The sequence below is a fragment of the Lepidochelys kempii genome, chromosome 15 (genome assembly GCF_965140285.1).
Source record: "Lepidochelys kempii isolate rLepKem1 chromosome 15, rLepKem1.hap1, whole genome shotgun sequence".
NCBI lineage: Eukaryota > Metazoa > Chordata > Testudines > Cheloniidae > Lepidochelys > Lepidochelys kempii.
Genome location: NC_136394.1, coordinates 12,801,477 through 12,943,762, shown reverse-complemented (window position 1 = coordinate 12,943,762; position 142,286 = coordinate 12,801,477). Strand labels below are relative to the sequence as shown.

Here is a 142,286-nt window from a genome sequence, read left to right as displayed (position 1 = left end):
TGGTGTCTCAGCAGAGAAGCCAAGGACTGACTGGGCCTGGATACTGAGTTCCCCTCTTGCCCATAGAGATGAGTATGTTAGGCCAGGATGGGGAAGCTGGTGCTACTGTCATTCCTCTGTGGATAGGCCTTCAGCTTCCAGTTCTGCCAGTCTGTCACTTCCCCCAGGGAGACTCTCTTAGCAATAGGGAAGGAGGTGTGTAAGGCCAGGGTTATCTAAGCTTTCCATTCTGGAGGCCCCCTTTGTAAGAATCATAGAATCGTAGGCCTGGAAGGGACCACGAGAGGTCATCTAGTCCAGTCCCCTGCACTCATGGCAGAACTAAGTATTATCTAGACCATCCCTATTCTTAAAAATCCTCAGTGATGGAGATTCCACCACCTCCCCAGACAATTGATTTCAGTGCTTACCCACCCCGATAGTTAAGCCCATTGCGTCTTGTCCTATCCTCAGAGGTTAAGGAGACCAATTTTTCTCCCTTCTCTGTGTAACAACTTTTTATGTACTTGAACAGGAGCAAGAAGATGATGAGACTAGCCTCACACAATGCGTGCACACACTTCTCAGGCAATAAGTGAATCCCCAGCCTTGTATAACTATATTTATGCACATTCATTGCATCAGTGCAGCAAGTCCAGATACAGCAGATCTGAGCCCATCTTATCCACGCTCATGTACTCCATGCTGAAGTCATGCTACGGAGACGACGGCTCAAGGAGGAGTTTCAATAGCTCTTACGCTGGAAGGTCGGAGGGAGGCGCTTTTAATGTTGGGAGCAGAATTTTGCTAGCCACACAGCTATTGCTGGGGGGGATTCTAGCATCCTTTCCTCACCCACTATGGATAAAGAGGGTTTTGTCTGAGAGGAAACTTAGTACACTTGATGTACAGTGCCTGGGACGAGGGGTGAACATGCGTGACAGTACGTCTATGGCATGAAATGGCTAAGGAAGAAAAAAAAATCCCTGCCCACACCAGTCAAGGAAACATGGCAGAATCCGAGCATCCATTACAAACCACTGGTTACTAGGACAATTCTCACCCCTAGTCTGGATTTATAAAAATCCTGTCACTGGTCGTAACAGCTGAACTGACGGAAAATACTGCCCACAGCTGTAGGGACTGGCCTACCTGATCTCACCCATGACATGTATTTTACAACGTTCCCACTTGTGACAGATATTGGTACTCTTATGCAGGTTCAGACAGATAGCTAAAAGAACCAGAAAAGGGCTATTTAATTGGGATCAGCTCATGTGTTTGCTTTTAAGGGCAGGGCTGGAGTTTCAGGGGGGCGCCTTACCCTGCGGGTTCAGAAAGGGGAAAATTACAGTCCAGCGTGAAAGGCAGCCAGGGCGCATCAGCCATTCCTGGGATGTCCCTTCCGGGCGAGCAGGCTTGGAAGGGCCGAGCATCGCAGGGCTGGCGGGACCACGCTCGACTGCATCACAAGCCAGACCAAATGGCTGCCGCTGCACCCTGGACCCACGGCACCCGGTCTGTGCGGGCGCTACCCACCCGCAGGGCGTGCACACGGCCACGGCCACCCACCCACACACCCATGCAAGAGGCGCGGGCTCAGGGTCTCCCCGCTGGGCTTCAAAATGGCAGCGGGGCGCAGGGCGGAGAGAAAGGGGGGGCGCGGGGCGGAAAGAAAGGGGGGGCGCGGGGTCGGGGCGCGGGGCGGAGAGAAAGGGGGGGCGCAGGGCGGAGAGAAAGGGGGGCGCAGGGTCGGGGCGTGGGGCGGAGAGAAAGGGGGGCGCGGGGTCGGGGCGCGGGGCGGAGAGAAAGGGGGGGCGCGGGGCGGAGAGAAAGGGGGGGCGCGGGGCCCCGCAGGGGGCATTCGCACGCGCCTTGCAGAAATCTAACGAGACCCAGCGACGCTTGGCAAGGGAAGGGGGCGGTCGGGGGGGGCACCCGCTTTTCCAAAGGGATCTCGGGCACATACCCAAACGCTCACGCCCAGCCTCTATTGGCTGCAGACAGCCGGAGACCCGCAAACCACAAGCCGAGGGCTAAGCGCCTCCTTCGACAGCCAGCAGCACCGGCCCCCTCGCCCCACCCCGCCCCACCCCTTTCGGAGGGAGAGCAGCATTACTCGGGGACCAGTTATTTATTTATTTCGGGGGGTGGGGGGGGGGGAATCATGTGCCTGCTCTCCCCTTCCCCCCCCCCCCCGCCCCCAACCCTTTTTTTGCAAGCTGGGATGAATGCACTTCAGAGGTTGTTTCTGCGGCTATGATTTGGGCGGCTTGAGATCCCCCCTGGTTCAAAGGAGACTGACAAGCTGGTCAGTTTCACGCGCTGATTGCCCCAAGCGTTTGGTTCCCCTTGGTAAACCCCGCGCAGAGCCATCTCCTCCCCGCTGCAAGCGGAACAAGCAAGGGGATCCATCATGGGGTCCAGGCTGAGCAGACAAAGCAGCCTGGAGGAGGAGAGCGCCTCTGGAGAAGACTCGTGCCCCAGGTTAGCTAGGAAGGAGCCGCACAGGAGGGTGGAGACTAACCGCGGGGACTTTCAATTCGCTTCCCTGATCCTGAACTCCGAGAAGCTGTCCGGGGTGCTGAGGAAAAACAACCCGGCGCCCTACGTGAGGAGGGTGGGATGGATCCGAGAGATCCAGGCGACCATCCGGGAGCACAAGAGAGAACACGCGGTCCACATTCTCAGATTGCTCAGAAAGGTAAATGACTTAATAGTGCAATGAAAAATAAAAGTGCATGGAAAATAAATAGAAACAGTTATTTAAAAAGATCAGCAAGCAATGCCAAGAGAAGTGCACGCAAAGACTAAAGTGTAAAAAAGTGCATGCAAAATGCTGAACAAAGCAGTGCAGACAAGGTGTGCAGAAATAAAACAACGCTAACTAGCAAGAAAGCAATGCGAAAAAAAAATGCTGAAAAGCTATACACCAGTGCAAAAAAAGCACACAAAAATAAAGCAGTGCAAACTAGCAAGGAAGTCATGCGGGAAGTGCAAGCAAAATTAAGCAGTAAGAAAGAAAAAAAAGCAGTGGAAAATGCATGCAAGTGCTAGACCAAATTTGGAAAGTAAGCAAGGCCCTTTAAGAAGTGCTTGGAGGAAAAAACATTGTGCTAAAAAAGGGAATGTGTCAATGCAAGCAGGTGCATGCAAAACCACCGAGAGAGGGATGCTAAAAAACAACAAAGCCGTTCCACCCCAACATGACAGAGCAGGGAAGGGGTTAATCGTGGGAAGGGCTGGTAGGAGCTAACGGAGTCTATGGCAAGACGGGAACCGCTGGTCCTGTTAGTGAGAGGGCAATCTGGGATGAGCAGGGAGAGGGATTCTGATTTTCCCTCATTTTGAAATGAATTTTCACATGGTACCTTTTGCAACGAGTTCAAGGGCTGCCTCCGGGAATGGAGCCCGACGCGGCCCTTATTCACGGAGCGAAGCTCCTGATTTGGAGCAGAATCCTTTCCGCTTTCCCCTTTGCTGTGTTCGACCCCGAACACTCTCCCCACGGAGCTACAAGGCGGGGTTGGATTTGCCCCTTTCTGGGGTGTTGGTGGGGTGATTTGTGCACAGTCCTCCAGTGATTGGTCCATGGAAGGGGGGGGGGTGTGCGAGAGGGGCTAGGCTCTTTGTGCTGCTTTACCAGGCATGCAGATGCTGGGTCAGCAATCCCACTTTGGGTGTGGACGTGGGGAGAGGGAGGCAGCCTCTTTGTTCCACACAACCACCAGTGGCAGGAAGGATGGCTAGAGGCACGGGAGCCCTGAAAGCTAGACATCGGGACACGCATCTTTGTCATTAGCATCTTACTAAGTCTCATTGTGCGGGAGGAGGCGAGTTTAACCAAATCCCTCAGAAAGAGGGGGTGAGTGGGAGTTGTCTGTCCATAACCACTAGGGACACAACTGAATCTGTGCAATTAAGGATTTTAGAGCCAAAAACCCATGATCAAAACTCCTTCAGGCAAGGACCTTGGAAAGCTACCTACTAATCAAGGCCATTTTATGCCAGAGACTAACAAGAGGTAGCCCCTTTCCATAAATTAATCCTGCCTGTTGATTCAATCAGAATGGGCTACTGAGGAGTCTGGGTGCAGGACCTGGATGAGGGGTGGTCTATTTCTTTTGTCAAGGTCCAAATGTCTTGATCAAGGTATGGTCAAGGTCCAGACTGCAGAGAAAATTAAAACACAAAAATAATGATAATAGTAAGTAAATAAAGATTTTGGGATCCATTCAAAAACATCTGGTGGTCTAGATTTGGCCCGTGGTCCGCCTATTGACTGCCCCTGCCCTGGATACTGAATGTCGGTTTGGGGATAACTTAGTCAGGGAAGGAGAGGTAAGCGGGTCAGTGGATCACAGGCAAACTTGTTCTTGTCTGTCTCCATCCAGGAGAAAAAAGGGAATATACAGACAGTCCTGTGCTAAATTGATCATAAGGACACAACTATTACTGTCCTGGAACAGGTTCATCCATTCTGGTGTCCTGTCACAGACAGACAGGATCAATGCAGGCACAAGCCGCACTCCGCGCTTAAGTTTGTATTCTGTATCATAGAGGGACACTTTTTCCTGACCCCAATGGGTCAGCTTCTGAGGACTGAAAGCCCTTACAATTTGTTATCCTAGCAGGTGTCATCCTTGTTTAGATAATTGTCTAATCCTCGTTTGAAACATGCAACATAAGACTGATTAATAAACTTACTTAAAGTGTAAGCTCTTAGGGCGGGGGTCACCTGTCATGTTTGTGCAGCCCCTAGACTAATGCTTCTAGGGCCTCTATGCACTACCACATAATCATAATTCTCCTGCAGCAGTGAGTTCCACAGAGTCATTGTGTAAAGAGTATTTTGTTTAATTAGTGTAAGGTCCTGATTCTACAAAATTTGTTCACATGAGTAAACTTACTCGAGGGATTACTCCTATGAGTAAACAGCACTTTCATGAGCAAGAATTTGCAGAATTGGGACCTAACAGCGTAGCTTCTTAATTTCAGTGTGTCCCCTTGCAGTAGAATTTACACTACCTCCTACCCCATTAACATACAGACTCAATACATTAGTCTTTGTGTTGGCATAAATACAATATTTCCATTCCTTTACTTGAAATCATTTTGAGTACATGTTCTCCGGAAAGCCGCTGTGGGGGAGGGGGCGGTTCACGCAGACAGAGGACAGGAGAGACATGATTACAAGAAGCTTGCAGGGGGGGAGGGGAGGAAATAAGCAAGTTTCAGCCTCTAAAATGCAGTGATGTGACAAGAAGGGACTTTTGTAGGCTTTGCCAGAGGCTGGAATTACAGTGTGTCATTTCCTGTGGTGCTCAGAATCTTTTACCTCTAGACAAACACTTAAACCCCTCTCAGATCTTGAAGTCTCCAGAAGGGTCATTAGCTGGCAGCTGGGATTTTAATGTTGAGTCATTGGGCCATCTGGAATGGAAGGTCATTTTGAAACCTTCCTTTGCACATGGCCTGACAATTTCTTTCGGGTCCGGCTCTAGGGCAGCCAACAGTCCCTTATTAGAAGGGACATCCCTGATGTCTTCATCTCTATACAACAAGATCAGGAGTTGCTGAGGGCTGTAAGCAGCAGCAGGAAATACCCCAGCAAACGTAGGTGAGCACGGCTTAGTATTAATAAATAAATAAATAATATTGGGAGGAGGGGTGGGGTGGGAGTGCTAAGAATACAGTCCCTTAGTTTTGAAATACAGTGTTGGCAACCCTAGGCTAAGCCATGTGCCCCCATCCTTCCCACTTCTGCACTTCATCTGAGAAGAGCCGGGTACTAACTAACATTTCCCTTTAACTCACTTTTTCCCCCCCCCCCTTGTCCCCAGCTCAGGATTCCCAGTTGTTTGTGTGTTAGGGCAATAACCTACCGTGAAGGATATAGGGTCATTCACATGCACCCGTGCTGTGCAGACACATAGAAATCAGACACAGTAATTATCATGGCTGAGTCAGGTGGAGAGAATCCAGCCAACACTTATACTAACGACTACCTACTGCCCTGTGTGCTTTGTAATGTCATTTAGTAGAATTGTTATTGTGCCGTTCCGTGGCTAACCGTCGACAGGGCCATGGGACAGAAACAGCATTACGGCCGTCCTAGCTTGGGCAGTAGCACTGGTAGCTAAAGAGTTGCCTGGCCAGCAATGAACTGAAGAGTCTCTCATGAGCCGGTCGTTAACCGTTTAGCTTGTGCTTTGCCCTTCCAACCGTTCCTCTGTTCCTGCCCTGACTGGCTGTGGAACGTGGAAGCATCGGCCCTCACCTTCCTTACCTTGTATATTGCAACCCTCGGCTCCAGTCTGTCACGGGACATCCCGCGTTATACAGACCGGCGTACCTGAAGAATAACAGGCATGCAAGAGCCACAGAGCGATGGGCACAGGTGGGGCGGGGTTTGACGGCTGTTTGGAGGGAGTGAGATTCACTTGTGAAATATTAAGGGGTTCAACTTCATTTCAGAACCTACATTGGAAGGGCAAAAACGGTCCCTGTGCTGAGCTGCAAGGAGATGGGGAGGCTCAAGGAGCCTAGCATGGGTGCTGGAGCTAGCCATCTCAAAGGGGACAGGGCAAGGGGGTGATAAAGGACAGCAGCAGAGCTGAGCCAGGGCAGAGGGAGCAGGTGCCTCCCCCCGCCCATCCACCCCTCGAGCCTCATGGGGAATAATTTCTCCTCCTCCTGCTGCTGCCGCTGCAATGTGCCCACCCCTTCCAGCCTCCAGAGCAGGCTTCTGACAGCCATGCTCTAGCCCTGGATTTTTACCTGGCAGTTTTGTAATTTTATACTTTCAGGGCCAGTACATGCCAAGGCGGGTGGGCAGTGCTCTGCCTGGCTCTGTTCCATTCCCAGGACCCAGTCCAAGCGGGGCTCTGGGTGTCAGCACTGGGCCAGCTCCATTAGCCACGGCAAGTTGCCATTTTAAAAACCAGGAGCCAGATCCTCTGCGGGTGTCAGTGCGCAGGGCTCCATTACAGTCTACACCAGCAGAGGATCGGGCCCAGGTGAGCTACACTGATTGACACCAGCCAAGGATCAGGCCCACGATAATTAAATTATTAGAACACAAAAATGTAAATGGGTCAAAACCATAAGTCTGTACTGTCGGTTAGTCACAAACCAAACTCCTTAAAACGATATATTCGGGGGGCGGGATCAACTAACTAGTGCTTCTGGGCTGAAAACGTGTAGACCGGGTGTTCTCAAACTTCATTGCACCGTGACCCTCTTCTGAGGACAAAAATTACTACACGACCCCAGGAGGGGGGACCGAAGCCTGAGTCTGCCTGATTCCCACTGCCCCGTGTGGGGTAGTCAAAGCCAGAGCCCGAGCTCCGCTGCCCTGCACGGGGTAGGGGTCAAAGCCGAAGCCCAAGGGCTTCAGCCCCAGCCAGGAGGGGGCCTGTAACCTGAGCCCCGCTGCCCAGGGCTGAATCCCTTGGGTTTTGGCTTATGCCCTGTGCAGTGGGGTTTGGGCTTCATCCCCAAGCCCCAGCAGGTCTAAGGCAGCCCTGGCAACCCCATTAAAATGGGGTCCCGACCCACTCTGGGGTCCCGACTCACAGTTTGATAGTCTATACCAGCCGTTCTCACTCTGAAGTGGCTATTTTCAGCCACGTTATTTACAAGCCTCTCACCTAAGGGATGAGAAACAGGAAGGCAGATTCCTCTTTAACTGGAAAGCTCCAAAGGGTGCTGCTGAACCCGAGTGTTTAATTACGGCTGCCGAGTTTCCAGCCCTGCCCCGCTTCCCACATCTTTGTACGTCACGCTGTATTTAGGAGGGTGAGAAAAGGACTAGAGAACCTGTGCCAACTTCCCCTATGTGTTATGGTGAAGCCAGGTGCTGGCATGATGCCCTGATGCATTCCTAGCCCGTGCCTAGGTGTCCATATCAATAGCCATGTGTGGCAGCTTATTCTTATGTTGTTGACCCATAAACGATGTTGCTCAGTTTGCTTGGGGATATCCTACTCCTGTAGGAATCATCGATGCACAGACAATGAGCTAACATGCACTCAACTGCGTCTCTGGCACATGTGATCGCCTCTTCCTCTCTGCATTGGATTTGGAGCCAGTGACTCTTCTGTATCCTGCTCTCTGCTTGGTGAGAGACGGGTGGGGGGAGGGGTGTTGCTTTTTCTCTTGCTGATGTCTAGGGTCAAGATACCCCAGTTCTCCCATGGCTCTGTCCCCCGGGGGTCGTGCACGCACACAGTTCCTTCCTTCAGTGCTGCAGATGCACCTTTTGCCCTGCGCTGTATTAAGCACAGACTCAGCAGAGTAATGAGAGCACCTGGGACACCCAGTTGCTTGCTCATGTCTCCTTGCAGCAACGTCTTGAGCAGATGTCTTGTTTATTCCCTCATCCGAATCCTCCACGTCGATTGAGCCAAGTCCCAGCATAGTCCCTCCCCCATGGGACTTCTCTCATTCTTCCCCCTTCCCCGTCAGCTACTTGCCACTCCTGCCTTCGCCCTCCTCAGAGCCTGTTCTGCTGAGCGCATCTATTTCCTTGCCAGGTTTCCTTTCTTCTCCTCCTCCTCCGTTTCTCATCCTTCTCACTGCCTCATGCATCTCTGCTTACCTTTGCCAGATCAGAGTTTCCCTCAGTTTCTATCGGGACTTGCGCCTTCCCTTCTAGCATAGAAAAGCCTCCCAATGCTTGGTCCTGGGGATCATCACATGATTCATCCCGTCACCCCCCACTGCCCAGGAGACTTTTCATTTGCAAACAGTCTCCCAGGCTCTCCTGATGTTCCCAGTTAGCGTAAGTCACAGTATACCCTGAGCCTGCAGGTGAGCTTTAGGGACCATGTTCCCAGCCAGGGCTTGGGCCAGGGATGTGGAGATGAGAGAAGCAGGCTGCTGCTTCCCCATTGATGCTGCAAGAGCTCTAGGGCAGTGCTTCTCAAGCTAGCTGAGGTGGGGGACCAGCAAATTTTTCCCCCCCCCCCAGTGTGCGCGCAGACCGGCAGCCAATGGCTCACGGACAGGCACCAGTCTGCGGACCACCACTTTGAGTAGCACTGCGCTAGGGGACAAACTACAAATGGATTCTTCGCAACAGTTATGAGGATCTCACTGCTGCTGCTGAGGTGGCCCTGTCCGGCCTCTGACTCATAGGCACTCACTCCCCACGAAAAGGCTGCAGCTAAACTAGCTATCAGCTCCTTCAGCGCCGGTGCTCCTGCACCTTTCCTACGGGGACTCTTGCTGGGACAGAGCAGAGCTGGATTAGCTGTGAGCTTGCCTCTAGCCTCTCCTTCTGTGGGCTCCCGCAGGGAATGGAGTGACTCACCTTTCCTTGGCTAATAGCGTGAAACCTTTTCTGCCCCTCATACAGTAGACAATCTCCAGTCTAGACCAACCCAGCTCTGGCCATTCAATCGGTCTTATCCAGCCATTCATCCAGATACTGAAAGGGCCCCCATCACAATAGTAATATAGTTCTGCTCCACCATTGTTAGGCAGCCTCCTGCATTACTCAATCTCTTCTTCTTGGACCCTAGCATGGTGGTTTTATGGCTTCCACGCTATGTTTTTTTAACATGTAGCAACTGTAAGGGGGCCCTGAAGAACAGAGTCTAACTGCTTGTATTCTCTTCTAGGACTTGGGATTGGAAGGTACGTGCCTCAGTGAAGTGCTCTACAAGAATGCTACTTTCCTCAACTTGGTGGACCCCATTTCCCACGACCTGCTGATGAACCTCGCTAGAGATCTGCAGTGCCCCAAAAAGGTGAAGCCCACTAATACAGTGGTCCCTGGGGGAGAAAGAGTTGATCCAGGAATGTGCTTATTGAACTGCCCAATGCCACTCCATTCTCCGTTGGGTTTGGCTTAGGAGCTGTAGTTCTCTAGAACCAGCCAACTCCTACTCCCTTGGTGTGACATCGTAAATGCTGCCATAGATGTATATAGAAGTCATTTAAAAAAAAAAACGCATTAAAGTTTGTGTGTTAAGTGCAGAGAAGTCAGGAAATTCCCTCCCACAGCAGTTGTGAACTCAGCCACAATGTGCATGGATGTTTGTGTGCAAATGGGTCCAAAAATGCAGGGGCATCTAGGAAATACACCCATGCTTGCAGGCCAGTCTTCATCATGCAACCCCTTGGCATGCATTCATTAACATGGTCTGGCCACACAAATAAGCTACACCAGTCTAAAATGGGCATAATGGAGTGGAGGATCAAGCCCCCCTGATTAGTGCAGTGGCAGGATAGGCGCACAAGTGTCAGCAGAATACACTAGAGTTCCTTATTTAAGAAAGGAGGGGGGAGGAAAAGTCACATGACTGCACATCAGACTGAACAATGTATTGCACGGGGGGGTGGACCTCCAGCTCTAGTCCTGCAATCTCCTGAATATCTCAGGAGCGCTGCGCCTGCGGTGATTAAGTGTTCCTATGCGTACATGTAATCAGTCAGACATTCAGATAAATGCCCGTACCTCCAGATAGATATCCTGCAAGCCCTCTGCGTGCACGACTCCTGTTCAAGTCAACCAGCTGTCTTTGGCAGGAGTGGGCTCTTGGGACCCCAGGTTATTGAAAGAGCTCAGGGCCAGATTTCCAAGCGCTCAGCACCGGCATATTGGACTAGATTTTCAAATGAGGTCAGGTCCCACTTAACTGAGAGCCAGATATTTCAAGGAGCACTTCGCCCCCAGCTTCTCCCATTCGGATATTCTGAGACACATCTTCAGAAGAGCCCAGGGTCTGCCGCGTAGAGCTCTTTTGGAAATCTGACCCCAAGTAAGGGGGCTGAGCTCCTTTAAAAATCTGGCCAGTAGGGCTTGTTCCTGCAGTGCCCTGAGCTGCCCCAGTGACCTGAGTGGGAGCGGAGGCACGCAGCACTTTGCAAGGTTGGGCCTTACATTGTTAAGGAAAACCCTGTCTAGTGTGCGCGCAAGGTGCTGCTTCAGCTCAGTTATCGATGCTGTAGGTCAGACCTTGCTGCATGCAGGATGGGTAAAGGTAGTGTTCTTCCTACCAGCCCACCTGGGACAGTTCAGTTATCCAAGCCCCAAAAGGTACCCGCGCCATTTCCTGAATGCCTGAGCCTGCAAACCCTCCCTCGCCAGACGTCCTGTTGGTGTCAGTGGGACACGGAGGGCTCCTCAGGTCAGGAAGGGTTAGTTGTGGTAGGCCATTAGCTCGCAGAAACAACCTTCCACTCCCACCCTGCCCCTCCAATCAGCCAGCTCACTAGCAGCCAAACATTGTGAAAACTTTAATCACGCCCCATGGGCTGAGAAGCAGCATGAAAAATGTCCACCCAGGAGGTCATTTCTTTCTGAAGGTTATAAGCACCTAAAAATGGGGGTTTGCAATGAAAATGCTTCACAACTGTCATTCCAATGACCTCTGGGTTTATAGTTCTAAGTTACTTCATGCTGACTGCCTCTTCAACCTCACAAGACACAGTGCCTTCCAGGGGAGGTGGGGATAGATGGGGCTACCTTCTTCTGCTGGCCTACTGTTTATCAGATAGATTGCACTCTGGAGACATACACACCCTGAAGATGCTGAACACCTCAGTTGCCCCTGAAGTCAATGGGAGTTAAGTTGAGGAGTAGATGGGGCTCAGCACCCTGCAGGATCAGACCTCCAAGCACATAAAGGGATAAATAGCAGTGCTCAGCCACCCGCCTTGTTTCTTTCCATTTTCCATATGGGTACTCGGCAGCACAAAAGTCTGGATTATAGACCTTAGGCAAGTAATAGGAAGGCTGTGCACAATCTGTGCCAGCAGATCGAGGAACATGATCGTTCCCCTCTATTCAACATTGGTGAGGCCTTCTCTGAAGTCCTTTGTGCAGTTTTGGGCCCCACACTACAAGGAGGATGTGGAAAAATTGGAAAGTGTCCAGCGGAGGGCAACAAAAATGATTAGGGGACTGGAACACATGACTTCTGAGGAGAGGCTGAGGGAACTGGGATTGTTTAGTCTGCGGAAGAGAAGAATGAGGGGGGATTTGATAGCTGCTTTCAACTACCTGAAAGGGGGTTCCAAAGAGGATGGCTCTAGACTGTCCTCAGTGGTGGAAGAGGACAGGACAAGGAGTAATGGTCTCAAGTTGCAGTGGGGGAGGTTTAGGTTGGATATTAGGAAAAACTTTTTCACTAGGAGGGTGGTGAAGCACTGGAATGCGTTACCTAGGGAGGTGGTGGAATCTCCTTCTTTGGAGGTTTTTAAGGTCAGGCTTGACAAAGCCCTGGCTGGGATGCTTTAGTTGGTGCTGGTCCTGCTTTGAGCAGCGGGTTGGACGAGATGACCTCCTGAGGTCCCTTCCAACCCTGATATTCTATCACCCTAAACCACAGGGCTCCTGCCAGTCAGAGCGGGAGTCTATGCGGAAGGCTGCAGCAGAGCAGGTATGCACAGTGCACCCCTCCCGGCTGTTTGCTGTAAGTGGCACCATACACAATAGCTGTGAAGCCACCCGCTGGTATTACATGTGCCGCACGTCCCAAGGGAGTTGGGATGCTTCAGCTACTTCCTCGCAAAGTTACAGGGCCTGAAGCGTGGTACTCTAAGCACTTGCCATAAAGAATGAAATGAGTAATTGACAGCTTTACCCATCCAGTTCTGACTTACACACCCTGTGTTGCAGTCACACAGCTAAGGGCTGGGAAGCCAGGCAGCTATGAAGGTTTTTTTTAAACAAGTCAGACACATTTGGGAATCCTCACCTGATGACACTGGCCCTCTCTAAGCACTCATATCACTTTCAGCTCTGCCCGTTGTCATTCATCCTGCAGCATGTGCAAAGAATATCAGGGTTGGAAGGGACTTCAGGAGGTCATCTAGTCCAATCCCCTGCTCAAAGCAGGACCCATCCCCAATTTTTGCCCCAGATCCCTAAATGGCCCCCTCAAGGATTGAACTCACAACCCTGGGTTTAGCAGGCCAATGCTCAAACCCCTGAGCTATCCCTCTCCCCAGAAGAACTTGTGCAAGCAAATTCAGTTATTTCAGTGCCATCTTTTATCACCGGGAATGACAGCAGACCACTGACTGTGGGCAACTCACCATGACTCTTTCCAATGGCCCAGAGCAGGAGTCTCTGCAGGAATGCGAGGCACTCATAGATACTCCAGTCCCAGCCTCTCCCAGCAGGAGGCACGGTAGGGAATGGGACAGGAGTGCTGGTTGTTGAGCGTGCAGTATTTGAAGGACTGACGATAAATCACATGATTTAGGGCTTGGGAAATATTCAATCCAAGCAATTTTAGCTTGGCTGCATAAAACAATGGCAGTCATCCTGGAATTTCTCTGTATAAAGGTAGGATGGTGGTACCTGCCCATACTCAAGCAGAATGTCCTACGTTGGCCTGAACCTAGATCGTTACAATAATTACTAATGAAGAGGGCAGCAACGGGATGAAGGCAGCTCCCAACGCCCCATGTACATACACACACACCCACACCCCTGTGCCGTTCCCTGGGTAGAAATCAATTCATTTAATCAGTTCCATTTGTTATGCAATGTACAACCTCCACCAGACAGTAATTCTCACACACACACACGCCGTACCTGCTGTTGAGCGCTGGGCCCTGATAATCCCACAATGTTCCCATGACACTGTCACAGTTCAGGCGACTGCACTTATATCCCCCTCTGTGGTCCTTCCAGGGTATGCGCTTTAGACTTCCAGCTCGTAGCTGTCACCTATCTTGGGTGAAGACCCATGTCTCACTCCATCCTCTGTCGGGGTTTTAAGGCTGCAAAGCTCCATGGGTTACACTGCAACATCCCCAGCAAGCCAGACTGTCGAAATAGGCCAGTGCCTGCAGTTTGCTTTTCTCTGAGGGCTATGACCCATGTATTGCCTGCAGTTATAAGTTACGATTCAGCTCCTTCCAAGCAAGCACCTTTATTCTTAAGGTGAAAGCATTGCAACAATAAAAGAACATACACACCTGCTAAACAGCTTACCAGAAATCATCTCAAATCAACCTGTGGCTCTGGTAGGTTTTAGGCCTTCTAACCCCACAACTGGTTAGAAGTTCATCTGTCATAGATCCAGCACCAGACCAGACACTGCACAGATCAGCCATTTCTTTATACAAAGGCCCGCACTGATCTTGGCCTTGTGTAACAGATAATCATCAGACAGGGACCCTCTCCTCAGGGCACAGCTTTGAAAGGCCGAGTTTTTGCATAATTGGAGTTGGGAAATTTGCATTCACCTCACCCTAGGAATTCCAGAGGAAATCCTCTTTCCACTTATTGTCCAAAAAGTCCAGATTTGTCTGGCACATTTATAGTACAGTTTTTTGAACTCCCATGTCTCTCATCTGTCACATCTGCCCCCAAGAAGTTACATACAATCCCGGTCCACAATGATACATAAAAGTAATACAGTAAGGTCTTCCTAAGACATTGCAGGAAATTGCCCTGTCAGACATATGCCTCCGTGCAGAGACAGAAAGGTAGGTGGAAGGGGAATCTTCTACCGCTTTCCCACTCTTCTCTCTCACCCAGCTCTGGTGTGGGCAGCTACTGCAAATATCCTTCAAACCTCTGCCTTGCATTCCCCATGCAGACAGTCACACTCAGGGCACTAGAGAGGGCTGCAAAGGGACCTTGCTGGACCCAGAATTCCTCCTGGGGGTTCCCATGGTTCATAAACCAGGGCGGTAGCCCTGCTTCCCTTGGAGAGGGGTGCAGTATGCTTTCCACTCCACACCACACCAGCTCTACAAGGGGGTTAGGGTTAGGTCAGTATAACTGTGTTGCTCAGGGGTGTCGATTTTCCATACACCTGAGGAACATAGTTATATCACCAGAAGTTGGTAGTGTAGACCAAGCCTCCATCTCACAGAAGCCTACATCCCGTTGACTTTTAAGCATCTGACTCACTTCTCAAAAGGGGAGTTAGCCATCTACGTCATTTGGGCCCTGCAAACACTGAGCAGAGAAAAATCCACATGCCTTTACAAATTTGGGCCTTACAGTCTAATCACCATGGAGTTCCACTGCTGGTATCCAGAACTCACAGAGATCATAAGCAATCCCTGCCCCTGGATCACTCAGCCTGTAGGGATGGACTGTCTTGGGCAGGGGTTCTTCACAGATTTCATTCTAAAAAGCCCTTGCTAAGAATCCCTCTCCACACACTGCTCAAGTCTCAGAATGGCTCATCCCATCACAACAGGCTTAACGTGAGACTCTGTGCTCTAGGGCAGCTTCTTATACAAAAAGAATAAAACACTTCAAGAAGAGTTACATTTTGAAAGTGTGTCCACAGGGGAGCTTGGCTAATGGCTTTCCCCACCCCGGCCCCAAGTTATATTCCCCAGAACAGGTCAGGAAAAGAGTTTTCTTTGAAATTTCTCATGTTTTCACAGAAGATCCAAAACACAAAAATTGTGGGGTTTTTTGGGCAACCAAAACCTGAAAAAAAAGTTTCCCTAATTTTGGCAACAGGACAATAACAGGACATGTTATTTCCATTTTTGACAACCAAAAAATGGAAAATGTTTTTAGGCTCTTCTCTAAAGCCTCCAAATTTTCAGTGAAAAGGGAATTTCTCTGGTGAATGTTTCCATTTAGTCGGAAAACCATTTTCCATCCCCCCGGCCTGAACATCTCCCCTTTGCTCTTCTCCGCCACAGAAACACGCTGTTGGCTGCAATTTGCTGATTGCAAAGAGTTTCATTCCCACTGCCCATTCAGTGACATCACAGCTCTGTAGGGTCTCTCAGTGGGTGGTGGAGTGGAAGAATATGTTTATATATAGCTCAGTTTGTTGCCCTGAAACAGGTTGATCATAAGCAGTTGGGGGATTCTGTAAATGGAGACTGAGCTTGCACATTTATAGTTTTAACTATATTGTGTAGCCAATAGCCTATGCTGTTTTTCTGGTGTGAGTAATGTTGCATGCTGTGGTACGTTCGAAATGGAGACCCTTGGAGGGCTACATGACTAGGGAATGGGATTTTTCTGTCTCCTAGTAAGTCTTTAGCTTGAACTTGGTGTACATTTTTGCACGTTTTCAGGTGCAATGGTAAAGGGGGTGGGAGGGTGGAACAAGCCAGTGATGCAGGAAGACCTGGGAGTGGGCAACTAGCTGGATTCCAGAGCTGTTCAATTCCAGATCTTCTAACCTGTGGGGTGTTTGAAGGTGCAGATATTTTCCATGGATGGCAAGGAACAAGAAGGCTTCATGTATAGAGCTGTGGTTAGGTTACTATGTTTCCCTCCCAGTCTGAAGAGGGCAAAATCCAACAAACCCTCCCATCCCAGAGCACACCCCAGGATTAAAATATAAATACCCACCCCCACTCCACAGCCAAAGCCAAAGCAGGAACTACCTAGCAGAGTATTAAAAACAAATCACCCCTTCTGGGCAGGAAGCCCCTTGATAAGAGGGTGACTCCCAGCCCTGCTCCCCCAGGCCATGTGCTGTAGGGAACCATAGGCACCCCTGAGGCACTGTAGAGAGAGGTTACACTGTTTTTTTTCCCCAGGTGGTCTCAAGCCTGACCTGACGGGAGGAGCCACAAGCCTTCCCTCCAGATTTGAGGGTGGGGTGGAGGTATTCCCTTTCCTAAGCCCCACTCCCAGCTCTGGAGTTCCTGTCACTTGTGCTCTTTCCCCTTCCCTTTACTTCCCCCTTTTACATTCCTCCTTTCACTCTTCTGTTTCCAACTCCCTTTCCCCTGCCCATCACCTCACCTCCTATCGCCCCAGTCTACTGCCCCATCTTTGCCTTTACCCCCGCCTCTTGTTCCTGTCTCCATCCCACCTCCCCGTGGGTCTCATTCCTCCCCATCCCATCTGTCCTCTCTGAGGCTCTCTAGAGGTTCCACCTTCTCCCGGTGGCCCAGGAGCATTCCCAGGATGGGCCAGAGTCACGTGGCAGGAGGCTGAGCTGTGCCTTTGTTTCCAGGAATATGACCCCTGGAAGTCCGCGGACAGGATCTGCAGGCAGCTGATTTACCACTTGAGCCCTCACTCCACGTGGCGTAGGCATGGCATGCCCCGCAGGAAGTCCCAAGCATGGTGAGCAACTCGGCTGGGAAAGGGAAGGGGTGGCTAGGAGGGGATCTACTCAGTCACCTCAGACACAGCCAGCTGGGAGAGGCCTGTGTTCACTGCCATGGTGTGCACTAGCCCAGCCCTGTCTGCACCCTCACGAGCCAAGAGAAAAGCCACCCACGTTCAAAACACTTGAGTTGCAACCAAATGCTTCATTTGATTTCGATCTCTTAAAGGTACCTCAGCCAAATTGTTCATGGCCAATTTAGGACGACCTTGCAGGCTTCGTTTGTTATTTCTTTATGGCCCTCTAGGCCTTAAAGTTCTCAGAGCTGCCCAGGGTGAATTCCAGCCAACAACTCTTGAGTTCCTGCAATGCAGACAGTGCTTCCTGGAGGACGGGGCTGGCGAGGGGCGGGGCGTGAAGGACACGGGGGATGTGAAGGAAAGTTCATGTAACTTTGCATGAATTCGGTGTTGGTGGAAGATGTGAGACGGGCAGCCCTGGGGACTGACATCCTCCACTGCACTGCAGCTCAGGAATAGCCGGCTGCAAGCTTCCACCTGCTGCACCAAATTCTGATCTTGGTTACAGCAGCTTTACCCCTCTGCAACTCGATTCATTTCGGTTAAGTTACTCCCGATTTACACAGTTGGCCAGGGAGTAACCATGGCACCCTGTTGGGACAGCCTCAAGGGAGGGAGGGCACATGACTTTCCAAAACCACCTTCTAGTGCTCTGCTGAGACAGGGTAGCCAGGTAATGCCATTTTTGGTAGTGGACTTTTGTGATCTCTCTCCAGTATTTCTAAAAGGTGTCTGCTTCCATTGGTATCTATGCACTGATGCCAGGGAATAGGTGTCTGACATGCTGTGGACACTTACACTTGGGAAAGGGGACTAACACCACCAAACTCGTTTCATATGGGCCACCAAAAAGCCATCAGCCAGCAATAACTTCTAGCTACAGCTGTCCCAGGCAGGTTTTAAACCAGCAGCTTCACAGTAAAAGGCTCCTTAGCCTAGTAACATTTCAAGGCTCGTGGGAGCTTTCCTAACCCGATAAGGTTTCAGAGTAGCAGCCGTGTTAGTCTGTATCCATAAAAATAAAAGGAGTACTTGTGGCACCTTAGAGACTAACAAATTTATTAGAGCATAAGCTTTCGTGAGCTGCAGCTCACTTCATCGGATGCATACAGTGGAAAATATAGTGGGGAGATTTTATATACACAGAGAACATGAAACAATGGGTGTTACCATACAGACTGTAATCACTCTTGTTACAGTCTGTATGGTAACACCCATTGTTTCATGTTCTCTGTGTATTGTGACAATGCTCTGTCCTTGTCTCCGTGGGTCCCGTGTTTCCTGGCGGATTTCGCTAGCCTCAGAGGTTCACTGTGACCCTCCACGTAACCCTTCTTTCTCTAGGGACAAGGGTCACAGTCTACTGAGCCATTTTCATCATAAGCCAGCAAAGGAGGTGAAGAGAAGTTATTCTTCCTTGCACAATCTCTGTTGTCTCCCAGTCTCAATGATTAATCAGGGGGCAAAAGTGGGGGGAGGGGAGCCTGGGCCCACCCTCTACTCCGGGCTCCAGCCCAGGGACCCTAATAGTATCAGCTATGGTAGCTGACCTTTTAGAAACATGACATGTACAATTCCCTGGGCTACTTCCCCCACAGCAGCCCTCACTTCCTCAAGCTCCACTTCACCCTCACCTCAGGGCCTCCTTCCTTGTGCCTGATATGGTGTGTACTACTCAGCCTCTCCAACAGCACAACTTCCTCCCACAGCTCCTGACATGCTCACCCACCTGACTGACTGGGAGGCTTTTAACTAGTTTCAGCCAGCCCCTGATTGGCTTCAGGTGTCCCAATCAACCTAGCCTTCTCCCTGCCTTCTGGAAAGTTCTTAATTGACCCCAGGTGTCTTAATGACCTGGAGCAGCTTCCATTTCACTTAACCTGGTACCAGGGATTTGTTTAGCCTGGAGCTAATATATCTATCTCCCACTACTTTTCTATAGCCATCTGGCCTTGCCCTGTCACAGTATATAAAATCTCCCTACTATATTTTCCACTGTATGCATCCGATGAAGTGAGCTGTAGCTCACAAAAGCTTATGCTCTAATAAATTTGTTAGTCTAAGGTGCCACAAGTCCTTTTCTTTTTACCGATAAGGTTTGTCTCCAGACTTCAAATAACCCACCACTTCACTGCTCACCCTGTTGCCAGAGCCATGCTTGATGCCCTGACATCAATCATTCGGGAGGCTGAGGAAAAGACAGAAATAAAGAGAGACTGGGCTGGCTTCAGCCACATTCACATGCACGAAGTGACCTCAGCATTAGTCAAAGGACAGGGCTAAGTTGACCTCAATTTGGGAAAGATCCACACCCATACTTCTGCTAACCTAACCCCCAGTGTAGACAGGGCTAGGCTGATGGAAGAATTCTTCTGTCAGCCTAGCTACAGCCTCTCGGGGAGGTAGATTACCTATGCAAATGGAAGAACTCCTCTTGGCGCTGTAGTGAGTGTCTACACTGAAGGGCCACAGAAGGTATATGCATGACCTTGGAATTGGGGAACCACCTGAAGGGGGGGAGGGAGGAGGCTTGCTGTCTCCCCAAACCACCTCTGAGTAGCAGGCCATTGCCATTACCCTGAAGAGACCTAAAGGTCAGTGAAGGTGCCAAGGGGGGCTGTTATGGGTCAGGTGGAGTTGGAGGGGACTATGGGGGGCAGACTGGCCTGATTCCAGTGCAAAAAAAAACAAAAACCCACAAACAACTTTGGAGAGGAATCTGAAACCTGGCGTGTCTGGCCTGGTTCCGCGCATCAGTGTGAAACTTCCCCTGAGCCCCAGTTTTGAGACACAGTGAAGCCATTTCCTTGTTAGACTCCAACATCAGCGCTTAATTCGGCTCTGTTGGAATTCTACAAGGATTATAACTGGGAAATGCACCATCCCATCTGATACAGCATCACAGCACAGGAAGAAGAGAGCTGGGGCAATGGATCATGTACAAGCCTGCAGGTACTGATCCCTGGCTTGAGATCAGAAGAACAACAGCTGTAAACAGGGTTTTAAAATCTCCCAAGAGGCATGGTCACCTGGAGGATCCAAGCCCAAACACAGCTGCAGGCCTTGAAGTTTTCCACAGCCTCCATTTCCAGCTGCAGCACTTCTGTGGTCAGTAACACACAGGAATAAGCAATGAGACAACAGCTAGATTGTGTATGATGGAGGGAAATGTATGTAAGTCCGAAATGGGCAACGCTACCTTGCAATCAGGTATAGCTAGGAGGTGTTATGCAAGTGTAACTTGGCCAGCTGCCGCTTGTGTGCCCCCTGGTGGCTTAGGGTCACACTACACACAGCCTTCTTCAGTTTCCCCTCCAGATTACTCAAATTTCACTTCATTTTTTTCCCCCCTTAGGCGAAATACACCCCTCCTGGGCTTATTAATACAAAATACACTGAAAATAACTCTGAACCCCCAAACAAAGTCCATTCAGAAGTGCACACAACGCAAGATTTCTCTTTGGCCTCCCAGACCTCCCTCCCTGCCTGGAGACTCATCACAGCTTCCTGATCCTCAGTGCAGCCCCATCACTGCAACTTCCTGCTCCTTTGATACTGGAATCACCCGATTCCCCTCAGGTGGGGCTCATCCTGTAATCGGGGCTGGCTTAGCTCCATGCTCTCTAGCCCATGGAGTAAGCCACCCTGCTCCATACCCCACCCCACACTGAAAACCTTGCCCACCCTAGGGCAACTTCTACTTGAGGGAATTTTTCTTCTTTTCTTCCCTAAATTACAGAGGCCTTCATAGCTTGACAGGCTGTTTTCCATCTGCAAACCCTCTAGCTCTCCTTCAAGTTCGCTCTTTTTCCCTCAGGGCCATCTCCCTGGCTTCTTCCAATGTAGCCAATTTCTGCTGGCTTCTCTGCCGGAGAGGTCAGACTTTCTCTAGCCCATCCTGCCAGCGCTGCATTGCACAGACTCAGACTTTAAAGCCAGAAGGGACCATCACAATTATCTAGTCTGACCTCCTGCACAGCACAGCCACAGAACCTCACCCACCCACTCCTGTCATAGACCCATAATCTCCAGCTGAGTTACTGAAGTTCTCATATCTTGATTTAAAAGACTTCAAGTTACAGAGAATCCACCATTTACTCCAGTTCACAGTAGCAAGTGACCCATGCTCCATGATGTAGAGGAGGGCAACGCCCACCCGCCAGGTCTCTGCCACTCTGACCTAAGGGAAAATTCCTTCATAACCCAAAATATGGTGATCAGTTAGAGCCTGACTTTGTGGGAGGCCCCCCACCAGCCAAACACCTGGGAAAGCAACTCAGAGCCCTCTGCATCTAGTGTGCCATCTCTAGCCAATGGAGATAATTTGCTAATAGTAGTCACAGATGGGCCAGATGCCATTATAGCCAATCTCATCATACTACCCACTCCATGAACTTATGAAGCTCAGTCTTGAAATAAGTTAAATTTTTTTGTCCCCACATCTCCCTTTGGAAGGCTATATCAGAACTTCACTCCTCTGATGATTAGAATACCTTCATCTAATTTCAAGCTTAAACACATATTGATGGCCAGTTTATATCCATTTGTTCATGTGCCAACATTGGCCCTTAACTTAAATAACTCCTCTCCCTCTCTGGTGTTTATCCCTCTGATGTGTTTATAGAGTGCAATCATATCTCCCCTTAGCCTTTATTTGGTTAGGATAAACAAGCCAAGCTCTTTGAGTCCCCTCTAGTAAGATAGGTTCTCCATTCTTCTGATCATTCTAGTAGCCCTTCTCTGCACCTGTTCCATGTCTAAGAAGGATGAATTCAAACTGGAAGATCAGAATTACACACAGTATTCCAGATGAGGTCTCACCAGTGTCTTGTATAATTGATAACACTTCCCTATTTTTACTGGAAACATCTTGCCTGATGCATCCTAGGATTGCAGCCATGAAACAGATTAATGCATCACTTTGGCGGCTCATAGTCATCCTGTGACTGACCAATACCCCGGCCTTTCTCCTCACTTCTGTTGTTTCCAACTGATACGTCCACAGCTTATAGCAAAAATTCTTGTTGTTAGTCTCTAAATGCATGACCTTACGCTTAGCACTATTAAATTTCATCCCATTTCTATTACTCCAGTTTACAAGGTCATCTAAATCTTCATGCATGATGTTCTGGTCCTCCTCCATATCGGCAATACCTCCTAACTGTGTGTCATCCGTACATTTTATTAGCGCATACATTTTGTGTGTCAAGGTCACTAATGAAAGTGTTAAATAAGATTGGTCCTAAGACCGATCCTTGAAGAACTCCACTAGTGACCTCCCTCCAACCTGACAGTCACCTTTCAATATGACCCACTGTAGTCTCCCTTTAACCTGTTCCTTACCCATCTTCTCTCATTTAACTAATAATATCCCATGTGGAACTGTATTAAATGCCTTACAGAAATCCAGGTAAATTAGATTACTGCATTTCCTTTGTCTAGAAATGCAGTAAATCTTCTCAAGAGAAAGACCAGCTTGGTTTGGCATGATCTACCTTTGGCAAAACCATGGTGTATTTTATCCCAATTACTCTTTACCTCTATGTCCTTAAGTACTTGCTCTTTCAGAGTTAGTTTGACCTCAGTTGTATGCAAGGTCTTGGAACAAACAGGCCTGTAGTTTTCTAGATCACTTCCCTCCCCTCTTCTTCTTAAATATAGGTACTGTATTGGCAAGTCTCCAGCCATAGGCTATGACCCCAGAGTTTACAGACCCCTTAAAAATCCTTTTTATTGGACCCACAGTTTCATTGGAAGTGGTGCTGCCCTGGCTGGAATGTCCACTTTGGCCCCCTCTCCCGAACACCAATACAACTCTGCCATTCTGTGCCCACCCCCACATTTGGTCACTTTCCCCAACGGCCAGCTGGGGCTTTGTTTCCTTCCTCTGCTCATTCACAGTGGGGATTGCTGTGGCCAGCACCTCCAGCAGCCAGGGCCAACACACTTCTGCAAACACACAGACTGTTCCTCTTTTTGAATCTCTCTCGGTCTGCAGGGCTTCTCCCTCCCCACAGACCTCAATATTCAAGGGGCAGGCCTTCTTAATGTGCTCTGTCTTTCCACCTCTACAACATTTGGGTGGACCCTTAGTCCAGGTCCCTGCCCTCCCAGGCATCTGGGCCCCAAACCCCACCCCCTGTACCTTCTGCTGCATGGCTCACTGTGCCTTCTGCTCCTGCTGGGGTCTGCCAACAAAGGACTTCTTCCATCCGACTTGTCCCACACCTTCGGTTTCTCTCCTTGATGGGAGGGGCCCTGGAGGATCCTGCTGGTTACACAAGTTTTAACTAGGCTGGTTGCCTCCTATGCATCCCCTCATGTCTTAGGGCCACATGAGAGGCAGCCTGCCTCAGTTTCCCCTCTTGGTTTGTTCAAATAAACACCTGCTTTTTTTCCCCCCTCAAATAAACTTCCAGTTTTTTCTTGGTTGAGAGATACCCCTCTTTGGGGACCAGGCTTATTAATCTCAAATAAAATGTAAATCAAACCCCAAGCCAAAGTCCATTCACAAGTCCACACCACCCAAGGTTTTTCTTCCTTCTCACAGGCCTCCATGCCTACCTGCCTAAAGAGCTTTCCTCACGCCCTACAGACTCTGCCACAGCTTTCTGAGCTTTCCCCCTTCACTGCAACTTCCTGCTCCTTGTATACCACACGCACCTGATTCCTCTCAGGTGGGGCTCATCCTGTAACCAGGGCTGACTTAGCTCCAGGCTCTCCAGGCCCTGGGCCAACCCACCCTGTTCCAAGAGGCATGAAACAACTGACCGACTCTCAAACAGAGATCTTTTACTTCAGGTGTTTAAACTGGCATTGAAGCTGGATAAAAACCGGTTTGCAGACTGTGCCAGCAGGCTCCCCTGGAGCTGGGGTTCGAGGTTACTGCAGCAAAACAGACACTGCCAGGAGCAGGAGACTTAGAAATACCCACTTCCCTTTCAGACCTTGGGTCTGGTTCCCCACTGCCTGATCATCTCCAGCTGTGCAGAGTGCGTGTAAAACCCTACCTAATGCTCCGCTCCCTCCCTCCCGTGGCTGGCAGTGTTTTCACCCGCTCTGCCCAGCATGCAAAGCAGTGCAGAATCTGCCTCTCTGCAGCCATCGGCCCTTCCTACCATCTGGCTGCATTGAACAAAATGGGGGAAGTGTCAGCTTCTATTGAATCAAGTTCAAAGGCAGGTCCCAGGGCAGCTGGGAAAGATCAGGGCAGGACAGCCACGTTCAGGGATGAGCCCTCCTCTTGCCTTCCCCATCCCCTGCCCTCCTTGGCTGCTGGTTATCATGGAGCAGATGTAGAACGCCCCTGTTCTCTTTTGAAATGTGATTTCCGTTTTCTGGCAGCATGTCAGGTGGGTCTGGAAGATAATTAACAAGCCCTGCCAGGGAGAGAACTGGGAGCATCTGCCAGGTATTCATTATGTTTGGGCTGTTATGGAAATGTAGTTATGTGGGGGGGAGGGGAAATGAAATGGACGTTGCCACATTCCAGGGGGTCCACGCACCAGCCTTTCATCTCCAGGAGAAAACCAGTGGGTCAGAATGGAACCAGGTACAGTCCTGTCCTCAAACACTGTATCAATGGATCTCCACACTGCCCAGTAAATCACACACTGAACTACCCAGGAAATCCAAAGGTAACGGGGAAATATTTTTCCTAATCCATTCCTGTTTAGACACATTTCAGTACAGCAAGGCTGGGAGAGTTTAATCCTCCTTTGTATGGATCAGACTTCGACCTCGTGGGAACAGTGAGACGTTACCCAGGCTATAAAGCATGCCATTGTAAAACCCAGTGAAATACTTATGCTAACACACTATGTTAGTAAAGTGCCTCCGTCATTCAAGGAGAGTCAGAGCTTTAAGTTTCTCAGTCTGGACTTGATCTTCCTTAAGGACCAAATCCTGCTCCCAGTGAAGTCAAAGGCAAAGCTCCCCTTGACTCCCCTAGGAGCCCCAGGTTGTGACATAAAGCACACTCAGCTGTTCAAAAATGAGCTGTCGCCATGAGTAGGATCCTACCCAATTCACAGCCATGAAAAACGCGTCACGGACCGTGAAATCTGTACTGGGGGATGTTGGGTGATAAGAGCGCCACTGAGAGAGCAGTTTGACAGATGTGGAATTTTCTCGCATTATCAATTACTGTTTTCAGAGCTTTCAAGGCTTCGTTCATTTAGAAGCACCGTGCAGTCTGGGTCAGGAGGGGTGTGGGACTGCAACAGCCCCCTGCATGGATATCCCAGTGCTTCCCCCTGTGCAGTTCCAATAGCCAAGGCGCTACTGCTCAGGAGCCAACTGCACTGGCCGCCCTTTGCAGGAACCGCAGTCTGCTGGGCATGGGCGGAGCGGAATGGGAGCCCAGGAGTGTAAGAGAGAAGCTGAAAGTTAAGATCGAGCTGCCTTGGCAGAGCTCTGCAAGGGAAGCTTGTGTGGCATCCACCTGCTTAATTCCCAGCTCTGGATGGTTCTGGCTGTATCTTGCTTTCATGAATGCGGAGGACTAAGTTAATCCATAAAATAAGCAAGTGACAAGGCAGGGAGTGATGCATGCCAGTAAGAATGTGCAGTTGCAGAATGGGTAATTGTGGACACACGGGTATTTGCACACACACCTTCTGGTTCTGCGAGCACAGGTGCATTTTTGCAGATGTGGTTATTTGCCTTTGCGTGTGCACGACTGCGCAGTGCATCAGTATTTGAAAATGCAGCCTGGCTCCTTCCTCTTGGTTACTGTACCTTGAGCACCCGCTAGAGGAATCTTCATGCTGAACCACTTCTGCTAACCAGCGTCGGAAGGAGAATTGACTGCCCCTTCTGGATACAACTCACTGATTCTCTGTAATCATTCCGCAGTGCCCAGATGCTGCAGTATTAGAGGCGCTTTAGAAAGAGAAAAGGAGGACTTGTGGCACCTTAGAGACTGACCCATTTATTTGAGCATGAGCTTTCGTGAGCTACAGCTCACTTCATCGGATGAGCTGTAGCTCACGAAAGCTTATGCGCAAATAAATTTGTTAGTCTCTAAGGTGCCACAAGTACTCCTTTTCTTTTTGAGAATACAGACGAACACGGCTGCTACTCTGAAACCTTTAGAAAGAGAGAGAGAGAGAGAGATTCTGGAGAGGGGAGGCAAGAAAACAGCTCATAGGGTCTTCAGATCTTTGTTTTTTTCCAAGAGCATCACTCTGTGCCCTGGATGACAGTTCTGGCAGATCAGAATAATTTGTAACACTTACACAGTGCTATGTGAATATTAACTAAAGCATCCTCACTACATCCCTCTGCAGCAGGGAAAAGAATGATCAGTATCCCTCTTTTATAGATGGGGAAACCAAGGCAGAGAATTGAAGTCAGTTTTCCAAAGCCACCCAGCCATTCGGTGGCAGAGTCAGGACGGGAATACAGGCCTTCCTGACGCCCAGCCCTGGGCTTATTCCTCCACATACTTTGTGTCCCATGGGCCCGGATGTCAGCCAGCCCAAAGCAAGGTGGAGAGGGGCTGATGGGAAGAGGTAGCATTTGCTGCTGGAGGGCAGGTGTTGTCCCTCCTCCTTAAAGCACAGAAGAGTCCCAAATTCCAGCTGCCCCCTGTGACTAAGACACAAGGCTTGGGGAATCCCACCTGTGAACACTGACACCCAGGATCGCTAGAGTCTTACACAAAATGCACCAGGGAGGAAAGCATTTCCTGGGCGGCTTGAGAGGGGCTGTGGCTAGTGGCAGGCCATGTTCATCGTGCTCCTGACAAAATACCCTGGCAGGGATCAATAGACAAAGACAAGTCTCAAAAATTGCCAAGAATGCAAAGAGAGAGGGGGAGTAGCCGGAGGATCAGTTGCTAAGGGTGGGGGGGGGGAGCAGAAGAGGGAATGGGAATCAGTCAGGGAATTGCATCTTCAAAGCTCTTATGTGACCAAGAATCCATGCAGCGTCCTTGTGCGGTAGGTGTCATTATCTCCCTGGGGAGACTTGGACAATGTGGGGAAGTGAATTGCCCTAGGTCACAGAGAGAGTCGGTGGCAGAGCCAGGAGGAGGAATGGTCCTGGTTCACAGATCACACCTCTCTCAGTCAGCGAGAGCAGAGAAAAGCCAGGGAGGGCCAAGGGGGAAAGATTCAGGGCTGGATCATTGGCTACTGCCAAGCCCCAGGCAGTACCACAGGAGTGATGCGGGGAGGAAAGGTAGGGCAGAAGTCCACCTTTGTGCTCCTCACCCCCATCCTGCGGCCAGGATGGCACGGCTCTCCCCAGGGCCAGGTAGAGCAGCTGGAAGGTAATGGCTTGTTGAATCAGGTTGGGCGTTGGGCTGGAAATGGGGCCCAGGTGGATGGTGAGGGCTAAATGCTGCCTCTTCTCGCACGCCGATAGTGAGCTGGGGAAGCCAGTGCCCAAGCACAGGAGAGGAGCTTACGCCAGCCCGCGGGGCTGCATTTGGGTATGCGCTGCTCATTTTCATATCCTTTTGGTGCCTGGCCTGTGCAGCTACCGAACTGCCCCTGGGGCAGCGCCTGGGAACCCAGGGAGGCAGATTATGCTAACGAGGAGACTGAAGAGGGCCCAGTCCCTTCCCTGAACCATGCCTGGAATCAGAGGACTAGTTCAAATGAGTCTTTGGTTGGGCTCGGCGTGGAGAGGAGCAGCCAAAACCAAGCGATTCTCAGCTAATTAGCTAGGGCGGTGGCTCCCGTTACCAAGGGCGGGCTGTGTGCTGACGGGAAGCAGCAGCACAGGGAAATATTGTGAAATGTTGACGCTGTGGATGCAGGGGACAAACACATAAAAGGCAAAAAGGGAGCAGGCTGGTAATTAGCCAGGGAGACAGGCAGGGCTGGCATGCAGCGGGTGCCGCTGGCAGCTGAAATCACAGCTGGCAGGGGCTGCGCTGGGAGTCGGGACTGGCTCAGCAGGACAAAGGGATTGAGAAGCCCAGGCAGCTTATGGATTTGGAGGCAGGGTGTGTGGTTAGACCTGGCTTCAGACAACAGTCTCCGTCCAGCTGGGAAAGCTGAGGAGGGATGGGCGTGGCCCATGTCACTCAGCAATGCAGCCCGTGCGGGCGTCAGTTAGGGAGCCCCATGAAATCCTATGCAGACCCCTCCCTTAGCAGAAACACTGGTGTCCCCAACACAGGTCAGGTGGGTTGAAACATTGCATGCTGGGGTCTGCCTTTTCTGCTGGCCACCTCTCAGGTTGCAGCGTGCTCCCGTTTATATGGAACCAGGGTGAGCCTCAGGCTTCTGGCAAGCTACCAGGGCAGCCCTCCACCTGCCAGCCAAGGAAACAAGCCCTTCTGAGCCTGGGCGTTAGTGCTGCCTGAGAAAAGCCAAGCGTCCCTTGCAGCTGTGGGAAAGGGAGTCTCTGTAATCCCCGCATTGTGACAAAGTGAAGCTGAGCCGCTGCGGCATTGCACGATGCGTGCAGCTGACGAGAGAGCGGAGAGTTGAGCAGGGCCAGCGGTGGGAATCGGCGCTGATGGACACGAGCCAAGCCATCCTCATAGACCCAAAGCGTCGAGAGGCTGAGGGGAAGTGGGCCGGGTCCCAGAGGCAGGGATCTGCAAATTCCTGGTAGACAAGACTTAATTACTTGTTGGCTGATTCTTTCATCTACAGCTGCGAAGCTTCCTGCATTCGTTCAGCACCAGTTTCCAGGAAGCCAGAGCGCTGACTGAGGCAGCATGCAGAGAGGCTGTTTGTTATCCAGGAGAAAAGCAGGGGGAGGCAGGGGGAATGCAGATGGGCTGAAGCCTGTCTCTTGTAGCACTCTTTCCACCACGAGTGGCTGCCTCCCCCAGAGTGTGTCGATGCCCAGGAACCAGCATGCCCAGCGTGCTGCTTCGTCCCCTATTGGCCAGCGTGCCCTGTTTTCCTGTCCGAGGGGAAGGTGACATACATTGTAGGGAGGATGTTTACACTTGGTCCTGTGGTTTCCTGGGTTCGTAAGGAATCAAGGCAGGTGCCTGGGGGCGACATGAGTTTCAAACAGCCCGGTTTGCAGTGCTGCGGGGGACGCAGGGCCCAGGGAGACATCTGGGAAACGCAAGCTGAAGAGCGAGCTCAGCACCAGTCATCTTGTGGGTGGGATAGTTTTAGATTCATAGAGTCTAAAGCCAGAAGGGACCATCATGATCATCTAGTCTGACACCCTGTAGAACACAGGCCAGAGAACTGTCCCACAATCATTCCTAGAGCAGATCTCTTAGAAAAACATCCAATCTTGATTTTAAAATGGTCAGTGATGGAGAGTCCACCATGACCATTGGAAAATTGCTCCACTGGTGAATTATGCTCACCATTAAAAATTTATACCCTATTTCCAAGCTGAATTTGTCTAGCTTCAACTTCCAACCACTGGAGGGTGTTAGACTTTTCTCTGCTAGACTGAAGAGCCCATTATTAAATATTTGTTCCCCTTGTAGGTACTTATAGACTGTAGTCAAGTAACCCCTCAACCTTCTGTTTGTTAAGCTAAATTGATTGAACTCCTTGCCTCTAAAAGATTAGAAAACCTGCCTTGTAGCGATAATCATTCTCCTGGCTCTTAAGAACATAAGAACGGCCATATTGGGTCAGACCAAAGGTCCATCCAGCCCAGTAGCCTGTCGGCCAATGCCAGGTGCCACAGAGGGAGTGAACCTAACAAGTAATGATCTAGTGATCTCTCTCCTGCCATCCATCTCCACCCTCTGACAAACAAAGGCTAGGGACACCAGTCCTTACCCATCCTGGCTAATAGCCATTAATGGACTTAACCTCCATGAATTTATCTAGTTCTCTTTTAAACCCTGTTATAGTCCTAGCCTTCACAACCTCCTCAGGCAAGGAGTTCCACAGGTTGACTGTGCGCTGAGTGAAGAAGAACTTTTTAGTTGTTTTAAACCTGCTACCCATTAATTTCATTTGGTGGCCCCTAGTTCTTATACTATGGGAACAAGTATATTATGGGAAAGTAATTATTCACTTTCTCCGCACCACTCATGATTTTATATACCTCTATCATATCCCCCCCTTCTCTGAACCCTCTCCAGTTTATCAGCATCCTTGAAGCGTGGGCACCACACCTGGACACAGTATTCCAACAGCGGTCGCACCAGTGCCCAATACAGAGGTTGTAGGGTGGGAGGTGGCTTTTGACCAGCAGCCCCCATTAATGGAACAGTATGAAGGGCCTGCTCCACTTGAAGCCATGGCAGAACCGCCCCTGATTTCAGTGGGAACAGGTTTGGGCCTTCCCAGGGAGCGGGAAGAAGGAGTCAAGGAGAGAGACCCCAGGGAGAAGGGTCCAGGATTATGGGATGGGCTTTGCCAGTGGTCTGAATGGGGTCATGGGGAGAGCCAGGCCACTCACAATGGAGAAGAGACATTTAATGGCCCAGTGGCTTGGATGGTGCTTGTCAGACTGGCAGGCATGTCACCATCACGTGCCTAGGCCCACTCTGCCACTGAAGGCAGAAGGCATTTTGATTTCTCCTGCCCAGGGGGCTGATCATTCTTGCCTGTGTTCCTTGCTCAGGAGAGTGTGACTTTTCTCTGCAAGATTTTGGGAGGCCATGCCAGGCCTAGGCACAGGGGATGGATTGCTGGGGGAGCGGGGTGGCCAGTAGGTGCACTGGTGCACAGTTCCAGCAGTCGTTGCCCCCCAGGGAGCCGCTCCACAGCTGGGGAAGGGGGGGAGGGCGAATTCCTTCACACCCAGCCTGCTGTAGAGATCACAAGTGTGTGCTCCATCTCTCTATTAATGGGGCAGATCCTCCACTGGTGCAAATGGCATATTGACTTCACTAGAGCTCGGTCAATCGACGCCAGCAGAGGACCTGGCCTACCACTGCCAAAGCACTGTGCTGGGGGAATGGAAAGCGTGGTGATTATGCACCTATTCTGTCTCACAAAAAGCTTTCAGGGGTTGCCTTTTTCAGGCCATTTTTACTAAGAAGTTAGGAGATAATAGAGGACCCATTTCTCTGGGAATAAGCTGGTATTTTTCTCTTCTGCTGCACAAGGATAAAAGCATTCCGGGCTCGGTCTGGGCATTACAATGCGAAGCCCACGGTGAATGCAGTGCTATGGCTGGGCTCTGAAGCGCCCTCTGCCATAGCAGGCAGGCATAGTGCCCTCTGCCAGGATTTTACTCCCCAAAAATGACAGCCAGGGAGGGTGCATGAGCAAAACGGGCACCAAGCCCAGAACCGACTGATGTAAATCAGCTTTTTTCCATTGTCTCTCAGAACAGGGCAGGACTCCTTCAAGCAGGTAGGGAAGAGACACCTGTGAGCAGATCACTCTGTGCTCCTCAAGGTTGAGGAGTCCCAGGTCTGGCCCTGGGAGAGAGAGAGCGCTCCATGCCTAGCGTGTAGCCAAGCACCTGTTAAAACAGCTGGGTATGGGGAGAGCTGTGTCAGCTTCTTGCTGCAGCTTCCACAGCATTACCCTAAACAGGCTCATTGAAAGCAAACAAGGAGACTCCAACACAGAAAAAGGGGTGGGAGGAGGGAGTGGACGCACCTTTGAAGCCTCTGAAATCCAGAGGGAGCCCAGAGGGCTGAAGCAAGGAAGCTCAGCACCACTGTGAAAGACACAGGCAGGCACTGGGGGCGAGAGACTGGGCTGGGACCGAGGGAGGATGGCTAAGTGAATTCAGCCAGCAGCAGCCCTGGCTGGAGAATCAATTCTGGGAAGACAATTTGTCTGCTTGCTAAGGCCTCCTCTGGGTCTTGGCTTGTTGCTGAGGCGAGACAGAAGGCACCTGCTCCAGGCAGAGTGGGATCCGTGACTGATTGCTGCAGTTTGCACCGAGGGAGGCACCGGGGTAGTAATGAATGGCTGCTGCACGACTCTGTACAAGAGGGGAAGGGGAAGCCTGGCCCGTGCGAGCTCCTCACATAATATCTAGTCTTAAATTATACCCTCTTCTTCTGCCCTCACTGACCCCCATTTTACACCACTGGAGCCACTCCTAATTTACACCAGAGACTCAAACCCCATCAATCATGTTATCACTTCTGTCCATCCCAGTGTACTTGGTGCCTCGCCCCATCCAACCCATTGAACCTAGGACCCATGCTCTAGGAACAGTGTGCCTGGCCCTAGCCTCGTTCAGGCAAATCAGCGTACATTTAAATCTGCTGCCCAACCAAATACCCAGCACGGCTGAAGGATTTAAAGAGCGTCAATAAATGCCTCATCCTTGTCTGTGTTTGAGGTTTTACACAGCAGCCCCAGGCCAGATCAGATCCTCTGCCTGGGAAGATCCTCTGCCTTCCTCTGTCAATATTGTATGGCATTTTCAGAGACGGACTAAACAAATGTGATTCTTTCAGTAGTTGCACCCACTTGGGGAGGGGGTATTAAATCTCACCTGGCAGTTTTCAAAAGAGTAGGGGGATTAACCCAGGGACCTGGCCAAACCCCGATATGGAGGATTATGCACTGCCCATCTAAATTCCCACCACAAGTTCAATGGCAGCTGCATTTCCATAAAGGGGCCGTTCAATTTGTGCTCCTGATTTTTCACAGCCTTGTACCTCAGTCGCTGATCCTGTACGAAGCGAGTCGTCCATACCCCCACTGGGGTAAGCAAGCAGAGAGTTGTGATGTGGTAGGTTTGACATTCCCTTTGCACATGTGCAAATGACTCCTCAAGTCACCATCAGGCCACGGAGTATTAGGCCTCTGGGGTGGCTGTGTGATGGATGGGAGTATACACACAGTCAACCCTCCTACATACCCTTCGCGAACCTACTACACAACCAGTGGAGTCGCACAGCAGGTAACCAAGGCCACGCACGTGTGTGTGTCAGGCACTTGGGGATCTTTCAGGCTGAGCAGTGCCACATGAATGTAAGATGATAATTATTGTTATTACTTCTTACTGAGTCAGCACAGCCGCTGTTGGACATTTCAGATCAGAGCTTTCCACGCTCGGCCTTCTCAGTGGGGGAGAGTTTCCCAGGGAAGTGCACAGTCACTTAAACCTAGACCAGACAAAGACGAGTAGGTGTTGAGCAGGGACTAATTCTTCATGGGCAGGGAGACGGATGGGGCGTCCTGGCAGGCCTTTTCCAGCTCATATTTCTGTGACGCCTCAGCGAGTATCCTAGAGTCCCGTGTGCCCTTTAGATGTTGCGTAGCCATTCGTACACATTTCTATACAGCTGCTCATGGGGGATTGTTATAGACGGAAGCATATGGGATAACAGCATCGGCTCTGGAATATGGAGCAGGGCTCTGTAGGTGGTGCGACAGCCTAAGGATTCCTGCTAGCTCCAAGAACACTGTGACTGTCCTGTCTCCTGCAAGTTGCATTTCTCTGCATCCCCATTGCTTCCTCTGAAAGCTTTGCAACGAGGCGTGCACAGGCCCTGGCCACTTCCTTGAGCACAGGCTTGCAGAGCAGTGGGGCTAGAAAGGGCTTGTTTATTCGTTGGCCCCAATTCAGCAAGGTGCCTATGAAGCATGCGAATAGTCCCATTGACTTCAGTGGGGCGACTCCTGTGCGCCAAGTTAGAGCCATCAGGGCCCTAGGGTGGGGAAATTGCTCCACAGCAGGTGACTCCAAGGACAGCCCTGAGGCTTGGGAGCCCGCTGCACTTGATTAGGGACCCAGCAAACCCACAGACGCAGAGCAGTGCAGACCTGTCCATTTGTTAAGGGTTTTCACCGCAGTTAGGGCGAATGTGCTTTTGTAAAGCAGAATCCGAGATGCAAGGATTTGAAGTTAATTAAAGTCATTTTAGAACTTGATTATTGGACATATTCCTGCCCCTCCTCCTCCACTAAAACGCACCTCATCATTCCCACGGAGCTCTGTGCAGTGGACCAGCAAGCCTGTGGCTAAGGCTGGCCAAGAGGAAATGCATGAGAGCAAGACATCTAGTAAGGGAAGTCCTGTCCAAGGAAATGTTACTTGGGCTCAGTTTCCAAGCTCCCTCCCCTCCCTGTGTCCATATTTCTAACATGCTCCCTCTCCTTAGCCTGAAGACCAGCCTGCAGAAGAAGCTGAGCCAGGACTCCATGGATTTATCGGGGATTCCCCTGACCATGCGGGATGTCCATCGCATGGCCTATTACCTACAGAATAACGGGGACAACCTCACTGCAGTGGACCTGAGCTTTACCGAGATGACCGACGACATGGTACGCCTGCTCCTGCCCTTCTTCTGGGCACTGCCCAAACTCACTCACCTCTCCCTCAACGGCAACCGGCTGACCCGAGCCACCATGAAGGAGCTGACGGACACCATGAAGGACCTGAACAAGTTCCCGTGCTTGGCCTGGATAGACCTTGGCAACAATGTGGACGTCTCCTCCATGCCCCAGCCTTTGCTGGTGGGCCTGCGCAAGCGCGTCAGCCAGCAGACCACGCTGCCTACCATCTATGAGTCCCTCGACTGCGAGGCCGAGCTGTCCAGCGGACATGAGGCCAGCTGCCAGGAGGAGGAGGGGGGCGTGGCTGAAGACAAGGACACCCCGTGTGACTTCCCCCAGCAGTGCTGCGAAAGGTGATTCAGCGGCAGGCCTTAGCTGTTGGACTGATGCCGCGGCAAGGAGAGCTCAGAGTACAAACACAATGCAGAAGGCCAGCTTCACCGGCTTCCTTTGGCGCTTCTCTTGCCTTCACTGACATCCCAGACTTGCTGTGTTCTCAGTGAAAACTTGCCTCCCCCTCCCCCACTGCCAAATCTATCACCCCCATTCCAAACAGGAAGCTGATACTCACAGCGAACCTGGCCTCAGAGCAGGATCTCATTGGAAGATGGGAAATGAGCTGTAGGATTCGGCATATTCCCCAGAGGCTATTGAGGGGAGCGGTGGGGGAGAAAAAACCTAAACAAAGAGCAATGTCTCCACGTAGGTTATTTCCTTTCTTCCTTTTCCTCCTTGTCCTGTCATTGTTGGGTCCTGAGATCTGGAGTTGTGAGATGGGAGCTCCCCCAAGGGTCGAGGTTCTGTCAGACTTTGTTGAATGCATCAGAGACTGGAGTCAGAGCCCAGCAGAGCGTGTCTTCCCCTTGAGCCTGGCTCAATTTTTATTTTCATTGTGTGATTTGTATTAATGTCCAAACAAAGGGAATTGCAATCAGAGGCCCAACAGAGTGTGCAGGCCGGGGGAGGACACGTGACATGGAATTGCAGTGTCAGGATATTTAGGGACAGGGTATGTGTGTGCATTGGTGGGAGTGTGGCGGGGGTGTTGATTGGGGGGGAGGGGAGGGAATAGCCATTCCTTGTGGATTAACATGATCGATTTTACAAACTGTGCTTTTGTACAAAACAAACAAATCAAACCCAAAAGACAGCAGGAAGGAAACAAGCTCACCAAAAAGTCCATTATGGTGGGGGCTAGGGTGGCGAGATGTGGCCAAGCAGCTGGGCACGACTCAAACTGTAGCAGAACTTTGGGTTGCTCCTTGTCAGACGTGCCGTACGTCTGACCATCTCTAGCCAGGGTTTCCTAATATTCTGGATATGAGGGGAACGGTTGAGTCACCATTACCAGCACCATCCAGGAAACCAAACCAGCGATGCAAGATTGTTTTCCACATTGCCATGCTGTATGTGAACACAATAAACGGTTCTCCTGGGCACGAGAGTGAAGCACTAACACTGCGTGTGAGCGTCTGGATTATTTGTGTCTCTAGTTAGTAGTGCACTGGCTGCAAAATATAGGCCAGTGGTCCTGGCGCAATGCCCAGGCAGGCCAGGAGAGGCCCTGGTGGGCACTGCTTACATGAACAGCACCATTGCAATTCTCTTAGCACACTGCAGCACTTTGGTTCATACTACAGGAGAACCCAGATGCCCTGATCAGGACTAGGGCCCCGTTGTGCAAGATGCTAGTCTCTTGTCTGAACTGCTAGACAATACCAGCGCTGTTAACATCATGAAACTAATCTACAAGCTCATCTTTCATAGACCTTGAATGGCCTTTCAGCTTGTGTATGCCAGTTACTTTAACTCAGCATCATTTGTGTGTCAACCAATTTTCCCATAAACCTCAAAAATAGTCACAGGCATCCAAGTGTAGGAACTTAAGGCTCATCACCCAGAATCTAATGATCCCTTAGATTTTGTATGTATGTCCTTAAAGCAGGCTAATGGGAGTCTATCAGGGCTGTTGATACCAGCTCGTTTGGCTGCCTGCGTAGAATCAGCATTCTGGAATACATCAATTATCCATTTATTCCAATTCCTCTCGCCCAGAAGGAGCGTAAAATCCTCTAATGCACCTCACTGTGCAATGCTGAGCCAGAGGGGAAATTTCCTCCTGATTCTAGCTGGGTTTTATACTATGAACCAGGAAATCCATGGCAGCAGCTGGTAGGTCCAACAGTTGTAGATACTCCCCCTCAGGATGGTCTTTGTCTGAGCTGCATCAGAGTGATGTTCACTCACAGGTGTGCACTTGGTTGCTCAGTCACAGAAATCTGGTGTCTGCCTCTGCCTCGGCCAGCCAGCATACAGGTGATAGAAAAATAGGGAGGGAAGCTAATGGCCCAATAAAGATAAAGGGTGAAATCCTTTTTGCAATGAGTAGGCTTCAGTGGAAGCTGCCCCCCAGACACCTGTGGAGAATGTGGCCTACACTAGCCTTTCCCAGGGTGGAGCGTAAGAGGGGCTCTGGGGCCCACTGCAACAGGGCCCCACAAACTGCTCAGACCCACTTCCTTCTTGTAGGCAGGCTACATTTTATTCCAAACCCATCCAGTGCAACATCACAGCTCTAACAAGAAAAGGAGTACTAGTGGCACCTTAGAGACTAACCAATTTATTTAACTTCTAATCTCTGCTTCCTTCAGCCTCTTTGCTAGGGCCCTCTGAGGAAAGGCGTTTAGGAAGGCACAGCTCTTGCTCACTCTTCATTCCAGCTCACCTAGCCCTGTCCTCTTCCTCTGTAACACCTCCTTCCAGGCAGGCTGGTCAGCTGAGGGCTAATTAGTTCCTTACCTCTCCCCCCTCCCCCCGCCTCTCCTGATTAGCTAATTATTCAATCAGCCATTACTAGGGGGAACTAATTGAGGTGACCCTGATGGGAGTGCTGGCCCAGCTGTCAGATCGCAGTAGGTGTGACCGGGGGAGGGGGACTCACTCACAGCAGAGGCTGGTGTCTTCTGGAAGGTAAGCAGACAGAGCCCACCCTGGTTATGCCTGGGCTGTGCAACTCAGAGGCATCCCCCGTGAGAGGGAGTACACTGGGCAAATTCCTGAGCTCTGTTACGGCCATGTAGCCTCACCCACTGACACCAGCAGAGTCCCTCTGGCTTTACAAACACTGCGGCAGAGAGCAGGGCTGAGCCTGCTCACTTCAGTGTAAGTACCAACCAGGTCCTGAGGAGAGGGGAGAGCATGCCCCTCAGAAACACCTCCATGAACCCTGGGAATGGGGAGCAGCGCAAAGCCAGGAAAGAGGTGCTCCACGCCAGAGGGGAGAGAGGAGCTTACAGAGCGGGATACCGAAGAAGTAACAATATTGCAAATAAGATTTTAGCAACCTACCAAATTGTGTTTGGGTTCAGACCCAGGTGAAAGCCAGCTCTTCTTGGATCCAGAGCAATTGGTCCACCTCTGCTGAGTGGAACTGGTGAAGCCCGTCCCGAGGTTGCCTTCCTTCTTTTGCACTTTCCCCTTAGCCCCAGGGGGTTTCAGTTTATAAAGCTGTATGGGTTCTCACATTGTCTAGGTTGTCAGATCTTTGGCATAGGCGTATGCTATGAAGCGCCATACACACCTGTGGCTCTGTAGAAATGACGAGTAACTATTTCCAAGAGGTAACGCAGCGAGCAGCTGGAAGCACCAGCTTGTACAATTTATTTTTATACAATGTACTTCAGAGTGGAACCTGTCAAGGTATTTTTCCTACACTGAAACGGTTATTTATTTATATTCATTCTTCATAGCAAGTAGTTGGCAGGTATCTGTTTTTCTCCCCAGGGGAAGGAATGCTGGTTTCTTATTTTAGGGTTGCTTCTAAAGGCACCAATTCTACTTCCATTTGTTTCTTTGTATAATAAACAAGGGAGAAATACACTCATTGGTTTTGGATGCCATCTCCCTTCCTGTTCCAGTCAATCACACACATTTATCAGAAATAAGAAGGAAAGTCTAGTCTGACTCTCACAGTCTTGACTGTATCCTCTTGTCATTACAACATGCTGGGGCCAGCACAGCCATTGATTGCACTTGCTTGGGAGCCAGGTAATCTGAGCTCCTAGGCAGTAAGGGATGATTCTTAACAAACAAATGGAATTTGTTTTATCACTGTGATGAAACCAAATATTTACTCCTTGGCAGAGAACTGATAGGCCAGGCTGATGCTGCATGGAGCTAGGTAGCTATTAAAAATACACTCTGTGCTTTGTTAGCCAGGCCAGCTCTTTGGAAAATCAGGAATGCATCAAACATCTTGACTGAAGCGTGATTCGCTGAGGGATATTTTAGTGAACTACTTTGTTCTCCTTCAGGAAACTCAGAAAGGGAAACTTGCAACGAGAGACGTAGGTTAGCTATTAGGAGAAACTTTCTAATCATAAGGATAGCAAAGCGCTTGACCAGGTTACCTAGGGAGCTCATGGAATCCCCAGCATTTGGAGGTTTTAAAGAAGAGGTTAGAGAAACACCTGTCAGGGATGGTCCAGGTATGCTTGGTCCTCAGCACACAGTCTGGACTAGATGATCTCCGAGACCCTTCTAGCCCTACATTTCCATGAATCTATTAAACTGGATCAGATTCTGATCTCATTTATGCTTGTATGTTCACATGACACTCAGCTTTTGTATGTGTGTTGGGACTGGTGGAGAAAAAGTGCCTTGTGGCCCACAGAGAGGGGAGAGGCCTATTGCAGCCAGTAATCCACTCAGTCACTTCTCTGTTTAGACAGCATTGTTCCTTCCAATCCCTTCCTAATGCTCTGCCCATGCCTTGTTTCAGTGTCCTGCTGTGAACTAAACAGGGGTGTGGATACTGCAGTGATGGGAGGCGTATGAGACCCTAGATAGATTGAAACAGCATGGGCCAAATTCATGCCTGGTGTGACTCTACTAAAGTCCATGGAGTCACACAAAGATGTGGGAGGCAGGAAAGAGACAACAGCTTCATCTCCCTTTCTGGTCCAACAGATCTGCTCCCTGGCAGAAATATAGGGTTAGCGTGGCCCCCACTTCCTTGCCCTGCACGATTGTTCTCTCTGAAACCCCACCTGTTTTCACACAGGCCAGCGCCAGTTTGCTGCTGTTTCTGAAGCAATTTGAGTTCTACACTTCACCATTCCTTCCACTTTGGGAAGGGCAGTGATTCCCTTTGTTCTACACCAGTTGCAGGGCTGGCTCCAGGCACCAGCGAAGGAAGCAGGTGCCTGGGGTGGCCAACAGAAAGGGGCGGCACTCCGTGAGTTATTGGGGCAACACGTCCGGGAATTCGGCGGCAAGTCCTTCATTCCCTCTGTTCCTCTTTGGCAGCAATTCAGCGGCGGCTCAGATCGGGTTTTTTTTTTTCCTTTTTGTTCCCTTTGCCGCTTGGGGTGGAAAAAAAGCTGGCGCCAGCCCTGATCAGTTGCCCCCTTTTTTGTGCATTGCACTGGCTGGAGATCCAGCCCAGGGACTGTTAAGAATTCACAGAGGACATCACAGCACATACCAGGCCTAACGAGGGGAGGGGATAACAGGAGTGGAGGAGAGCACATCTCGGTACTTAGTGGAGTTCGGCTGGGATCTGCTCCTTGAAGACCGATGACCCCATCACACCCACCAAAACGTGGACCTTGTCTGGGTGGCTTCCATTCCAAGCTCTGCCTTAGACCTGCTGTGTCATCTGGGGCAAGTCACTTTCCCTCTCTGTGCCTCCGTTCCTCTTCCACGATTGTCCTGCCTATGTGGACTATACTCTGTTTGGAGCAGGGCCTGTCTCATGCTATATGTCTCAGCAATGCCTAGCACATCGGGATTCTGATCTCAGGAAGGGCCTCTGGGCTCTACTGTAATACAAATAAAAATAATCGCTCCATGGCCCTTGTCACGAGTAACGCACAGCTCACAGACTACGGCGCACTTTTCTGTGCAACAGATATTTATAGCCACAATGCAAAAAATATGACCAAGGGACAAAATGTAGCTAATTGTGAAATAGAATGACCTGTTTTAAATGGATTCCACTGACTGCACACGAGGGCTGAGCATAGTCTAGAATTAGGGTGATTTTCCACAGGTTTTATAGAGTCCCAGAGAGCCAGCAATTGGGCTGAAGTAAAGCATGGTTACCGAGCCTGTGGTTCTTCAAGATGGAGCAGTCCAGACAGATCCCAGGACCTGCCTTCCATTCCCACTTCTCAGAGCCCTTAGCTACCATCGACATCAAATTCCAAAGGAATTGAGGGTATGTCTGCCCTACAGCTGCTACAGCAGCAAAGCTGAGTCCTACGTCCCTGGAAGGGGGTTTTAAGACACTGTAGTTAATCCACCTCTCCAAAAGGCAGTAGCTAGGTTGACAGAAGTATTCTTCCATCAACCTAGCTGTATCTACAGTTGGGGTTAGGCTGACCTAACTACCCCACACAGGGTGCAAAATTTCTCACAACCATGAGTAATGTAGATAGGTTGATCTAATTTTTAGGTGTAGATTAGGCCTCAGGGATGGGTGTAACTGCTCTATCTTTTATGCCCTTGTCTAGGAGCCTGAAGAGGCAAAGAGCAAAAGTATGGCCCCAACTGGGCATTGCTATTCAAAAGTCTCTGGTCTTGCACATTCAGTGTGGAATCCATAATGGCACATACTCCAAGAAGAATATAAGATCTGATTTTCCCCTGGTATTTCAGTCCTCTATAATTGATGCTGTGAATGACCTGTTTCCTGAGGCAGAATATATTCCAAAGGTACACCACGGTTTAAAGGATAATTGCCAAGGAACTGTTCAGGGTCTGGAAGGGGGAATCTTTGTGAGGCCAATGCTCAGACAGAGGCTTCTCTTTCACAGCATTCCAGCGTGACATTGGAGGCCTCAAACTAGCATTTGCAGTGGATGTCGAAAATAGGAATTTGGGAGCTTGTGTCCTAAACTAGACAGAGAATTTGAAAACTGAGCTTCTCATGTTAAATTAACTCTTGGTAAATGGAACCAAAAAAAAAAATCTAGCTAGCAACATTTCAGTCTCTTAAGTAATCAAATGTCCAGGCTTTTTTGGTATTTTCCCCATTTGCCTGGGTACCAATGCAATAGTAACATGGTCTGATGGGATCTATTATCCTGTCTCCAATAGAACAAAGACACTTAACATGTAGGGGTCAGATCCATGCTACCAAATGACCCCTCTGTCTGTTGGGAAACATGCAGAAGGGAGGAGAAATGTGACAGGGCAGCCTGCCATTATATATAGTAACTGAGGAGGGAGGCAGAGAGTCACACAGAATAAGTTAGGGATGGAAGAGACAGACAGAAAACATCCAGTCCATCCTTCTGCCAGGGCAGAACTCTTCCCCTGCCAGTACATCTGCCAGCACTTTGTCTAGTCCAGAGAGCAATGAGGCCCTCCAGCACTTGCAAGCCATGCAGATAGGCTTTCACCAATTCCCTTGGAAGCCTAAGCCACAGCCTAATGCACTGTCTTGGCTTTTTTCCTGCTATTTACCCTACATTTCCCTTTCAGCCTTAGATTATTTAGGGTGGAACATGCAGGCATCAACTCTCTCCGTGGTTCACGTTTACACCATTCCAGTATTTCTATATGCTTCTATTCCCTGCTCTTCACCTCTGCCATGCTTTCGCTTTTCCATTCTATTGTGTTTGACCTGCGGCAGACACATTCCTCCACAGGCCAAATACAAGAGAATGAAAATTCAACAAAACGCCTCATCCTAAATGACTAGCCAAGATGTATTCTATGTAGATTAATGCCTTATTTCAACCATCCACCTTACACGTTTCACCAGGCACAGAGGGCAAAATCCCAGGGGCCCTTATTCAAATGAACCTCCAATGGTTACAATTCCCATCAGCTTCAGGTTTGCCTGAAGGAGGATTTGACCCATATTGAACGGATGGACATTAGACTTTACCTACATGTCTCCCTTTCTACCCTTGGAACCTGTCACATGTTTGCCACAGCCCCTTCTATCATCGGCATGTTACTACTGTCAGAGAAAGAAACAGGAGGCCCTGCAGCGATGTAGTCGCTGTCCAGGGCTGTGCCCTGCCCCAGTGAAGTCACAGAACTCCTTGGCATCTCCGCCCAGAAGCAGAGCTCTGCTCTCGCTCCATCACCGGGGTCTGTTTCACTGAGACAAGCGCTTGATGCATGTGCCTCCTTTGTAACCCGTGGTTGTCACCCTGGCAGAAGTGATACCGCTGCATCTGGTTCTGCGAGGCCTTTACGTGACTCCATAGCACTTGCAGCTGGCCCCAACTCCTGCCAGAGCAGGACTCTGTCCAGAAAAGCATGGCTGTGCAAGCAGACGCCACTAAGATGCCCACAGCAGGTCTGTTAGAAACCCTCTTTCCTTGGGATTTCAGGCTTGGATGTAAATATTTATGCTTTGTGCAGTGCACTCATCCCTGGTTGGAGAAAGGATGGCTGCATATGCAGCTCACACAGTCCCTGGAGGGAGAGCTATCGAGGCTATTTGCTCGGTCCCTGAAAGACATATTTTGAGTCACTGAACTGCAACCCCTGCAGCCTATTAAGGAGCAGTTTTGATAGACTGTGAAGGGCGATCTGCCTGATCCACCTTGCTGGAAAGGTGAGGCCTAAAGAGAAGCGGGTAGGGAAGATTTCTCAGGGGTCCAACACACACACAGAAGCAACTGTAAAGGTTGCAAAATCCAGAACTCCCCTCCCCATTAAATCTCTACACTGTCAAAATGGTGCCATGGCTCCCTCCCAGCTTACACATCCCACCTTTTATGTTTCTATGTCAGATCTATGCTTCTCATTTTACCCAGGAGATTGGGGGGTGGGGTTGAATTATCTTGCCAAATGAATGCAATTCATGAAGAAAGGGAGATGCAGAATAGCAAAGGGAACAGGGGAACAAAGACTTTGGGCCAGACTGCTGATACACTGCCAGAGAGACAAACCCTCACAGCCAGGCTGCTTATTTGAAAGCCTCCAGAGCACGAATTATAAGCCTAACCTCTGATCCCCTGTGTGTGTTTCAGGCCCTGCATCATACTAATTCTTTGTTCTGATTCTGACATTGGCTCTTGTATACAGAATCTAGCCCAGGGCAGACGCAATGCCCCAGGCCTATGAAAAATGAGTTTAAGTTTGGGTCTGAAGCCATCACTGTATGCACATTATAAATAGCATCCCAGCAACTGTTACCAGCCTTCTTGGCATTCTCAGCAAAGGGCCAATAGCTGAAGGGGTAAGAAGATGCTCTCAATGACCTGTGATGTCTTTTGCATCACTAATTACTATGATCTTCTAGTCCCTTGGTATCATTTGCCAGTTGATCCCAATGCCATCAGGCCAGGTGCATTTGCTGGGTTTCTGGATTTACCAATTTAAAATAAAAAAAAAAAACCTAAAAAAAACAGGACTTTACCATCCAAACCCATGGAAAGATCCTTTTAAAGGGGGGTCTCAGGAGAGTGACAAATGACTTTTGTCAGCTCTTTTTCTCTCCAGGAGTCCTACCCTGCAAAACTGAACACCCTGTCCCACACAAAACAGGAAATAAGTCAGGATGAACCAAACCTAGAACTCTGTGTCATGATGAGACACCATAAACATGCACTGCCATGGTACAGAGAGCAGGCAGGATGCAGAGCCTGGCCCTGTGGTATCTCACTGAATGCAGCAGACATTCTGATAACTCAGTGAACCATTTTTCTGATACAAGATAGTAACAAGCAGTTTCCCAAAGAGAGAAAAGACAGGCATTCAGGCTAGTTTATCCAAATAACTGATTTGTGTTAACCTAAGCTAGCAAAGCTTCTTGTGTCTGAACTGGTGGTGTCCTCACTAGGGCACCAGCATGGGGATCTCACTGCACCCTTCCTGGTGATTATATATGATGCTCTCTGAGAGGGGAGCATCTCTCTTAGAGGGGTGTTTAGTAGCCACTCCTCCAGATCAATGTGAAACACAGCACCAGAGTGGAGGAAGTGGTAGAAATGCAGGATGGCAGACTCCACAGGAAAGCAAGGTTTGTATGTCCTTACCATGACTTGCAGGTTAGTCCCCCTGTTCAAGTGCTGGATAGAAAGCATCTCTTGCTCATCCTTAGTGGGAAAGATCCCTTACAGCAGTGGTGAACAGCAAGTCTGAACTCCACACGACTCCTAGAAATCTTTGGCTTTCAGGGCAGAAAGGCAGGCAGCAAACACCTGTAATCAGCAGTTTTATAAAGCGACGTTCCATTTATTTTCTGTAATTAAAACTTGTCTGTTTTAAATAAGAAGGGAAAATAAAACTTCTAGAATCCCCTCCCTCAATAAGCACCCTGTGATCTCCTCGCTCTGCCTGCTGGTGACCGGGGATAACAGCACCAGTGGTTGGCTGACATGCAGATTATTCAGTTCCTGAATGGAAACGCAGTTGAGAGGTACAGATCACAATCTTACGATGATTATAATTTCCACCAACCTCCACACTTGGAGGTTTCTGGGTGCCTTGTGTGTTGAGGGTCAAATTCAGAGTTCGTGACTCTCCAATGCCTGCACTGGAGTAGAACCATGGCAAATTTGTTCCATTAACTAATTACACGCTTAAGCAAAATAAAGCAACACATCCTAAGAGATACCTAGAAAAGGCCCTACCTCCCCACATATCTATTGCCTCTCTTCCCAAACTCCTACGTCCTTCCACCACACCCAAACCCAGCCACTAGCAAGATGCAAATAAACAAAACTCTGCTCCGAGTGACACCGCTACATCCTAAACTGGACCGGACTGAGTCCTATTTACCTTCGGTCATGTCTACATACACAGCGCTGCAGCTTGCCACTGCAGTGCGTGCGGTGAAGCTGCTCAGCAAAGCCACCTCTGCGAGCGGCAGCAGCTCTCCCACTGACAGTGCTGTGCACATGGGCACTTATGCCAGCGTAACTTAATTCATTCAGAGGGTGGTTTATACACCACCCCTGAGTGACAAATTATGCTGGCATAAACTGTAGCATATACCTAGTCTGAGATACTTCTCTGACCCTTGTTATGGTAGCACTGGAATACATTGTGGTTGTTAATGTATTTAGCCTCACAACACTCCTGTGGGATAGGGCAGTGCTATTAGTCCCATTTTTCAGTGTGCCGCACAGGGGTTAAGTGACTTGCCTAAGGTCCCACAGGAAGCCTGGGGCCAAGCAGGAACTTGAGTGCAGGTCTCCCAAGTCCTAAGTTAGTGCCCTAACCACTGGCTAATCCTTCCTCACTAGAGTGAGCTGCTGGATTCAGTTGTAATCAGGACCATCACTAGTCTTAGAGGTGATATTTCCTCTGCCCCCATACCAAAGACCTAACTAAGTTAGCCAAAGTTTCAGGATTGCTCAGCTAGACAGGAAGGGGAAGGAAGGTAATGGGTGTGTACCCATCTCTACGAAGAACCTACTCATCTCTCTCCAACCATTCTTCTTTACCTGCTGGAACTGCTGGCATTTTCATCTCTCACTCTCATGCTTTGTGAATTAGCTATTAAAAAGCATGATGGGAAACAGCGTAAACAAGCCCCCTTTTGCATGAGCCAAACAACACTGAAGGAGTCATTTAATTCCATCTGCTCAGAGATTCAGTTGTAGCCCTCACTGTGTTACATTAAAAACACACACACACCCACCCCTCTGGGACCATCACGTTCCCTCCCAGCCCCCCGGCCTTCCAATGGAAACACACCTGTACTTTCAGAGAACTGCTAGGGAGGCTATCAACTGCAGAGCAGCTGCTTCTTTTGGGGAAGCCCCCAGTGGCTCTGCTCAGTGGAAGCCAGAACGCCAGGGGAAGGCCTGGCTCCAAGTGTTGTACCTCAAAAAGGAGGGTGCTGTGGAAGTTCAGAACCCAAATGCCAGTGATTGAAGCCCAGCTTTCTAAAGACTAAAGGGACTTTAGACTTGGAATATGCAGCTGCTGCAAATCATTTCAGGCCATGTTGCACCTGCCCATTGCTACTGTGCTTTACTCAGACATACAGGTATATAGCAGATGCCAAAGCACGCACGGACAGGGTGCTACGTGCACATAGTTACTTTGCAGCACCAGGGCTCCTGGCTAGTTAGGATACTGGTACTAGCAGCACCTAGCCTCTAAAGCAACTTCACATTTTCACGGCTAGTCAGTACAGCGCCTCGAAGGAGGCATAAGCATGATGTGTCAGGGTGGAGAGCCAGGTGTGTGGGGAAGATACCAGCGGTGAGGAGGCTGTTGTGTTTGCCATATCCCCCTACACATCTCTGCAACGGAGGCTTGAACCAGAGCTCAGGGCCCTTAGGCTGTAACAACACTAAGTGAGCTTCAGCTGCAGTAGGTGAACTAGAAGGGAGCTCTGTTCCAGCCAAGCCAGAAGGACAAATCAGTCCCATTCCTGACTCCCTCTGAGGCCCCTTCTGCCTCATTTGACTTCTCTGTAAAATGGGAATAATTGCACCTGGTTATGTCACAGGGGCCTTGTAGGAGGATTAGTTAGATGGTTAACTGTTGTTCAGTCTTTTATACAGTATCCTTTAGACAGTAGCTGACCGTGGGCTGATGGCTGGGCCTGGCAGACAGGATTTAGTTAACTGCACAGCTCTTCTAAGAACACGAGACTCCCTGAAGAAGGGGCCTGTTTACTTGTGATGCAGCTGAAAAGCAAGTTATGGCAAACAAAATGAACAAACACTGTTCCCACACTCCTCCCTTGTAATGATGTGTAAGGAAAAGAAAGAGCAGCTGATTGGCCTGCAGGCTATGTTGGATTCTGAAATGCTAGGTTAATTTCACAATGAGCAAACCTCAAAGCAAAGCCTCCAAGTTATCTCTGCATTATCATCTAAGCAGCTCAAATGTTTTTGGGGCCACTAGGTCTAAATTGCTAGTAAGGTGGCCTTGATCTAAGTTGGATTGAACTCAGATATTCTAACATCTTCTAGCCACCATGACCGCTGGAAGGGCACTCAACCCTTATCTACATCCCCAGAAGCAAAGGACAAAGTCCCAGGAGACTCAGCAGGCACCTAAATCTCTAGGAAGCGGTCAGTGCCCAGTGGGAATCTCTTCTCTTTTGAATGCTTTAAAGCATTCAACGCACTTAAAATCAGAAAAATATTGGCGCAAGAAGTGGCTAAGTTCCCTTTCTGGAAGGTTGCCTGCTTCTGCTACAATGCCTGGCAGGCCGTGTGAGTAGTTTATGCCTAGGAATCATCAGACCTCTTGAATGAAAGGTTATAAACCAACTAACCCTCTGATCATTCTTCAATTTCATCTGGTTAGAGTAATGTTTATAGTGCTCATCACCATGGTGTTGGAGCAGCTTGCAAACTTTGATGTATTTATCCTCACAGCAGCCTCTGGAGGGAGTGCAGTGCTATCCTCACGGATGGGGAATAAAGCACAGTGACATGTGACTTACCAAAGGTCACACAGGAAGTCTATGACACAGGTAGGGACAGAACCCTGATCTCCTGATTTCTAGTCTTGCATCTTTCCCATGAGACCATCCTTCTTCTAGTTACACCCTTTCCAGCCTCTCCCAGATAAGAGATCAAAATCCTTCACTAGCAGAACAGGACTCTGCAACAGGATTGGATCAATCAGTAGCCAGCACCTAGTTAATATCCAGCTACTGCTGGAATCTCTTTCACAAAGTTTACTCTTTCCTTTTTTCACTTGCCAACAATTTTCAAAACTAAGGGAGAGAAAAGCAAAAAGAGAAGACAATAAATCAAAGGAAGAGTAGATCTGATATACATTAACAAAACTGCCCAACAAGGAAGATTAATGGCTGTTTCAGGGGAACTTGACTAATCAGACCAAGTAGCAAGAAGAGGTAAGTAAAGCGACAAGAGAAGCAACAGACCCTTTTTTAAAACTGAGCTTTAGACATCCAGCAAGGTGGCCTGGATATCCTGAAAGGTGTCAGCCCTAACAGCCCTCTGACCAGTAGCCTACTCTAGAAGGGGACCTTCATTCCAACCACTATGCTAGCAATTAACATTCAATGTTGTAAATTACCACATCTTGAAAGTCAGTGTTTTGGCAATGAGCAGTGTTATGGTGATGGTCCAGTGGTTAAGGGCACTAGCCTGGGACCCCTGAGACCGGAGTTCAATTCCCTGCTCTGCCACTGTCTTCCTGTGACACCTTGGGCAAGTCATCTCATCTCTGTGCCTCAGTTCTCCATTTCTAAGAAGAGGATCATAATATTTCTCTGCCTCACATGGGCTTTGAGAAAAAAAATCTGTTAAAGGTGGTGAGATGCTCAGATAGCATAATAGGGGCCATAAGAGTATGACACAAAATAATCTGTTAGACATTATAACCCCATCTAATTGGCCTACCCACCCAATCTGGAAGCAGATCAATATTAAAAATGAGTGCTTGTATCTCCTCAGAAAACATTGACTTTCCCCCTAATGTGCCCTTTGCCACTCCACCATACAGCCTCTTTGACCCTCACTTTCACTGGGGTTAGGTGGAATCAAATAAATCTTTATTGAAGATTGCAAAATTTCTGAGCAGGGACTTTTTCAGTTTGTGGGTGCTATTAAAATACAAAAAATAAATAAAGGCTTGATCTACCCCAACTTAACTCATTGTGACAGCAGGCATTGGTAGAGACAGGCAAATCACAGCGTATAGTGGTTTATCCTGTTAACACTGGAGGTTTGCATTGGTGCAGCTACATTAGAGTCTGGCTACTGAGCCGAAGCCAGGGGAAATCATCACCGCAGACAGCGTGTTTTAAGCCCCAAGGCAAGGTAAAGTGAAAAAACTAATTAAATGCTCAGTGCATACAATCCAATAGCAGCAGCAAAGTGCTCTCCTGTGGTTCTCTTAGCTTCCCTCAACACACACATGCAACTTACAAAACCCCCTTTATCAGCCAGGGCTGCAAAATTCTCCATCTAATTACTGATGCTGGAAACCTCCACTCTTCATGGAATCCTATTTGAGAACATTTCTGCTGAGCAGGAGAAGGCTGCACAATGCCAGCTTGTGCAAGGATTTGGCCATGAGCCAGGGCTAATAATCTCTCTGCAGCAGGAACAGCCAATGAATACACAAAAATAAAGACTTCTCTCATTAGAATGTAAAACGCAGGTAGACAAAAAACCCTGAACGTCATGCACAATATACCCTCCTCAGCTTCCATGTCAGAGACACTCTATTGTTGTTCTCTGCTAATTCTAGCCATCATTAAAAGCCATCTTTTTAATAAAGAAAACCAAGTCCAGTGAAATCCAGCTGATTCGTTAACCCTGAGGCCCATCTACACTACCAAATGCTATTGTGTTGCAGGACCAGATGACAAGATACCTGAGACAGTTAAAACACAGCTTGGTCTGGCAGAGTAGGCAAGACCCACTGATATTTTGGCTGTGCCATCTACTAGCATGTTGTGACTGATCCCGTGATATGGTAGCTTTGCAATAGCAGGGGTAGGGACCAGGATGGACTCCTAAAGAAAGCACAGGAGGTTCAGGAGTCACATCCCTGTGCTATCAAGGATATTACAGGAGTGGGAAGGGGTTTAAAGACTGCTGCCTATTGTCCCACAGCCATCCAAGTCTTTGTAAGTAAGCCAAAGCCTATCACCGACCAGGAAGCAGCTTTTACGCTGCGGTGTATCATTAGACTAACAAAACAGATGCGGTAGCTTGCCACCCATTCCCTGCCGCCTCCACCCAGACAAAGCAAAATGCTTCTCATTGTAACCAGTGAAGAACACAGTGAAGAGAAGTACATTTGTGGAGCAGGACTGAGTACAAGTGTGGCAGGTGTTGTAAGATGCAGGGTCATAGACTTTCAGGCGGGAGGGGTGCACTTTGAGAGGAGGGCTGTGTATTACACAGGCATGTGTATGGATGGGAGTGGGAAAGGAATGAGACATGCACAGTTTTGAGAGCACTAGGCTGTAAATATCCAGAAGAGTGAAAATTCCCTTCAGAGCAATCAGCCTTAGCTTTCAGGTTGACTTGCAGCTGGTCCACATCTGGGTCAATGAGGAAGAAACATCAAGTGCTTTGCAAAAGTTGCACTGAAAATTGAAAATTCCCCACCATACAACCTTTTGCTCTTTGTTGTTCAAAACCTCCATCATTTGTGCCCCAGAGCTGAGCCCCCTATTCGATTCTAGAAGCCTGGATGAGTTTCTGCTCAAGCCTCCTCTCCACACCACCTTATAACCAGTTGCAGCTGCCCGCGTTTCAGCCTCTATGGCCCACAGATTGCTATATCAGTATAATCCACGTGCACTCATCCCTTTGGTACCTGTTGAAACTTCATACCAATAATATGGCCTATTCCTGTCATCAGGAATTATGTGGGGAATTTACTCAGAGTCTATGGAACAGGAAAACTTATCAGCCAGCACTGATGAAAAGCCACTGACAACGGTAAGAATGAAAAGAAATACAAAAGCCTGAGATGAAAGCAGGGGAGACTAAAATACTGCTCAGCAATCCTATCTATAGCATAAAAACCTCATGTGAATCTAATCATTTAATTTTTTAAAGTTACTGAACCAGAAAAAACATGCACTAAATGCCAGAGCACACATGCCTGGGGAACAGAGCCTGGCCATGAGTCAAGTAACAGCATCTGGAGGTCAAACAAACAGCAGCTGCAGAGACAAGCTGTGCTTAGGGAAAACCAGTGCTCACTCTCTCTAGCGCTCTTCTGGAAAGCCAAGTGGTTAGCATGCTAGAGTTTCTAATGGACTTCAAGGGCTTTATAGGAGCAAGCTTAATCTTTATTAAAATGGGGAGAAGAACTACACATAAAGTTTGCATTACTGCTTTGTTAAGTTTTTAATGGGAAAATATTTTCTCTTTCTGTGCGTACGGATGAGGTGGTAGGAGAATACAGAAGGTAAGAGTGGGATCCCAAGCATGCTTGTATTTCCTTAAGGGGAGAGTGGGCTACAAAGTTTAACAGATCTCAATCCTGCTATAATTCATTACTGATGACCTCACTTTTTAGGATGGCTTTTAGTAAACAGTACAAGCTGCCACAACCACAGTTTGGGAAAAAGTACCAAGCTGTATTTTTTAAATTACTTAAAAATGATTTGACCTGGAAACACATTTATTCTGGCAATCCAGAGATCTTCTCCTGGGTTAGTGTCCTAGAACACTTTGCAATTTGTTCAAGCAGAAACCAAAAACTTTTCTAAAGTGATAAAAAATACACCCAACCATAGTTATTGGGAGTGGTTAAAGCTGCCCCACTCCACTACTTTACCTACAATGTCACACCCTTCTAAGACGACATTTGTTAGACACGTATGTTAACCCCCATTCCAGGCATGCTTTTCAACACTAGGTTAGCATGCAAACTAGATCTGGTAGATGGTTTCAAGTTTTCAATGAAAGTAACAGAGCTGGTCAACACCTGTCCCATAAAAAAAAGTTTCACCATTTTCCAACCAGCTCTAGTTTAAACCCTTTCCACACAGGCCAGCCAGGCTGTTTTTATAACCCGGTTTTGCTGTAATTCTGTGCATTTAAACAGCTCTGTGGCTAGTGAAGATGAGGCCTGGATGCGAGACCAGAGGGAAATAACAGATGAAACTGAATTACTGGGTGAAGCCTCAAGAGAAAAGATCTGCACCCGCTCACTAGCCCTGCAGAGGTGTGAGGCTCTTGAATCACACACAGGGGTTCCTAGGTTCACCTGATGGTGAGAGGGAATTTCTGAAATTCAAGCTTGTTTTCTGGATGGACACTCTATTGTGTGTATGGATTTGAGCTCAGAAAAATCCATTCCTTGCTTTTTTCTTTTCTTTTCAATGTTGATCAGATTAGGACAGATAGGTACACACCCAGCGCTGGATTCCTCGCTTGTTTAGCTTTTTTGGCCACAGAGCCACCTAGTGGCTGGCCAATCATTTGTCAGAATGAAGACAAGATGAATTGCATTGCCATTAACAGATACACAGTAGCACATACATCATCACACCTTTACCTAGGAAAGACTTTAGTGCCTAATTAACCCTCTGACTTCCTATCAGTGACTAACATCTCTGCTGATCAATGAAACATACTCTAGGCTTGGCTGAGGGCCCAGGAAGGTCCCAATCTGTCCCCACTCTAATTACCTTTATAGGATTTTCCTTTTGGCCTTTTATGTTTTTGCCATTCCCCAACAACCTCTTGCAAATCATCAACTTCACCACCCCATGACCTGCCCCCAACTTGAACTCTTCCTAGAATCACAGCACAAAACCTTCTTCAGACAACTTAAAACCCAGAAACTTGTTAAAAGGCAATCCTGATAAGTAGCATTTTGAGCATGTCAGGCCAGACAGTTGGGGAGATCTACCAGAGTCCCAAATATTTCTGCCTAAAGGAGCTGCTGCAAGTCATAAAGGCTGGGAGTCCCAATGTAAACTTATCTGTTGTCACAAAGCTGTCCTTGATTTTCCCTCTCCTTTCCAGAAGAGGCTTCAACCTCAGACAAACTATTGAAGAACAAAATGCAAGGTGAGAGGCCCTTTCACCTTTAGTTCCATCTTTCATTCCAAGGGCCAGATTTGCAGAAGTGCTCAGCACCCACCATACTGAGCCTGCTTTAAAAAAAAAAAGCCAGTCAGTAAGTGCCCACCCTCCAATTGACTTCCCTTTTCTAAGACTGTCACTGTGGCACCATTCAAAAGTACTAAGTTCACCAAAAAGGAAGGGGAGCAAAATTTTGATTGGCAGAGAAAAAGTACGGGTCTTTGAGATTCATTGTAAAATTATATCTTGGTTAGCCTGACTGCTAGTAAGTTGATAGTAGTGTTAGCTTCTCCTGGAGATCAGAGGGAAACTAAAAAGAGGCCGGACCAAGATTACTTAAAAGGCTTTATATGTGAAGAGAAACATTTACCTTGAAACTACTTGATACTAGCCAACTTGTCTCATCTGGGATCAAATGAAGCAACGGACACCCCGCTGGGATACAGCCAGTTGTCACCTCCTCGAGGGCACACCCTTCCTTAGCCGCATCAGGGAAGCTGTCGTTCTTTCAGTTAAAATAGGAATTCCTACTCACTCTCAATTCAGGCATTAGCTCGGCACTGCAGCCTGTATGAAATTACTTCGTTATAAGGCAACCTGCTGACTCAGCACTAAGCTAAGCCTTTCAGCAGCTGTTTACCTTAGAAAGAGAAAGGCAGTTCCAGAAGTCGAGGAGTACCTGCCATGCAGGTTAGGTGTGACAGACTACCGAACCTCCTGCTGCCTTATTTCATCCATTGACAATAGCATACGTCACACCACGATATTCCAGCTCCATGGTGCAAGGGCTCTGACTGGTCGAGCCTCCCAGACACCGGTCTGAAGGGTTCACAAACCAAGAGCCCGAGTCAGCTAAGAGACTAAAACGAAAGGACAAAATGAGCCTGCTCTGTGATAACATCTGTCACATAAAGAAAAGGAGTACTTGTGGCACCTAACCAATTTATTTGAGCATAAGCTTTCGTGAGCTACAGCTCACTTCATCGGATGCATACATCTGTCACATGTAGATCATAAGACTGTTGGGACAGATGCCATTTTTTCATTCTGTTTGTAGAGTACCTGGCACAATGGGATCCTGGTCTATGACTAGAGCCTCTAGGCGCTATAGTAATACAAATAAATACTTACAAATCAGCTGCATTCTCAGATGTAGCCATCCAACAGCCACATGCAATGCCAGCGTGGCTGAATCCATCCAAGGTGTGTACTGGTAAGATATCTCTAGGCTGGTTTAACACCACCTCGCTTTCACCTATGAATAAACTTCACTATCCAAGGCATAGGATCCTTCTCTTTATTAAAACCCCAGAGTTAGCACACTGTTAAATATTTAGCAAGGCTGCCCTGCTATAAAAAGCATAAACCTAAATTAAATTGTACTTTTTAAAATTTACAATCTTCCTGTGAGGATTGTCTCTGTGAAACTCAGGACTTTGTTGCTAAGGGAAGCTATGAAGGCAGCAGATGGCCTCTCCTGCACAATAAAACTATTATCGCTGAGGTGGATTACTAAACCGCTTTTAAAAAAAGGGAAATAGCTGCATCATCCACCTCTGATCAGGAAGGCCACCGCCAGCGAACACACTGGTGCAGTTTTACCCTACAGAGTTGTAAGCAGAACTTTCAAAAATCAAAAGGGAGTGTGTTCCAACCAACTGGTGGCGAAATTTTGAGGGCATTAGTATTGTATGCAAATTAAGCTTTGCTTTGACTGTGGAGTCTATATTTACACCACCCCAGTCTGTGACATGGAAGTGTTTGAGGCAGTTGGCAAATTTCTTTAAATGCCCTTTTAAAAAATACTGCTTTCAAAGAGTAAATTATATTTTAATATCAGATGGGGTAGCCATGTTAGTCTGTATCCACAAAAACAACGAGGAGTCCGGTGGCATCTTAAAGACTAAGATTTATTTGGGCATAAGCTTTCGTGGGTAAAAAAACACTTCTTCAAATGCAATGAGTGAAAATTACAGATACAAGCATAAATATACTGGCACATGAAGAGAAGAGTGTTACATTACAAGTGGAGAACCAGCGATGACAAGGCCAGTTCAGTCAGGGTGGATGTGGTCCACTCCCAGTAATTGATGTCAACACCGAGAGAGGGAAAATTGCTTTTGTAGTGAGCCAGCCACTCCCAGTCCATATTCAATCCCAAATTAATGGTGTTAAGTTTGCAAATGAATTGTTCATTGGCCTTGTCATCACTAGTTCTCCACTTGTAAAGTAACTGAATGCATCCGATGAAGTGAGCTGTAGCTCACGAAGGCTTATGCTCAAATAAATTGGTTAGTCTCTAAGGTGCCACAAGTCCTCCTTTTCTTTTTGCGAATACAGACTAACACGGTTGCTACTCTGAAACAGAACATATCTAGTTTCCACAATGGTTAAAGTGTCTGAAAAAGAGGGCGGGGGGAGTCTGTCAGTCCCCAAGGAAACTTTTTCAAGCACTTTATCTAGACCAGGGTTGGCAAACTTTTTGGCCCGAGGGCCACATCTGGGAACATACATTGTATGGCAGGCCATGAATGCTCACAAAATTGGGGTTGGGGTGCGGGCTTCGGGGTGGGAACAGAAATAAGGAATTCATGGTGTGGGAGGGGGATCCGGGGGGTGCGGGCTCTAGGGTGGGGCTGAGGGGTTTGAGGTGCAGGAAGGTGTTCCAGGCTGGGATCAAGGGGTTGGGAGGGGGAAATCAGGGCTGGGGCAGTGGTGCTGGGAGAGACTTAGGGGTGCAGGCTCCAGGCGGCACTTACCTCAAGCGGCTTCCAGAAGCAGCGGCATGTCCCCTCTCCAGCTCCTATGTGGAGGTGAGGCCAGGTGGCTCTGCACCCTGCCTCATCTGCAGGCACAGCCCCTGCAGCTCCCGGCCAACAGGAGCTGTAGAGGTGGCACTTGGGGTGGGGGCAGCATGCAGAGTGGAGCCCCCTGGCTGCCACTACACATAGGAGCTGGAGGGGGGCCATGCTGCTGCTTCCGGGAGCCATGTGGAGCCCCTGACCCTGCTGCCTGGCTGGAGCACCAGAGTGGGGCAAGCCCCAGACCTCGCTCCCCAGTGGGAGCTCGAGGGCTGGATTAAAACTGCTGGCAGGCCATAGTTTGCCCACCCCTGATCTAGACAATTAGGAATTTTTGTAGACCTATTACATCATAAAAGCATCCAATTTTTAACTCATGGACCTATTTACTGGGTGGTTGGTTGTTTTTTTAAAAAGGCAAATGAATTGGATTGGCGACATCTGGGGTGCAGAAGATCCAATGGGGTTGGGGCTCTCTCTGGGTATGTCTACACTGCACGTGGAAGTGAACCTCTGACCCTGGGTAGACCAGTTCAAGCTAGAATTCTAAAAACAGTGGTGTGGATATTGCAGCTTGGGCATCAGCTCAGGTTCTCAAGTGCACCTGACCCCAGCGTCTTAACTAGGGTGGCTAGTCTGAGTCTTGGCCAGAGCCATGACATCCACTATTTTTAGGGTGCTAGCTCAAGATGGGCTAGTGGAAGTCTGTCTAGCCCAGCTGGGAGGCACACTGCCAGCTACAGTGTAGACATACCCTCTGCGGGTAGGGGGTCCAATAAGGTTCAGTGGGATTGAGGGATAGGGTCTCTGGGGATAGAGATTCTCAGTGAGATTCAGTGGGACTAGGTGGTCTTTCTGGAGAGTGCTATGAGTCCCTGGGGCCGGAGCCTGTGCTTGTGTGCTGCCCTTTCCAGAATTGCAGATAATAACCTCCTGTTCCTACTTCTCTGTGCCCCAGTCCCCCATGCGGGCAAGCCTGTCCCTAAAAGATGCTTGTTTTTCCAGCAGGCTTCCCACAGATGGCCTGAATGACATGCTTCCAGTTACAAAAAAGCAACTGTAAACTAAAGTCATAGTCCCCTGCTAATGGGAAGGGTACAAAAAATATTGCATAGTAGTTCCCTAATGGATTGCCAAGTTTATACAAGATCACTGGAAATAAGTCAGCAAGATGCAAAATATGACTGCAAATTAAGGAGATTCTTCAGCCTATACTTATGGGTTTAGAACTGAATGAGAGTTCAACGTGGTAAACTGCTAAAAATTATGTTGACAGCAAATCAAAAGGATTATTTTAACCTCTTACAACTACAGATCAGGTGGTAGCAGCTGTGAAACAAAGCAATGTCCTGTCGTCCGCCCCCCCCCCCCCCCCCAAAAAAAAAAAAGGAGTCCTTGTGGCACCTTGGAGACTAAAATTTATTTAGGCATAAGCTTTCATGGGCTAAAACCCACTTCATCAGATGCATGCAGTGGAAAATACAGTAGGAAGATAGATAGATAGATACATACACACACACACACAGAACATGAAAAAATGGGGTGTTGCCATATCAACGGTAACAAGACTAATCAATTAAGGAGGGCTATTAGCAGGAGGAAAAAAACTTTTGTAGTGATAATCAGGATGGCCCATTTCAAACAGTTGACAAGAAGGTGTGAGTAGCAGTAGGGGAAAAATTAGCATGGGGGAAATAGTTTTTACTTTGCGTAATGACCCATCCACTCCCAGTCTTTTTCAAGTCAAATTTAATGGTGTCCAGTTTGCAAATTAATTCCAATTCTGCAGTTTCTCGTTGGAATCTGTTTTTGAAGAATTGCGACTTTTAGGTCTGAAATTGAGTGACCAGGGAGACTGAAGTGTTCTCCGACGGGTTTTTCATTTCCCCATGCTAATTTTTCCCCTACTGTTACTCACACCTTCTTGTCAACTGTTTGAAATGGGCCATCCTGATTATCATTACAAAAGTTTTTTTCCTCCTGCTGATAATAACCCACCTTAATTGATTAGTCTTGTTACCGTTGATATGGCAACACCCATTTTTTTATGTTCTCTGTGTATGTGTGTGTATATATATATCTTCCTACTGTATTTTCCACTGCATAAGTGGGTTTTAGCCCACGAAAGCTTATGCCCAAATAAATTTTAGTCTCCAAGGTGCCACAAGGACTTTTTTTTTTGGCTGATACAGACTAACACAGCTACCACTCTGAAACCTAAGCAAGGACAGTCTTTCCTTTTAAACTCTCCAGATACATCAATCAATATTTCAGTAAAGTGAATTGGAGGGAACTATAAAATTATGCTGACTGACAAACCTTTCATATTTGCAAAGTCAGAAACTATGCTATGCTATTTCTGTCTTTGAAAAGAAGATCACAACTCAGATTCTGGATGCATTCTCGTAATATGTAAGATGCAAGGCTCTATTTTTAGTTTGGCCCTTTCTCTGAATGTAGTGTAATATTTTTGGCAGCAAATCCTCAGCCATCCAGCTATTTATTCAATCATATTATTTTGACCCAATAAGGTAGCCAGTTGCCAAATTCTCTTGTCCTCCCCATGACCTGTTGCATGCCTTTTTTTTCCCAATACCTCCCTACTGCTAACAGCACTGCAAAATGAGACAGCAGCTTCTTCAACAGCTCACTTGGTGATTTAGAGGAAAAAAGTCAAGAGATGCTGCTTACAGAACTGTCAGCAATGAATCAGTCATCCCCACCAAGATCCTGTATTGGGTCACAGGGCCACAGCAAACCCCTGAAACACTCAACATGAGAGACAAACACTCTGCCAGTTGAGAATGCATCCTCTCTTACCTAAAAATATACATCTAGATGGTGACTTAACTCTTTTTTGCAGAGTGGATGGCAACAGGATTTAGTGAGAAAAGCCAGGGACACAAAGACGTACTTGAAATGCAAGATTTAACCAAAAAATACTGAGAACGCACACATCCAGGTACCAGTCTCTATTTCAAGATGGATTTAGAAATAATCTGCTCTATTATCAATATACAATACTCTTCCTGCTACAAAAAGCTATCACCTCATCAGCTGTGTCCCAGGCAAGACCTGTCAACACACAACAGCACACAAAACTTTCTATTTTGTCAGAAACAGATTTTTATTTAAACAGAAACCTAACTGCTGCACCCGTAGTAAATTAAACCCTTAAAAACAAAAAAGGTAAGTCAAGTCCAAAATTATCTTCGCTTCTGGAAAATGTTGCCACGGCCCATTCCACGACCTCTTCCTCTTGCAGCCACTGAAGAAAAAAAATAAGGGATCATGTGGATCTGACATAACTGCATGTTTATAAGAATCTACACGTCTTGTATCAAAGATATTTTTGCAGTGCCAATCACTATAGTATCTAGCCTCTTGTGCTGGGTTAGCAGTGTGGAAACTAGGTTACGCTATACAGTTCAGAAGGAGATGTACTGCTCTAATTCCCAGAGTGCTCTATGATGGGGAGCAGAAGCTAATGTTTACATGCTTCTAGTCATGAAACAGATGCAACTAACAGATTGGCAGTAAAACAAAATGAAACGTTTGTATTCATTCCATTTAGTGGCACAAACCTGCAGCCCAGGAGACCTAGATTAAGAAGTCAGTGCCATGCCAGAGACATTTTTAAATAACATTTTATCACCACCATTATTACATACCACGCTTGAACAGATTTCGAAGTGATCTACAAACATCTTAATCCCTATAAGCAAAAACCTTTTCAAAGTAATCTAAATAAGCATAAACAGCCCCAAAATATTTGCTCTTAATCATTATGCACCAATCCACATAATTTAGGCCTAGTCAAAGATAAAGGAAGTCTGACTTAAGTTCAAATCCTTGTGTATTTAAGTGCCATTTTTACATTTAAATTAATTCTTCAATGATAACTGAAGTAGATATGATTAACCCAATGATTCAAATAGCTGCTTCAGAATCTGCACACATATACTCAGGGAGCACAAAATCTTCAGTTTTATGTGGGAGAGTTGAGTTGAGATTTTAACTAACTAGACCCTTAAGACCCTAGTATTTTTTGAACTAATATTACTATTTTTAAATTTTCTAAAGCACTAGAAATTTGAGTTTGACAATAAAATCAAGGGGGAGGGGAAGGGGGGGGAATAAAGTGCAAACTTCCCAGTTATTAAACTTTCCCCTCTGGATACCTGCCAAATAAACTCCTCTTACTCCTTGTGACATTCATACTTAAGTGATGTAATAAACCGAACTCTTTGTACTACAGAACTCTTGATAATGACAGCCACTTCAGTTTCCTAATTGACAGGAAACTTAATGACCAAACACAGAGGTACCCACCTTGGGCTTTGAGAATAGCTGCTTTGCCTCGTCCAGCCCCAGAACCCTGGTTTTTATTCTTCATACTCTTTAACATAGGAGCATTTTTCAACATATCTGGCAAAATGAGGAACCGTATCTTGCTACCCCTAATGTACACCTGCTCCAGCTGTGCCACTCTCCCATCTCTGTATGTCACTGTTATGTTGGACATCTGGAAGACATAAAACTGATCAGTGCCTATAACAGCCTATTAAATAGTGAAATGTTCCAATTTGTTTTGGCTACTGAATTCTGATTTAAAGAAGTCTTCTTTCAAACACAGAAAGCTCTCTGGCTACGTAATAGCATGAGCATGTGTGTTCAACAGAATAGCTTTCCAGGACTGTTTTGAAACTGATTTCTAAGAGAAGCTTTCATCTGTTTTGTGCTAACATGGATTGGTATTTTTCAGAAGTTGCAGCAAGTTGACTAATGTAAATGGAATCCCAATTAAGAGAATCCCCTGAAACAGCACCGCAAGATCACTAAGAATCTTTCAAAGACATCATAATCTTACATAAGTTTGGTCTTTTACTTGTGTGCACAGTGTTTGTTAGAGTAATCTAGCCAGCAAAAATCAGATTCAGCATTCAAGATCAGATCAGCATACAAGTACACAGCAGATTTACATTAGACTGGGTGTGTGTGTAAAAAACATGGTTGAGCGGGGGAGGAGAGGGGGTGGAGAAGAAGAGAATAACCCATTGAGCCTGGTACACAAAGAACAATAAGACCAAGGACTATTTAAATCATTACTCAGAAGTTCTGTTAACTCTGGCACTCTTTGTCAATTGCAGTTATTTATGGGAGACAACACATTTTAAACTATTGCAATTTTACTAATCCTGGGGATTTAGTAGGCTATTTTGATCCCTCCCAGAGTTGTATTTCTAGTAACAAATTCCTAAAGTTGTTCACATTAACACATATAAGCTTTGTTTACATTAGGGATAAAACAGGAACTCACTGACAAGGGGAAATCTCTTTCCTTCTGTAGTATCACATATATTAGTTTATTCTAACAAAAGTAATTTCTTATGAGATGAGAATGATTTGCGATTTGAATGTGAAACTCTAGTTCTAAAAATCAATTAGAATTACACCATATTCAAGTATCTGGCTTTGTGTGTGCTTTAAAAAAAATTTATGATATAGTTTTTCAAAACACTGATTTAGAGAAAACATATCCTGAGCTAATGAGTCGAGTCGAAGCTAGCTGTTGAAATAACGAACGATATTAGCAGAAATACCATTATCTCAAACTAGTCACAGAACAGAGTTCTGAAAAATGCATAAGAATTTCTGATAGGAACAGGTGCTCCTGCCTATAAACCAAAAAGTTTAAGCTGTCCCCTCTCTAGAATGTCACAAGAGAGACTCATTTTGGCAAAGCTATGAAGCAGGATAACTCATCTTTCTTTATCTCTGAGTAGAAATTGTCAGCTTTACTTAAATATTGACAATCAGCCAAAGATGGACCTTTCCAAAAATACACCATTCACATCCCCTTTTCCCACACATACCTGGCAGTTCATGTTGTCCTCAGCCTCAATGAGTTTGCCACGGTAGACTTCCCCTGTATTGGTCTCACATGTCACGATGTGGCCCTCTGCCTCATGCAGCACTTTAATTGGCACTCCGATGGACATCTTTGCAGCAGTACAGCTCTAAACCTAGGCCAAAAAAAAGGAATAGTGTGTAAGTTTCTTTGCCTACATAATACAGATTTTCACTTAGACACCTTTAACAAACTTTTCTAGTCTAGAAAATACAGGACTACTCACTCGTTTTTTGTTTTTTTTTCTTCACTTTTCCCACAGATTCAGTGTCCTTAAAAAGTGTCAACTTGATAAACAGGACTTCTGTCACCATGGCTATTCCCAGAACAGGTCATCAGTGTTAAGGCTTCTGTGCACATTGAACTGCTATGTAATTGCCCAATAGTTTTATTTTAAAGACTATGTTGGTCTCAAAATCTTGGTGGCAGGGAAAGAAATGGGGAACTCAGAGAGAGTCATGGAGGATGGGGAAGAAAAACTTTACAAATTTTCTACATTTTCAGAAGTACTGAGGAATTTGATGGGTTAGTCAAGAAACAGGAGTGAGAGGCTCTTTTATAATAATTTTAGAAGAGTTAAGTAGACATAACTAACTTTGTGATGGCCCATACCAGCCAAATGAAACCAGAGTAAGAATACCAAAGCAGTGGAATCAGCAGTTTCAAAACACTAGCTTGCTACTAGCGAAAGAAAATACTACTTTCCTTTCAGTTAGAGATGCTGACTCACACACAGTGTATTCACAGAATCTCATTTCTTGATGGAAGTGATACTTACAAAGAGGTAGGAACTACATAAAGAGCATTCCATATTACATTACTGTATTTCTAAGTATCATAATAAAAACATACAACATGCTGGACATTCCCCAAGATATAAATGTTAGTGTAATGTCTCACAAGCTTGTGATGGAGGTATCTGTACCACATAGGGGATTTTCTCAAGCTTTGGGAGCACTGTTTTAGTGCACAAATTTTCTATTAAAGTGACACAGAAGCAATGTGACTTAAAGTGACATTTCTGATACAAGAGCTATTTCCTTTCAGAAATGCCTGAGGTTGAGAATATATATGGTCTCCACTAGAAGAATTACCTTACCATACAGGAAAGAGTTGTTATATCCATGTTGGTCCCAGGATATTAGAGAGAAAAAGTGGGTGAAGTACTTCCTTTAATAAAGATATAAGAGCTCTGTGTAGCTTGAACCCTTGTCTCCTTCACTAACAGAAACTGGTACAACAAGAGATATTACCTCTTTAGAATTGGAAAGAAATGGCTAAGGAGCCTATTAAAATGATATGGCAAGGCCAGCGATGTGCATTACATCCTGATGCTGCAAATCCTTACTTATGCAGTCATGGACCTAAAGGGAACTATTTATGTAAGTAAATTATTTATATATATATATATATATATATATATATATATAAATCTCATTAAGTAATTCTTACTAACCATCTAGAGGGTATGTTTTGAACTACATAAAAAACCGACTCCTATCTAATTTAATAGATGAAGGACTCACCTGGCAGCTACACTGCATGGTTCTGGTCTCTCGTCTCACCCCATCCCTTCCCCGCTGTAACTAGGACTGTTGTAATTAAAGAGGACGAAAGGTGGTGGGAAAATCGTGTGTGGGGAGGTGGGGGTGAGGTGAAATGGGATGTTTCTATACTCAGTTGAAGGCAGTTCTAAACTTTAACCCTTTTTGTTTTATTAAAAGTCAGAAAGGACTTCTTAAAAGGGGCAGGTTAGTCAGACATACAAGACCTTCCACCGTGGCGCCCGGTCATACCCCGCCAACCTCCTGGGCCGGGAAAAGCAAAGGACCCAGCTACACCAATGCTCCACGGGGAGATCCCGACACACTCCTGGCGCGGTATTAAAACAAATCCGCCTCCACAGCCGTTAACCCCAGACGAGCTACAAGGCTCACGGCACCCACGTTGCCTCACCACTGCAGAGCTCGGGTCCTGACGGTGTCCCGGGGGATGGGGCGCCGACGGGAGCCCGGGCCCTCGGGCCACTGGGGGAGGGGAGCGCTGAGAAGAGACCCTCCCCCCACGGGGCCCCAGCCCAGCTCCCCACCCACCGGCCGGTGAGAGGCCGCGCTCCCGCCTGCCACTTACGCTCCGCGAGGCACCTCTCTATTCAGCGTGGGCTCAGCTTTACCGCTCTAATGGCCTCCCCCGATATCCCACCATGCCCCGCGCACCGGAACCGGAAAGGCCTCACTACCCGGAGAGAGCGCTTCCCGAGCGCCTCTCTCCTTTCAACTCTATGGTTCGTGAGCGGGCCCCCGGAGAGGGCGTCCCGCGGGGATACACCAGCCCCGAACAAAGGTTCCGCCTGCTTCCCCGGCCTGCGTGGCGGGTCGGGAAACCATGGCTCCGCCGCTGCGAGTTTTAACACACCCGGCCCCGGGGGCAGAGGTGAAAAGCCCCCCCCCCCCCGCCCGCCCGCTGTATCACTCGGGCATCTGGCTGGGGGTGCACATATACCCCCATAACGCCTGCCCTGTGGGGACTGCCCCGCGGACCCGCCCGGGGAGGGGGACGTGCGCTGCCGACAGCTGCCGGGGGCGGCGGGAATAGCCCCGGGGGCGGGTATGGCGACGCCGTCTTGAGCGCGGCCCGCTCCCTTCTCGCCACTTCCCCCCCCCAAGTCCCCGCTGTGCGGGGCTGGGCCCGGAGCCGCAGCTCTCCCGCCCGCCGCATCCGCAGCTCCTGCCGCCCCGCCCCTGCCAGGCAGCAGCACCGGGGCCGGCAGGAGCAGCGCCGCTCCGAGACATGTGGGGGTCCCGGCCCCGCCAAGCCTTGCAGCCCGGCCCGGGCCTGGCGGCCGCTCACTAAGCGGCCTGGCCCCCTCTCCGCCGGCATGAAAAGCCCCAAGGAGGCCGCGGACTCGGAGCCGCCCTCAGGTCAGTGTGTCCCCGGGCGCGGCCGGGACGGGTTTTGGGGCCCAGCAAACGAGCCTCCTCCGAGCGACGCCCGCCCCCAGGGCACCCTCGCCAGCCCCTGCCCGGGCAGCCAGCCCACCCCGATGCCTCGGACCCCTGCCAGGGGGCCGGAGCCGCCTCGGACCCCCAGCCCCTTCGCTGCGCCCTGCCCGGGGGGGATCCAGACCCCCAGCCCCTTTCTGCATAACAATCTAACCCCCACTTGGCCACTTCATTTCAAGCGACGGCCTCCTACACGCGTTACCCCTTCTGCTTGACATCCGTCCCAAACTGTATTTGGCTCAGTGTCTCTGCTTCCTTTCCCAGAGCTGAGGAAAGATCTCTGCGTAGCTTGAAAGCTTGTACCTTCCACCAACAGAAGTTGGTCCAATAAAAGATGCCTACATTGACTCTCTCATGAGAAGTTTGAGGCATTCGCAGGCCCTGACTGGTCTGCAGCCCTTGCCGGCAATAGTCCTCTGCACACCCGCTGTTGTTCACACTGTGATCACTAATACAGCAGGTGAAGATTTAGAGCTAAAGCAGTATTTTAAAGGCTGGAGGAGATACCAGAAAAAATTACCTGTCCCTATAAGAGATATTACCCCCAAGCATATTAAGGTTCTGATTCTGCAGAGATGCCTGGATGGGATTTTTAAATCAGATGCTGCCGGTGAATGTAACTGCATGAATGGGGGGAGGGGGCTAGAATTAAACAGCTAAGACGGGGTCTATGCCCACTTCCCTGAGCACCGTTCTGCAGCGTCTTCTATAACTAATACCTTGTGCGGAAGCTCTTCCTGTTGAACTGGGTTCAGTGTGAGAATCTGGGTATAATTTAAATACCAGATAGTTATTTTCCAACAGAACATTCTGGGCTTTTGAGTGTATAGTGAAAAAAAGAGTCCTGGGATTGGATTTGTATCACTCTGGACAGACGATAGAACTAGGGCACTCAGTTTGGGAAGATACCACTGTTCCAGGAAGATGTGGTGTCTTCGCAAGCTACCGGCAAATCCTTCGAGGATCTGTCTTCCCTACACTTCCAGGTCTATCAGATCAGGGATAATGGTTGCACCAACCTGCCTAAGATCCATGTTGAGGAGGAGGGTGGTACTGTCCACTAGGGATCTGGAATTAGTGGCTGCTTTTTGTAAACCTGTCACACTGAGTATTTACCAAACTGGAGATGATCATCCAGTTCAGTTTATTGCTGGAACATATTTTATCACTTCATTTATTCTAGAACAGCTGGCAATCATCCTCATCTAGGGATCTTGAAAAGTAATATGAAGTTGGTGCAGCAAAGGGTGTGTAAGGCAAGGTAGGATGGCTGGCAACTCGATAAATCAAAGGAAATTAGTTGACACATTAGGCTTCAGTTATTACTGTTTGAGATTATAATGTAGAAAATGTGTTCTTGGACCTAATGGGGTAGAGTCCTTAGTGGAAAATGAGGTTAGTATAATCCACCAGCAGGGATTTATGACAAATGATTTATAATTCCTAATGTGAGTAGGCCTTGGGGATTAGCATTTCCTTTAGTATAATGAGTTAGTACATTGATCTGTGCTGGCCAGACGTAGATTAACTAAAGAGACTTGATGTCCTCAGCAGGTACACTGGTTTTCAAAGCTACAAGGGAAAGGCTAGAAAGAATGGAATACATAGGAATGTGAGAAATTTTGGAAGGAGGCCACAAAATCCACGATGGCCTGTTTCTGCTAAAAGCATTTTGGGCATATCTTCCCTAGAAAATTACATCAAGTTAGAGCACAACCTTGAGGAGTTGATGTTGACCATGACTAGCCCACATGATGTTGAACACACCTTGTCCTGGTCTTTACACTGACTGCAAAGACACAGTTGCCATTGCATTAACACAACTTCTCACAGTCTTGCTGTAGCTCAGTGTAGTGTTCTTGAGGAGACAAGTCCTCCTATTGTTTCTGTTGATCACAGGCTCAATTAGCACTTCCTTGTGGCATGGTATGTTTTTTTGCTGGATGAACACGCTTGAGTATTGGCACATCTTTGGTGGTTAGAGTGCACAGAAGGTTGCCACAGTCACAAAGTCTGTTTAAACCCAGAGACTCAGTTTTGGACACACCACAAAAGAAGATAAAAAAGTCTGTTGATCTCCTGATCTCTCTCTTAGGGTGTGATTACCGCTTTGTGATCATACAAGGGCCATGACCAGAAAAAAATTTAGGGCGGAAGAGGTGGATGAATTTGCTACAGAATTGGCCAGACCTGTAGCAAAGAGGGAGTGTCAGGTTAAAACAGATGCTTAATGGTTCACTTACTTTTACAATTTGGAAAAGGACCGTTTAAAAAAAATACTAAATTTATGCTGAGAAGCATAACCTGCTAATGGGACAAAATAAAAAGTGTTTCTCAAGTGCCCCAGTACAGCACAAGAGGACTGCTAATACTAATGTGTGGAAGGATACACACATCCAGGCTAACTCACCTATCATGCTCTTCTAACGATGCGTTGTTTTTACTCCAGCTGACTATGTCCAGTTGCAAGTGCCAGTTATTCAGCAGTTGTACCATTGGGACTGTGGGCTAGCCTGCTCCAGGATGGCATTGCAGTAAGTAACTGATTGTGGTTCAAAGGAGTGGGTTTGAGCATGGGGAGTTGGGAAATGTTATCCCCACTGTAGGACCCTTCCTAAGACCAGGATCGAAGATCAAAGGAGAAAAGTTGGGTGGGGCAGCTGTGACTAACCTCACATCTTCATCAGACCATATTTTCTCCAATGCCCTGCAAAGGATTACTGCTGCCACGTTGGGCATAGCACCAGTATTCCAGCAGGAGGAAAAGAAAACACAGACGAAGGATAATTAACCAAGTTTCTTGATATATACAAAATATCTGATTAACTTTAAGAACTCTGTAGATTAGCATGTTTAACCCAATAGAATGTTATCCTTGCAGATTAGCACGTTTTGTCTGACAGAATGTTCTCTCTGCTTATTGGAACTGTTACAAATCACAGCATTATAATTCCCTTGAATTCCTCTGTGTGTGTCTTCAAATGACAAGCAGGTTTCTTCTGTATTTATAAGAGTTAGTATCTTGCCACTGTCCTATTGGGCATCCGTTCTGTGGGGTAAATGTTTTCTGTTCCAGGAATATGAATTTCAAAACTACTCTCTGTGTTGCCCATTTTCTTTAACCTACTAGCTGTCCTGCTGAACTAGTCTTTCCTTCCACAGAGGAACACGAGCTTAGGTGCAGGAGAGTGAAATACCTATTTAGATGTCCACTTAGTAGATATGAAGCAGAAGATTTTCATTTCTCTCCATCCCTTCTGCCAAGACGTTAGTCCGTGCGCTGGTAATTTCCCATCTTGACTACTGTAACCTCTGCCTCTAGCCTCTCCATCCCCCTCTCCTCTTTTCCTTTCCACTTTATTCAAAACCTCCGTTGCCAAGATCGATCTTACCCTGCCGATCTGACCTTGTGTCTTTCCCTCTTGAATTCCAATGGCTTCCTTCCTTTTTTCTGCATTCCAAGCCTCTCAACTGTTTTTCATTCACACTACCCTTAGTGCCTAAAGCAACCTTCCTTTGAATATTTACCGAGTTCCTTTCCTCCTTCAAAAAACTCCTTCTGAAACGCACCTATTCCATGAATCAATCCAGCTATAGTTGCCATACCCCTTCCTGCATTTGCTCTGTTGAATTCGTGCTTTTAGATTGTAAACTCTTCAGGATAGAGCCCCATTATTTGTTTAGCACAGCTAACCTCTTGTACAGCATCCTGTACACCTTTAGAATTGTAAAATAAGACAGCACTAAATTTCCAAAAGGGAGACAGTCACCTGTGATAAATCCAGTGAAATGCTCCCTACCCCATTTCTTTGGAAATTTGTGGTTCATTTGTGGGTTGTATTTTGGTTGTTTCTCCCTATTGTTTCAGGTTTTCCCTTTTGTGATATTAAGAGGCTTTGGACTGTTAGACACACTTTCTGCTAATGTCTTTGCTTCCCCACTTCCTCTAATACCCCAGGTATCTGAATCGTTTGAATGATGAGGAATTTCAGAAAGCCATCCGGGAACTCCGGTTAACAAAGAGTATCTGGACCATTGACTTGGCCTACCTAATGCGGCACTTTGATGTTAAGCATAGGTTCTGCACACAGACACTTGGAGTGGACAAGGGCTATAAAAATCAGGTGAGCATCTTCGTTCACTGGGAAATATCAGGCACTTTCCATCACGCTCCATCAGGGCCATGCTGGTGGAGCTGTGTTATTGATGTGGTTAACCTCCGTTCCTGTAAGCAAGGTTTGTCTATTGCCAAACTGTCCATGAAACAATTCCAAACCCAGGTTAGACATGGTCCCGGATATTTTCCGGCACCGATTCCATGATGTACGTTTTAAAAAATAGTACCAATTCAGTGTTCATGAAAGGTTCCAGCCTATTTAACAGCCTTGGAGACTGAAGCCCTCTATTTATCTACAGAACAGGTACAGCCTGGGCAGCAGCAGTGCTAGCTTCCACTACACTTCCCCCGCCAACGTGCCTCAACCTTGACCTGGAGGAACCACCTCTAGAGGTGAGAGGGGAATTCAGTCTCCATGTCCATTCAATCCTTGGCCTCTGTTGATATTGCCAACAAAAGGGCCAATTCGATCCAGTAGTGGTTATGGTTTTTCTTATGTGGAGTCCTGAAATCTAAGAACTAAGTTAATAAGACCAGATTCATTTCACATAGGCAGCTCAATAGCCATCAGCTGGAGACTGCAATAACCACTGACCTGGACTGAATTTGAACTGATGAACTAGAGGAGAGGTTCTTATCCTGTTTCCGGTGACCTGAGGGAGAATGACACCGTAACCCATTATCAACCCCCTAAACCACCCAGTCCCTCTCTAACCGGTTTTTAATTGAAGATTCACTTTACTAGGGTGAATTTCATTCTGATGAATTGTTCGTAAATTATTCTTTATCCCTTAGTCATTCTACAGGAAACACTTTGATACGGAAGAGAACAGAGTGAACCAGCTGTTCGCCCAAGCCAAAGCCAGCAAGGTGCTGGTGGAGAAGTGGTGAGCTTGTCATTTCATCTCCTTTTCCCTTTGGAGACTGTAGGGGCCTGAGTCTCCTTTCACACTTGTCTAACTCCTTTGAGTTACCTCTGACTGTGCTGGTGTAAGTCAGACTGAATTCAGGCTCCACCCCCTCTTTATTTCCCACGCTGTCTTTTCACTTCCATTGAGACAGAGGGAGGAAGCAAAATGGGAAGAAGAGCAGAAAAGTGGAGCCCTGAAAGGGGAAAAGCAGTATTTTGGATTTGCTGATGGGAAACTGGCTGTTTATTTAGGCCGAAAATTTGGTCTTCCATTAAGATAAACTAGTAGGTAATGTCTTCTAAATAGCTTTTATTAAAAAAAGTTGCCATCAGTGCTGAAGCGAATGTTGTAGTGGCACAAAACCCATTGTTCCCAGAGCGGTGCTAACACTGCTGAGCTCTGTACTTATAGAAATAAACCAAAATCAGGCATGCATGCTTTTGCTCCCTTGGAAACCCTGTAATTTACAATATTTTCCAAAGGAAGGATGACATCATAGGAGAAGGAACCTCCCCGGAGAGAGACTCAAACATGGGAGAGAGAAAAATCACACTCGTGGCTTAAAACCCTTTTGCTGACAGCAAAATTTGGAAGAGGAGAAAAGACTCTGATTGTAAATGGGTATAAACTGAAGTCAAAGAGTTGCATCCACTTCCACCAGGGTTGCATTTGACTCTGCATATTGTTTACTGGGGTGGATGAGTAGTAGCAAGAGAAAAAAGGGAAGGTACTATTTGTGCCTAGAAACAATGGCCTTATTGTGTTTTAACATGCTTTTTTAAACCTGCATTTGCCAGAGTCTTTAGTGCCCTGTTAATGTACTCAGAGTTTGCATGGCAACATCTATCCTAGTGCTGTGACCTGGGGGGAGGGGGAGGGGGAGGAGGAGGAGGCGATGGCAAAAATCTAGGCCATATCTTGCACAGTAACAAAGCTTTAGCATTTGGCTCACATCAGAGATTGGGGGGGGAGGTTGTATTTGCGCCTGTGCAACACTAGGATTGAGAAGGCAAGGGGAAGAGCAGTGCCGGAAGAGATTAAAAAGGACATCAGCCTGAACATTTGGATCTGATCCAGGGGATGAGTGCAGACTGGTATGGAACACACCATCTGTCTGTGTCTCTGAATGAAGAACTTCAGCTCAAACAAATGAGATTACCAGGTGGGCATGGGTGATTTTTCATGCTCTTAAATTGGGCACAATAAAATATTAGAACAACAATCCTGGCAAGAATAGAGAGCCAGACAATGCAACTTTATAATTGGGAAGCTGTATTCTTACCTGACAAAGGTATCTTAGGATGCAGAGACCAAGATGATTGGGGATCTTATGCCATCCAATCCCTCATCTGAGAAAGACTTGGTGCTTTAGAGACCAGCTGCATTTGGGCTTCCAGGTGGTGGAATGGGATTCTACAGCATCCCTAACTGCCCCATAAATTAACTAATCTCCCTAGTGTTGAATGGTTATCTCATACTTCTGACAAAAATGCTGCTCCTCCAGGGCATCTGAGACATCCTGAGATTCTATTCATTTTAAAGCATGCTCTATAGAATTTCAGCCAGAATGGCTCTGCTCTTCACTGGCAGTGAGGGTATAATAGACTTGGATGGAATACCTACTGTCCGCAGCTGCAGTAGAGCCCTCAACAACAAAGATATGTAAAATAATCATAGCAGTCACATAATGAGATGGACATCATCCACACTCACATGGTTGGGAGAGCCCAATCCAGTGAATACAGATCTCTCTCCTACACTTCTTTGTGAATGTCTGAATTTTCTTCTGCAGCACAGTGACTGTCCAGGACATTCAGGAGCACCTGTCCCAAGGTCATGTAGCCATTGTCCTGGTGAATGCAGTCTTGTTACTGTGTGAACTTTGCTCAAGTCCTGTCAAATATTGCTGTTTCCTCCCTATTGGCCAGAAGTGCTTCTGCAGGAATCCTGACTACCAGGGCCATTTCATTGTATTGTGTGGCTACAACAAAGCCTCAGGGAGTGTCTACTACAACAACCCTGCCTATGCTGACCGTGAGTAGCTGAACTTTACTTCATTCTGTGTGGATTCTCCATCTTCTCATTACTAACATGTGCATAATGCAAAACCAGCTGGAGTTTCCCGATACCAGGCATCTGAGTCAGGCGGCACCAGCTGATTGGCCCATGATTGTTCTTACAGAATTCAGTGATTTCATTCTTTTTTGTGCTGTGATTCAGATGAAGCATTGGAAATACATTCTAATAGGTTCTTCTATGGCCTTCATACCTCTGATTGAGTATTCAGAGGGACACAGTTTAGGAGAGCTAACCTGTACACGTTTGGTATCTTGAAGAAAGAACAACATGGTGTGTGATTATACAGAGCCAACTTCTGCAGTTGTTATGCAAATAAGCATTCCCCTTGACATCAATGGGACTACTCAAGCGAGTAAGGGCTGCAAGATCAAGCCCATGAGGTCTAGTTCTTGGTTTATTCAAAGCCAGGCTAAGCGCTGTTCATGAGCAAATTCTTCCCCTGGCTCAGCTTGACTAACACTCTGCTCCTGTCCCACAGGAACATGCAGCACCAGCATAAGTAACTTTGAGGAAGCCAGGACAAGTTACGGCACAGATGAGGATATCCTGTTTATCTACACGGACAGCTGACATCCAAGCTTGCTGCTTTGTCATTTCTGGTGCAGTCTGCCCAGCACTCGCATGGCAGCTGGCTGCTTGTCTCAGGACTCTTACTGCAGAGACTTAGCTCCTAAATTGCAGTGGGATCTTAAACAAGGGATGCTTTATAGACATTCATACAAATATATTGCAGTGTTGTCTTCATCTTTTTATTCCTGATGATGAACTATCTGATGTTGCAATATATAACACAAACACATTTTAATTTTAACGTTGCACATTTGAGAGCAGTTTCAAAATGCAATCCCCTCAGAGTCCAACTCTTACAGTTGGCTATGAGCTTGTTTCTGAATTAAAGACTTGAAATAAAATACACCAAGTACACAAATTTAATCTTCACTTGGAAATTTGTGCAGTTTCAGCTACACAAAGCAAGAAAGGAAAAAGAGGAAATACATATTGGTTTGCCTTCAAAACTGCCAGAGCTGATCTTCATTCATGATTTAATGATCAGAAGGGTGTAGATAGGATAAATGATTAACCTGCCCCATGATTATTTTTTTTCAAGGAAGAAAATGATTGGTCAGCTGTTGACATACTGTGGCAGATCCTATCAGCATTGCCTGCATAATGGGAATGAAATACCATTTACGAAGCAAGCTTCTTGTGTAAACCCAGCTTGACTGCTCTCAACACCTGTACCTTGGAGTTGAGTTTGCAGTTTGGACTTATTGTCAGTGGAGGATCAGTCTTCCTGCTAAGGGCTATAGGCTACTCCTTCCAAGTAGTAAGCACCGCACCTAGTGTCATTTTGCCTACTGAGTTATCTTGCATGAGTTAAGACGTCTCTAGGAATGGCTTGACCAAAGTTCTGTGTTGCCCCAAAAGGGTGACTGGTGACATTTTATTTGGGTCTAAGAAATTTTAAGTCTGTATGCAAAGGCTTGGAAACATCTTTCTGCCCACAACACTCTCCCTCTCTCTCTGCAGTATCCGGGGATCAAGTCTAGGTACAGTTTTTAAACTGTTGATTAAGCAAATGCACTAGGTAAGTAGCCACCGAAGCACTGAGGGTTTATGCCTGGCATGCAGGGGGTTGCTTTAAATGTCTGGCAGGAGAAAGAACAGATTTTGCCCAAAGCCTGTATTGTAATTTGAGGTTAAACGTTTGTTGTTGAGATTTATTGAGGGATTTCCCAGGAATAGATACTGCCAGTAGCCCGGCTCAGAACTCTGCTTCTAATTGAGAAGGCAGGGAGAACAAACTTCTCTTGGCTGAAGTCCAAAGATGTTATAGCAGGAGTCCAGACTTTCTACCTCTTCTCACTCAGCAGCTGTGTTTTGGAATAAGCAGCAGGGTCCTCACTGCACTCTGATGCTTTAAGTTAAACTGTAAGATTGCAGCAGGCTGCATGCAGCCCCTTGAACATATTATCTGGGATCACCTGCCTGGCAGAGAAGCACTGAAGTGTAGGACAGAATTCAGCTTTGTCCTTACACTTCCTACAAATTTTGACTCCCAGTCTCATCGCCTCTTGAAATTTAGCTTTATGACTTTAACTACAATATAAATGTGCTTGATTTTATACTTAGCCTTTTCAGCTGAGAATTCAGATATGTACAGTTGACTTCAAGACACGCTGGCAAACACTTTGGGCCCAAAATCTGGTCTACTCTAAAATTATAACTGGTTGGAACTCGCCTCCAAATTCTAAATGATTTTAAAAACAAAAGAAAAAAAGTTGCTATCGATGTAAGCACTATAACATTATGTTTTGTACCTAGACCTCCAGCCGAGGAGACACATCTTAAACCCATTTCCTAAAGCTGTAATCCTTGATGGTGCAGATAGTAAATACAAGGCACCCTTTCTGGTGAAAACAGTGTACAGGGAGTCAGTGTTTAGCAATACACTAAAGGATAAAAGTTGTAAGGAAAAACATTTTCTAATCTAGGTGGCTTGCAAACACTGGAGAGTACCCAAAAAGTACTTGACAGGGTATGTTCAATATAAGTTAGAGTGCTCCTTTCTTCAGTGCCTGAAATACAGTGGTAGGTGAGTAGAAATGCAGTTCCTTTGCAAAATCTGAAAAACGAGTTTGATGGAAACTTGTCTTCAATCAGAACTAATTTACAGCAGGTGTGGCTGGAATGCACTGAAGCACCCGCTGCATGTGAAGATGACTGGGAATTAGGATACAAGTCATTGGCTGACAGAACGGAAGCATCAGCAGTTCCATTACAATCACTGCAGAGGCCCTGTGGCCAAAACCACTAACAGGCTTTGCCTTATAATGCCTACAAAACTGGCTAAGCTACCAGCTGGCCACTGACTTAGAGAATTGTATGTCCAAGTCCATTTGTGTGTAATGCTTCACTGTGAAGGATTTCTAGCTATGTTACTAATAACACATCTGTAAACTAACTAGTCAATATCTTTTTTTAATCTGTGCTTTTTTTCCCATCACATAACTCCTCCAATATAATTTAATCACCATGGAATTTATTTACTGAAAAGGGTGTGTTTAGCCCAATGAAAATCGTTCTTACAGAGGGGTTAAGAGTAATGATATGTTGCCATACAGCTGGTTTGAGCTGGACTGTATTTGGTTCTGGTGTTCAGATTCTGGTTTTGAACCAATTTGAGAGCAGACATTACACTGCATGTATTCAACTCAAAGACAAAATGGAATCTTGTCTCATTGTGAGAATACCTAACGTAAATGATGGAAGCATATATATGGGTGTAATCATTTTTACTGCTGTTTGGGTTAAGTAGTATTTGGGTGGCTGGGTTTTAAATAGTTAAATGGAATTTAAAGATTAAATTACAGCTGATGAAGTGACAAAGAAAACAGGAGCCCTTCACTGCCACATGAACTCCTACAGCCAAGGAAAACAAGTTGAAGACTGCCCTGGAAAATGAGCCTAGAGAGAAGAGGTGAAGGCCATATTTGAGTAGAGCTGATATTGAGAAGGTATGAGTCAAATGTTAGGTTAAGAAAGAAGTTAATTGGGCAAAAATACAGAATGTCTATCTTTTTTCAATTAGAAGTTTGCTTATCAAAAAGTTCACCCTGAGAATGTTTCTGTGTAATACCTTGTTTTATTCATATTGTCCACAGCAAAGAAAGGGATATTTTACATGCAGAGAAATTTTATACATAAATATATTTTTTCTGTAATTGAGCCATTCTCAATAAAGGTTTTAAGTGAACCCTATAGCATAGTGTAGCAGTAGCAGCTGTATTTGTCAACTAGTTTATTATGCAAAAATGTGTGAAGATCTTTAAAAGAAATATGTATTAAACTAAAAATGATACAATTAGCTGAAACTGCCATTTTGAAACTCTTAAGAGACAAATATTTACTTCAGTTGTGGGTACGCTGTCGTTAGGATTTAGGGTCTTATTCCTTTCACTTTTCCCAGACACATCACTACATCAGACTATAATGGGCAAACAAAAAGGGAAGCAAAACTGGTTACATTCCCAGCTCAAAGCATTCCATGTACCGTTGCTATCCACACCCTACATTTGTCTCAGGCATCACACAACCAGTGGGTATCCTAGCTGAGTGCAACTCTTTGGTTGAGGTCTTCTGCTCTGCACTGGGTGCAGTCTACACCAATTTCTCTGCATTGTTTGAAAGAAGCCACAAGAATTGCAACTGCTGCACCAGTTCAGCTGCTCCTTCTAATTCCATCTCACAATGCAATGCTGGGCTTTTGGAGGTTCCTTAATAGCCTCTAGCACCATTACTGGGTACTACAGGAGTACCCAAAAGCATTGGTTCAACTTATGGTGGTATGGTGTGGGGTGGGTATATGTGCTAAATTGCTGCAAGGTCAAACTAGGTGATAAACCGTAATGTCCTGTCATCATCCTTGCAATAGTTTCATTTGCTAGTGTTTACATACTTTTAATGGGATCAATACACAGAAGCCTTATCTGCACCAGTGATTCCCAACTAGTGGTCACGTCCTGTTTGGAGCCACTATCTGGTTCTAGGTGGGCTGTATTAAATGCTTTATAATACAAAACAATAGAAGGAAAGCAATTAAATCCCAGACTCTACAGTTAAATTGTATAAAAAATAAATATGGCCAAATCTCAACCTGGCGGTGGTGCTATACAGAGAGATAACAGAAGATAGGCAAAAATACCCCACTGGAGAGAGAGAACAAGTCCTGCTGCTTACAAGCATTTCAGGCAGTTAGTTTTGCCACAGAGCTGGGGTTCCCTGCTTTCTTGTGCTGCTTGGATTAAGTGCTTAATGTGGGGGTGACACAGGGAGAGACAGGAAATTAAAAGTGAGCAGACAATGCATGTTATGAACAAAACTTTAAAATATTACATTTCTTTCTCTCTACTGACCCCCCCCACCCTCACCCCCTTTTCCCCACTTACATCACATGGTCTGTTCCTGCACGTGATACTGAATGAATTCCTCTAGCATTTGTTATACCCATGCATCATGCAATGGCTGTATTTCTGGTGGGACAGTCACCGGACTGAAGGTTGGAAGCTACTTGCCTATACTACAGAAAAAAACTTCCTAGGCAGCTGCCTTCATTTTTTTTTTTCCTTAATGTCATTTGGGGCCCTGCTTAGAAGCTTTAGTTGCCTGTATTTAAAAACTGGCTACAGGAAAATAAGACAACAAAATCCTGAAGTGCTATGGAAGTCTGCAATAGTAATACATTCCATTACAAAGTACTGAACACTGTTAGAGTTCTGTTTGGCTTGGCTGTAATATCAAAAAAGATGTCTCGCTACAAAGCTGTCTCTGTCCTTCACGGCCAAACTAATCAATTCTTTAGAAAGCAACATTCATAATAGCTTCATGGAGTTTAGAGTAAAGCCCTAATAGAATGTGTAGCATTTAATCCTGCTTGACTGACCTTTTTAAAATTGCAGAGCATTAAGATGGTTAAGATACAAATTGGATATTAGAGGCTAGATTCTGAACTAAATTTTATCAGTATAAAACAGAATAATGCCTTTGATTTCAATGGGAGTTACTCTGGTGTTACAGACCAATTTGGTTTTAGCACTGGAAAAGGTCTACAAAGTACCCAGTGTTACCCCCTGCCGTTGTGGGATTACTTTCTCACACTGTTTACTGATCACTTGTCATAAGTGTCCCAAACAAGGGAACTTCCACCAATTCTCTTAAGAAAATGATACCCTTACATTTTCTTATTGGGAGTTCTACAAACAAATCTTTTTCTCATTTTTATTCCATCTTAGTGCTACTCCACTTGCCGAGGTACAGTACAGAAATTGGAGTAAAGAGCCCTTTAAATCGAAAAAACTGGTTTGGTCATGTGGATGGAATCCGTTTTATTTCGAGGTAATTCGGCTAATTCCAAAAGAACCGCGTACTGTAGACCAGGCCCTATATACTTTTAGAGCCTTGGCTCACTCAAAGGTTTTTCTATAGCCCCCAGGTCCCTTTCATCTTCACTAAGCCAAGCCAAACCATACACATTTCATTTTAAATCTTTCTTCACGAGAGAGTTAAAAATGGTTGCCAAAAATTAGGCTCCTAAATCCTTATTTGAGCACTGACATAAGAACCTAACTTCAGCCACTCTGTTTTTGGCCAGACATTTTCCTTCTGTATTTTCCCCTGTAAAACTAGTACATGGAACATGCAGTTCATTTTTTTAAACCACCGATTTAGATACACCAATTCTCTAAGGTAGTGCTGCCCAACCTTATTATACTAGAAGGCCACAGAAATCTAAGCCCTGGTCTACACTAGGACTTTAGGTCGAATTTAGCAGCGTTAAATCGATGTAAACCTGCACCCGTCCACACAATGAAGCCCTTTATTTCAACTTAAAGGGCTCTTAAAATCGATTTCCTTACTCCACCCCTGACAAGTGGATTAGCGCTTAAATCGACGTTGCCGGCTCCAATTTGGGGTACTGTGGACACAATTCGATGGTATTGGCCTCCGGGAGCTATCCCAGAGTGCTCCATTATGACCGCTCTGGACAGCACTCTCAACTCAGATGCACTGGCCAGGTAGACAGGAAAAGAACCGCAAACTTTTGAATCTCATTTCCTGTTTGGCCAGCGTGGCAAGCTGCAGGTGACCATGCAGAGCTCATCAGCACAGGTGACCATGATGGAGTCCCAGAATCGCAAAAGAGCTCCAGCATGGACCGAACAGGAGGTACGGGATCTGATCGCTGTTTGGGGAGAGGAATCCGTGCTGTCAGAACTCCGTTCCAGTTTTCGAAATGCCAAAACCTTTGTGAAAATCTCCCAGGGCATGAAGGACAGAGGCCATAACAGGGACCCGAAGCAGTGCCGCGTGAAACTGAAGGAGCTGAGGCAAGCCTACCAGAAAACCAGAGAGGCGAACAGCCGCTCTGGGTCAGAGCCCCAAACATGCCGCTTCTATGATGAGCTGCATGCCATTTTAGGGGGTTCAGCCACCACTACCCCAGCCGTGTTGTTTGACTCCTTCAATGGAGATGGAGGCAATACGGAAGCAGGTTTTGGGAACGAAGAAGATGATGATGACGAGGAGGTTGTAGATAGCTCACAGCAAGCAAGCGGAGAAACCGGTTTTCCCAACAGCCAGGAACTGTTTCTCACCCTAGACCTGGAGCCAGTACCCCCCGAACCCACCCAAGGCTGCCTCCTGGACCCAGCAGGCGGAGAAGGGACCTCTGGTGAGTGTACCTTTTAAAATACTATACATGGTTTAAAAGCAAGCATGTGAAAGGATTACTTTGCCCTGGCATTTGCGGTTCTCCTAGATGTAGTCCTAAAGCCTTTGCAAAAGGTTTCTGGGGAGGGCAGCCTTATTGCGTCCTTCATGGTAGGACACTTTACCACTCCAGGCCAGTAACACGTACTCGGGAATCATTGTAGAACAAAGCATTGCAGTGTATGTTTGCTGGCATTCAAACAACATCCGTTCTTTATCTCTCTGTGTTATCCTCAGGAGAGTGAGATATAATTCATGGTCACCTGGTTGAAATAGAGTGCTTTTCTTCAGGGACACTCAGAGGAGCCCATTCCTGCTGGGCTGTTTGCCTGTGGCTAAACAGAAATGTTCCCCGCTGTTAGCCACAGGGAGGGGGGAAGGTTGAGGGGGTAGTCACGCGGTGGGAGGAGGCAAAATGCGACCTTGTAACGAAAGCACATGTGCTATGTATGTAATGTTAACAGCAAGATTTACCCTGAAAGAGTGTAGCCACTGTTTTATAAAATGTGTCTTTTTAAATACCGCTGTCCCTTTCTTTTTCTCCACCAGCTGCATGTGCTTCAATGATCACAGGATCTTCTCCTTCCCAGAGGCTAGTGAAGCTTAGAAAGAAAAAAAAACGCACTTGCGATGAAATGTTCTCTGAGCTTATGCTGTCCTCCCACACTGACAGAGCACAGACAAATGCGTGGAGGCAAATAATGTCAGAGTGCAGGAAAGCACAAAATGACCAGGAGGAGAGGTGGCGGGCTGAAGAGAATAAGTGGCGGGCTGAAGAGAGTAAGTGGCGGGCTGAAGACAGGGCTGAAGCTCAAATGTGGCGGCAGCGTGATGAGAGGAGGCAGGATTCAATGCTGAGGCTGCTGCAGGACCAAACCAGTATGCTCCAGTGTATGGTTGAGCTGCAGCAAAGGCAGCTGGAGCACAGACTGCCACTGCAGCCCCTCTGTAACCAACCGCCCTCCTCCCCAAGTTCCATAGCCTCCACACCCAGACGCCCAAGAACGCGGTGGGGGGGCCTCCGGCCAACCAGCCACTCCACCACAGAGGATTGCCCCAAAAAAAGAAGGCTGTCATTCAATAAATTTTAAAGTTGTAAACTTTTAAAGTGCTGTGCTTAAAGTGCTGTGTGGCATTTTCCTTCCCTCCTCCACCACCCCTCCTGGGCTACCTTGGTAGTCATCTCCCTATTTGTGTGATGAATGAATAAAGAATGCATGAATGTGAAGCAACAATGACTTTATTGCCTCTGCAAGCGGTGATTGAAGGGAGGAGGGGCGGGTGGTTAGCTTACAGAGAAGTAGTGTGAACCAAGGGGCGGGGGGTTTCATCAAGGAGAAACAAACAGAACTTTCACACCGTAGCCTGGCCAGTCATGAAACTGGTTTTCAAAGCTTCTCTGATGCGTACCGCGCCCTCCTGTGCTCTTCTAACCGCCCTGGTGTCTGGCTGCGCGTAACCAGCAGCCAGGCGATTTGCCTCAACCTCCCACCCCGCCATAAACGTCTCCCCCTTACTCTCACAGATATTGTGGAGCACACAGCAAACAGTAATAACAGTGGGAATATTGGTTTTGCTGAGGTCTAAGCGAGTCAGTAAACTGCGCCAGCGCGCCTTTAAACGTCCAAATGCACATTCTACCACCATTCTGCACTTGCTCAGCCTGTAGTTGAACAGCTCCTGACTACTGTCCAGGCTGCCTGTGTACGGCTTCATGAGCCATGGTATTAAGGGGTAGGCTGGGTCCCCAAGGATACATATAGGCATTTCAACATCCCCAACAGTTATTTTCTGGTCTGGGAATAAAGTCCCTTCCTGCAGCTTTTGAAACAGACCAGAGTTCCTGAAGATGCGAGCATCATGCACCTTTCCAGGCCATCCCACATTGATGTTGGTGAAACGTCCCTTGTGATCCACCAGAGCTTGCAGCACTATTGAAAAGTACCCCTTGCGGTTTATGTACTCGGCGGCTTGGTGCTCCGGTGCCAAGATAGGGATATGGGTTCCGTCTATAGCCCCACCACAGTTAGGGAATCCCATTGCAGCAAAGCCATCCACTATGACCTGCACAGTTCCCAGGGTCACTACCCTTGACATCAGCAGATCTTTGATTGCGTGGGCTACTTGCATCACAGCAGCCCCCACAGTAGATTTGCCCACTCCAAATTGATTCCCAACTGACCGGTAGCTGTCTGGCGTTCCAAGCTTCCACAGGGCTATCGCCACTCGCTTCTCAACTGTGAGGGCTGCTCTCATCTTGGTATTCATGCGCCTCAGGGCAGGGGAAAGCAAGTCACAAAATTCCATGAAAGTGCCCTTACGCATGCGAAAGTTTCGCAGCCACTGGGAATCGTCCCAGACCGGCAACACTATGCGGTCCCACCAGTCTGTGCTTGTTTCCCGAGCCCAGAATCGGCGTTCCACAGCATGAACCTGCCCCATTAGCACCATGATGCATGCATTGGCAGGGCCCATGCTTTCAGAGAAATCTGTGTCCATGTCCTGATCACTCACGTGACCGCGCTGACGTTGCCTCCTCGCCCGGTATCGCTTTGCCAGGTTCTGGTGCTGCATATACTGCTGGATAATGCTTGTGGTGTTTAATGTGCTCCTAATTGCCAAAGTGAGCTGAGCAGCCTCCATGCTTGCCTTGGTATGGCGTCCGCACAGAAAAAAGGCGCCGAACGATTGTCTGCCGTTGCTCTGACGGAGGGAGGGGCGACTGACGACACGGCTTACAGGGTTGGCTTCAGGGAGCTAAAATCAACAAAGGGGGTGGCTTTACATCAAGGAGTATTTCAGGCAGGACTTCACGGAGGGTTCCAATAAGAAATGGTGCACCTAAGTTATCGTTCTTATTGGAACAAAGAGGTTAGCCTGGCCTCTGATTGATACATGGCTAGATTTACCTCGCTGCACCTTCTCTGTGAGTGACTGCAGTGTGACCTAGAGGAATGAGTCCCCTAGACAGGGGAGGAGGCAAATGAGTACAAAACAAATCTGGTCTATTTCTTGTTTTGACCCACTCCATCTATCTTTTCCATCTTTGGCTGGCAGCAGACGGTGCAGAAGGACTGCATGCCATCCACATCTCATGGCTGCTCGGCAGAAGATGGTACAGTACGACTGCTAGCCATCCTCATCTCTTGCCTGCCTGGCAGAAGATGGTACAATATGACTACTAGCAATCCTCATCTCTTGCCTGCCTGGCAGAAGATGGTACAGTACGACTGCTAGCAGTCCGTATCGCCTACCTGCTCACCATAAGACGGTTCAATAGGACTGACTGCAGGACTAAAGAGAATGACCTGGTCAAGTCACTCCAAATTTAGTCCCTGCGCCCATGTCTGCCCAGGCGCTCCCAGCCGACGTGGCCAGGAGCACATCGGACACGACGAGGATGACTTCCAGTCGTATTGCACCGTCTGCTGCCAGAAGGCAATGGGTTGCTGCTACTGTGCAGCAAAGCCGTACCGCGTCTGCCAGCACCCAGGAGACATAGGGTGACGGTTACCTGAGCGGGCTCCATGCTTGCCGTGGTATGGCGTCTGCACAGGTAACTCAGGAAAAAAGGCGCGAAATGATTGTCTGCCCTTGCTTTCACGGAGGGAGGGAGGGAACGAGGGCCTGACGATACGTACCCAGAACCACCCGCGACAATGTTTTAGCCCCATCAGAGTGCTCCATTGTGACTGCTCTGGACAGCACTCTCAGATGCCCGATTGTTTGCCGTTGCTCTGACGCCGGGAGGGGCGACTGAGGACACGGCTTACAGGGTTGGCTTCAGGGAGCTAAAATCAACAAAGGGGATGTCTTTACATCAAGGAGTATTTCAGGCAGGACTTCACAGAGGGTTCCAATAAGAAATGGTGCACCTAAGTTATCGTTCTTATTGAAACAAGAAGGTTAGCCTGGCCTCTGATTGATACATGGCTAGATTTACCTCGCTGCACCTTCTCTGTGAGTGACTGCAGTGTGACCTAGAGGAATGAGTCCCCTAGACAGGGGAGGGGGGGAAGCAAATGAGTACAAAACAAATCTGGTCTATTTCTTGTTTTGATCCACTCCATCTATCTTTTACATCTTTGGCTGGCAGCAGACGGTGCAGAAGGACTGCATGCCATCCACATCTCATGGCTGCTCGGCAGAAGATGGTACAGTACGACTGCTAGCAGTCCGTATCGCCTGCCCGCTCACCATAAGACGGTTCAATAGGACTGACTGCAGGACTAAAGAGAATGACCTGGTCAAGTCACTCCAAATTTAGTCCCTGCGCCCATGTCTGCCCAGGCGCTCCCAGCCGACGTGGCCAGGAGCACCTCGGACATGACGATGACGGCTACCAGTCGTACTGTACCGTCTGCTGCCACAAAGCAAGGGGTTGCTGCTACTGTGTAGCAATGCCGTACCGCGTCTGCCAGCACCCAGGAGACATAGGGTGACAGTTACCTGAGCGGGCTCCATGCTTGCCATGGTATGGCGTCTGCACAGGTAACTCAGGAAAAAAGGCGCGAAACGATTGTCTGCCCTTGCTTTCACGGAGGGAGGGAGGGAACGGGGGCCTGACAATATGTACCCAGAACCACCCGCGACAATGTTTTAGCCCCATCAGGCATTGGGATCTCAACCCAGAATTCCAATGGGCAGCGGAGACTGCGGGAACTGTGGGATAGCTACCCACAGTGCAACGCTCCGGAAGTCGACTCTAGCCTCGGTAGTGTGGAAGCGCTCCGCCGAGTTAATGCACTTAATGCACTTAGAGCATTTTCTGTGGGGACACACACACTCGAATATATAAAACCGATTTCTAAAAAACCGACTTCTATAAATTCGACCTTATTCCGTAGTGTAGACATACCCTAAGACAACCTTGTGTGGGCCAAACAGATTCTACATATTTTAATAAGATTTCAGGTAACAGTGGGAGTCCTGCCACCCAGGGCTGACAGCCTGAGTCCCGCTGTGGGCCTTATGAATGCTCTGGTGGGATGTGTAGGATTATGGGCCATATGTTTGGCACCCCGGCTCTAAGGAGTCAGATGGTGGAACAGCAAGGCTAAGGGCATTACCTCCCCAGCAAGATAAATAACCTAAGAGGTACAATGTCCCCAAGCTGAAATATGTAGTGTGGCAGCATCCATATAAGAAGATTCTAGGAATGGCACTCTGAAGCCTAAAATGTCTGTTGAGTCAGTGTGAAGCAATGGCAGCAGGTCCAAGCATGGCTTGAAAGCTCTGTTTGTTTAGAATATCACCAGGTTCCATCATCACTGGGTTTCATGGCCTACTACCATCCAATTTTTAAGTTCTCAGCCATTTTGACCTTACGTATTACACCTGTGTGGTGCACAGCTATAGTAAGGCATGCATCTCTATGCCAAGAGTTCGAGACCATTGTGATATCAGAGGTAACGCAACCAACCAACCTTATTCTACAGCTAATTTGCATGCAATAATTTCATTGGCTGTACTAAGGAAACTGCACAAATGCTGGATTACCTGACCCAACTGCCACAGACACAAAAATCAATAAAAATCTCTCAACACAATGTAATCCACACACAAAAATCCCAAACACACATAGCCTCTCACTGCAGCCACCCTCCTCATTCCCAGCCTGGAGAAATCTACACAACTCTCCCAGCACGACACAATCCACACACAAATAGACACAACCAGCAGGCACACTAACCCCAAACATCACTCTGAAGCTTACAATGTCTGCGTCAATGTGAAGGAATGGAAAGAGCTACAAGAATAGCTGAATGGCAGTTTTTGTTTAGAGCCATTTTTGGCTTTTTCATAAACATGACTTAACAAATTAGACCTGTGTGACAGCAGGAGCGTTCAGCTACTTGTGACAATGTAAAGTTATCATGTGAAGTGAGGGGAAATACAGTCAGTTCCTTATCTAGCGCTTCCTTTTGGGAAGTACCAAGAGCCAGTGCCTGTATTCCTGATACTCTTCTGAACCATATGACTGATTCAGCGTCCAAAGAAAAGGAGACTACATGTGTCAGAAGGTCTCAGACAAAGCCTTTAAGCATTGACATTTTTATCCCACTGCAACAAAGCATGTAGGGAAAGCGCACTAGCATTTCCACAGGGCCAGACTGGTTTTGCTTATGCTATATCACCTTTTCACCAACACCTCATACAGTATAATGCACATTTAAGAATTTAAGCTAAATCTGACCAGGTGAGTTCCTCACCCTGCCTTCTATCATTTGTTCATCACTTTGCAGTAAGTGCTTTATAAAAATGTATAGTAACTTTTGACTAGCAGTCACTTTTCACTTTGACTAGCAGCCAAGTTTCAGTTGCAATACCAACTGTAAGATAATAGAAGGTGGAGACTTTTGCAGACTAACATACATAGATCACTTTTGTTTTATAAAGAAGGTGCTATCATCTTGGTGTGAGAGCTCTCCTACCAGAGGACACCGCCACAGTTACTCTTTAATAATATTGGGTGCAAAGTTAAGCTGGACAGCCTTCATGAGTTCCTCTGCATACATCTCGTATCTACCAGTCATCTGGAAAAGAAAAGCAGAGTTTGTAGCCTATTTCAGTAACTTCCCATTAGCTGCTCCTTCTCCTCCCTGCTATCCAGGAGGATTACAGATGATCAGTGGAAGGAATTTCAATAGAAAAATATTGATTTACATTACTTTTTTAAAAAGGAACATTAACTACCAAGAACAGTAAGGTCTTAATTCCATCAGTCTTCAAAAATTACCAATGCCCTGCACAAGCAGTCTCTTGCAAAAGCTAAACTCTCATTTAAAATAACATTACAAATGGAGTTCTATGCTGGAAAGTGACTATGTAAAATTGGCACCATCTTACTCAGCATGTGTACTCCCTGTGTGTGTGTTCAGATTCACATTTGCTAACTAGGGACAAAAAATAAATTCTTACAGCTTTTTTTTACCTGTGTTACTTTTGCAGAGATAACACAGGTGAGTGGGAGAGCTGGAGTCTCTTTGCTGTGCACTAACAGAATTATATACTGAATTATATACTGAACTCCAGTTGCACCAATGTACACTCAATGAAGGCAGTGGAACTACACAAGTGAGAAGTCTTCACACGATGCTCCCAGTAACACCTAAAAACCCCACTGCTTTCAGTGGGTTTGCACAAGTGTCACTGTAGCATTTGGGCTGCAGAACCTGTATTTATGTAGGAACTTATACAGCTCCCATTGTGGCTGCATGATCACCTGGTGATGCAGAGTAAGGGAAGAACCTATCTTGACTTTCAGTGTGTGTGTGTGTGTGTGTGTGTGTGTGTGAAAGATATCCATATAAAACATGAATTCCATGCTGCTCTTTTTACAGTCACTTTTCAGAGCAAAACCCTAGTAAGTTTATAGCCATTATACTTGTGAAAAAAGCTTTCTAAATGTGACCTGATACTGTTGTCTTCCTGAGTGTGCAAGCAGCCTGAAACATTAGCTTTGAGGGGAGTGAACTTGCTCCTCTCACAGCAATAGAGTGAATTCTGAAATGTAATGAGGATAATGGTTAATTATTTCACTGCTGATAATTTTAGAAGAAACATACAGTTAATGTCCTTATCCATTGTTGCTGGATGCAGGGGCAGATCCTGCAGCAGGTTATGGGGATATGTGGTTGCTGTCAAGGGTTGTCTGGGTGGGGAACAAGAAGGTCATGCCCATCACCCCCAAATGTCAAGCCACCTCTGGCTGCTCACAAGTAGAAAGGGGATATGCATCTCCATCAAATGACAAAAATTTAAACTGCATCCTACTCCTTTCTGGTTGTCAAAAGTCCCAGTTGTCCTCTACTCAGTTTCCAAAACTTCCAGCAATGCCGGTTTGCACTATCAATACAAAACTGCAGCACACTGGAAACAGAAGACATGGGGGCAGCATAAAATAAACAACCAAATATAAAAACAGCACAAGGGATATTGTACTGATTGTACTACTCATTTTCACACAGCAAAAAAAATGTCCACATTTGAATACATCTAAAATGTGCTGTTGCAGCTGAGGTGGCCTTTTGTATTCTCTGATGACCCAGATCTACATTCTGCTGAAATGACCCCTCATTTTACTGAGGATGTAAAACTCAGTACCAGTATACCACAGCCACCAGGAGTCCTTTCCACAGACTTTAGGTCCAGTGTGTCACAGAACACATAAGACCATACGTCACAAGTGTATGCAAGAGCAAAACGCAAGGAAGTTGGATGTGTTTCTGTACAGATAAAGACATAAAATTCTTTGTTACCATGTCTGATTTTAAACACTGGAATATGGTATAACTGAAGAACTCAAGCAGGAAGAGGATGATAGATTGCAAAGGTCACAAGCTAGCGCAGGGGTGGGCAAACTTTTTGGCCTGAGGGCCACATCAGCATTGTGAAACTGTATGGAGGGTCAGGTAGGGAAAGTTGTGCCTCCCCAAACAGCCTGGCCCTGGCCCCGGCCCCCACCCCCACCCCCTCCCCTGACTGCTCCCCTCAGAATCCATCCAACCCCCCTGCTCCTTGTCCCCTGACCACCCCCTCCTGGGAACCCTGCTCGTAACCGCCCCCCGGGATCCCACCCCCATCCAACCCCCCCGCACCCTGACTGCCCAGCCCCCTATCCACACCCCCGCCCCCAGACAGGCCCCCTGGGACTCCCACGCCTATCCAACCCCCCCACCCACTATCCACACCCCCGCCCCTAACTGCCCCCCGGGACCACACCCCCTATCCAAAGCCCCCAGCTCCCTGACTACCTCCCAGAACCTCCGCCCCATCCAACCGCCCCCTGCTCCCTGACTGCTCCCCCAGGACCTCCTGCCCCTTATCCAACCCTCCCCCATTACCACGCTGCTCAGAGCAACAGGAGCTCGCAGCCCCGCCAGAGCCAGCCACGCCGCCCAGCAGGAGTGGTGGGCCAGAGTGCTGGTGGCGCAGCGCACTGAGGCTGCGGGGGAGGGGGGACAGCAGGGGAGGGTCCGGGGGCTAGCCTCCCCAGCCGGGAGCTCAGGGGCCGGGCAAGACAGTCCCGCGGGCCGGATGTGGCCTGTGGGCTGTAGTTTGCCCACCTCTGAGCTAGAGGGTTTATCCTACTTGTTGCCAGGAGTCAAAGTGCATATTGGGTTCAGGAGGAAAGGTTAATAGAAATTCCAGACCTATAGCAGTTCTGAGGACTAAAACTAAGTGCTTGACTACATGTGAACTCTCTGGGTATGTCTACACAGCAAATAAACCTGTGGCTGGCCCTGGTCAGAAGACTCGGCCTCTCGGGGCTCAAGCTCCAGGGCTGAAAAATTGCTCTGTAGACATTCAGGCTCAGGCTGGAGCCCAGGCTCTAGGACTCTGCGAGGTGGGAGGGTCCCAGAGTTTGGGCTGCAACCTGAAACCAAACATCTACACCACAATTAAACCCTTAGCCTGAGCCCCACGAGCCCAAGTCAGCTGGCATGGGCTAGCTGTGAGTTTTTAATAGGCGCCAACTCCAAGGGTGCTCCGGGGCTGGAGCACCCACAGGGAAAAATTAGTGGGTGCTTTGCACCCACCGGCAGCCAAGCTTCCCTCCCTGCCCGCTGCCTCACATTACCTCTACCTGTGCCTTCTCCTCTGAGCACGCTGCGTCCCAGCTTCTCCACCTACCTCCCAGCTTTTACCGCCGCAAAACAGCTGTTTCACGGCATAACAAGCTCCGGGAGGGAGAAGCGGGAACGTGGCGCGCTCAGGGGAGGAGGTGGGGAAGAGGTGGGGATTTGGGGAAGGAGTTGGAATAGGGACAGGGAGGGGGCGGAGTTGGGGAAGAGGTTGGAATGGGGGCGGTGCAGGGGTGGAGGCGGGGCAGGGTCGAGCACTCGTCGGCACCTATGATTGCCATATAGACATACCCTCAGGAAAGTTAATCTAAATTAACTAAAGGTGTGTTAGATTACGTAAATCACAGCACACGCCCGTGTAGATGCTCTCATTCAGAATTAAAGTGGCCTAAATTCCATTTAGCTTAATTCACTTCCAAAGTGAAACAGAGCAAGAGGCTTCAGAGGTGAATGAGGAGAGTTCTCATGTCTGGTTTCAGGCTGTCTGCAGGCTCAGGAAGTGAGAAATCCACCACTTACCTTCTGAGTGTGATCTTCAGAATCATAAGGACTAGGTTTCATTTTTAGCAACAGCTTAAATTCCACAAAAACTAACATGTAAGGCCCATTCAGTGTCATATAAAAGTTAGCAAACTGGCCAGGTTTCTTTAGAGAATAAGGACTTACCTTAAAACTCCATTTGTCACCAACTTGCCTGCAAAGGTTTAGATCCACCTCAGCCACCAAAAGCCCATCCTGAGTGCGAGACAGTCCAGGTGTCCGACTGCCATCTGGTGCAGCCACATAACTTGAGCCATAAAAATATCCCAAGTCATGGTGGGCTTAAATAAATAAATAAATGATAATAAACAACATAGAATGCCATGAGCAAATAAGTATAGAACTTCACATGTTCTTTCCTGTGAGAAACTCAGGATTACTTCCTCTATTTTTTCACCCAACTGTGCCCTCATTTCACTCAAAAAGCCACAGTGAAGCCACAGGAAAACTGTAGCTCTATCCTTTAGTTACCCTTTTCCTCACAGGAAAACTTTCACATAGAAACAGGAACCCAGGTAACTTTCATAGGCTTTTCATAATGTACTACTGTGCTGGCTAATTATTAAAACTATTTGCATTTAAAGAAGGGCTTTGTTTCCCTCTCCCATCTAGCCTACAATCAAGTAAATGCTAACAGTAACATCGCAGTGTGTTTCAAAGCAACTGAGAGAGTTCACAGCATTAGCTCTTCAGTGCAGGACCGAAGTATAAAACATTGAGATAGCAGGAAGAAAAATCTTATTAAAAATGCGAATATCTTCAACAGGATCAAAGAATTGGCCACAAGATCAAGTGCATCAGACACCTCTAAAGTTCTGCACTGCTCAGTGAGGGCAATCAAAGTGAGCGATAGCAACCACTAGCCACCTTCATGCAGCAGCCACTAACACTCAGCTCCAATGTCAGGCCAATACAAGGATCTGTAGCAAATGGGTTGGCTGAGACTCAGACTGAGGCCAGAAAAAACAGAGAAGATGGTGGTTCCCATAGGACAAATGCTGAGGTTACAACTGAATATTGGTGGGTTACATCTACCCCAAGAGAAAGCAGTTCAGAATCTCAGACTTCTTTTGGATTTCTGAATAATCAGAGTACAAGTTTCTTTGACTTTTATAACTTATCCTTTTGTTCAAGCCTATATTGAACACGACAATGCATTAGGTTATTCTTTTCTTTCTTCTCTTATTTCTGAATTATAATTTGTGTTTACTTTTGCCTGTCATGTTCTCACCATTTATAATGATGTAAAATTAAAGAACAGAATAAAACTGGCCAAGTATATTTTGGTTTGCTCCTGTGAAACCCCTCTAAGGTATGTCCTCACTGCAGTTAATTTGGGCTCTTATTCAGGTGTTGCCCCTCACCCCCCTTCCATTCACACAAAAGCCTCTCCCCTGGGTCTGGTAGCGCTTTACACTCAGGGTATGTCTACACTATGAAATTAGGTCGAATTTATAGAAATCGGTTTTATATATTCGAGTGTGTGTGTCCCCACAGAAAATACTCTAAGTGCATTAAGTGCATTAACTCGGTGGAGTGCTTCCATAGTACTGAGGCTAGAGTCGACTTCCGGAGTGTTGCACTGTGGATAGCTATCCCACAGTTCCCGCAGTCTCCGCTGCCGATTGGAATTCTGGGTTGAGATCCCAATGCCTGATGGGGCTAAAATATTGTCGCGGGTGGTTCTGGGTACATATCATCAGGCCCCCGTTCCCTCCCTTCCTCCATGAAAGCAAGGGCAGACAATCGTTTCGCGCCTTTTTTCCTGAGTTACCTGTGCAGACGCCATACCACGGCAAGCATGGAGCCCGCTCAGCTCACTGTCACCGTATGTCTCCTGGGTGCTGGCAGACGCGGTACTGCATTGCTACACAGCAGCAGCAACCCATTGCCTTGTGGCAGCAGACGGTGCAATAGAACTGGTAGCCATCATTGTCATGTCCGAGGTGCTCCTGGTCGCCTGTGTGAGGTCGATCAGGAGCGCCTAGGCAGACATGGGCGCAGGGACTAAATTTGGAGTGACCTGATCAAGTCATTTGCTTTAGTCCTGCAGTCAGTCCTATTGAACCATCTTATGGTGAGCAGGCAGGTGATATGGATTGCTAGCAGTCCTATTGCATCATCTTCTGCCGGGCAGGCAAGAGATGAGGATGGCTAGCAGTCCTTCTGCACCGTCTGCTGCCAGCCAAAGATGTAAAAGATAGATGGAGTGGGTCAAAACAAGAAATAGACCAGATTTGTTTTGTACTCATTTGCAAACAACCTCCCTCCCCCGTCTAGGGGACTCATTCCTCTAGGTCACACTGCAGTCACTCACAGAGAAGGTGCAGCGAGGTAAATCTAGCCATGTATCAATCAGAGGCCAGACTAACCTCCTTGTTCCAATAAGAACAATAACTTAGGTGCACCATTTCTTATTGGAACCCTCCGTGAAGTCCTGCCTGAAATACTCCTTGATGTAAAGCCACCCCCTTTGTTGATTTTAGCTCCCTGTAAGCCAACCCTGTAAGCCGTGTCGTCAGTCGCCCCTCCCTGCGTCAGAGCAACGGCAAACAATCGTGCATCTGAGTTGAGAGTACTGTCCAGAGCAGTCACAATGGAGCACTCTGGGATAGCTCCCGGAGGCCAATACCATCGAATTGTGTCCACAGTACCCCAAATTCGACCCGGCAAGGCTGATTTAAGCGCTAATCCACTTGTCAGGGGTGGAGTAAGGAAATCGATTTTAAGAGCCCTTTAAGTCGAAATAAAGGGCTTCATCGTGTGGACAGGTGCAGGTTTACATCGATTTAACGCTGCTAAATTCTACCTAAAGTCCTAGTGTAGACCAGGGCTCAGGCTGACTGGCTGTATAGGCGAGAGCTTCTGTGCTGCTTCCACTTGGGCTGGTAACTTGTCCACTTTGCTGTAAAGATGCAGGCTAAATCACTCCTGCACTGACACACCTCCAGTGGCTTCCCACAATTTCTCCCATGTGCCCAAGACAGAAATTCTACCACGATTCACTAGGAAAGAATCATAGGGTTTCTCAGATTACTGTAGCACAAAGAACCATGGGATATACCCTCAAAAGTCATAGCAACATAGTGAATGCAGTATTAGTGAGGACACAGTCACACGGGTATTGCACTCCCCCTGCTGGGGTTAGATTAATCCAGGTGCTGATCACTCATCTTAACTCCGCAGTGAAGACATATCTGTTGGGAATTGCACATTTGTCTATTTATAAAATAGGCATTACAAGAGGAGTAATCTGACAGCCTAAAGGAAGGTTTCGGGAGTCTGCTACAACCACATCAGACACATAGCCAATTGTTATAAAGAGGCAACGTTTTATAAAGCAGTGAAATGCAGAATTCCAGTGAGAGAGTCCCCTGTATGTCTTAGCTCTGCACCCCATCTTCAGCATCATTTGGCTTGGCATGCCAGAGGCATGCAAGTACCTATAACTTTATGTAAACCATTTACAAAAACGCATGAGACTCAGTAGTTCACCTGTGTGTCTGGATCTGGACTATCTGAAGCTAATCCTCTTTCACATTAACTTGTGTATGTAGCAATAGTACTTGGTAAGAGAACTCCTGGCTTTTATGGATTTAAAGTCAGAACATGAAGATTAATGCATCATCATAAACCACACTGACAACATAGGGCAAATTAGTGGGGTTTTGCCTTGCAAGTTTCCAGGGATCATACAGACTGGAGTCCCTAGGAAGGATATAGCAGCCCTATATAAGCACCTCTAATGACCATATGCCACTGTACTTTGGATATCTTTTCTGCTAGTTGCCTGTCATTTCTATGACAGTGGCATTTCTGGGAAGTAAGGCTGCTCTTAGATACGACCATTGTCATGGAAACTACAGGCAGATAGCCGGAAAGATAACTCTTCATGCTTCAAAATCAACTATTAGCAACTCATGAAGGTATTTGCTGAACGTACCTTTTCCACCATCTCCAGATGTAAATGCATTCACATAGTATTCCTGTGAAACAAAAGCCAGGTTGAAATGAAGCTGTAGATGGCACTATAATCTCATTTCATGCAAGAGAATCTTGCTGCAATTCAATGTTTAATATACTAACATATTAATGCTTGGCATACATCGATTAAGACTTGTCTGGCTTACCGTCAACACTGCCTGCAGAAGGGAATCTTCAGTGTCACCTAGTTTCTAGATTCAAGGTAGTGACTGTCTTGCTAGAATTTTAGGATGGACTAGCCTGGAAGACAGGCATTTTCTTGGTTGACAGCCTTGTATTCACAGTGCTCTGGGGAATATGAGTAGTAATACTAGCGTGTCACAGCTCTGGTCACGGCAGAGGCCTATGCATGAAATCTTTTAATGTGGGGGAGCTGGTGCGCAGGCAGGAACCTCACGGAACTTGACAGGAAGGAGCCCTGGACCCGGTGGCAGAGGAGAGCGAGATAACTGGAGGTCTCCATCCTGCTGCACCCCTTATGCACCTTCACAGCCACAGAGAATTGACAAGTCCTTAAATACACCTGTTCCACTGTTGGGGTTTTGAGAAGTCTGGACCGTGCTTCATCTGGAACCTCACCTCAGAACTGTTCGCCAAGGGTGACCCTACCACGAGTACAATAGTCCGAACAACATAGTTCTGAGGGTCATTGGGAGACACAAACCTCTCCACCACAACAAGTTAACAGTCCAAGGAGAGGACAGCTCTGGTATGGGGGTGGGAGAAGAGAGATTTAAATGAGGTAGTCTTTGCAGATAACAGAAAGGAAGAACATGGTCTAACCAGGTGGACACTAAGCCAGATTCATGGAGAGCACCTTAAAAAAATATACATGCTAAACTGCTCAGCAAAGAATTTGTATGTGCACTAGCTCTGAATGTTGCAGTGTTGATATAGTCAGGTTGGTCTCAGGATATTAGAGAGACAACATTGATGAGGTATAATCTTTCCTTGGACCAACTTCTGTTGGTGGAAGAGACAAGCTTTTGAGCTACACAGAGCGTTTCTTCAGGTCTGGGAAAGGTATAAGTAACTAACACATATTTTCAGGAACGATTCACGGTGAAGTGGCCCATTAACACTCCTCCAGTCATAGGACAAAAAAAGGGGGTTAATGGGTTGCAGATTGTTGTATAAGCCGTAAATCCAGTGTCTTTATTAAGACCATTATTTTTAATGTCCAGCAAAATTATCAATTTAAGCTCCTAGGCTCATATTTTGAAGGAATTGTGCTAATTTCCTTTGAGGATGAGGACTGATAGGTCAGATATGGAGTGAAGTGATCGCTTTGTGAAAAGTATTTGCCCATGGATGATATGGTATATTTGTCTTTCATCACTTTCTGTGAGTTCATTCAAGAGCATAATGACTGTCTGGCTTCACCCACATAGTTGTTACTGGGGCATTTAGTGCACTGGAGGAGGTACATCACAGGTTATGATAGGCATATGTAGGACCCATGCATCTTGAAACGTGTGTTGTGGGAGATATTGACCCTTGTAGCAATATGTCTGCAGGTTTTTCATCTGTTGTTATGGCAGGGTCTCGTGGTGCTCTGAATTGGTGGGTACTGGTCTGTGGGGAGCTCATTCTGACAATGAGCCTGGAGACACAGTGGGTTGTTTGAAGCCCAGAAGAGGAGGGTTGGGAAAGACTTCTTTCAGGATATGCTCCCCATCGAGTATGGGTTGTAATGGTTTAAAGATACCCCGTACAGGTTCCAGTATGGAGTAGTAGGTGACAACTAGAGGTGTGCGGTCAGAGGGTTTTCCCCCCTGTAGCAAAGCAGGGTCTCTTGGGGTTTTTGGGTGGCTCTTTCCATGATGTGATCTAATTCTCTGGTGGAGTATCCTTGTTCGGTAAAGGTGGTTTTGTATGTGTTAAGGTGTGTATCCCAGACTTTCTCCTTGGAGCATATTCTGTGATAGCTGAGGGCCTGGCTGTAGATAACAGATTTCTTGGGGTGCTTACTAGATCTGTGAAGGTAAGTGCGGTGATCCATGGGGTTTCTTGTATACTGTTTAAGGTTCCACTGTTGAAGCTAATCATGGCCAGGAAGTTGTTGCTGCTGTGAGAGTGTTCTAGAGAGAGTCTGATGGATGGGTGGTGGTTGTTGAAGTAGTGGTGGAAATCCAGAAGGAAGTTAGGTCATCTGTCCAGAGGATGAAAATAATATTGATGTATCTGAGGTACATTGGTTTCATGGTGCATTTGTCCAGAAATTCTTCCTCAAGGTGGCCCATAAAGAGGTTGATATCGATATTATTTTCATCCTCTGGACAAATGATCTAAACTTCCCTACAGGTTTCCACCACAACTTCCCTTAAATGGTCCCTTAAAATATGTGTTAACTACTTATGCTAAACAATCTGTTCCACCTTGTATTTATCTACACCACTCTGAGTACCTTTCCCAGATCTGAAGAAGAGCTCTGCATAGCTCGAAAGCTTGTCACCATCACCAACAGAAACTGGTCCAATACAGTGTATTACACCTCATCCACCTTGTGTCACTAGCTCTGAAGACAGGCCTCACCTACTGCACATGAAGGTAGAATTGGTTCCATGGTCTCAGTTGTTAAGGAGAGAAGGTGTCTGACTAGTAAGAACCAGCTCTGTTACAGAAGTGCAAGGACACATTTTATTTTCAATAATCTTAGTGAAGGAGACACTGGATTCTGCATAGGAGCTAGGAGAATTAGCGAGAAGGGAAGGAGCATTCATCTTAGGCCTTGTCTACACTAAAGGGAAAAGTCAATTTAAGCTATGCAATTTGAGTTACGTGAATAGCGTAATTCAAATAGACGTAGCTTTGATCTACTTACCGCAGGGTCCACACTACATGATGTCGACGGGAGATGCTCTCTTGTTGACTCCCCTTACTCTTCTCAATCTGGTGGAGTACAGGAGTCGACAGGAGAGCAATCTATGGTTGATTTAGCGGGTCTTCACTATACCCACTAAATCAACCGCCGATGCATCAGTCGCCATTCATTGATCCCCCAGTACGTGTAAACAAGCCCTTAGTTAAATCCATCACCATAAAGAAAGAACAAGTCAAGAATAGGAAGGAGCCACTGCAGAATGCAGGCTACCAGCAGCAGGGCAGGTGGCTCACACTCTCTGTTTACTAGGTATCATAGCAACACTTTCAATCTTCAAAGCACCATTGCAAACATTCATGAGAGAGGAGGTCTCATGCTATACAGAGGAATACAGGAGTTTTCCAGGTGTCCTACAGCTACCATGTAATCCCGTTAGCACTATACAGTTCATTAGCTAGGATTAAAATGTGCTCAAATGCATAGATTCTGAAATTAAGGCTACAAAGCAAAGTGTTGAAATACTTACCGTTCCAACTCGGTTTATGGCACATGTAAAGCAGTGGTTAGCAATAGCTGCATTTCTTGCTTCAATTGGCCACAGTGACTCGCTGCAAATTGGTAACAAAAAAGGTGGTGATTATTGTTTATTTGCATGGCTCATAGCTAAATTTTGAGATTTCATGGGCTGTGGATACCTGTAATCTTGAGCCTCGCGATCAGGGAAACAAAAGCTAACCACAGCCAACTGCTGTCAATGATCTTGGATCACAAAGAGTGGTCACCCTCAATAGTGAGCATTTTCCACCAGATTCAGCACAGTTACCAACATTATTCCCATTCCACATATAGGGAGAGACTATTTTATCTGGTAACTTGGCAAATGCTGACTTCTAATGGTGACCACCATGATGAGAATTTTAAATGCCTGGCTTGAGATTTTCAAGCAGCCCAGGGAATTTAGATATGCACCTTCCATTAAAGTCATTGGGAGAAATTTTTTTCAAAACAGTCTGGAAGATTTATACATTAATTTTCAGGAATCCAAATAATATTTTGCAGCAGCATAGAAAGGTTCTTGCTCTAATTGCCCCCCTCCCCCTTTCTCCAGGAGCAGTTTCTGAGGCAGGCAGTGGGAAACTAGATTGTCTGAAAGCTAGAAAAAAAAGTCCACCCCTCCTGCTCCCCTTGTTCTACTTGCAGGTTTCACAGACATTTTCAAAAGTCATTCCCCTATGCAGGGCTGCAGAACAAAAAGGCATGCTTGACAAAAGCAGCCCTGTAACATTTCAATCATTATCCATTAAACCAGTCTCCACACTGTACAGAAAACCAAGAACTGTGAAATGGGAAAGAATTCCTCCTCCACCTTCACCCTCAGTTCTTTTCCAAACTGGGACTCAATTTTGGAGACACTGAAAACTCAGTGTAGTTTTAGCCATGTCAGTCCCAGGATATTAGAGACAAGGTGGGTGAGGTAACATCTTTTATTAGACTACCTTTTGAAGAAGAGCTCTGTGTGGCTCGAAAGCTTGTCTCTCTCGCCAACAACAGTTGGGCCCATAAAAGATATTACTTCACTCCCCTTGTCTCACTGAAAACGCAGGCAGCCTTCCTTTCATTAAGCATATTGAGACACAGGGATCAGATAATTCAAGAAGATATGGTTTGACAGTACCTACAGCACTGAAAAACAAGAGTGACTGGCTGTACACGCTTCTGCAAAATCACCCTCATAACAGCATGTAGCTGCCCAATATTGAGCTCCAAGGGGAGAGTGTGGGTGGATGACTCATAAGTAAATCTCAAGAAGACTCAGACACCTACAAGATGCTCATTGGCTTGATTGAAAGGACTAGGTTTATCACTCCCCCTGTTCCACCCTCCCCTCGCCCCCCTCCCCCCAACTGCTGAGCCAACCTGACAGCACGTCTAAGAAAAAGGGACTTTGTTGAAAGGCTCCTGGAAATTACAATTTCACAGAAGGAAGGAGAAATACTGTGGGAAAAGAGATGATAGCCAAGAGGTTACTACAGAACAGCTTTCTTCCATTTCCCTAGAAACTCTTTTCTGCATGGGACTCAAGAGTCCTCTTCCTGCAATAAAAATTATACCTTCAAAAAGCAACCAAGAGAAGAAAGCCAATAATCAGGAAAGCCTGGAGCACCCAGAAAAGCAATGAAGTGCCTCAGGAAGGCAGTATAATTTCTGTTTGCTCTCCTTCTAATGGGCTATAAATGGACCAACATCACAAACATTATTTTAATGGTGACATTTGTAAAGCCCACTACAAGTGACGCTGTATTTACTAAACTCTTTTCTAAGGACATTTTCCAATATTAAACAACCTAAATCAGCAGCTATCAGCTCTTATTGGGAAACAGAATTGCCTTAGGTAGTCTGAGTGACAGGATGCTGTACACTTACTGATTCAAAATTATAGTTCCCTTCCACACCACTCCAAATATACAATTCCCTGTACTGGGCTTGGCTGTGGGTGTGTGACTTATGTATTCACTATGTGCTTATTTATCAATAATCACACTCCTCTGGCTACTGCAATCTCCCTACTCTGAGTGGCTCATGTATTCAGAATTTTCAAGCTATTTGCCAGCAAGAAGATTGGCCTCACTGCTTCAATCTCTTCGGCTGATACAGAAAAATTCCAAATTTACATGAAAGAGAAGCGGAGAAATATGTGTGTGTGGGGGGGGAGGGCGCACAGAAAATGGGACTGTCAAAAAAATTTTTTTAAATGAATCCCTTCTCCATGATTTAAAACTTTCTGTTCTTTCCTGTGCCATTCAGCAGTGCTCTTGTTCCCAGAATAATTCATACATTTATGTTTACACAGTTTACACTGGGAGAGGCCCCTCCCTTCTCTTTGTTTTTAAAGACAATGAAAGGAAAGATATATTGCAATTATTCTGGACAGACAAGCACTGCTGAGTCAGAGGAAGGGAAAGCAGGGGCCTAAAGGGGGTTCAGTTAGTTTGAAGGGGTGGATTCCTTTTGTTAGATTTTCTTCCTTCACTTTCAATTTGAATATTACATTTAAAATGTCAGTGTCTTAAAACAACTCAACGGGGCTTCCTGTTACCTTGATAACAGCCATATCCTGGGGCTGACAGACTCAAAGGCAGAGTTTATTCAGCCCAGGAAGTGGTTACCACCTCAGATAAGAAGCACTACGGTCTCAGTTCTGCCAGGAGCTCTGCATGGGCAGAACTCTGCACCCCTATGGAGTTCCTTGCATTACTGGGGCCTAAGTTATTAGAATCCCCTAAGGCTGCCTACAAATGTTCTATCAACCAGCTCCTCACCTAGAGAAGGAGTGATCTTCTGAAACAGACTTAGCATTACTGAATATATTAATATTATTGTTATGCTGGGGGTTGGGCAATCACCCCACCTTGATGAAGTTGTTGGGCATGTTATACTAGTTACCTTCCATTCAGGCTAAATGAGGGGAAAACTAAATGCCCCTTTGTTTAGTGATGGCTGAAGCAATGGAAACTACTGCCCAAGGACTAGACCACTGGGCCAAGGGGTTTCATGGGGGTCTGAACACAAACACAGGGATGGGATACTGATTTGATTGCAGGGTGTGGGGAAGGGGCAGAGAGGTAGCACAAACACAACAGAAGCACACAGGAAAGGTAGCAAGGAAGTCTACCAGCCAGCCAGAGAAGCACTTGTAGTGTGACCCTGAGAAAAAGCTGAGAAAGAGCACATTTGGGTAGAGTGCTGGCTGGAAAGAGGCTTGGAACTGTGAGTAAATAACTGTCTCCTGCTGTTTGATTCCTACTGCATTCAAGAAAACAGGATTTTATGTATGTTCTTTGTAAATAAACAGGACTGCATCAAAGAAATACCCGACTCCATCATCAATTTCTCCTAATGGAAAAAAGTGGTTAGGCCAAAAAGGGTAACATTATTGTTATTTCTTATTTGTACTACATTAGCACCTAGATACCAACTGAAATTGGGGCCCCACTATGCTCGACACTCTAGGAAAAGAGAATGACACCCCTACTGAATATGCATTTGGCATAGTGGTTTCAGCGTAACATATTATCAAAGTTGTATCCCAGCCCACATACCTTGGGGAGATGTGACTCTTGGGAGATGCCAGAATGTTGACCACTGGTGATAGTGAATCTGACGGTGAACATGATGAGTAACATTTTGGGTCCTTTTGCAAAGAATGGTGTGAGTATATGGATGTTCAGATGCACATTCTGTATTCTCTCTATCTACCTTGCTGGGTTGGAGTGTTTGTGATTTTACTAATTGTGTTAATAAAACTGTTACAAATACAAAAGGTTTTCCTAAGTGTGAGTAGAAAAGGAGTACTTGTGGCACCTTAGAGACTAACCAATTTATTAGAGCATAAGCTTTCGTGAGCTACAGCTCACTTCATCAGATGCATATCGTGGAAACTGCAGCAGACTTTATATATACACAGAGAATATGAAACAATACGTCCTAAGTGTGAGTGTTGGAACAGGTACAGAGAAGGGCTACTAGGATGATCCGAGGAATGGAAAACTTGTCTTATGAAAGGAGACTCAGGGAGCTTGGCTTGTTTAGCCTAACTAAAAGAAGGTTGAGGGGAGATATGATTGCTCTCTATAAATATATCAGAGGGATAAATACCAGAGAGGGAGAGGAATTATTTAAACTCAGTACCAATGTGGACACAAGAACAAATGGATATAAACTGGCCACTAGGAAATTTAGATTAGAAATTAGACGAAGGTTTCTAACCATCAGAGGAGTGAAGTTTTGGAATAGCCTTCCGAGGGAAGTAGTGGGGGCAAAAGATCTATCTTGCTTTAAGATTAAACTCGATAAGTTTATGGAGGAGATGGTATGATGGGATAACATGGTTTTGGTAATTAAATATTCATGGTAAATAGGCCCAATGGCCTGTGATGGGTTTTTAGAAGGGGTAAGATCCAAGTTACCCGGGAAAGAATTTTCTGTAGTATCTGGCTGATGAATCTTGCCCATATGCTCTGGGTTTAGCTGATCGCCATATTTGGGGTCGGGAAGGAATTTTCCTCCAGGGCAGATTGGAAGGCCCTGGAGGTTTTTCGCCTTCCTCTGTAGCATGGGGCACGGGTCACTTGCTGGAGGATTCTCTGCTCCTTGAGGTCTTCAAACTACAATTTGAGGACTTCAATAGCACAGATATAGGTGTGAGGTCTTTTTTAGGAGTGGTGGGTGAAATTCTGTGGCCTGCATTGTGCAGGAGGTCAGACTAGATGATCATAATGGTCCCTTCTGACCTAAATATCTATGAATCTATGAACCATGCATGTCGGGGCTCCCAACTGGATAGTAATTTTAATAATACTGGGCCTGATCTTGGGATGAGAACCTACCAATCCTCTGAGTGTAATCAATATAATTAATTCATAATTAACAGGTCAGGCAACACTGCTTACTAATATAGGAGTGTACATCCTACAGAACTGGATTTCTTTTCAGATTCCACTGTCATTTGGATAAATGAAAAAGTAAATGTACTATACTGTGTGTCAAGATGATCCATTGACATATTCTGGAATACTGGACCTTAGCTAATAGATGCGCTTGTGATGCTGGCAGACCATGTGCCAGCTCATGCCAAAGCCCCAGGCCTCAGTGAATGCTTACAAATGCATATCTAGAAGCCAGGCCAATTCACTTGTGTAGCAATATAGATCAAAGTGACTACTAAATGTATGAGAGTGTATTTGGTGTTTAAATGTCATTAAAAGTAATGGGATGTTACATGCACACTTGTAACTTATCTGTATCCCGCTGTAACAGCAAATATTTACATTGTCTATATGCCTGTAACTAAATAACCCATCAATCTGAGAAAGAAGCCTTACGGAATGCAAATGAAGAACTTTAACAGCAAAGTGCTAATTTCAAATCAAGTGATCATTTTGTGTGATGATTGGAGATCAAAGACTCTAAATGCATTCCTTACTCTCCGTCCCCAAAGGAAGAGCCCACGTGGGTAGTGACCCTGTCAGCTTGTTTCCTATGAGAAGAAGCTAGAAGTATGGATTCAGGGAAAGATCCCTCATTTCTGGACTGTTTGGACTCTTACAGGGAAGGATACCAGATTCAAAGGGGAGATCCCTAGAGACAATCTGGGTACCTTGAGAAGACTTTTGGGAAACTGGCAGTTTATTACATCACTACCACCATTTGGAATTACAAACTGTGTCTCATCTGTACATATATTTTACCTGCTTTAACCTCTCAATAACTCTTATTTTCTTAGCTAATAAGCCTTTAGTTAGTTTACTCTAGAATTGGCTACCAGCGTTGCCTTTCGTGTAAGATCTAGGATACCAACTGATCTGGGGTAAGTGATGGTTTTCTTGGGACTGGGAGCAACCTGCATGTGGTGTGATTTTGGTGTAAGTGATCTTTTATCAGAAAGTCCAGTTTGTCTGGGTGGCGAGATAGACTAGAGAATCTAAGGGGACTGTCTGTGACTCCATGGTAAGATTGATATAGTGATCCAGGAGTTCACATCTTTATTGGGTTGGTGAAATCTAATCATAGAACACATCACCCGTTTGGGGTGTCTGCCCTGCTTTTGACAATCTGCCTTGTTGTAGGCACTAACAGTTGTGAGCCACTCCAAACTGATATCACCAAAATAAATAAATAAATAAATAAAAATAAGTGTAATTCAAAACATTTTTTAAATGTTCCTGTCCAAAAGAAACATTTAGGAAAAACAAGTATGGTTTTCCTCTTTCAGGAAATGTGGGACACGCAGGTATTTCACTCCACAATACAGCCCATCCCAAGCAATGGACAGCCCACAAGTTGTTTGTACTTTACCTGAGCTCTCCAGTAGTAGCTGAAGGGTTAAAGATAATCTCTGCTCCATTTAGACTGTACATGAGCCAGTTCAGGGGGTGATGGCGCCCAAAACAGATATTCACAGCAATCCTTCCAAACTGAGTCTGGAACACAGGGTGCCCTGTGTTGCCCTCCATATAGTAAGTAGACTAGGAAAAAACACAAGCAGGTGTCTTCAGGTACTGTCTCCGAGTTCACCCACCCCCCGGTAGCAGCCTTTAAAATTCACTAGATCTCTGGGGCACAACAGTATGTGAAAAGACAACATCCCTCAGCCACTAAATACCTGCATTGTATGTACAGATCCAACAGAAATGTCTCTCTTGAGCTGTAGAGATCAAATTCCAGTTCCATTTCTACTTCTCTTTACTCACTGCTGGACATAAGTGCTGTGCCACCTGTCTTTTTCACATGTTCCTGAAGCAATACTGCATTCTCTACAGACTTTATTACCTGATCACCAGACCCTCCATGCCAAAATGGTAAGAGCAAAAATTACAGCTGCTGCAACTGAAAGCAAGGTGTGATGTATGGCCAGAAAGGGTTAAACATCCTGCAAAATAAATAACCCTCAAAAGACATGTGGGGAGATCATTTTTGTGTATTTATATATGTATGAGTAGGGTCAACAATGTAATCCACAGTCCCTGTCTGTGCTGTATTCTGGTAATTCAGAGATCAAAAGAACAGCACAGGAGTACTTGTGGCACCTTAGAGACTAACAAATTTATGAGAGCATAAACTTTCGTGGGCTACAGCCTACTTCATCGGATGCATAGAATGGAACATATAGTAAGAAGAGATATATATACATACAGAAAAGGTGGAAGTTGCCATACAAACTGTAAGAGGCTAATTAATTAAGATGAGCTATTATCAGCAGGAGAAAAAAACTTTTGTAGTGATAATCAAGATGGCCCATTTAGACAGTTGACAAGAAGGTCTGAGGATACTTAAAGTGGGGAAATAGATTCAATATGTGCAATAACTCAGCCACTCCCAGTCTCTATTCAAACCCAAGTTAAAGGTATCTAGTTTGCATATTAATTCAAGCTCAGCAGTTTCTTGTTGGAGTCTGTTTCTGAAGCTTTTCTGTTGCAAAATTATCACCCTTAAGTCTTTTACTGAGTGGCCAGAGAGGTTGAAGTGTTCTCCTATCGGTTTTTGAATGTTATGATTCCTGATGTCAGATTTGTGTCCATTTATTCATTTGTGTAGAGACTGTCTGGTTTGGCCAATGTACATGGCAGAGGGGCATTGCTGGCACATGATGGCATATATCACATTGGTAGATGTACAGGTGAACGAGCCCCTGATGCCATGGCTAATGTGATTAGGTCCTATGATGGTGTCACTTGAATAAATATGTGGACAGAGTTGCATTGGGCTTTGTTGCAAGGATAGGTTCCTGGGTTAGCGTTTTTGTTGTATGGTTGCTGGAGAGTATTTGCTTCAGGTTGGGGGGCTGTCTATAAGCGAGGACTGGTCTGTCTCCAAAGATCTGTGAGAGTGAGGGATCATTTTTCAGGATAGGTTGTAGATCTTTAATGATGCACTGGAGAGGTTTTGGTTGGGGGCTGAAGGTGATAGTGGAGTTCTGTTATTTTCTTTGTTGGGCCTGTCCTGTAGTAGGTGACTTCTGGGTACTCTTCTGGCTCTGTCAATCTATTTTTTCACTTCAGCAGGTGGGTACTGTAGTTTAAAGAATGCTTGATAGAGATCTTGTAGGTGTTTGTCTCTGTCTGAGGGATTGGAGCAAATGTGGTTGTATCACAGAGCTTGGCTGTAGACAATGGATTGTGTGGTGTGTCCTGGATGGAAGATGGAGGCATGTAGGTAAGTATAGCAGTCAGTAGGTTTCCGGTATAGGGTGGTATTTATGTGACCATCGCTTATTAGCACAGTAGTGTCCAGGAAATGGACCGCTTGTGTGGATTGGTCCAGGCTGAGGTTGATGGTGGGATGGAAATTGTTGAAATCATGGTGGAATTCCTCTAGGGTTTCTTTTCCATGAGTCTAGACGATGAAGATGTCATCAATGTAGTGCAAGTAGAGTAGGGGCATTAGGGGACGAGAGCTGAGGAAGCGTTGTTCTAAGTCAGCCATAAAAATGTTGGCATACTGTGGAGCCATGCGGGTACCCATAGCAGTGCCGCTGACTTAAAGGTATATATTGTCCCCAAATGTAAAATAGTTGGGGTGAGGACAAAGTCACAAAGTTCAGCCACCAGGTTAGCCGTGACATTATCGGGGATACTGTTCCTGATAGCTTGTAGTCCATCTTTGTGTGGAATGTTGGTGTAGAGGGCTTCTACATCCATAGTAGCCAAGATGGTGTTTTCTGGAAGATCACTGATGGATTGTAGTTTCCTCAGGAAGGGAACTGTGTTGTTTGGACTTCTAAGTAACCATTAAGGTAATAAAGAAGCTGTTTTATGCCGGCTTGGTAAATCTAAGTACTGGAATATCCACCAGCTTTATGGGGATTGTCTGCCCCATTCTTTGCAGTTCACTCTAATTGAGTGACCTCAGCTGGCCCCCGCTGGGACCTCAGTCACACAAGGGAGATGAAATAAGACGGTACAGAGGGAAAAGAGAACTCAGAATGGAGAGGTGGATAAAAGCCACATGAGCTTCCATTTCCGCTGGCTCAATTTACATTGCTGTCGGTGCCAACAGGAGGTAAAACACACAAACTTTGCTGCATTCAATAGATAAGTAGGGGGTTACACATTTGATAGCTTCTGTAGGCCCAGTTTATTGCACACATCAGGAGCTCCTTGCATTCCCCCATTCTATCCCACAGCTCCCTGGGTGCCATGCTCCCACCCTCACTATTTCAGGGACGCCCTGGTCTAGACCTGAAGAAGAACTCTGTGAAGCATGAAAGCTTGTCTATTCCACCAAGAGAAGTTGGTCCAATAAAAGGAGATTACCTCACCACTTTGTCACTCTCATATCCTGGGACCAACATGGCTAAAACAATACTGCAAACGTACAAAGATATACCATCAAGTTGAGTGTAAGGCCTTCACTAGGTTCAGCCAATAACACTTCTTCCTTCTCAAAATACATTCCAGTAATTCCATGAGTACCTTAGAAAATGGAGATGAATGCTATGTACTAGCTAGTAAACATGCATCACCAACTGTCACATATAACACCTGCTGTTTTCTTAATGGAACTCTGAACTACCTGTTAGGTTATGTCTTCAGAATAGAGTTAACTTGTGTAATCAGTACCTGGATCTGAGCACCCAGTGCAGCCTAGCCCAGGCGCAAGCCTCACTCAAGTTACTGCATCTTCACTGGTGCTGCATTCACTTGTGTTTGTTGTAAGGACTTCTGGAGGAATATCCCATGCTTCTTTTTGCTGCAGTAAGCTGAGATGCTCTATGATTCTTTTAAAGTGAATTGTGGGAGATCTTATCTGTCCTTCTCGGCACACAGGGGGAATTGTAGGAAGGCACTGGAGGACAATCAGCACTGAAGTGATTTAACTTTTATCCTCCCTGCAACATGGACAGGTTGCCAGCCCAAAGGAGATCAACTCTTGAGCTCTTGTCTATAACCCCAGCCAGGCCAACCAGCCTGGGTTCAAAGCACCATCTAACTCAGATGAGACATTTTTATGTGTGGACAGGTGAAGGGTTAGGGACAACATCAAGTAAGACCCACAGTCAACTCTGCAGTGAAAACATACCCTTAGTGTCTTGCCATTAAAGATAAAACCTGTGATGATGTGACAAACTGTACCCCATGGTCACCATTTTTGCAAGTCTATGTTAAATTTGGTACAAGGCATGCCCTGTGAGGTATCATTTGAAAACTCATTCTGCAGAACATTAGTGTCCTGGTAAAATATGTATGGAAACATTGCATGTAAAGTTATAAGATTCTACTGTATAACATTGCTGTAATATGTTCCAAAGTTAGAGAGGCAGGCCCAAATCAGTTTTTCAGAGACAGAGACACACTGGCACCCCAGCCAGGTATCAGCAGAATCAGATGAACTATTATAGACTACCACCTAGTTAAGCAGCCATTCTGCGGCAGGAGGAAGGGGTGAGCGAGAACTTCCCCATACTGACAATGAAACAGCTAGGAGCTTCTTTGTAAACAGACTGCCTGTCACCTGACCCCCAGCTGGAGGTAATCCTTAAAGAGGGGAGAAGGGTATAAAAATAAGAAACAGAGGCCCGCAAATCACCTCTCTCCCCTCACTCTACTCAGGACAGCTACAATGTTTGAAACACAAAGGAAGCATCATTGAATTGGAGGGAGGTCCTGGCTGAAGCAATCCAGTTAGACTGCTGTAAGCGTGTGGTAAAAAAAAACTTTTTGCTTTTAAATTCACTTAGCTCATTAAGTTAGGTATCCATTTGCAATTTATCTTTTTTTTAGGGCTCTCAAGCGATTAAAAAAATTAATCACGATTAATCACGTTATTAAACAATAATGGAATACCATTTATTTAAATATTTTTTGGATATTTTCTACATTTTCAAATATATTGATTTCAATTACAACACAGAATACAAAGTGTATAGTGCTCACTTTATATTTATTTTTGATTACAAGTATTTGCACTATAAAAAAACAAAAAAAATTTAATTCACCTCAGACAAGTACTGTAGTGCAATCTCTTTATCATGAAAGTTGAATTTACAAATGTAGAATTATGTACAAAAAATAACTGCATTGAAAATAAAACAATGTAAAACTTTAGAGCCTACAAGTCCACTCAGTCCTATTTCAGCCAATCGCTCAGACAAACAAACCCCTGACAGACGTAGCTATGCTGATGTAACTTTTCAATGTAGACCAGCCCTTACAAGGGGAATCTCACAAAACTGAGTGACTGAGCAACAACAAGGCAGATGAAATTCAACACTGATAAGTGCAAAGTAATGCACACTGGAAAAAATAATCCTAACTACACATGCATAATGATGGGTTCTAAATTAGCTGTTACCACTCAAGAAAGAGATCTTGGAGTCACCGTGGATAGTTCTCTGAAAACTTCAGCACAGTGCACAGCAGTGATCAAAAAGGCTAAAAGAATATTAGGAACTATTAGGAAAGGAATAGAAAATAAGACAGAAAATATCATAATGCCACTATATAAATCCAAGGTTTCCCACACTTTGAATACTGTGTCCAGTTCTGGTCACCCAATCTCAAAAAAGGTATAGTGGAACTGGCAAAGGTAAAAGAAGGGCAACAAAGGGAACGACTTCCATATGAGGAGAGACTAAAAGGATTAGGGCTGGTCTGCTTAGAAAAGGGACAACTAAGGAGAAATATGATAGAGATCTATAAAATCATGAATGGTGTGGAGAAAAACTGTTATTTACCTCTTCACATAACACACAAACCAGGAGTCACCCAATAATATTAATAGGCAGCAGGTTTAAAACAAACATAAGTACTTCTGCACACAATACACAGTCAACCTGTGGAACTCATTGCCAGGGGATGTTGTGAAGACAAAAAAGATAACTGGGTTCAAAAAAGAATTAGATAAATTCCTGGAGGACAGGTCCATCAATGGCTATTAGCCAAGATGGGCAGGGATGCAACCTCACGCTCCAGGCAACCCTAAACCTTTGACTGCCAGAAACCAGGAGTGGAAGACAAGGTGAATCATTCCCAAATTCCCCTTGAAGCTCTAGTACTAGCCACTGTCAGAGACAGGACACTGGGCTAGATGGACCATTGGTCTGATCCAGCATGGCAGTTATGTTCTAATAAATATTTCTATTTCAAAACAGATCTGCCTATCTTGTATATTTTAAATTTATTTTTATTTCTCAGTCCTCTGTTTTTTCTACTATGATAGGAGAAGAAAAACAAGATTGTTATTTCTTGGGGGAATTCATCAGCTCTTGCTCTTTATTCCTCACCAGAGGTCATAATAATCTCCACAGCAACTAACTGATGTCTCAAGGAGGATTGATTTTTGTTTATTTATACAAGCTCCCACACAGGGCTGAAAAGGTTAGAGAACGAATTTTTTCCCCTTTACATTTAGTTCTCATTGATTTGCCATGGATGATTGCAAGCTGGCATGTTTCTCAACCTGCTCTACGACAAACACCCAGTCTGAGAAGTCCAACTCACTGCCCTCCTCAGGTTTGGATTTTGTTACTTTATTGTTGTTTTCTCTGTTAATAAAGATCGGAATAATCCTTCCCCCAGTCTGAGCTGCTCAGACCTCACCCAAGGTCTGTCTATCTCTCTCTTTTCAGAGAGCCATGACTATCTAGGTTATATCCAGGCAGGGTAACAAGTTACCAGCAGACTATCCTTAACCCCTTCCAAGCACAATCAACACTTTTTAACAAGATGGGGTGTTTTAGGCAAACACTACTTACCCCTTACAATGAAGCTGATAGGGTTGGAATTGTCAAAATTGTTTAATTATGTTAATAGATTGTTTTGATGCTTCTCCTGGGACTCATGGTCACATAGACCACCTCCCATTGGTGATCACATAACAACCCTGTGGCAACTGCAGCAATTTCATGCATAGAAAAGTGAAAGTACTCATATACAGTTTAGCTGCCTTTCATGCCTTTTCCAGTTTCACAGCTGGAAACAAAGAGAAACATGCAACCAGCAAGTGCTACACGGACCACAGTTTGGGAACCTCTGAGACAGAATGTTCTAGGCCCATACAGTACGAACACGGTATTTATTATGTATGGATTTAACTATTAAATAAGGTGTGAAGAACATGGAAGGTATGTGTATTAATTTGTATGAATGTTTATGTGTGTGTGTAGGGAAGGGGGAGGATTTGGTGGCTACTGTAGTGCTGGCTAAAAGGCAGCTAAGGGTTAAACCTTTCAGGAACCTGAAACAATCGCTTAAAGACAGAAGTCAGTTGCCTGGTGCTCAGATAATACTATGAATCCATTGTATGAAGACTACCTCCAACCTGCCCTGGAGAAATGCATTCCAGTTTCGTCAGCTCCAGGGGCTTAGCTTGAAACATCAGGAGATCTCTGGGTAGGAAATTTCAAACAAAGGAACTCTGAAATGGATAAAAGGCAGCTTGGATCTTGAGGGACACAGCACGCTGACTGGATAGCGGGGGATGACTATGAGAGAGGCAGCAGTTGCAGGGGTGCAGCCTGCTTCGTGCAGCCCAATGCTTTGGGGGTTCCTGGGTTAAGCAGAATCTATTTAAACTAGCAAGGAAAGATTAGGTTTAGGTAAGACAATATGCATTTAGGCATTTGTTATTTTTAACCCTTTTCTCTCTGCTTGTGATGTTCCTACAGATAAATAAACCATACTCTGTTTTGAACAAGCTGCTCTATGTCATTGCATTCACCAGCTGGTCACAGCTCCCTGAGAGAATTTTGGATTGAGGTCAAACCCAGCTGGCCATGCTGGAGGTACTATGGTTTATAAATAAAGGTGCTGTAAACTTGTGGTCTAGTCAAAAGTGGGATGAATTGCAGGATTCTACTTAGGGAAGTGCAGGTATAGGCCTGTCACCTGAAAGAAGCGCCCATGGAGAGATACAAAGAGATCACAGGTACAGTTCATCCCTGAACCATATAACACAAGGCTCATCAGCTTACAGGAAATTCACCAGGAGTGTGACTTCATCAGAACCCCACAACTGACACACCGTAGCTATGAATTACACAATTTTTATAAAGCTCATCAATATTTTTGTGAAGTTGCTTTGTATAGAAAAGCCCATTGGGATGATAACCTGTATTGTGGAGCAGATTATTTTGGGGAAATATTATAAAACAAAGAAAATAACTTAAAATAAATCAAAGCTACAATAGCATCTTGGGAATTCTGGTGGCATCATATTCCATGCTTGTGATTTTTGAGCGCACCAGATATCCCTCAGTGGTATCATCATAGCCACACAATTCTACCTTGACAAAATGGACAGGACAGTTATGCAGCTACACTTTCCAACACTCTACCATATAGAGACAAGCAAGAGCTACAAAGTGAGGACAGTGTATTATAAGCAATGCTGCATCTCACCTCATTAAAATCTCCAATCCTTGGAATGTGATTTTTCCTGCTCTTCCCAAGGACAGATCCAGAGTTTGAAATCACCACTGCAGTGTTCCACAAAGTTCCTCCATGTACATCATCTCTCTCCAGAATTGGAGACACCACAACCATATTGTGTTTCTTTGCCAACTATAGAAATGAATAGAAAATCTCTATTACGGAAAAGCCTGTTATGATTAACTCTGTTTTCATCTTTTTCCCCTCAAAGTAGAATACAGAAGAGGTTTTCATTCTGTGCATTATTCTGACCTCAGCTAAGCACTAGTGATGAATATATGATGTACTGGAACTCTAGTGTTACAACATTTTTCTTGTTCAGAGAGGGATACCTCAGTGAAAACTTTCCAGTCTGAATCCTTCTGGCAGAAGCACCAAGTTCCAGTTAGATGAGTTCTGCTGTAGCAGCAGTTTTTAACCTGTAGGCCAGACCCACCCACCCAAAAGGGGCATAAGGAACTGCTGAGAAATAAGCGGGGGGAGAGGGTGTTTAATCCTGCTCCCATTCTCTCATTCTGGTACACTGCTTAGTGGATTTGCTTAACAAGAGCTGGCTGAAAAAGGTAAAAAAAAAATCATAGGACATGCTTAAAAGAACATTTTTTATTTTCTGAAAAATAATAAATCAGTTTTTCAATGAAAAACCAAAACAGAAAACTGAATTTTTTTTTCAATTTTTGTTTTACCAGTGACAAATTTTCCAAGACAATTCTCATTTCATTCCAATAGCCATTTTCCATTGAAAAAATGTTTCTACTCAGAATTTTTGACCAACTCTACTTAACAACTTGTGCCTGAGCCTCAGATTCTAAAGCTTCCCATAAACCCTTGTGCTGATTCCTGATGCCTTCTACAAAGAACTGGAGCAAAGGATTAATGAATGTATTTGCTAAGGCTTTCCTGTGAATAACTGACATGTGAAATCACAGTATGGAAAGTGGACAACTCTATGCAGACATTTATTAAATCAGTCTGGACCTAGTGATCATTTTTATTCTCTTTGCAAAGCATCTCATGTTTGGCTTTTACCTACAAGATAAAGCATTCAAGTTATCTTCAGCAGCAATTCAGAGGCACATGAAACTGAATCCAACAGTTGGGAACAAAAGGATTCAGGCAAGGCAGAGTCTTCCAAGGATGTCCCAGGAATCCACTCTCTAGAACTAAATCCCAGATTCTACTGGCCGCTCATCGTTTAAGCATTGTTTGTCCTTGTATTCTTCCTTTCATTAAATTTAGGGTTAGTAACATAACAGAAAGATGTTACACAATTTGGATCCCCAGTTATGCTAGGTATAGAACTGTGGCACTGTGCACCAAGAGCAAATCCTTTTTCGAGTAGGAATTTAAATTCCTCTTTATTGCAACAGATCAAATATAAGAAAGTCTTTGATCAACGAGTTATTGTAGTTACACAGCACATAGTGGATCCACACTTTGTAAATACATTTATGTTTAAAAGTATAGGTGCTGCCTTATCCACAGGAATCATAGCATCACAGTACCTTTTAATGTTCTAGCAAGAATATTTTGCACCAAATGTTAGTACTGATAGGTTATTTAATCTTTGGTCAAATGACATTTTCTCTTCTTTCCCCTCATGTAATTTTACTTTTCTATATGTCTGAATATTTCTTGCAGGATCTGCCCTTAGGTCATTAACCCCACATTGAGAAGTGCCCCACACTTGACCTAGGTCAGATTGAAGCTGTAAAGTGGTTAGATACACATGCTTAGTAGGTCAGATCACATCTGGGTAGATTCAGGCCCACAACAAACCTGATCATGTCAGTGAATTATTTAAGAAAGAAAAATACAACATCCCTTATAAAACAAGAAAACTGCAGCCTATTTAAGATGGCAAAAGGTGAAAATTATCCCACAATCATGCTTTCACTTAGCGATCCCTGGCCGAATGACTGCCAGCTATTAAAAGGTCACCTCTGGTGCACAGAAAGCTACATTCTGTGTTACATGTCAGAGGAAGGATGTAGAAGAATCATATGAAAGTGTTTCCCTTTCAGAACATTAGTTAATTCATCAGTTAATATTCTTTGTGTAATGCTTTGCTAATGCATGGTCTGTTCCATTCAAAAGGAATTTCTTGACTAGAAGTTAAAGATGACTGGCTGTGAAACTTATTTTCTTGTAAAAATATGGGAAAAATCAGGATAGGAAGTCTCACATATCCTACAGGGTAAAAGGCATTATAAAAATGTAAAGTATGATTTTTTAAAAACTGTTTCATATTGCACGTGTATTGTCCATTTGCACTTTCACTAGCTCTCACAATACATGCTTTGAACATGCTGGAAAATTATTTTTGGTTCTTTGAGTCTTACAATGTATAAGACTGATATACAAAAAGTGACCACTACAGAATGGTATGAATTCAGCTTTTTACCTTTTGGCAGAACCTTGTTGTCAGACCATCTTCTGCTGACTCAGCAAATTCAGTCCATGGAAGCTTCTCTCTTGTACAGAATGCAAAAGGCATAGCTAGAAAAACACCAACATGAGAAGTCAATACAAAGACTTTAGATCACTGAGCTGGTATGGGGTGGGTTCTGCTTTACTTATATAAAACGGGTCAATGAAATGTGTTCAGAAGCTGCTTTTGTGTAAACAGAGAAATAATTACCACATCTGAGTATGGTATTACTATCTTCTTCTCCCTGCAAAAAGGAGTTTGATTCTTGAGAATGTGCCATTTAGGGGTCTCTAAACTTTAGATTTTCTAGGCTGCATTCTCACAGAGACACTGTGACAAGACCAGCCACGTATAGTTCCAGTGCTCTATATGCAGCAGACCAAGATCTAATTTCCTCTTACTCCACAGCCCAGCAAGGACAAGAAGTGTTGCACAGTCGCTCAGCTCTATGGAGCAAAGACAGCACCTTATAATCAGCCAACATTTGTTCAATTAAGAAGCCAGACTGAGTCCCTACTGATTTGAAATGGGAGGCCTGTCTGGCCAGAAGAGAGGTGGCTATGATTAGAGACGAAGAGGGTAGGAAGTTAGTATAGGTGCAATGAGAGGGGAAGATTACCCACTATCTAACACGGGGCAGAGGATCCCCTGAAGGCGCGTCTGAGGAAGAAACCTGCAAATTAATGACTAAGACATATTTTCCTAAACAGCCACACAGGAGGTCCTTCAATTTTGGTTTTGGCTAGTCCTAAACCCACACATCCTCCATTTTCATTTAAATATTATTTTTCTGCTGTTGGGAATCTTCCTAAATGAAACAAAACTTCCAAGAAAGAAAAGGGGAAGAGCAGGTGAAAGAACACACAGTAAGCATAACTAAAAGCATCGCCCAGATGCAGACCCTGCCTTTGCAGACCAACATGGAACCTGCACACAGCTCTGTTAACAAGGATTCTTTTAAGTTTCTTTCAGAAAATAAAGATTAGGATCAGAGGATTGTATCCTGGAATCTCTGTTTCATAGCTGCGGCGGAACATTTTTAAAATATAGGGTACCTGTTAAATGGAGAGGAATTGGCTATTTTCAGAAATTTTAGCATTTTAAAGGCAAAAAATCTGGACTTCGGGAGACTACAGAAAATACTCACTCCAAGCCTCTTGAAAGCAGATCACATTGACCCCACACATTGCAGCCACCTCCACGATCTCCTCTATTCGCCTGTGCAGTGCAGCCACCTGGTTATAAGAAATTTGAGTCTATAAAAATTCATACATCATAATTCACTTATAACATTACGGTTTTGGTTCTGCCACCTTTGTTCACACTAAGCAGTACCATGCTTGGCACTTCACCCCATTCATTTCAGTGAGAGTACTTGTAGGGTAAGTTACTGCTCAGTACAAGCAATGGTTGCAGAATTAGGCCCTAAAGAGTTAGGGCATTTTTAAAGGTATTTAGGGGCCTAAACATTCAGATAGGTGCCTAATGGGATTTTCAAAAGCACATATCTGCATCTTTAATGCACATATAGGGATTAAAGGCCAGTTTTTCAAATGAATCTAGGTGCCTAGAGATCTATAAACCCTAAAAGAGTGACACAGAAAAAAACATTTTGATGCTGTTTTGAGATGTGACACTTAGCAATGTGAATGAGTAAGCATAATACCACCAGAGGTTAGACCAGCCTATTGAATTGATATCTGTGCATCCTGCAAGCACATGTAGATTCCAGATCTTCCCCTAAAATACCAGCCCAGGAGCTAGCAGAGTTGTGAACTGACAAAATGCTTGTTGGAGCAGTATGTTGCTTCACTCTTGAGCCCCATACATCTGACAACTTCGACCAGAAGTTCTTTGACTAGAAGTTAGGAGGCCATCTCCCTATGGTTATCTGTGGGACAGTTGCCTATGTTTGGATAAAGGAGAGATGGGATGATCAGGGGCAGGGATGGCCATGGACTGGCTACTCCTGAAACGCAGACAAGCTCCTCCTTTTGGCATATGCTCTGGGTCTAATGAGAGAAGCTCATGCTCTGAGGCTTGAAATGCACACACACACGCACACACACACACACAGAGTTAGTAAAGACGCTTCAGTCAGTAATATACAAGTTATTACCCTCCAAGCATGTTTTAATGCATCCCTTACAAGAACCAAGCAGTGCACCAGTGATGGCCTGTTCATATTTTTCTTTAAGTACTTAAAAATCTTTACACAGGAACTCCTCTCACTAGAGAACTCTAGTTACAAAGAGGCATAGGGGCAGTGGCAACGAGATTTGGAGCCATTCATATATATATATATTCATCTCAAATCCAACCCAGACTGATACTGACCAAAGAGATATAACAGCTGTGTAGCGTTATGCAAAATGACTTGGTGGTCTCAGGCCAGTTTCTAGTAAACAGGCATCCACATAACAAATGGCAGCAACTGGCACTCTTTTTGGCAGACACCACAGAGAAAGCAAGAACTTGACTAACACAGAGAATGAGCTACTCTCTCTCTCCAAAATACAGTGTTGAGTGAAATTTCTGCCCTGTGAATAAATTGGACTATTGGTCTAGCATATTTCACAAATGTGGAATTCACCTTTATTTTGCTTTTAAAAGACTTCATAGATTTACATAAAACTTGCACCTGTGCATCTTGTATCACAGACATGCCAGTGTTCTTCTGGTGAAAGACTCCCCTCAGACCTTTGACTTACTGCTGTATAAAGAGTCTTAGAGCGTAGAATTTATACAAATCACCAACTCTGCATTCTGCAATCATCAACTTTCAATTCTCTGAACATGAAACCTTTCTGGTTCATTTGACAGGTAAAGGCTTTTAGCTTAGAAAGCCAGCAACTAAAATATTTAGCTTCAAGAAAACTACAAATAGCTCGGGCGAGTCAATAAGTAAACAATACACATGAGATTTTCTGATGGAGCTGCATGTTCTTCTTTGAGTAACAAGACTTCTTGGCCATTTACCATTCAACAAGTCAAATCCAAGGACATTAGGTAACATAGGCCACAAAACTGAGAGCGGACAACACAAGAAATGCAGAACTGATAGTGTGACATGTGAAAGACAAGGGGGGGTGAGGTAATATCTTTTATTGGAACAGCTTCTGTTGGTGAATGAGACAAGCTTTGAGATACGCAGAGGTCTGGGAAAGGTACTCAGGGCTTGTTCTCATGTACAGTAATGCAGCTATGCTGTGGTAGCGTTTTAGTGAAGATGTTCCTATGCCAAAGAGAGAGCAGCGTAGTTAATCCACCTCCTTGAGAAGCTCTCCCGTCGATGTAGTACGGTCTACCCGGGAGAGGGCAGGGGGGGTGGAAGAGAATTGTAGGTCAGTAGCACTCAAGGGTGTGGATTTTTCACACCCCTAAGCAACATAGTTATACCGATATAGGTCTCTAATGTAGACCTGGACTCAGAGTGTCACAGCTCAGTACAAGGTAGAACAGATTGCGAAATATGAGGAGTTAACACATTGCAAGAGATCCTTCAGGATGATGTGCACAATTTCTCTGCAATGTGCACAAAATCACCTCTGCAATCACTGGACAAAGAAGCGTTAAGGGGTTACTTACTGTTGTAATGAGACACAAGACCAGTCTCGCTAAGAGCTTGTTTATAGTACCACTAAAATCATAATTTACATCGCTCAGGGGTGGGATGCTCTCCTCTAGGGTTGCCAATCCTCAAGGATTGTCCTGCAGTCTCCAGGAATTAATCTTTAATTAAAAGATGATGTCATGTGAGGAAACCTCCAGGAATATGGCCAACCAAAGCTGGCAAGCCTATCTCCTGCCGACACAGCTTCCTCCTCTCAGTGGGGTGGAGTAATTACCTCCATGGGAGAGCGCTCCCCTGTCAACACAGTGTGTCTTTCCCAGACCTGCTACATCCATCCCTGCAGCTGTGCCACTGGGGGGATGGGGGAGGTAGTGAAGACAGGCCCTAAGGAGTCCATGATTTCAGTGTCACAGAGCTGGGAATTTAAGCAGCCAGGCTCATGACAGGTGTTGATCCAGCGGAGGAGCTGGAGCGGGCTGACCCAGAGCCCGTGACCGTACCTGTTCCGCCACGGGTGTATCTGTGGGCAGGGGGATTTTATTCTGAACCAGCCCCACTCGGACAACGCGGGGCTGCCTCAGCTGCTCGGGCGCCGCTCCGAATCCACAGCCCTGCAGCTCAAACGCCCTCTGGCCCGCGGCCGACAGAGCCGCCGCCGGCAAGGCGAGTTTTCTGAAACGGCAAAGGAGCGGAATCAAGGGCGCGCGCGCGCGGGTGGGCAGCGCGAGCGCGAGCGCCGCGCGCCGGCCAACCGCCAGGCGGGACAAGGCGGCTGCTGGAGGCTGCGCGGCCACCACCCCTCAAGCCAAACCTGAGGCCCAAAGGCCTCCAGCCACAGCCACAGCCACGGCCACGCCCCCTCCCCCCGGCTCGGTTACGCCGCCCGAGCTAAGGCGCCCCCCACCCCGGCCTCAGTCCCACTGCAACGCGGGCCGCCGGCGCAGGGGCTGCTGGGAGCTGTAGTCCCTCCCGCACCTGCTCAGGCTCCCGTAGAGGATCCGCTTCACTTCGCCGAGCTCCTCGGGGGGGAGGTGCCGCTCCAGGCATTTCTCCAGCGAATCCAGACCCCCCGCCATGGCGGCTCCGAGGACGAGGGAGGCAGCGGTGGCCACCAGCGGACTGCACGGGACCGGGCAGGCTAAGTGACCGTTACGCTCCGGCGGCCAGCCCGGCACTCCCGCGAATGAGACCGTTGGCCCGCGGGACACGCCCCCGCCACCACCCCTCAGGGGGGTTTTGGCGCGTTCCCCTGCTCGGGAGGGGCCCGCTGAGGGGCTGGACGTGCGAGACCTGGTGGGGTCACGGGGATGGTCGCTCGCTGGCTGCAACCTGGGCAGAAGCAGTGCCAGCTTGTCCCCCAGGACCCCGCCAACCTGCCTCTCACAGCGCCCTGGGGGTAGCACCGCCATGGGGATGGGGTGGGGGCACTGACCGTCTCCATGGTCCGTGCACTCTTTTGTGGCCGCCCACCCAGGGTTGGTTGGGATGTGCCCCTCTGGCCTAGCCTGTCGCTCACTGAGTAGATGGCACCCAGCGCTGAACGGGTGCATCTCCTACCAACCCCTTGGAGCTGTGCAGGCCCTCCGCTTACCCCCTGTTCCCATTAGAATCACTACGGGGCGACGGCCCCTGCCATGCCCTGGCTGTTGATCTAAAAGATCTGCTATAGGTCCTATGTTGGGGGAAGTTCTATAGCCCGTGTTATACAGGAGGTCAGACAAGGTGGTCACAAAGATCCCGTCTGGCCCCCTCAGCCTCTAATCCCTGGCTAACCTAGAACCAGCACACGGGCACAACACACTCTTAAGAACTTTTAAGATGTCCCATAAGCAAAGCCACAGTATGGGGAGGGGAGGAAAAGAGGGAGTATCACAGTTTACAGAAAATGTCATGCGTCTTGTGATGTGTATCATTTTTAATAGCAAAAAGACACCACACAGCAGCCAGAAACAGTAATGATTAACCTAGTCCTCAACTTGGCTTTGAGCCCCAGGTTATCACTGGAAAATCATCCCAGAGCCAGAGAGAATCAATCTACCACACAAAGGACAGCTCAGACAAAATAAGGAGGCAATGTACCAGCCTCCATTTAAACACCAATCTGGGACAAGGAACAGTGGGTATGAATAAAGGATAGTACCATTAGTAAGTACCAAGAGGCCATCCTGTTTAAACCTCATTATTCCCACCAGAGTCAATAACTATTGGCCATGCTTTCTGCTTCTAGGTGTTATTGTGAAATGAATAATGTGTAAGCATTTTGTTCCCATGAGAAGATTGGTTACAGAGTCCTGTGACTGTTACAAATGTCTTAATAGATCAAAACTATGACTTTTAGAGTCTTTTCTTTACGTCTCCTACAAGACATGGTGTGATGAAATGGGGGTATTTTCTTGGTTTTTTCAACAGTTTGCATACAGAGGGGGTGGAACTCAGTTTCCCTGGGTGTTACTGGTTGAACGAGGTGATGGGAGAGGGAGTTTGTTGTTACAGAGGCCCAGCGACGGAACTTGGGACCCCAGCCAACTACCGGGAGAATAGATACCCCAGCGATTGGTGACCGAGTCACCAGGAGGCCCAGCTCGGCCAACACAGATGGTTCTGGCCAGTGGGAAGACAATGGGCTGCAGAGAGAGGACCCCAGTGACCTGGCCAGCTGGGTCCAGCTAGTGGGGAACAAAGGATGGCTGAGAGGAAAGGAGGCCCAGGCGACCCTGTTTACTTGGGCAAAAGACAAAGGAGAAAGGCGGGGCTTGGGAGCAGGTGATATTGGATGCCCAGCTGGAAAGCAGGAGGTCTCTGAGCTGGAGAGGGAGAGAAAGAGAGCCCACGTGGATGTAGGGGAGACTTAGATGTACTGTGCTGAGGGAGGCCAGGCCTGAGGGCCCTGAGAGTTTCCTATGCTGTGTTCAGACACTCAATAAACCCTCCTGTTTTACACTGAATGAGAGTCGCTCCAGTCTAAAGAACAGGGTTGCATTATTCCCTCTGGGAGTGGAGGCCCTGGGGTTCCAGAGCGAGTGGACTCCCTGAGCGGGCCCACGGCGAGAGACAGGTGTGCTAAAGGTTCAGAGAGGTGTGGTTCCAAGAGGTGGAGGGGTTTAACCCCCAAGAGTGGACCCCGAGAAGGATGAAGTGAGCTGTAGCTCACAAAAGCTTATGCTCAAATAAATTTGTTAGTCTCTAAGGTGCCACAAGTACTCCTTTTTTTTTTTTTTTACACTGAAGAGGGTTCCCCCCAGGGACTGTAAGGGGCCAAGAGTGGGCATGACCTATGAGTCCGTGACACATGGCAACACACAGCACTTGAAAACCCTGATAATAGCAAATGTTAACGAAGTTAAATATTAAACCTCTTAAATATTTGCAAGGGAAGAGTAACTTACATTAATTAACTTTTAATCTAAACAAAAAGAATCCAGGGGTCATCTGGTTTCCCAGCAGCAATTGGAAATGCCAGCCTTTGCAGATACCCCCATATGCTCTCCTGTGATGCTCCCCAGGGGTACCCAGGGTTGTGAGGCACCTCACCATTGCCTGCTCTTAGCACGAAATAGTCTTGTCTGTGCCAGTTGTGGGTCAGTACCCTGAAACCACCAGCCTCTAGCAGCAAAACACCACTTTCCAGGCCTTGCTCTCTCTGTACAGGTAGTGATAGACACACACCAACCCCTGAATTCTCACTGCATTCTCTGGAGCATCCAGCCCTTTATCCACTGAACACTCCCAAAATCACCAGGCCTGCTGTTCCCAAAGGAACAGTACACTGAAGCTTGTAAGATTCAGTTTAGGACTATCAGTTTGCTTAGTTAAATTTACTCTTGTTTTCACTATAACTATGTTATCAAAAGAGAGATTCAAATAATAGTGAGTAAGAATACTGGAAACAAATGGCTACATATAAAGCAAAATCATAACTTGCTTCCTAGAGACTAAACTTAACTAACAGTTTAACCTCTAAAGAAGTTTATCTCACCCCAAGTCCTCTTCAGCATTTTCATCCAAGGCTGGTTGAGACCCCTTTTTCATGAAGAAAACTGATGTCCTTCTCTTACTTAGTGAAGGCTGCCTGAGTGTCTTCGCTATCGCTCAGATATACTCAGGCAGATCTTTGATCTGTACCACCAAATAAGATTCTCTCCCCCAAGCTGTTTTTCTCTGTTGGTTTCTTTCTGATGTCCTCACAACCCTTTGTTTGCATTCAGTTCAGACTAGTGATGGGAGACCCATTGTGAACAAGACAATACTAATTTCACATGTAAACAGGTAGATAGATATACAGCTCTTCTCTGACAGGAAACCGGGTTTTTCATTTTTGTTGATGACCAGAGCCGTCTCGTCCATAGGACGGACTGGGGCAACTGCCCCAGGCCCTGTGCTTTGGTGGGCCCTGCATTTCAGGACGCGGGGTCCAGGGCGGCCTGGGGATTTAGCAGCCTGGTGCTGGCAGCAGTAAGCAACGCAGCCCCAGCCTGCCCTGCTCCGCCCCCACAGCTCCTGGCATCACTCGGGGGAGGAGGTGGAAGCCGGGGCTTGGTGGAAGGGGTGGAATGGAGATTGGGGGGAGCAGGGGTGGGAAGAGGTGGGGCAGGAACAGGAGTGTGCAGGGGCTTGGAGAAGGGGTGGAGTGGGGGCAGGACTGGCAGACTCCCTACCGGTTCTGCATGTCCCTCCAGCTCCTAGGGGGAGGGAAGGCCAGGCGGCTCCATGCACTGCCCCCGCCACAAGGTCCTGCTATGCAGCTCTCATTGGCCAGAAACCGCAGCCAATGGGAGCTGTGGAGGCAGGGGCAGCGTGCAGAGCTCCCTGGCCCCTCTGCCCAGGAGCTGCAGGGACACACTGGCCACTTGTGGGGAGCCCCTGCCCCCAAGGTAAGCAGCACCCTGCACCCCAACCACTTGCCCCAGCCCTGAGCCCCATCCATACCCAAACTGCCCCAGCAGCAGCTGGTGCAGCTGGCCCAGGGGCTGCCTGATCTGCTTGGGCAGCCCCGGAGCCAGCCACACCAGCTGCTGCATAAGTCACGGAGGTCACAGAAAGTTACGCAATCTGTGACCTCCGTGACAGACTTATGTGCAAGTTGTAGCAGAGGAAGGGTTTGATGTTTGTGTGAGTAGAGGAGGGGGCGTGGAAGTAGGATACAGGAAATTAGTTAAACAATTTTCTAGTCTTTTGGGGAATTTTCAAGATTAGTCAATAATTGGGATGGTGCTACGCTGTGACACAAAAGGTGGCAAATACACATTGCAAATGGAAAAGGGGAACTGTTTGCAAAGGGAGAAACTCCTTTAGACAGAGGGTAGCCAGTCTATTATCTATTTTATCTAAGCCTTCCTACTACACACATCACCATAGTTCTACCTGAATGTCCAGGGCCATGAGCCTGGAGAATTGGTTTTTGAGGAAATATTTGTTTCCCCAGTGCTTTCCTGCAATGCAATGATAATAATGACTGATATTTATATAGCAGCTTTCATCTGAAGATCTTAAAGTGCTCTACTAGCGGATTTAAAAGCTATTTATAAAGAATCACTTCATCCACCGCTTGGGTGGAAGGTGGCAGGTATTTAACAGTGCACCACAACACTGCACAACAGAAAATCAGTGTTGTATCCAGCTGAAACTACAGGTGCATTTTTAAGGAAATCGACACATAGCTCAATTTCATGTCAATACCCAGCATGGTTGTGAGCTGGGAAAGCATTTTCCTAGCTGTGCTATTGCTGGAACCTACTCTGGGAACAAACTGAAGGGTCTGGCCTTGTTTTGGGATTGACCAAGTTCTTCTCTGTGTGCGTTGCAAACTGTAGAGAAAAACATAGCAGCAAGTCTGTTCCGTGTCCAACTCCTGAATAAGGTCACATAGCTGAACTGTTCTCCAAGTTTCTTTTCTAATCTTAGCATGAACTCACAGTGACTTCTCTTTTGGTGGCTTGTTTGTTTGTAATTTAGCTTTGTTTAAAGTGTACTACGTGTAGGAAATTGACTTCAGAGCAATAAAGTTGAAGAATACTTGTGTAGGGAAGAGACCTGAAAAAACAATACATTTCCTGTGCACCAGACTAACCACCCTGCATCAATACAACAAAGGCCGTAGGCTGTGTCTGCACTGCCACTTTCAGCTCTAAAACTTTAGTCATTCAGGGGTGTGAAAAACACACCCCTGAGCAACAAAAGTTGTAGTGCTGAAAAGCATCAGTATAGACAGTGCTTTATTGCCGGGAACTGTGCTCCTGGCAATAAAGCTACCACCCCTCATTCGGGGTGGGGTTCTTTTTTTTTGTTTTTTTTTTAATTATTATTATTATTGCTGGGAGAGCTCTCCCCCGGTGATAAAGTGTGTCTACACTGCCTATGTCACAGTGCTACGGCACTGTAACATGGACAGTGTAGACATTCCTTTTCATTGCTACTAAGGGTAATGACAAAACTAGAAGTAGTAATAGGGATGGAGGGAGACCAGACTATTTCTCTGAAACTGTGTATGGATAAAGGAACAGAACGGCCAACATAAATTTCCAAAGCACCAAATCTTAAAATTCAGCAGGTAGATAACCTAATAAAGGAAGATGATTTCTGTTCCCCACCCCAGATGATGGCATATCAAATAGAGAGAGAGCCTGGATCCAAATCTGAACATCCCAGCTCAATCCCTTACAAAGATAGATCAAAGTTATGAAGCTTGAATCCAGCTCTGAATGCTCACTCAGAACTTCCCCAAAATTCTGAAAGAGGTTTGCATACAATGTTCTGGATTACCTGGACCATCTAATATTAGTATATTCTGTGAAATAACTGAACCCTCTGATAGGAATGGAGGTTGCTCTGGTAATCAGCTCAGAGGGAGATAGTTGACCAAGGGGATAATTTAAAATGGTTGAGAACTCCCTCAAAACAAATTCTAAAGGGTGCACACACTTCCTTTCTATCAACATGATATTTTTACTAAATGATTGGATGTCAGAGATGCCTGGGACAGGACTCGTCCAGAAGTAAATGCCTAGTGATGCCAGGTTCCAGACTAAAAAACTGGGTATCACCTGGATGCCATCTGAATAGCAAGCAGTTCTTCACCAGCATGCCCCAGTTTGAAGTCCCGGTTTGGGCAGACAGCATTCCAGTGTTAAAATTGAAGTCTAATTAAAATGGTCCAGATTCTTTGCTGCAAGATTCTCCTCCCAGAAGGTTCCTATAGCCTGGAGTCACCAACTATTCTTATTATTCCCCACAAACTCCAGGTTAGTGTCCCTAGCATAACTAAGGGACACTCAGAGCCCTGAGGCACTAAGTGGAATTAAGAGCCAAGCAAACCCAGAAGTCAGGCCAAGGCTGGGGAAAAAACCAAGAACTGATTCAAACAAACAATCTTTCCACTGTAACTTAAGTCAGAAGCAAAGAGTGAACATGGCCGCAGGTCAGAGCCAGCAGACAGGATTGTATTTATAAAGTAGAATCTCTGTCTTCCCTCCTGCATAATTAGTCTGTACATTCCTGCCTCCACCCCCCAGAATGCCTGTGTTTCTCCCAAGACTCTGTTGCTTTCTCCTAGATCACATATCCTAACCATTTCTCTCACCATCATTCTCTGAAAGAAGACCCAAAGATCTCTCCAAAGAGACTAGAATGCTAACACCTGGCACCCTTGACCCAGCAACACCCTCTTACCTTCCAAAGGGTTATGCTGCTTTTTATTAATATCAGCAAAGGGATTTCACTGCATGTGGGGGCAGTGGAAACTAGTGGTCACCTAAGCTCATGCGTAACTTCACCCCTGCTTTCTATGTTATGGTGCCATTGCCCTTATCACCTGGAAAAAAACCAAAACAAACTGTGCTGCAATGTGCCACTGAAATGGATTCTGATAGCAGACATGCTGGCAGGATTCACTCCTTCTAATGCAGATATGAAAAAAATCCCTCACCCAGTATTTCTGATCAAAGTAATTCCATATGTTTAAAAAAAGATGGTGGTCAGGCAGCAAATGAGCAAAAGAACAGAGGTATGACAGCTATAAAATAACATGGGGAGGAGAAAGGACTAGCTGTATTACATTAGTCAACGTGTAACGAACACTATCTAGCTTTTTTCTGGCCCCTCTTTGGTTCGCAAACCAATCTAGGGGACTTCTGTGGGGCATTTGTGGTGTGGGGAGATTCCCTTTAGCTCTGTTTTAAACCGTCCCCTTTACAACATGGCATCTTGTCAATATCATGTATTTTTTTTTATACAGTATAGTTGACTGGGTCTCTTTCTAATTCTGCTTTATTCAAATGAGAGAAGTATTTGTGTCAGATTTAGAGATGGGCCCAACTTGGGGCAGGGCCAAAATTGGGTTTATGTTGGTGGGTGGTTTCAAAATCTGAACCCAGATCAGAATTTTCCAGATAGCCCTTATCTTTATAATGGATCAAACTAAAGCCCGAGATTTGATCACTCCTGGGTTGGGGGAAGCCCTGTATATCAGAAACCTGACATAGCTGGCTTTATGCCATCTACTTGGCCTCTTGCCAGAGTAGGCGGCATGTTGGAGATCAAAAGAGGAGTTGCTGAAGCCCCTTGGAAACTGTTACTGTTGGCATAAAATTTAGGCAGGTCTAAATCATGCCAAGGACCAAACCAACTCCCAGTCAGCCCCTGGATTGGGAAGTGAAAAGTGACTTCAAGCCACCTTCCTCTCCTCCACAGGCCCTGCAGATTAGCCAGATGTGAGAATCCTACCCACAGCCTTCATGGTGGGTAGTGAGCCCCAACTTGTGCCAATCTAGCTTCTGAGGGGTCCTTGTCTCTATCTAGAAAAACATTTCTGTTTAACTGGAGTGAAAGGTTCCATGGGATAGCGGTCTAAGCACTCGATTGGGGCCAGAAACTAGTTGTAATTGCATTTCTCACATTGACTCGCTCTGACACCTTGGTTTGGTCACAAGTTAATTTCTATTTCAGTTTCCCCATCAGTAAAATGGGGCTAATATTACAGTTCACAGGGGTTCTATGAAAATTAATTAGCTCATGTTTATAAAGCACTGTGAAGATGAGGAATGCTAGTAATTATTTATCTGCTGCAGCATTGTGCATGTTTAGCACTCAGGATAAAAGTTCTTTTCTTCTGTACTTAACCGAAATATTTAAAGAGTAACAGTTTTCAGCTGGCTAAAGCCGTATGGAAAATATTTTACAAGCTGATGTTTTCAGCAATGTGGCCACCAGCAGAGGGCTCTCAAATACCCATTTTAATTAAGGGCAATTTCACATTCACTTGAGCAGAGTTTAGAAAGCTGCTTTCAGTAACATGGGTGCTGGCTTCTTTTTAACATCCTCTGTGAGTAAGAAAGACCAAGAAGTTCAAATGTTGAGGTTATCCTGTAGACTACTAACCTTTCTGAAGATGGTCAGTAGCCAATATAAATTGTGAGTTTGATTCCCCAGCCCTCACTTGCTCTTCAGTTCTATGGTGTAATGCTGAGCATGTGTCTGCATATATTTGTTGACTAGTAGCTTGAAATGAAGGGACACACCTAGCTACATTATATTAGACAAAGGGATTTGGGGATTTCCTCCTGTGCTCCCCACTCCCATTCTCCATCCAGCTCAACAGTTCACCTGAATCCCTGCCTGTGTTATGTCTTCCTCCAAAAGGGTGTCAGTCATCTGCTGCAGGCATCCTGAACTCTTAAATGTGGCTCAGAATCCTGTGATGCTGCAAAGGAGATTAGAGGTAGCCCTCAATCCCAGCTGTTTTTCTGTCATTTTCTCATTGCTCAGTTCAAGGGGGAAGCTCTTGTTTGATCTCTAGTCTACACCTCTGCTGGCAAGATTGTAAATGGGCATGTGGCATGGAACTGCTCAAAGGAGAATGCCGACTTTCACTGTTACTGGTTATTACTGCGATTAGATCATAGGAGAACAGATTTGGATGTCAGTATACAGTGTGGTGGTCTAAAGAGATAACCTGCAGGACCCACTGAATTCTGAAGATCCCCCACATCCCATGGCAACTATTTGGACCATGGTATATGGCAACCAGGGAATTTTGAGCTAGGCTGAGAATCATTCTGGAGAGCTTCTGTGTTACTTCTGCGAAGAGGAACGGTCAGCTCAAGCAGAGACTCTGGAGCTGTGAGGGATCTTTACATCTAATCTATAGGCATTTCTAAGGCACTACGCCAGCACCAGTTCTATTTTAACTCCATCCCACATACTGCACATGCTGTATTAGATTTGGATTTGGGTGGGAGGACTACATTTAATATCAACTGTCTCCAACATGACAACACTGCCTCCTCAATCATCATGATGAACTGAGTACCCACTGGATGACATCTGGGCTACCCTGGCACTGCAGCAGCATCCAACCAAGTTCCAGTTGCAACATCAGACGCCTTATCCATAATCAAATAATGGACTATGTTAACCTCATTAGCCTCTGATCATCCACTGAACAGCATGAAATGGAGAGCAGGGTCTTTATCAGCTGACACCCAGAACTGTTGAGAAGACACTTCAGCTGTGACCAAAGGAATCAGTAACAAAATATCTTGGGCTTGTCCAACTCCCAAAGAACAATGTGTTCCTACTCGTACCTACAACTGGAACTGACAGAGTCAAATTGTAGTAATTAGTCCCCCTTGAACCTTTATATCCCCAAGCCACAGCAGTGTCACTCAACCCTCTCAGATAGTAAGGTGTCCAGTAAAAGGTCACAGTACAACAAATGGGTTCTCAGGTGTAGACGTCCATGGCAGATTGCATGGATCTGCAGGAAGATGCAACGTTTGATTTTGCAGACTCCCCTCAATTACCTAGATTAAAAAACCTCCCCAGAGTCATCTACTCTCAACTGTTCAACTCTCATGAGTCTCTCAAACTCTATGGAGTTGACGTCCAAAACTGCGGCTATTACCACTAGACCATACCTTCTCTCTTACATTAGGAGACGTGGAAGAAACACTGAGCAGGATACCTTTTTTAAAAGCAATTCTCATGTGAGGGTTGTTGGCTAACCCCACTGATGTTTTCCTTTGGCTTCTTAAGGCTAATACTACTGGCTCCACAGTGACACATGGAATTGAACAGACAGACTGAATTCTGAAAATAAACAGTAGTAACTTAAGTCTGACATTGTAAATGATGCTTATTGAACCCATGTCCTGATGAAAAGGCTAGGGGCTGGCAACATGGTATATGGAAGACAAAATAGAAGCTTAATTAATTTAACAGGAAAGCAAAAAGCTTTTATATAAAAGGGAGAGGGCCAATTCTCAGCCAAGAGTTTAGAGGGTTCTCAGACTTTCCAAGAACAAACAGTAACGTGTGTAATGCTGACTTCTTTCCAGCTCTCTCAGTGCCAGAAATAACTTCAACAGTTAAGGAAATTGGTTAGGGAAGTGGATTGGACTGAAGCACTTATGGATCTAAAGGCAGAGGAGGCCTGGGATTACTTCAAGTTAAAGTTGCAGAAGCTATCAGAAGCCTGCATCCCAAGAAAGGGGAAAAACTTCATAGGCGGGAGTTGTAGACCAAGCTGGATGAGCAAGCATCTCAGAGAGGTGATTAAGAAAAAGCAGAAAGCATACAAGGAGTGGAAGATGGGAGGGATCAGCAAGGAAAGCTACCTTATTGAGGTCAGAACATGTAGAGATAAAGTGAGAAAGGCTAAAAGTCATGTAGAGTTGAACCTTGCAAAGGGAATTAAAACCAATAGTAAAAGGTTCCATAGCCATATAAATAAGAAGGAAAAAAAGGAAAGAAGAGGTGGGACTGCTAAACACTGAGGATGGAGTGGAGGTTAAGGATAATCTAGGCATGACCGAATATCTAAACAAATACTTTGCCTCAGTCTTTAATGAGGAGCTTAGGGATAATGGTAGCATGACAAATGGGAATGATGCTATGGAGGTAGATATTACCATATCCGAGGTAGAAGCCAAACTCAAACAGCTTAATGGGACTAAATGGGGGGGCCCAGATAATCTTCATCTGAGAATATTAAAGAAACTGGCACATGAAATTGCAATCTCATTAGCAAGAATTTTTAATGAATCTGTAAACTCAGGGGTTGTACTGTATGACTGGAAATTGCTAACATAGTTCCTATTTTTAAGAAAGGAAAAAACATGTAATCCAGGTAACTACAGGCCTGTTAGTCTGACATCTGTAGTATGCAAGGTTCAGGAAAAAAATTTGAAGGAGAAAGTAGTTAAGGACATTGAGGTCAATGGTAATTGGGACAAAATACAACATGGTTTTACAAAAGGTAGATTGTGCCAAACCAACCTGATCTCCTTCTTTGAGAAAAAAGAACAGGAGTACTTGTGGCACCTTAGAGATGAACAAATTTATTAGAGCATAAGCTTTCGTGGGCTACAGCCCACTTCATCGGATGCACAGAATGGAACATATAGTAAGAAGATATATATATACATACAGAGAGAAGGTGGAAGTTGCCATACAAACTGTAAGAGGCTAATTAATTAAGATGTAACTGTACGCCTCTTACAGTTTGTATGGCAACTTCCACCTTCTCTGTATGTATATATATATATAGATATATATATCTTCTTACTATATGTTCCATTCTGTGCATCCGATGAAGTGGGCTGTAGCCCACGAAAGCTTATGCTCTAATAAATTTGTTCGTCTCTAAGGTGCCACAAGTACTCCTGTTCTTTTTTGCGGGTACAGACTAACACGGCTGCTACTCTGAAACCTGTTCTTTGAGAAAGTAACAGATTTTTTAGGCACAAGAACAAATGGATATAAACTGTCCATCCGGAAGTTTAGACTTGAAATTAGACAAAGGTTTCTTACCATCAGAGGAGTGAAGTTCTGGAACAGCCTTTCAAGGGAAGCAGTGGGGGCAAAAGACCTATCTGGCTTCAAGATTAAGCTCGATAAGTTTATGGAGGAGATGGTATGATGGGATAACATGATTTTGGTAATTTATTGATCTTTGACTATTAGTGGTAAATAGGCCCAATGGCCTGTGATGGGATGTTGATGGAGTGGGATCTGAGTTACTACAGAGAATTCTTTCCTGGGTATCTGGCTGGTGAGTCTTGCCCACATGCTCAGGGTTTAGCTGATCACCATATTTGGGTCAGGAAGGAATTTTCCTCCAGGGGCCCTGGGGGATTTTCACCTTCCCCTGCAGCGTGGGGCATGAGTCACTTGTTAGAGGATTCTCTGCACCTTGAAGTCTTTAAACCATGATTTGAGGACTTCAATAGCTCAGACATAGGTGAGCGGTTTATTGCAGGAGTGGGTGGGGAAGATTGTGTGGCCTGCATTGTGCAGGAGGTCAGACTAAATGATCATAATGGTCCCTTCTGACCTTAAAGTCTATGAACAGAGTGAATTCCATCAATGTACCTTTTACACAAAGCCAGTTCCTCAAAAGAAAGCAGCACATGCTGCTAAACTGAAAGGTAAATGAGGAACAGGAAAGGAAACTCCATATGTGAAAGTGTGACACTCTCCCCACACTTATGCCCCAGCACATGAGAATGGCTGCCACCTTGTAAGAACATGAGCTAATCAGGGGGAAATGAGACCCAGGGGGATGAACCTATAGCCAACAAGCAGCACGGAAAGGGGAAAAGGGTGAGATCGGCCTCTCTGTGGTCCTGGGCTGGGACACATTGGCATCTTACATCATTGGCATTGTCGTTAATTTCTTGTCATTGTTCCAGATTGTTGTCTCAACTACAGAGGTGTAAATTTAGAGTTATTTAATATGTATGCCATGCAGCTGAGATTGGAATCTGGCCAGTTAGAGCAGAAAGCTAAAAGCAGTTACAGTCACCACCCAGGAGCCGGCCTGTTATCTGAAGGAACCATACATGGGGCCCTGGGCTGATAAAACCACGAGAGACTCACATTGCCCAGAGGGTCAAGCATTCAGACACCAGTTGTATCTATGTTGCCTCCAGGACCTCAGCTTTCATTTAAAGAGAAAAGTTTCTAGCCATCATGGTTCCAAAGACAACCTGCCAAACGTGACCCAAGCATAACTAATGCAGTGCTGTCTGCCTGAGTCAGTAGCCAACTTGAAACAAATCCTCTGGGAGGAGTGAATTCCCCAACCCAGAAATCTCACCAGGGTCCTAACTCTAAAAGCTGATAATGACACTTTCAAATACCAGCATTAATTTCTTCATTGTTGGAAGGAAGCCTATGGGGGCAGGAACTGGAACTAGCTGCAGAGGGAAGAAAAGAGGAGACACAAAAAGATGAAGGGAAATAGAAGCACAGAAAAGAGAGTGGGGACAGAGAGAAACAAAGGCCAGAGATAGCCCTGGGCTTAAAGAGGAGGATATTTTCAAATGATACTTAAGGTGCCAGTAAGGTTCTGAACAAATGATTAAGGATAATAATAACTAAAGGTTTAGCTGCTAACTAGATTCTACCCTTGATCTTTGTGCAGACCTCCCATTGCCATCAGTGGGAATTCTGCTATGGGTCCAGAGGAGAATATAGCCCTAAATTTATAGCCTGCCATTAAAAATGGGATTTGGTCTTCTCCACAGAATGAGTTTGACATCCCTGATATGGCTGAATAGAATGGGTTTTGTTCTTTATATATAAATCACCCCCTCCCTCCTATGCACTGCGCTGCTTCCTGAAACATTTAAAATTTGTTTTCCTTTGGTTATTTGTGGTTGTAGCCACCAGCTGGCCTGTCTCAATGCTGAAATGCTCTGCATATTATTCCATTATCCCATTAGGTTGAACATGTCCTTCCTCCCTCAAGAGCTGTTAAGACATCAGTCGTACTGGGGAGAGACAGTCCTAGTCACAGGCAAAGAAAGCCCTGCGTCCAACAGGCACTGCCACCCCTTCCCCTTCTCCTTGGGGAAGACCCACTGCCTGTAGACAACCAGCTGGGTGATCCTGTATCTCAAGGGGCACAGGTGACTTCTCACTCCATGCCAGTGTCTTGTGCTCGTGCCTTAAGAGGCGATACTCTCGTCATTTGGTGCCAGGCTCCCTGACTAAGTAGGTCACATTTATGTTATTTCTCATTTATGTATAAAATCTTATGAATACTACTAGTTGGTTTGAAGCCTGCTGCTTTATCTTTTCAGATGGCCATTTGCTAATGCTGCATTATTTCAAGGTCTCTCCCTATCCCTCCCGTCAGGACTGGAAACTATATTCTAGAACTGCTGCCTCCGTTGCACAGAATCTTGGGAAACGGCCCTGACTCAGGGCAATGACTTTTAAATTGGGGTAACGGTCACCTTTATTTCCCCTCTGAACCCACACTGTCCTCCTGGGTAGTGTGAGAGAGAACATTCCTGGCTGGCTTCCCTGACCCTGAAACTGGGCTTAACAGATCATTCCTTGTTCGTGGAATTCTCTTTGCCCCTGCAGCAAATGACAATGATGCAGCTGGTGTCAGCAGAGGAGATCATTCAGACAAAGCCACTTAAACTCGAAGTGGGTCTGTCCACCTGGCCACACTTTCCTGTCCTGCCTTCCACATTAGGGAACTCGCAGTTGACCATGTCTCCACCCACAAACACAATGACATTAAATTAAACTTCCCCTGGCCCCAGCATAATGAGAACTAGCAGCATCAGCTCAGCTCTAGACACTGAGCAGCATAAATCATCTTCCTGATGCTTCCATGAAGCCAGCCTGGGCTTGGAGGCAGGGGTGGAGAGGAGCCTTCTGACATAATTAGACGGTCATTGAAGGACAAAAACAACCCATCTCCACACAAGCCCAGTTCTCCCACCTCACTCCAGCACATCACTTCACTGGCAGAGCACCATCTGATGCTCAGAGACAGGGGGTGGGGGTGGAGAAGCAAGACACACACGCACACACGGCTTCTACCAGGAGGACCAAGAGGTTGGAATGTCCCAAGAGGACAGCTGCTGGTCTCTGCTGCTGGACTCACTCCAGATGGAATTTTTCATGGCCCTGACAGGCAGGGGATTGCATGGTTCCCCCAGAGAGGGATATGATGGGTAAAAGTTAACAAACGTGCATCTAACGGGTGAGCGTGGGAAGTTAATGAATTAGAAACCAATGGCAAGGGAAAGAGTTTACTATTGGCAGCTCCCAGTGCAGGAGAGGTGAATGGATTATCGTTTACTGATGATCCCATAGCTGGCTGTGTCTGGGAATCTAGCTTTGGAACAGCCAAGATGTTTTACACTGAGCAGCCACTGCCCACAAGAAACAATTCCTAACACAGCCAATCAGCAACATTGGTGTCGTTGTCGTTAGGGGATGCCAGAATGCTTCTCGCAGTGCTCTGCAACTCGGCTCATGCCCAACCTCAGTTCTTATACACAGGGTACTATTTTTCCTCTCCATCACTGTTTGGCTCCCTTCACTACTGTACATCCAGATACAGGCCTTGGGAAGGAAATTATAACAATGATAATCCAGCTATCTATTTACAGTGTTCATTCACCCCTTTCATGTTTTGGCGTGGGCCCACATTTTCTAGTCTTCTGTAGAATATTTTTCATAACAAAGGGCTGGTCAATACCGGAAAATTACATCATGTTGATCATAAGAAACTTTGGCAACTAAAATAAGGTGAAATATGATTTAGCTCTCAGTTTAGACAGGAACTGTCATATTTAACATCATGTCAGCTGGTCATGGTTAACCCTATTTTCTTAGTCTACACTGAGTGTTTAACATGTTATCAGAATTCCTCAACATTGCTTTCTAACACAATTGAATTTTCCAGTGTAAACAAGCCCTCTATGGTAGTAATCTCAAAAAACTATACAGAATAGTTTTCTTTGCATGATACTTCAGTTTTGAGTTAGAAATGTTGTGCCTTACCGAGGCTTGAAGCAAAGAAGTCTTATATCATTGAAAGGGGTGAATTCCTGGCTGAGGGTATAAAAAGCACATTTCTAGCCCTGATGAATCACAAGATATCAGACTTTGAATTAGTGGACCAAGATTGAAAATTGCCCATCCTGCACCTCAGCCCTGTGCAATGTTTTAGATAAGGGAGAGGAGTAGAGATGGGGGTAGAAATTCACTGCTGGGAAAGAAAGAAGGAACCCTTTAATTCATTTTAAAATAGCAGCTGTTTGAATCTGGTCAGAAAGTTTTGGAATGTTAGAATAAATTCCAGGGGAGATGGAATAGAGGTCAGTGCCTAGGGGAGGAAGTCAAAGGTTCCTGTAAATGCTGTGTACCACGTGGCAGTGTAATTCATCACAACTGTCAGCACCATGTACGTGAATATAGTGTGTGTGTACAGTTTACTGATTGCATCAAACACATTGACTATTTATGTAGTATTCAGCCTTGGGGGTGGGGGACACTTTTTTTTTTTTAATCCAATGATAAATATACCCACATGGCCTTTCTACAGGATCTCTCCATTTGTCAAAGCTGCAGCTCATGCCTCCTCAGGATGGCAGAGCCTCTCAGTGTTGGACTTCTGATGTATTAGAAGCCCATGAAATCCTCCTGGCAGAGAAATGCAGGGGAGAGGACAGTGATGGACATACAAGTTCTTTAAAGGTGGAATTTTCAAAAGTGCTCATTTTTGACCTAACTCTGCTTCCATTGAAATCAATGCATGTTTTACTATGGACGTCAGTGGGACCAGAGTTAGGCCAAGGATGAGCCCTTTTGATAACCCCACCCTAAATCCCTTCATTGGCTCCCTTACCCTCCACAGTTTAGCCCTGCCCTATCTTCCCATCCCACTGCAAGGGTAACTCCTGCCTTTGCTCTGCCAGCTTCAAATCACTTCTTTGGCTGCTTCACCCACAAGCCCCTTTGTACTTGCTCCCACATTCCCGTCAAAATCCACAAAGCCACCACCTTATCTTCCCCCAAGTCCCTCCTCAGAGCTCACACCTTCCGAAATGCATACAGGGAATTACTGCTCCTGACTGGCTACGAACTGTACACAGCTAGTCTGGGCTAAAATATCCCAGCACTTGTTACCCGTATTCCCACATCCCTCCTCCTGCTTGTCTATCTCTATCCTCTAAGCTCTTTTACTGTGTGTTTATGCCACATCTGGCACTATGGGGCCCGAGACTGTTGAGGCCTTCAGGTGCTACCACAATACAAGTGTTTAATACATTCACTTCCCTTCTTACACACACAGCTTGGATTAACCAGTAAAGACTCTCTCCCTTTATTAGTTCAGCAACAACCAGATATATGCAAGACCCCAGGGCATTTTTCTCAGACGCATTTACAGGACTGGAATCTGGCGTTTTCTATTTATGTATTGGGCTGGCCTGCAATGACACCTTATTGTCCAGTCTATGACAAAAGATGGGGAAAGGCACTGAAAACCATCCAGTGCCAGGCCTATTAGGGTGATTTACCCTATTTAATTAGCAGCCCTTTGGGTCTGTTAAGCCTCCAGGTAAAAATATCACAACGTGTGCACGTTATGACATGTTAGCAACTGTACTGATGGGAAGAAAATGGCACCTTTATGAGCTGCAAGGTAAGTGAGCAGAGTCACAGCAGGTGTCCGGAAGCTGTAGAGAATGCCCTTTTGCTCTCAGAGCTACTTAGACTGCAGAGGCCCAGCCTACATGAGAGACATTTGAATGTATTATAGGAGAGATTGGAAACTTCTCGCTGATCCTGCCCCAGAGTCCTGCCTTGCCAGAGAAAGATCTGGAAAAACTGCCCACGACTGAGACCAGAATGAAGGAGGAACCTCTCCCTCCCAAACATGCAGCTACCTCAAAGAGAAAAGGACACACTGGCCTTCCCAAGGCAAAGAAGGAGAACAGCTCACCCCTTCAGATAACGTAAGTGCCACCGGGAGAGACTGACCAGTTGAATTAGAGGGAACTTTTTCTAAATTTTCAGTTAAACTCAGACAAGTGAGGCCACAATGACTAGCTAGGAATCTAAAAGGGCCCAGTGTTCAGAGTAAAGTTGGGGCATTAGGTTTTCAAAAGTGCCTATGTCAATGGGATTTGTTCTCCTAAATCACTTAGGAACTTTTGAAAACCCCTGCAGGAAGAGCCAGAGCAGGTTCAAACAGCTCTTTTCCACTGTTCCTGACAATGCACATCAAACGGGCACATCAAAGCAATGGCAGACTCACTGCTGCTGATGGAGGGATGATTGGTAAGTGTCCAAATGAGTGCGCCCTCCAGCAAATTAAGAGTCTGTTTCATGGCTCTGTTTACATAAGGAAAAGATTCCTGAAGATAACTATTAAAATAAGAGTCAGGACCAGGGGAGTGCAGCTTTAGGCCAGTAGTTCTCCTTCAGGACTCAGAGAGAAGCAGGCTGTGCCCAGGAGGGTCTGGGGTGGAGGGTTTCTGGTGGCAGACATTGGTCAGAGGGCATGTTCCACTAACACCACTCCTGACCTTTTGTGAAATCCTACAAGAGATTTCTAGCTGAAGGAGCCCTGCCAAAAGGACATGGGATTTGCCTTCGCTGAACAGATGCACGGTTCTCTAGTCTGGCATTCTGTCTCGGCACCGCATGCTATACTGGAGGCTTCAGAGAAAGGAGCTAATGGTGGTTTTAAACTGTTTGGAAATAAGGCACTAAACAGAGGAACAGAGTAACCTGCACAGGAGTGATGAGCTGATCGCCCCCTAACTACTGGGGAAAGGGAGTGAGTCCTGTCTCAGATCCCTGCCACGACCAACTTTTTGACCATGATTCATGTTCCTCTGAAAAAAAGAAACCTCAGGGGTTTTAAATACACAAACTCTACTTGGGCTGGGTTTTGTGCATGTTTTATCTTCTGTGCATTAGTGTCTGTGTCTTAGTCTATACAAGTATGATCTGGGGCGTGTGTGTGGCCTATAGATTCTTCACAGGTCAAACCCAACTGGGTGTGTAAGAAGGAAAATGAATTTGTTAAACATTTATGTTGTGGTAGCACCTAGAGGCTTCATGGGAGTAAGTCCCATTCCTGTCTCATGTTCCTGGTCAAATTTTCAAAGAAGGTTCCAATGTGGGGGGGGAGGGACGGAGGGATAGCGCAGTGGTTTGAGCATTGGCCTGCTACACCCAGGGTTGTGAGTTCAATCCTTGAGGGGGCCAATTTAGGAATCTGGGGCAAAAATTGGGGATTGGTCCTGCTTGAGCAGGGAGTTGGACTAGATGACCTCCTGAGGTCCCTTCCAACTCTGATATTCTATGATTCTATGATGCTGTCATGTGCTGACAGGACAGGCACAGCTGTGGTGAGAGCAGGTGGAAGGGAAGGCAGAGATGGCAACTGGCAAACAATCCTGAAGGAGCAAGTGAGAATGGTGCTGTGGAGAGGAGAGGATATGGCGGCGGGCATGTAAAAAAGGAACTTGTAAGCAGCGACAGACAAAAGCTATAAAAAGTGTGAGAGGAGAAGATCTTCAGAGTATAAGTCCTGGGAGGAATGCAAGAAAGATGGGGGGCAGGGGAGTAGGTGACAAGGAAGTGGAATGAACAGGAGAGCAGACTGTTGAATGCAGAGAATGTGGGTGGGATGTTGGGGACTATGAGACCTTGTACATTAAAGAGTTAACAGGAACACAACTATCATTGCTGTGCTTAAAGCACAAGAGTGAGAATCAGGCGCTCCGGGTTCTATGTCAATTTCTGCCACAACGGGGGGTAGTTCTCTCTTCTGGGGGCATCAGCAAGGCTGTCTGTTGCTGTCTGTAAAACACAGTGAGCTCTTTGGACAGAAGGCGCCATTCTAGTACAAAGCAACCGGTGGTGACCAAGTCAAACTTTGACATTTGACCTCAGCTGGGATGAATGAGGAAGCACAAAGCACTAAGACAGGTTTCAGAGTAACAGCTGTGTTAGTCTATTTGCAAAAAGAAAAGGAGTACTTGTGGCACCTTAGAGACTAACCAATTTATTTGAGCATAAGCTTTCGTGAGCTACAGCTGTAGCTCACGAAAGCTTATGCTCAAATAAATTGGTTAGTCTCTAAGGTGCCACAAGTACTCCTTTTCTTAAAGCACTAAGAGGAGCACTAAACAAGTAGAAACGTACCCAGACCAGTCTGACTCAAAGGCTCAAGACAAATGTGCGTGCACTTGACCAACATGCACTCTGGTGGCCAGCTTCTGCACTGACTTCCACAGTGAACAGCCTTCTGGAGCCAGTGGGGTTTCCCTTAACTTATCTAAGGCTGCCCGAGGGATGCTTTCCCCCAGGATTAACAGCAGGCCCTGGAACTTGGATGTTTACTGCCAAGATGGCATCCTCCCAGTCTGTGCTCCCTGTTCTCATTCTCCCTGCTTTCCATTCAGGTCCCTCTGTGACCCTATTTCTCTCCATTCAGGTCTCTTCTCTCTCCACTGGGAGTAGAGGGGAACAGCACGGGAATGAAGTTGCAGGCCCCCTGATCCAGCCCTATGTAAGCATGCTCACTCGCTGCTGAGTCTGCAGGTAAAACCATGCATCTTCCCACCCTGCTCCCACTGTGGTCCTTAAGGGAAGCAGCTGTGGAGTCAGCTCACACGTCCAGGCGTGCAGGCTCCAGCAGTGCCCAGCTAGTTCAAGCCTCTGTCCTCTGCTCAGCCCAGCCTCGGGCAACCTTCACGGACACCCTCACCTCCCGTAGCATGAAGCTTTCTGGGAAGTGGGAGAATGGGAAGAGGACAAATGGCGGCAAAACACAATGTGAATGGGAAAGGGGGAGAAGAAGAAAAGAAAAAGAAAAAAAAAAGAAAGAAAAACGGAAAAAACAAGAGAGGAAAAGAGTGACAGCAGCCACTGTCAGGATCTGGTATGAGGGGACAACACACACCTGTCCACTAATTTACGCCAAAATTTAGTTCTCTCCCCCTCTCCCCTTCATGCAGATCCCCCCAGCTCTCTACTTTCCCTGCCATCCCCTCCCCAGCCCCCTGACTTCACATTCAATTAGCTTCAGGAACATTTGCTACAGGAAGATGCTCAGAATGTATCAAATTAACGCATTATGAAAATACAGTCAGGAAATGTCCATCTGATCCTTATTCAGTTAACAGGAGATGATAGAGTGTGGATGTCAAGCTAGAAGCAGGGGACAGTGTTCTACCTAGACATATGTTTTCTGGGACATGGTGTCATATCATCTTCCAAACGCTGCTGCTGCCAATCTCCATCACCTCTTTCTGCTTTCACCCTTGTTTATACCCTCAGAGAGGGGATAGGAGGGAGATAAGAGACAGTGAAAGTACTCCTCCCTATTACTCTTAAAGAACATGCTCGTTCTTGGCATGACAAGGCCAGCATAGACCAATGAAATTTTTTTCTCTAGGATAGCTACAAATGGCCTGTGGCTCCTATTACATCACTTTCCTTTCCCAGCTGTTTTCATAGCAACCCCTTCCTTTACTGACACTTTTCTACTATCTGAGATCTTACTGGGATCCCAAGGAGAAAGGCCAAAAGTCACTATTATTAGAAGGGTGGATTAACTACTGTGAATTAAGGGCTAGATTTTCAAAACTGACTAATGATTTTGGGTGCCCAACCTGAGACACCTCAAAAGGGCCTGATTTCCAGAGGGTGAGTGGCGCTCACATCCTGAAAATCAGACCTCTTTCAGGTGTCCATTTGGGCCCTCAAAAATCCAGGCACTGGAAACGAGTAGTCACTTTTGAAAATGTAGGTCTTAGCCCTTGTTTCTGTTCATGAACAGATCCTAAGCTCCAAGAACACAGTAGTTATTTATAAATATTCCCCAGATCTTTTGGAGAAACAATTTTCAGCTCACTAACTCCATTTGCTAATCTTTATTCACGTACTATTATTTCTGTTCCTTGATTAGATGAAAGAAAAGGAGTACTTGTGGCACCCTTAGAGACTAACCAATTTATTTGAGCATAAGCTTTCGTGAGCTACAGCTCACTTCATCGGATGCATCCAGATACATGCAAATAATAAACACTGATTCTAATTTAACTGTCTAAAACTATGCTCATGTTGTGGCTGAAAGCACACTAGCATCAACAGTCTTTAGCAGGGCACTAACACTGTTTCCCTAGCTGATGTGCATGAAGTTATCATCCTGAGATCCATGCTACAGTCTAACCCCACTGGTGCACAGGTAGGATATGTTTAGCACAGTTTAGTAATGGAGTCTCCGGGGGAAAAACACCACAGCTGTCCATGATGCACCGGGGAAGCTGAGCTGGCATGTGTTCAATGCGTCAGCTGTGGTGTGGACAGGCCCTAATAGAGATGGAGTCCATAAGTCCAACAAGGGCTGAATGTGCTCCAGATAATGAGCTGCACATCACCCAGCTCTCCACTCTTGCTCATTTAAGCAGAGAACCTCTGAGATTCCACTTTGAGCAAGCGAGGGAAAGTAGCTGAGCAAGCCTGCTTAGATCTATTTTTATATACTTTCTCCATCTGTTCCTCTCCACAGCTGGCAGAGCCTGGGACTGCAGTGTTAGATCTTCATAACAAAAGCTTCCTTATGAAACATGGGGCACTCCTCTCTCCCCACCGGGTTTCGTTGGCTGGGGCAATCTATTTTGGAAGACACAGATGGCATGCCCATCTTCTCACTGAGCAGCAGAGAAGAACAAGCAAATGCTAGCCAGTGATAAATGCTCAGCCAAATACAACATTTTCACCACATCAAGGGTCTGACAAACCCACAGAGCCGGGGGGATGGGGGGGAGTTCATGGCTTGGGCTGACACACAGGTCCCATCAAGGGGAATGGGATTCATGGGTGAGTCTGAGTTACTGGACAGTTTTCACTAGTATAAAGGCTTTTGAAAGGCATAAAGACATAGCAGAGCGCTCCCTGCCATGGTACCTTCATAGCACAGAGCTGTATGTCCCAGCTCCATCCTGTCTGTTATTTGATTCTGCTGATGCTATGTCCTGTGTTTATTTTTCTTGTGCAAATATCCAGGCGGGGGTGGGGGGACCAGGTTTGACCTGCTGGAAAGCCATTGCATCCCTAACTGCAGCACTGACCAAAAATCAGTGAAGAACTACATGAGGCAGCTTCTACCTACCTTAGGGTGCGCAGAAGCAAGGGGAAGTCAAAGGCTGTGGATCTTGAAAGGAAACAGGTTCCTGTGCATCTCATCTTGAAGGCGATGTCAGCAGCTGTGTCTATTCAGGGAGAAAAACAGGGACACACATTTTAACACTGAGATATCTGACACACGGAGCATTGGACCAAATTGAAAAACAGCAAATGCATTGCTGAACACCTAGGGATCTCCCTTCTTAGGCAGGCAGAACATGGCTGTACTGGGGGCAGAGTAGCACTTCTATCAGGGCCTGATTCATAAAAAGGCCTTAATGTAAATGAGATCCAGGCCCTCAACATTTAGTCTTGCTGCTTCTGAGCTATCTGCATTTTACAGACCTGCAGGCCCAAAGGCCAGAGCAGCTTGACCCGGGGTTTGAAGGGAAGAGAAGGTTAATCTATCGTTACAAGGGTTCCATGCTGAATACACCATTTTCCAGAGTGAGAGGTGAATCGAAGATCCCTATGGGGAGAAATGAAACAGAAGGTGACATCAACCTGCTGACACCGCATCTCACACTTGAGTGGTACAGTGAAATCTTACTGTGAGATTGTTTCTGATGGTCATCAAGAAGGCCATGCTGCATTAACATCATGGGAGGTGCAATCATCCTGGGGATCTCTGATAACATAGGGTATGCTGTCTGGCTCTCGTTTTGTGGAAAGCGTTAAGTTTTGACATCATTTTAAAATGCAGGAATCAGTATGGAAAGGAAACTCCTTGGGGAGCAGGTGTTAAGAGACAGCAGCCAGCTGAAAACTGCCTTTTAGACAACTGCTACCCACAGAGTTGGGGGCAGATCTAAAGAACACAAGACCCTGGTTTTTGATCACACACATGTATGTTGCATTGGTTAGTTCCGCAGCTTGAAAGGCTTTAGTGCGAATGAGAGATATTACTGTGTATTTCCTCTGGAAGGAAATCAAGATGTTGGGTCTGATGAATTCAGAAAGACACAGCTGTAGGACAAGCAGCTGGCCTTAGGCTTTGTTTATGGTGTTGAGATATTAGTAATGGGAGAAGAGAATTTTTTTATGCAACCTTTAGCATCGTCTCCTGTTGGAAGTAAAGGAGGGTCTCTGGAAGGGGTTGATCTTCTCCCTCCCCCCCACTTCTGTTCATGTCTTCAGAAGGGATTTAGAGAAAGGCAGGGAATACCTACATTATTGTGCCAATCCCAAATGGTAAGCACCTTAGTAATGAAGGAGCCAAGAGTGTGTTGCTGCAAGGTGTGAGCACCCCTTTGGCAGGTATGAAGCACCCTCATCTCCTATCAAAATCAGTCTCTGATGCTGAAGGCACCTTACAGGAGATGCGCAGCACCTTTGGCGCTAGGCCCCTGGGTATAAAGCTGGGCATGAAGATCCCAGTTCAGCTCTGGGGTTACACTCTCATTGGCATCACTGGAAAGGGGAGGCCATTTGTGCTAGGGCTGAATTTGGGTGAGGAGTGGGCTGTATAGACATATGTGGATGCAGCCGAACATCTGAACTTGCTTGTTAACATACCTGTGTCTGTAGGTTCACAGCCAAAGCAGCAGCATTTGATTACCCATCACAATGAGGTCTTCAGCATCCCAAAATACAGAGAAGTTTTCCAACATGTTCTGGACTATTGTACTCAAAGAGATGTGTGGGGGTTACTTGCCCACAGTAATGCTTGTTCTCTGAACATATTGC

General features: G+C 46.3%; 5 protein-coding genes and 1 long non-coding RNA gene across 12 annotated transcripts; 4 read left to right on the top strand and 2 right to left on the bottom strand.

Moving 5' to 3' along the window:
* The first annotated feature begins 2,149 nt into the window (after window positions 1-2,149).
* Window positions 2,150-35,249, top strand: LRRC75B (leucine rich repeat containing 75B). Its single transcript, XM_073313714.2, has 4 exons — window positions 2,150-2,683; window positions 9,606-9,734; window positions 16,896-17,008; window positions 34,044-35,249. The coding sequence occupies exons 1-4, from the start codon at window positions 2,396-2,398 to the stop codon at window positions 34,573-34,575; spliced, it is 1,062 nt and encodes a 353-aa protein (XP_073169815.1). The 5' UTR covers window positions 2,150-2,395; the 3' UTR covers window positions 34,576-35,249.
* A 23,342-nt stretch (window positions 35,250-58,591) lies between these two features.
* On the bottom strand, window positions 58,592-64,692 carry SNRPD3 (small nuclear ribonucleoprotein D3 polypeptide). Of its 3 annotated transcripts, none has more exons than XM_073312817.1 (4): window positions 64,605-64,692; window positions 61,366-61,515; window positions 59,822-60,014; window positions 58,592-58,757 (listed from the first exon to the last, which is right to left on the bottom strand). In XM_073312817.1, exons 2-4 carry the CDS (start codon window positions 61,489-61,491, stop codon window positions 58,696-58,698), a joined length of 381 nt encoding a protein of 126 aa, XP_073168918.1. In that variant the 5' UTR covers window positions 61,492-61,515; window positions 64,605-64,692; the 3' UTR covers window positions 58,592-58,695. The 3 variants fall into 3 exon arrangements, with proteins under 3 accessions (XP_073168918.1, XP_073168916.1, XP_073168917.1); XM_073312815.1 differs by lacking the exon at window positions 64,605-64,692 and adding an exon at window positions 63,531-63,637; XM_073312816.1 differs by lacking the exon at window positions 64,605-64,692 and adding an exon at window positions 61,627-61,750.
* On the top strand, window positions 63,896-72,684 carry GUCD1 (guanylyl cyclase domain containing 1). Of its 5 annotated transcripts, none has more exons than XM_073312812.2 (7): window positions 63,896-64,321; window positions 64,667-64,862; window positions 66,852-66,936; window positions 68,361-68,526; window positions 69,315-69,406; window positions 71,223-71,464; window positions 72,618-72,684. In XM_073312812.2, exons 2-7 carry the CDS (start codon window positions 64,757-64,759, stop codon window positions 72,626-72,628), a joined length of 702 nt encoding a protein of 233 aa, XP_073168913.1. In that variant the 5' UTR covers window positions 63,896-64,321; window positions 64,667-64,756; the 3' UTR covers window positions 72,629-72,684. The 5 variants fall into 5 exon arrangements, with proteins under 5 accessions (XP_073168913.1, XP_073168915.1, XP_073168911.1 ...); XM_073312810.2 differs by lacking the exon at window positions 72,618-72,684 and adding an exon at window positions 71,988-72,593 and having other exon boundaries at window positions 63,905-64,321; XM_073312814.2 differs by lacking the exons at window positions 64,667-64,862; window positions 66,852-66,936; window positions 72,618-72,684 and adding exons at window positions 68,819-68,912; window positions 71,988-72,593 and having other exon boundaries at window positions 63,900-64,321.
* A 44-nt stretch (window positions 72,685-72,728) lies between these two features.
* LOC140898658 (uncharacterized) lies at window positions 72,729-79,991 on the top strand. The gene is made up of 3 exons (XM_073312809.2): window positions 72,729-75,027; window positions 78,137-78,740; window positions 79,328-79,991. Exons 2-3 carry the CDS (start codon window positions 78,158-78,160, stop codon window positions 79,867-79,869), a joined length of 1,125 nt encoding a protein of 374 aa, XP_073168910.2. The 5' UTR covers window positions 72,729-75,027; window positions 78,137-78,157; the 3' UTR covers window positions 79,870-79,991.
* Window positions 79,992-84,794: 4,803 nt separating this feature from the next.
* Window positions 84,795-117,832, bottom strand: UPB1 (beta-ureidopropionase 1). The gene is made up of 10 exons (XM_073312808.2): window positions 117,621-117,832; window positions 117,146-117,317; window positions 114,219-114,306; window positions 113,045-113,139; window positions 110,611-110,772; window positions 102,569-102,738; window positions 96,240-96,321; window positions 92,849-92,891; window positions 89,032-89,186; window positions 84,795-85,314 (listed from the first exon to the last, which is right to left on the bottom strand). Exons 1-10 carry the CDS (start codon window positions 117,719-117,721, stop codon window positions 85,231-85,233), a joined length of 1,152 nt encoding a protein of 383 aa, XP_073168909.1. The 5' UTR covers window positions 117,722-117,832; the 3' UTR covers window positions 84,795-85,230.
* Window positions 117,833-131,382: 13,550 nt separating this feature from the next.
* LOC140898662 (uncharacterized) lies at window positions 131,383-135,821 on the top strand. The gene is made up of 3 exons (XR_012155053.2): window positions 131,383-131,636; window positions 135,214-135,409; window positions 135,602-135,821. It is a non-coding gene; the product is annotated as an uncharacterized LOC140898662 (long non-coding RNA).
* Window positions 135,822-142,286: the final 6,465 nt, after the last annotated feature.

What these genes read in the sequence shown, in the direction of transcription:
- SNRPD3 (XM_073312817.1), bottom strand. Translation starts at nt 61,491, where the DNA reads ATGTCCATCGGAGTGCCAATTAAAGTGCTGCATGAGGCAGAGGGCCAC. An exon ending in AGGACAACATGAACTGCCAG is followed by an intron (nt 60,015 to 61,365) that starts GTATGTGTGGGA and finishes TATGTCTTCCAG; the next exon opens with ATGTCCAACATAACAGTGAC. An exon ending in AGCTATTCTCAAAGCCCAAG is followed by an intron (nt 58,758 to 59,821) that starts GTGGGTACCTCT and finishes TTTTTTCTTCAG; the next exon opens with TGGCTGCAAGAGGAAGAGGT.
- LOC140898658 (XM_073312809.2), top strand. Translation starts at nt 78,158, where the DNA reads ATGCAGAGCTCATCAGCACAGGTGACCATGATGGAGTCCCAGAATCGC. An exon ending in AGGCGGAGAAGGGACCTCTG is followed by an intron (nt 78,741 to 79,327) that starts GTGAGTGTACCT and finishes TTTCTCCACCAG; the next exon opens with CTGCATGTGCTTCAATGATC.
- GUCD1 (XM_073312810.2), top strand. Translation starts at nt 64,757, where the DNA reads ATGAGAAGTTTGAGGCATTCGCAGGCCCTGACTGGTCTGCAGCCCTTG. An exon ending in TGTGATCACTAATACAGCAG is followed by an intron (nt 64,863 to 66,851) that starts GTGAAGATTTAG and finishes TTTTTACTCCAG; the next exon opens with CTGACTATGTCCAGTTGCAA. An exon ending in AAGGTGCTGGTGGAGAAGTG is followed by an intron (nt 69,407 to 71,222) that starts GTGAGCTTGTCA and finishes TTTCTTCTGCAG; the next exon opens with CACAGTGACTGTCCAGGACA.
- LRRC75B (XM_073313714.2), top strand. Translation starts at nt 2,396, where the DNA reads ATGGGGTCCAGGCTGAGCAGACAAAGCAGCCTGGAGGAGGAGAGCGCC. An exon ending in TTCTCAGATTGCTCAGAAAG is followed by an intron (nt 2,684 to 9,605) that starts GTAAATGACTTA and finishes ATTCTCTTCTAG; the next exon opens with GACTTGGGATTGGAAGGTAC. An exon ending in ATCTGCAGTGCCCCAAAAAG is followed by an intron (nt 9,735 to 16,895) that starts GTGAAGCCCACT and finishes CTTTGTTTCCAG; the next exon opens with GAATATGACCCCTGGAAGTC.
- UPB1 (XM_073312808.2), bottom strand. Translation starts at nt 117,721, where the DNA reads ATGGCGGGGGGTCTGGATTCGCTGGAGAAATGCCTGGAGCGGCACCTC. An exon ending in CAACAAGGTTCTGCCAAAAG is followed by an intron (nt 110,773 to 113,044) that starts GTAAAAAGCTGA and finishes TCATTTCTATAG; the next exon opens with TTGGCAAAGAAACACAATAT. An exon ending in GTGACAAATGGAGTTTTAAG is followed by an intron (nt 85,315 to 89,031) that starts GTAAGTCCTTAT and finishes TTTCTTTTCCAG; the next exon opens with ATGACTGGTAGATACGAGAT.